The 123,694-nt window shown below is 46.6% G+C and overlaps 1 protein-coding gene across 1 annotated transcript; it reads left to right on the top strand.

Annotated features, from left to right (window-relative positions):
• The first annotated feature begins 13,678 nt into the window (after nucleotides 1-13,678).
• LOC115097586 lies at nucleotides 13,679-120,480 on the top strand. The gene is made up of 12 exons (XM_029613523.1): nucleotides 13,679-13,882; nucleotides 44,639-44,745; nucleotides 50,466-50,600; nucleotides 50,732-50,782; nucleotides 51,194-52,929; nucleotides 64,376-64,568; nucleotides 64,826-64,945; nucleotides 96,646-96,738; nucleotides 97,895-98,029; nucleotides 119,903-120,022; nucleotides 120,107-120,199; nucleotides 120,295-120,480. Exons 2-12 carry the CDS (start codon nucleotides 44,689-44,691, stop codon nucleotides 120,478-120,480), a joined length of 2,919 nt encoding a protein of 972 aa, XP_029469383.1. The 5' UTR covers nucleotides 13,679-13,882; nucleotides 44,639-44,688.
• The last annotated feature ends 3,214 nt before the right edge of the window (nucleotides 120,481-123,694 follow it).

Genomic DNA, 123,694 nt, shown 5'->3' with positions numbered 1-123,694 from the left:
ATTCCGAGAAACGGTGCGGTTTCTCACTAGCAGGAGCCCTGGGCTTATGGTGCAAAAAAAAAAAAAAAAAGCTGAGTTTGAGCAGACAGCAGTCCTTTCAAGCCCAACACAGGCTTCAGAGGAACAGTAGGCCTCAAGGGGGAGGCAGAAGTAAGATTGATCATTGAAGGGTAGGCTGGTCCGCTCCTCTCCAGAGGCTAGTGGAGGAAGGCTGTCCCTCTTTTACGAGGAGTGGACCAAGGTCACGTCGAGCCAGTGGGTCCTGGAGGTGGTGAGAGACAGCTATGGCTTGGAATTTTCTCATCCACTCAGGGACGCCTTTGTAATCTCCCACTGCATCTCCCGGGCCAAGCGAGAGGCGGTGCGGGGATGTTGCAATAGCTACAGTTCCTGAAATACCCAGATCAGTCCAGACCAGTGGGTTGTGTATCCCTACCAGCAGATGGAGTCAGAGAGCAAAACTTTGGGCACTGCTATATATACGAGAGTGCCACCTGCAGTCCCTCAGTATTTCTCTTACTCCAGTAGATGGTAGAGGTGCACTCCTGCAGTCTTAGTTAATTTTTCAGTGTAGTTAGAGAATTTTTTTTTCTTTTTGATCTCATTTGCTTCCTGAGGTGTTAGGCACCTTCGTGGGCTATCCCTCAGTGGAAGCCGGGCGTCCAGGAGGGTTGGACACCCTGCCTGAGTTTTGCCCACTCCGACTCGGGAGGTGAAAGCCAGGGGCTCCTGGTTTACTCACCCTCGAAGCTGCTCCCTCGACCCCGCATTTGGCTGGCTCCATAAAGTTAGTTTAAAAAAAAAAAAGTTCCCTGTACGTACCGGATCAGTCCAGACTCCTGGGTTTTGCCTCCGCACCAGCAGATGGAGACAGAGCAAAACTTGTCAGGCTCTGCATATATACCAGGGTGCCACCCACAGCCTGCCAGTATTACTCTGTATCCAGCAGATGGTACAGGTGCATGATCCACAGCCTGAATTGGTTTAAAAAAAAATAGTAATGTTGAGACATAGGTTGGTAGTTAGTTAGATTCTTGTGGGACTTCTTTCTCTCATTTAAGTTTTCTTTTACAAAAACAAAAAAAAGATGAAGCCAAGCAGGCGGGCCGCCTCGAAGCGGTCGTGGCTTATAGTGCAGACACCCTATATGACCTACTAAGGACGTCGGCTCGTTCCATGGTCTGGACTGTCTCGGCCAGGCGGCTGTCGTGGTTGCGCAACTGGGCTGCGGACGGTGCCTCCAAGTCGTGACTGGTTTCCTTGCCATTTAAGGGCAAGCTCCTGTTCGGGAAGGAATTGGATGACATGATCCAGTTGCTGGGGGAGAACAAAGGATACTGACTTCGGAGGATAGGTCGCGGTCCAGGGGGTCCTTCTAGACCAGGTCCAGGTTTCGAGGAAATAGGAAGTCTTGTCCCCCTCGCCCTAATACCGCTTCCTCCTCCTTTCGTTCGGGGGGGGAGTAGGCAGCAGTCTCAGTCCTTTCGCGGTAGGCTTTTTGGTAGACCCACTGCTGCTGCTTCGAACCCTGGGGGTAAGTCGGCACAATGATGTCCAGCTAGTCCATCCATCCGAACTAAAGGTAGGGGGCAGGTTGTCTCTCTTTTACGAGGAATGAACCACAATCACGACAGACCAATGGGTTCTCTCTGTGATAAATCACGGTTACGCATTAGATTATGTTCGCCTGCCCATTCCGAGATTTTTTCCATCCCCATGCGGACATGCAGACAGGCAGCGAGTGGTCCGTCAGACGTTGGTCTGGCTGTTGGAACTGGGGGCCATCATCCCAGTGCCCACCTCGGAGCAAAGAAGAGGACATCACTCCATATACTTCATCGTTCCAAAGAAAGACGGATCCTTTCGACCCATCCTAGATCTAAAAAGCGTCAATAGGTGTCTGCGGATTCCTCGTTTTCGCATGGAGATGCTGAGGTATGTGATTGCTTCCGTACGGCCAGGGGAGTTTCTGGCATCTCTGGATCTCAGGGAAGCATATTTGCACATCGGAATCCGGAAAGAGCATCAGAAACATCGTTTCTGCGTTGGGGCAGCATTACCTGTTTCAAGCGTTACCATTCGGTCTCGCAACAGCGCCCAGAACTTTCACCAAGATAATGGTGGTGGTAGCATCCATACCTGGACGATTGGTTGATCCGGGCAAAGTCCGAATCGCTTTGTCGGTCAGCGATACAATGGGGTCTACAGTTGTTACGCTCGCTCGGCTGGGTAGTCAATATTGCCAAGAGTCACCTCAACCCCTCTCAGTCACTGGAGTTTTTGGGAGGGTTATTCGACACGCAGCAGGGGAAAGTTTTTCTCTCCATCGAAAGCAGTCTTAAATTGCAAGGCCGGGTCAGGGCCTTACTACGGATGCAGCCACCGATGGTTTGGGACTATCTACAGTTGATAGGGTCCATGGCATCAAAGTTGGAACTGGTACCCTGGTCTTTTGCGCATATGCGACCCTTACAAGCGGCGTTGCTCTCCCGCTGGAGCCCGGTATCCGAGCAATTTCATTTCCCATTACCCCTGACGGCCCTGGCACGCTCCAGTCTGGAGTGGTGGTTATGTGTGGACAATGTCCTTCAGGGAGTCTCGCTCGTGGCCCCGGAATGGACGGTGGTGACCACGGATGCGAGTCTATCTGGTTGGGGGGCAGTATGCCTTCGAAAGTCCGTTCAGGGGAGCTGGTCTGTGACCAAGTCTCGCTGGTCGATCAATCGCTTGGAAACCAGGGCGGTGCGTCTGGCGCTACAGGCTTTCCTCCCCCTGGTTCAGGGAAAGTCGGTCAGGATACTCTCCGACAATGCGACCACAGTGGCCTATATCAATCGTCAGGGGGGGACCCGGAGTCGCTCAGTGGCGTTGGGGGCTCGTCTGCTCATTCAGTGGGCGGAACGGCATCTTCTCAGCATTGCCACATCGCACATAGTGGGAGTAGACAACATTCACGCGGACTTCTTGAGTCTGCATCATCTCAATCGCGGGGAATGGGAGCTTGCGGACAGGGCATTCCAGCTAATCTGCGATAGGTGGGGAATGCCGGCCATGGATCTGAATGCGACCTTTCAAAATGCCAAGGCCCCACGCTTCTTTGCCCGTCGAAGGGAGTGGGGAGCGGAGGGGGTGGATGCCTTGGCGCTTCCCTGGCCGATGTTTTTCCTCCCTGGCCTCTGATAGGCAAGGTGCTTCGTCGAATAGAGAGTCATCCCTCGGAGGTAATTCTGGTGGCCTCCACAAACCACGGGTGATGTGCCGAGTGGCCACATCACCCGTGGTTTGCAGACCTCGTCAATCTGACGCAAGAGGAACCTCTGCGTCTCCCGGCGCTACTGAATCTTCTTCATCAGGGACCCGTCTGTTTCGATCAGGTAGATCACTTTTGTCTAGCGGCATGGCATTTGAGAGGCGTCGTTTAAAAGGCAGGGGTTATTCGGACACAGTGGTTTCCACCCTTCTTAGATCGCGCAGGTTGTTGACTTCTTTGTCATATGTACGAGTTTGGAAGGTTTTCGAATCGTGGTGCATTTTAGCGCGCAATTCGGGCCACTAGGGCGTCTGTTTCTAATATTTTAGCCTTTCTGCAGGATGGCTTGGCCAAAGGTCTGTCCTGTAGTTCGTTACGAGTGCAGGTGGCCGCCCTCTGTTGCTTACGTGGTTCAGTGGAAGGGGGGATGCTGGCATCACATCCAGATGTTGCCCGGTTTCTGAAGGGGGCAAAGCATCTACGCCCCACTCGGCTTGCTCCGTGTCCATCCTGGAATTTAAACTTGGTGCTCAAGGCTTTGTGCGCGCCACCATATGAGCCAATGAAGAGAGCGACCTTGAAGGATCTTACGCTGAAGGTAGTGTTTTTGGTTGCAATCTTGTCAGCTAGACGGGTCTCTGAGCTTCAGTCTTTGTCCTGCCGGGAACCTTTTTTCCAGATTTCTGAGTCCGGAGTTAGCATTCGTATGGTTCCCTCTTTTCTACCAAAAGTAGTTTCTGCTTTTCATTTGACCCAGTCGTGGAGCTCCCATCGTTTTCTGCTTTCGACGGTTCGGATCCTTTTTCCAAGGAACCAAAGAAGTTGGATGTGCGAAGAGCTCTCTTACGCTATTTGGATGTTACTAATGGATTTCGACTGTTGGACCATCTCTTCGTCATCTGGAAGGGTCCCAAAAGGGTAATATGGTGTCTAAAGCCACTATTTCACGATAGTTGAAGGAAGCCATTAATTCCGCATACCTTCTAAGTGGTCGACCCTTGCCTTTGGGACTGAAGGCGCACTCAACTCGTTCCCAGGCGGCCTCTTGGGCAGAGTGTCATCAGATTTCCACTCAAGAGATCTGCCGGGCAGCGACTTGGAAATTGTTGCATACTTTTGCCCGTCATTATCGGCTGGATGTGCAGAATACCAAAGAGGGCAATTTCGGAGCAGGCGTCTTGAAAGCGGGTCTCTCCGGGTCCCACCCCAAGTAGTTTAAGCTCTGGTACATCCCAGGAGTCTGGACTGATCCAGTACGTACTGGGAAAAGAAAATTAGATCTTATCTCTGTTAATTTTCGTTCCTGTAGTACCAAGGATGAGTCCAGAGTCCCGCCACTTCTGCATTAAGTTCGGAGAGTCCACTGTTCCTAAGGCTGCTCTGAGATTTTTTGAGCTGGAAGATTCCTTTACATGAGTTTTTCTGTTCGGGTCAAGTTTTTTGTTGGGGATAGTGACCCGAGGGTTCCCCGGTTGATCTTCATGTATATAGTTTCCTGACAACAGGAAACCCTGGTTCACCACTGAACTGAAGCTGCTTAAACAAGAACTAAGAAATAAAGAACACACATGGAGAAAAAACCCATCCCCCACAACATTAGCTGTATACAAAACCACTCTCAATGCCTACAGGATCAACATTCTTAAAACAGAGAGATTTTTTCTCTAAAAAAATACATCATTTCATCTTTGATTCGAAAGCACTCTTCTCCTACGTTTCTGCCCTCACTAAACCATCCCCACCTACCATTCCAGATGATCAAGCTCTCAACAAAGCCTCCGAACTAGTTGATTACTTCAAGGAAAAAATTGATAAATTGACTGTCTCTTTCTCTTCATCTACTTCTTCTCCTCCATCTCCACCCAATACTCCACCCAAACTAAATACGACTCTAGAAACTTTCGAAACCACATCAGCTCTTGAGATTGAAAATATTCTCAAGAAAATGAAACCATCCTCTCATCCCTTAGACACAATTCCAAACAACCTCCTCATCGCTATAAGGAATACCATTTCAAAGCCAATTGCCAATATCATTAATTGCTCTCTTTCCCAAGGTCTAGTTCCTGACCAACTTAAACTAGCAATTCTTAAACCTCTTCTTAAAAAACCTAATCTTCCGGCCACAGATCCAGCTAACTTCCGCCCAATAGCCAATTTGCCAATGATCGCCAAAATTATGGAAAAGATAGTCAATAGACAACTATCAGAGTACCTTGAAGAAAACTACATTCTCGCACCTTCCCAGTACGGTTTTCGTAAATCGTTAAGCACTGAATCCCTACTTATCTCTCTCACCGACAATATTCTAACTAATATGGATAAAAAACAACCTCACCTCCTTATTCTTTTAGATCTCTCTGCGGCCTTTGACACTGTCAACCATTCATCCTTATTACAAGGTCTGATAGACATAGGCATTAAGGGAACAGTACTCAGCTGGTTCAAGTCCTTCCTGGTTAATAGACAATTCAAGGTAAAGATAAACAACAAAGAATCTCACCCGGTCCCAGCAAATCAAGGAGTCCCTCAAGGTTCCTCCCTCTCTCCAACCCTTTTCAACATTTACCTTCTCCCTCTCTGTCGACTTCTTAAAAATCTAAACCTAACACACTACATTTACGCGGATGACATCCAAATAATCATCCCAATCTCAGAATCCCTTCACAAAACCTTGATTCACTGGAATAATTGCTTGCAACTAATCAATCATCTTCTATCCAGTCTCAGCCTCATTCTCAACAACAACAAAACAGAGATCTTAATTATCAATCATGACGTTAATAACAATCTAATATACCCAGCTGTCCCACTCAATTCTACCACTCCTATAATTAATCATTCACCATATGTACGTGATTTAGGCGTCATGATAGATAATCAGCTTAACTTCAAAAAATTTATAAGCACCACCACTAAAGACTGTTTCTATAAACTTCTTGTCCTGAGAAAATTGAAACCACTTCTCCACTTCAATGATTTTCGGATGATTCTACAAGCCATTATACTAACAAAAATTGACTATTGCAACTCGCTCCTTTTTGGCCTACCAACCTCATCCATCAAACCCCTCCAGATGATTCAAAACTCTGCAGCTAGAATCCTTACCAATACGAATAAAAGAGACCACATAACCCCCATACTAAAACTCCTCCACTGGCTGCCTATTAAGCAAAGGATTCTCTATAAAGTATACACAGCAATTCATAAATCTATTTACAATATATCCCCACTCCACTTAAGCACCCAACTACGTTTTCACTCTTCAACTAGACCTATCAGAGGAGCTTATAAAGGCACACTCTATGTTCCTTCAACAATATCCTTACATCAGAAACGTACCATTTCTTTAGCAGGACCTGTCCAATGGAACATGCTCCCACCAGACATCCGCCTTGAGATCTGCTTTGCTTCCTTCAAAAAGAAAATTAAAACCTGGCTCTTTAGCCAAGCTTTTCCAGAACTTTGATTATTTTTACCTCCAGCTATCAAGATTTTCTCACCATCGCAATCCCTTTTGCAGATCACATTTATCTTAGACAATTACGCCTTATTTTATGATTTGATTTCTCAGAGACTTTGCAAGTTTATCAGTGTTATTATTCGAATCTGTTTTCCATGTTTTCCAAGTTCTATAACCTTGTTATATGTACCGCCTCTTGGCATAATTTTTATGTTTCAATGTTAACCGATGTGATCTGTATTTTAATACAGGAACACCGGTATATAAAAATCTAAAAATAAATAAAAATAAATATAGTTAGTTTGCAGTGGGAGTTATTCTGCTTTGACATTACGTAATACTGGCAGGCTGTGGGTGGCACCCTGGTATATATGCAGAGCCTGACAAGTTTTGCTCTGTCTCCATCTGCTGGTGCGGAGGCAAAACCTAGGAGTCTGGACTGATCTTGGTACTACAGGAACGAAAATTAACAGAGGTAAGACCTAATTTTCTTATCTAGTTAAAAAACAAAACAAAAAAACAGAACTGATCGGCAGTTTTCTTCTGAGGGAAGAAGTCGACACCAGGGGGGCCTGCTGATCGGTGGCCAGTTGGGGGAGCATGTCAGTCTTGGTTTTTCTTTCCCTCAGCTCCCGGGGATCCAGGGTGTTTGTGGAGGGAGGGGGTAAGTTTGCCGTGTTTGGCCCAGGATTTCAGCACCCGCCGCGATTGACAGAGCGGCAGTTGCGTCAGAGGCCTCTCAGAGTTTTTCCTACGCTGCCTCCTGTAGTTTTCAGACTGCATGGCTCCTCATTCTAAAGCCGGCAGCCTGCTGCGTGTGTGGAACTCGCGGGCAGGCATTAGATTCGGCGTCTCTTTGCTCTGCCTGCTCCTCCGGTATGGAATGTTCGTTGGGACCGCCCCCCCACCTCGCGGGGGGGGGGGTTGCCTTGCACCGTGGTACACCGGAGGAGGATTCCTCTCCCATTTTGGCCCCCATAGGGGAGGATCCTTCATTGGGGGCTGGGGAACCGGCACCACAGGACCTCCTGGAGGGGGAGGGGGAGACCTGGAGGATTTTTCTCCGTTTATTTTGCTCTTACATCAAGCCTTCCTAGCCAGGAAGCAAGCGTCGCTTAAAAGACCTTGGCAAACGATGGATCCCTCTGAACCTCCTTCGAAGTAGGGACGGTTCGCAGACTCGCAGCAGCGGGCGGTGGACTGATCTCGCCCGGTGAGTGACATTCCCCGGGGATCTCAAGAACCAGGTTCTGGTTCAGGATCAGCACTGGTTCCGGGTTTGGGGCTAGGAGCAGTGCGGACCCGGACCTGACATCTGATCTGGAGGACATGGATCAGGATGACCTGAATGGGGACGACCTCCCGTCTGCAGAAGGAGATGATCCCAGCATTGTCCACCTTTTCAAGCAATATGAGCTGCAGCCCCTTATTCCCCAGGTATTAGAGGTTCTGGGCCTTAAGGTCTCCCTGGAGGAATCCGATAATGAAGGGATTAATCCAGTACTCGATGGGATACGGGGTCCGACAACCTCGTTCCCTCTGCCCAAGAAGGTCCGCAAGCTCGTGACCCGCGAGTGGGACGCTCTAGATGCGGGGTTGAAGGTGGGTAGGGCTATGGCAAAGCTCTATCCACTGTCTTCAGATGTTTTGGACCTGCTGACGATTCCAAAGGTGGACGCGGCTATCTCTGCAGTCACGAAGAAGACCACAATACCCATAGCTGGATCTGCCGCTTTAAAAGACAAGCAAGACTGCAAACTGGAGATAGAGTTGAAGCAGGTCTTTGAGGTGTAGCTGCTTTGAGCCTTCGTGTGGCAGTCTGCGTTAGCCTTATGCAGAGGGCGTGTCTGTGCTGTGTTCAAGAGGCTGGTTCCAGTGCCGGGGATGGCGGTGATTGTGTGCTGCAGGCTGCCCGCTTGGAATTGGGTATTGCACATGAAGCAGATGCACTTTACGATCTCGTTTAGACCTTGGCATGAACCATGGTGTCTGTGGTGGCAGCATGTCGACTTCTCTGTTTGCGGAATTGGGCAGCGGACTTGTCCTTAAAATCCCAGCTTTGTAACCTTCCCTTCAAGGGCAAGCTCCTGTTCGGGGAAGATCTGGATCAGCTGGTTAAGCTGCTCGGGGGGTCCAAGGGCAATAGGTTGCCAGAAGATAGAAGATCTTCCAAGAAGGTTTTCCCCCCTCGAGCTAGTTTTCGGGATTCTCACCGTTTTCGAACCTGCAGATATTCCACGCCATCTGGTCCTAAGCAGTCTCCGGGGCACCAGCAGTCCTTTCGCGATGGTCGCCATTCCGGTAGGGACTCTGGTCACCTCTGTGCGGGAGGCAGTAAGCCCACTCAATGAAGCCAAGAGCACCCATCCCGTCATCGAAGCTGTCTGAGGCAGATTATCCAGCTTCTACACGGAATGGGCAAAGATTACCTCAGACCACTGGGTCTTGGAGATAATCAGAGACGGCTACGCTCTTGAGTTCTCGTGTCCAGTTCGGGAGGTGTTCATGGAGTCCCACGTGGTCTCCCGCAACAAGCATGAGGTGGTACGGGAAACCCTGCAAAGGCTGCTCGAGCTCAAAGCCATTGTCCCAGTTCCGGAAGCACAGCAGGGACGGGGACGGTACTCGATTTATTTTGTGGTTCCCAAAAAGGAGGGCACGTTTCATCCCATCCTCGATCTGCAGAAGGTCAACCATAGTCTTTGGGTCCCTCATTTTCGTATGGAAACCCTGAGGACGGTAATGGCTGAGGTGCGAAAAGGGGAGTTTCTAGCGTCCCTGGACTTCACAGAAGCGTATCTTCATATACCGATTCGGCTGAGTCACCAGAGGTTTCTGCGCTTCAAGGTCTTGGGGCAGCACTTCCAATTTCGAGCCCTCCCATTTGGTCTCGTAACAGCTCCTCGGACTTTCAGCAAGGTGATGGTGGTGGTAGCTGCCTTTCTTCACAAGGAGGGGATTTTAGTCCATCCTTACCTGGACGACTGGTTGATTTGCACGAAGTCACGGGAGAACTGCGAGAGATCAGTTCGCTTGGTGATGTTCACCTTGCATTCGCTAGGGTGAGTCATCAATGTGCAGAAAAGTCACTTGGAACCTGCCCAGGAGCTGGTTTACTTGGGAGTGCAATTCGATACCTTGAGTGGCAAGATGTTTCTGGCGGAGGATCGACTGACAGTTACAAGGCCAGATCCACACTCTGCTGCTGAGGAAGAATCCCACAGTATGGCATCATCTGTAAGTCCTGGGATCCATAGCTTCCACCTTGGATTTGGTTCCATGGGCGTTTGCTCACTTATGACCATTACAGCGTGCGCTGTTGTCACGATGGAGTCCGGTGTCGGAACAATTCCACCTTCCAATGCCGCTGCTTCCAGAGTCAGTCTGTCGTAGTGGCTATCGCGTGACAATCTGGCCAGGGAGGTGGACTTGGACCCTCTGAAATGGCTGATAATCTCCACCGATGCCAGCCTGTCCAGTTGGGGTGCAGTGTGTGCAGACAACTCCGCTCAAGGTCTCTGGTCGCCGAAGGAGGGATCCTGGTCCATCAATCGACTTGAGGCAAGAGCTGTTCGAATTGCCCTTCAAGCATTACTACCCTGGATCTAGGGCAGAATGGTACGGGTGTTCTCCGACAACGCGACAACAGTGGCTTACATCAACCGGCAAGGTGGGCAAGAAGTCCCGCAGTAGCACTCGAAGCGCAGCTCCTGTTTGCCTGGGCGGAGCATCATCTCAGGGGAATTGCCGCTTCCCATGTCGCAGGAGTGGAGAACTTGCAGGCAGACTTCCTCAGCAGACAGCAACTCGATCCAGGAGACTGGGAGCTGTCTCTCGAAGCATGGAATCTCATTTGTGCCAGGTGGGGCATCATAGCTTAAGTATTTCACTATTTCTTAATTGCGATTTTTGCTCAATGTCAAAAAAATGACTTCACATTGTCCCACCTGATTCTCTTTAATTCCAAAAGCGAATCCTTATATTTACGTGCTCCCAACGTAGCCGCGTTTCAGACGATGTCCTTCATCAGGGGTTGTTTGTAAAGATCATCAAGAAGCTTGATCATATGTGTACACTCCTTCATGGTCGAGCACCAACTGATGCTCCAGATTTTGACATCTTTACATTTAATAATGGTCACCTTGGTCAGATTGTCATCTTGTTGTGGCATTGTATGTTATATAGATTTTTCAAGCAATTTAAATATGCCATCTTTGGGAATGTTCATTTCTTATATTTTTGTATTTTGCTCTTTCTTTAGTATTCCATTGGTCAGAGACTTTAGTTTCTTAGGCGATGTTGATTTTATCTGCATGTTTCTGTTTCTAATTTGTAGTCTCTTATTTCTGTATTGGGTAAGGGTCTGTCTCTGTTTTGCTGCCGCTAGCAGCCCCATGTGGCTTGTACCCAGTGGTGTACCAAGGGTCTCCGGCACCCAGGCGCTAATGCATTTGTGTGCCTCTTCAGCACTCCCCCAATCCCTCTTGTACTATTGCTTAAGGCCACATAAAATCAGTGGCATCTCTAGACAGAATAATTTGGGGGGAGGGAAGGAGGGAGTCAAAATGACATTTCCTCAACACACCCACTTCCATAGCATGGCCCCCTGCTTTAAAATTGGCTATTAAAAAAAAAGGGTTTTCTGCATCATTTTAAAAAGCTGGCCAGTTTCACACCTCTAGTAAAACTACTATTACAATTATTTGATAGCCATATACAATTAGTTGAATAAAGCTATGAGAGTGAAGTCTGGCTTACTTCCTGTATAGTTTCCAGTCACAGAACATATAGAAAGACATGGTTTAATGAAACAAAGTCAGCATGGCTTTACCTAAGGCAAGTCTTGCCTCACAAATCTGCTTTACTTTTTTGAAGGAGTTAATAAACATGTGGATAAAGGTGAACCGCTAGATGTAGTGTACGTGCATTACAAAGTGGTTAAAAGACAGGAACCAGCGTGTAGGATTAAATAGACAATTTTCTCAGTGGAAGGGAGTGGGCGGTGGAGTGCCTCAGGGATCTGTATTGGGACCCTTACTTTTCAATATATTTATAAATGATCTGGAAAGAAATATGATGAGTGAGGTAATCAAATTTGCAGATGATACAAAATTGTTCAGAGTAGTTAATTCACAAGCAGATTGTGATAAATTGCAGGAAGACCTTGTGAGACTGGAAAATTGGGCATCTAACTGGCAGATGAAATTTAATGTGGATAAGTGCAAGGTGCTGCATATAGGGAAAAATAACCCATGCTATAGGTACACAATGTTAGGTTCCATATTAGGTGCTACCACCCAAGAAAGAGAACTAGGCGTCTTAGTGGATAACACATTGAAATAGTTGGTTCAGTGTGCTGTGGCAGTCAAAAAATAAACAGAATATTGGGAATTATTAAAAAGGGAATGGTGAATAAAACTGCAACTGTCATAATGCCTCTATCGCTCCAGCGTGGGACTGCACCTTGCATACTGTGTACAATTCTGGTTGGTGCATCTCAAAAAAGATATAATTGTGATGGAGAAGGTACAGAGAAGGGTGACCAAAATGATAAAGGGAATGGAATAGTTCCCCTATGAGGAAAGACTAAAGAGGTTAGGACTTTTCAGCGTGGAGAAGAGATGGCTCGGTTTAAAGTAACTACTAGCTTTTTTTTTTTTTATTTTCTAATGCAAATAAAATATGGAACACTTTATTCTTTAAAAATTGTTCAAGGTGCTTGTCCTGGACATATAGTCGTCCTGATGTGAATTGCTAAATACAGTAGCTTTATTATGGTTTATCAAAGACTTATCCTGCTTTCTTGTGTCCTTAAGGCAGACCTGGCCAATTGGGGTTTCAGGATTACAGCGATGAAAATGCATGAGATATGCCTGCATACATATGTCCCAAGGTGCAGTTATTTAAGGAATCTGCTACAGCGGCATACACCAATTCGAAATTTACGTTTAGCAGAGACTATTTTATTTGAGGTGCCGGTGGTGAGACCAATAAAAAGCGAGGGGTTTTAAAAGAATGTTTTCGGTAGGCGAGTCATTGATGTGGAATTCAGCTTAATTTTTAATCAGATTGGAGATTAATTATGCAGCTTTTAGAAAGAAGGTGAAGGCACATGCAAGCTAATCAGTGAAAGATTATGCTATATTATATTTGTATTTTAATGTGTTTTCAATGTTTTATTTAATTTTATATGTTGAAAACTGACCTGGTCAGCTTGTTGTTTTGTGCGGTATTTAAAAACTGTGAAATAAATATATTAGGCTTCCTGTTCATGCATATTAATTACAGGTATTCTGAAGATCAGACCCGTCATGTACACCTGCAATACAGGACGGGAAAGCGCAGCCTCTTTATTTATTTATTTATTTTATTTATTTAAAGTTGCTTATATACCGATGTTTGTTTGCACATCGCATCGGTTCACAGTAAACAGTAACTCATGGGCAGAGCCCTTACATAAAACTGAGAATAAATATGTAACTATAGGGAGAAGCCCTTACAAGAAACAACTGAGTTACAAAAACAAAAAAAAAAAAAAATAAAATTAAAAAAAAACAAAAAACCAAGGGGGGGGGGGGGTCGTGGTAGAAAGGCATAAAACAATGGATAAGGGGATAGGGTAGGGGAGGGGTCATGGGTAGAGAAAGGCATAAACAATGAATTTATAGGGCCTATAATTTATGTACAACAAACAAGAATAAAATCAATATAGTACAATGTACAAAGAAATCTACCAAGGCTGAAAGCGTTCCCACCCAATAGATTCTTCAGACGCGGCAGTGGCAATGCCTTTCAGGGCTGCTGCTGCCGCCTCTGGAGATGCAAGCTGTGTATTGGCATGTTATAAATAAATAAATAAGCGCTGCCGAAGACTAAAATTAAGTTCTGCAATGAAACTTAGGGACAGATTTGCCCATAAAAAGAACGTCAAAAAGCAGCAAAATAGCTAACGCACCACATGACGCGTTTAGGAAGCGGCGGCCTCGGTGCCGCCCCTGCGCGTCTGAAAGACGCAGACTAGGCGAGCGTTCCAAGCCTCGCTATGGATTTCTTCAGGCTTCACCAGTGACGTTAGGGAGCGCGAGCCAATTGAAAGACGGGCGGCCCGTTAACAGAAGATTTGAAGCTGGATGCCGAAGTCTGTGTTGTGAGGGGAACTTCAGTGCGAGGTAAGCACGGATTCCATCCCCTCTCTGCTGGTATGGTGAAACGGGGAGAGGGATATTAGGTCTTGGTTCTCGCTATAAAGCCGCTGACCTGGCCCGTGCTTCCAGCTCACTTTGCACCGTGCAGGACCCAGAAGTGGTCTCTCGGTTTCTCTCCCGTGGAAACTTTGTCTCTCCAGAACGGTGTGCGTGTAATGTGGCTCGGTGGGACGGGCCTAGGCGCTGAAAGCTATTCCAGGCTGGCAATAGAGTGGATCCACCGCTGAAGACTGATAACATGAGAAGTGCCCTGCGGGCTAGCATTCCGTCTCCAAGAGGGGCCAATCCTTAAAAGTAGATCCACTTCCTATGTCAAGTGCTGGGTCTCCCCGAGTCCTCTCGTTAATACAGGGTTGCCAACTGTCCCGTTTTGGAGCAGACACCCAGGTTTTCAGGCATTCTGTATAGTGCCCAGTCAGAAGTACCGACTGGGCACTAACTAGTTTTGCAGGTGGATCCTGCTTTTTCCCATAGCCTCTTAGGCTCCAACCTGCTTTTCTCTTCCTCTATCTCAGGAGAGCTGTGCTGTATCCCTGCCTCCTTTCCCATGCTGTGATTGGACAGCACAGGGAGAGGAAGTGGTGCACAGCACAGCCCTCGGCTCCCAGTGGTTCTGCAGATACATAGATACACTGTTTAGGCAGTTCCCTGACAGGATCTAAACCTTATGCAAATGAGGGGTCCCATTCAAACCCCTCCCCCGGTCCTCAAGTGACCAGTCCTGGTCTATGGAAAAATTGGCAACCCTATGTTAATATCTCTTTAGGGACTTTTCCTCCAGGAACTCCTCCAAACCCTTTTAAACCTAGCTATGCTAGTTGTCTTGACCATATCTTCTGGTGACGAATTCTTCGGATTATTTGAAAAAAAAACAAAAAACCCAACCTAGTCCAATTGGTTTTAAATCTGCTTCTTGTTAGCTTAAAAGGAATAATCCATAGTCCTTGTGCTATTGAAAGGTAAATAACTATTCCCTGCTTACTTGTTCTACTCCAATCACAATATTGTAGAACTCAATCATATCCCCCCTCCCCCCCCCCCACCAGGTGTGTCTCCTCCAATCTGAAGACTCCTAAGCTACTTAGTCTTTCTTCATAGGAGACCTGTTCCATCCCTTTCATCATTTTTGTTGCCTTTCTCTATACTTTTTTTAGTTCTGCTATAACTCTTTTGAGATGGGGGCTACCAGAATCACACACCATAGGATCTGTACAGTGGCAGATTTATTTCTTCCTGAATAATTCTAAGCATTCTATTTGCTTTTTTGACCATCACTGCATGCTGAACTGAGGATTTCAATGTATTATGTAAGTATCTCTCCAAGATCTTTTTCCTAGTTGGTTATTCCTAATGTGGAACCCAACATTCGGGCTGATACAGTAAAAATCGCGGGAGAGCGCCAGCTCTCCCGACGCGAGATACAGTAAATTAATTTATTTAAATTAGGGTCTGCGGCAAAAAGAGGCCCTAGGGACACTAGCGCGTTCCTAGCGCCTCTTTTTTTGGATAGGAGCAGCGACTGTCAGCGGGTTTTGTTGGCGTCTGTTCTCGAGCCGGCAAAATTGAGCGTCCGGTTTTCAAGCCGCGAGCCCATTTAAAAAAAATTATTATTTTTTTTTAATTTTTTACTTTTTTAACTTTTGGGACCTCTGACTTAATATCGCCATATCGCCATGATATTAAGTCGGAGGGTGCACAGAAAAGTGGTTTTTTACTGCTTTTATGTGCACTTCCCCGGCGCCAGCAGAAATTAACGCCTACCTTTGGGTAGGCGCTAATTTCTTAAAGTAAAATGTGCGGCTTGGCTTGACATTTTACTTACTGTATCGCGCGGGAATACCTAATAGGGCCATCAACATGCATTTGTATGTTGCAGGCGCTATTAGGTTCGGGGGGGGGGGAGGGGTGTTGGACGCGCGTTTTCGTCACGCTATTACCCGTTACTGAATAAGGGGTAAAGCTCGCGCATCGAAAACGCGTGTCCAATCACGGGTTAACAGTGCGCTCCGTCGGAGCTCACTGTACTGTATCAGCCTGATTGTGTTTTTAAAGTTGGGATTATTTTTCCTTTCTTAGTGTCCAGTCAGATGAATCCAGAACAAGTGGGTTGTGCACCTCTACCAGCAGATGGAGACTGAGTAAACTGATGTCATAGTGTGTGTGTGTATATATCCCTGCAGTGACCTCAACCTGCCAGTGTTCTCAGTCTCCAGCAAATGCTGGATGTGCATCTCCCCACTGGGGATTTTTATTTTAAAATAAAGGAGAATTGAGGATAAAATTTGCCCCATTCTCCTGCACTGATACCAAATGGTCCCTCCCCCAGTTGAAAATTCCTGAGGTGATTTCTGTGCTCCCTCAGATGTGTGACTTGGTTCAGTAGCTGGTTTTGCTAGCGTGGACTTAGCTGCTTGAGCAACTGAAAGGCAGTGGGTGCAGGAAGCTCAGTGCGGCAGTGACAGCTCATGTCCTCTCCTCCTGCAGCCGGAGACTGTCTCTGTGCTCAGCCAGGTACAGCTGAGTAAGGGCAAGTTTAAAAAAAACAAAGAGAGAGAGAGACCTAGCAGGAAGCTTTTTGTTGTCCAGATTTCCTCCTCCCCCGGTCTCCGTGCTCGCTGCGCTGGTCCGACTTTTGTTCCTCTCTGTGGGAGGTTGAGGGATCGTGGGCAGCCTGGTAGGTTGAACAATCTCCTTAGGCTAGGCCCCGCTCCAAGGCTTTTCTCTGCGTGCCGTGTGGTAGGCCGCAACAGCTTTTCGCGTGCTTTCTAAGGCTGCCCTCTATAGGATTGTCGGTCTGGCGTGTGCATCTTGTGCGTCAGGTTGGGCGCCCAGTCGGGCCTTGTAATGTGTGTGCACCCACTTTAAGCAATGCATAGTGGCTGCATGCTTACCTATGCGCACAAGTGGTACTGTGCGCTTAAGTTTTTTGTGTGCTTAATTTTTGGCTACCTAGGTTAGTGCCTAGGGGTGTGTGCGTAAGTGTTGGATGCATAATTTCTAGGTGCCTATTTGAGTGCCTATCTAAAAAAAAAAAAAAAAAAGCAAACCCCCCCCCCCCCCCCCCAAAAAAAAAACAGCTAGCTGCATGCCTTTGACTGCCACTCAGCGTGTTGTTGGCCATCATGGTGCCTGTGACTAAGAAGCCTAAGCATCTTTCTCGTTTATATATGGGCATCTCAACAAGGAGTGCCTGCTGATTTGTGCCAGCGCTGTTTGGAGGCTCAGGGTGAATTGTCTTCTTCTGATTTCACTAAGCCTGGTTCTTCCCAGCCCATATTTTATTTTATTTATTTTTAGATTTTTATATACCGGTGTTCCTATATGAAATAAAGATCACATCGGTTTACATTGAAACAGAACATGAAAATTGCCAAAAGGCATTACATAGAACAAGGTTATGAAACTTGGAACAGTGTACATAAGTTCAAAATTTAACAATAACGTTGTAACATTGATGACCAAAAGATAAAGGAGAAAAAAAAAAAAAAAAGACTTAAACAATTAAGTTGACAGGTCTTATTGAGCATAAAAATTATAACGTATAAGTGAGAAAGTCTCAATCTCACATCGTCCCATGCATCCATCTCTTCAAATAGTTCTTCTAAAGGAGTGGGAGATACAGTTCACAAACTGGAACATGTTCCACCTCCATTGTCTCCGCCAATACCAGCTGAACCATCATCACAACATACTGGTAAAACCATCATGCCTCCTAAAACGAAGGAGGCTTTTTGGCAATTATCACAATCTCTTGCAGGTTTCTTTGAGACTCTAGAAGCCTCTTTCAAAATGTCAAATCAACCATCAATGGACTCTGAAGAACCGAGAGTTCATCTTTCACCGGAACCATCAATAGACCCTCCAGTACCACCGGCTCCAGACCGGTCTCCATCTCCACTTACAAAACAGGACACACATGGGGGTTCCACATCTCCTCCTACATCCTCGACGGGGTTTTCTTCAGATCCACAAGAACAACCACAAGAACCATATTCTCCGCCAGAAGATCTCTCATATCCACGGTTTTTGGAGAAGCTGGGTACCATCCTACATTTAGATGTACAAAAGGCATCAGATCCAAGATCAGAGACCTTGTGTCTTCTAAAAATTTTTGATGTTCCAGGAGAACCCACTTCATTACCACCACAAGACTCGTTACACAGTGTTCTATAAAAATCCTGGGAAACCCCTCAATCTGACGGCGGTCTCACGCAAAACAGACATCAAATTTTGATTGAGGAAAGACCCGCCATATGCGCTACCACAATTCCCTCATGCATCCATAGTAGTAGAATCGGCGATGCAACGATTCAAAAAATCACTCCACATATCCACTGACTAAAGCAATAGGTATTTGGACGAGTTTGGCAGAAAAGTGTACCAAAAGGCGATGCTAAACACTAGAATTATGCATCACCAATTTTATATGGTACAATATTTATATGAATGTATCCAAGCCACGAAAGGTATGCTCTCCTCCATGGCAGATCAAACACCGCAAACGCTCCATGACATGGAAGAGTGCTCCTGGCACCTCCTCCATTCAGTATATGAAGGACTGGAAACATCATCGAGAGCGTCAGCAACAGCCATAGCAGCCCGAAGAATGGCATGGTTACGTTCCAGTTCCATAAGAAGATTTGCACGAAAAACTAGCAAATCTGCCGTGTACGGGAGATAACCTATTTGGTAACCAGTTTCAGGAGACGGTAGAGAAGCTAGAAGATGACGCTATAGCAGTACAATCTTTGCAATCACAACCTGCTTACTCTGCCTCACGACACTATTTCCCTTATAATCGTCGATCCTCCTACAATCGCAGACCTTATAGGTCTTGGAGAAGAGACGGCTGAGAGGGGATATGATAGAGGTGTTTAAAATCATGAGAGGTCTAGAACGGGTAGATGTGAATCAGTTATTTACTCTTTCAGATAATAGAAAGACTAGGGGGCACTCCATGAAGTTAGCATGTGGCACATTTAAAACTAATCGGAGAAAGTTCTCTTTTACTTAACGCACAATTAAACTCTGGAATTTGTTGCCAGAGGATGTGGTTAGTGCGGTTAGTATAGCTGTGTTTAAAAAAGGATTGGATAAGTTCTTGGAGGAGAAGTCCATTACCTGCTATTAATTAAGTTGACTTAGAAAATAGCCACTGCTATTACTAGCAATGGTAACATGGAATAGACTTAGTTTTTGGGTACTTGCCAGGTTCTTATGGCCTGGATTGGCCACTGTTGGAAACAGGATGCTGGGCTTGATGGACCCTTGGTCTGACCCAGTATGGCATGTTCTTATGTTCTTATAGGTCTTATCAATCTTTCTGTCAACAAACATACCCACCTTATCAACGACCACAACAGCAACAACAACATACCCCTCTTCTCAAAGTAGGGGCAAACCCTGAAATCAAAGACAACCAAATCAACAACCGGCAACTACGGTTAAAACAACTCAGTCTTTTTAAACATACAGCCACCACCACAAAAGTTAACATCTCCGGGAAGAATCCATTCTTGCCTAGCAGTGTGGAGCAGATTACTACAGATCAGTGGGTTCTGGAGATAATACATTACGGTTATCAACTTCAATTTACAACGAAACCAATTCAGAGATCTCAGTCACAACTAGCGGAAGAGATTGCAAGCCAATACAGTCAACAGGCCATCAAACAACTATCCCTGAAACAACAAAACTCAGGATTTTACTCCCTATACTTCCTGATACCCAAGAAATCAGGTGGCCTCCGACCCATCCTGGATCGTCGAGAACTCAACAAATTCCTGACCAAAGAGAAATTCAAAATGGTATCCTTAAAGTCAATTCTTCCTCTAATTCAACCCAACGACTGGATGTGCTCCAGCGACCTGAAGGATGCACACACTCACATGCCAATCCATCCATCCTCTTGGCATTACCTATGTTTTCGGTACAAGCATCAGCACTACCAGTACAAAGTACTCCCCTTTGGATTATCGACTGCACCCAGGGTGTTCACCAAATGCATGGTAGTGGTGGTGGCTCATCTCAGACAACAGGGTATGACAATCTTTCCTTATCTGGATGACTGGCTCATAATAGCATCGACTCTGGAGATATTGATTGATCATCTCCAACGAGTAATACAATGTTTACAAGCATTAGGACTAGTGATCAATTTTCAGAAATCACATTGTGTAGCAGGATGAATTAGCCATGCTAACCTACCCTCCTCCCTGGCAGTCACTGTCTTTTCGACTACACTACAGCTTAATCACAGACTGAGAGAATCTGTTACTTTTCCCGTCGATAGCAGGGCTGAATTAGCCATGCTGTCATGGGAACTGTCTATCAGGGCCCGGGAGGCAGAGCTTAAGTAGCAGAGTGTAGATCTTTGAGACTCTGCGGCTGCGCGTGAGTTCCCGCGCAGGATAACTGATTCTCCTCAGTCTGTTTTCTTCCGCGCGTGGGAACGCACGCGGAGCTTCATTCTCCTCACCATAGTTCTATTTTTTTTTTTTGAAAAATGATAAAAAAGCCGTCTGGATTCAAGCCGTGCCCCTGCGGTAAGATCATGTCCGTCACAGATGGGCATGATCGATGCTACCGTTGCTTGGGGCCAGAGCATATTCAGACGGATTGTGAGTATTGTCGAAGAATGTCACCTCGAGCCCGGCGTCACCGGCAATATAGAATGTTGGAACTAAAATTAACTAATAGGCCATCGACCATTCACTCTTCGCCAGGAACAGGGGCGCGAACGCCACCACAAAAACGAAGAGCTTCTTCCCTGGACCAACAACCCTCCGGGACCGGAGGTAAGCATAAGGTGCGGGATATCCAGGGCTCTGGATCCCAATGTGAAAGGCCTCTGGGAATCAAAGTTCATGCCGCTAAGGCTCACCATCACTCAACAGGCCCTGAAAGGCCGGAACGGTCAAAATCGCATTCGACCTGGGCGCCAATATTAACAGAAGGATGGGCGCATAGAAAAAGACATTCGGAATCCCGAATGAGGCCGACAGAGCCGAGTCACAAAAAACCAAAACCAGGGAACCCGGCGCCGGGGATGAAAACACTGGTGCCGAGTAATATGGAGCCGAGTCCGAGACGACCGGCGCCGAAAGCTCCGGAGCCGAGAAGAACAACTCCAGGAGATCCGAAGCCGGGGCCGATAAGATCGGCGCCAGAACGTCCGGAGCCGGACAAACCACCGGCGCGGGGAACTCCGGAGTCGGAACGGAGCCGACCAACGCAAAGAGACCCGGAGCCGGGACCCAGTGCTTTGGCGCCGTCAGCGTCGGATACGACTCTAAACAAGTTGCCACAACCTGTGTCAGAGCACAGAAAACTATCGAGACACACACGCAACTCTTCACGAGACACAAGTCATTCATCATCAAAACGCTCACGTTCCAAAAGAGGAATTTCGGCGAATAGCGACAAGTCACATAGAAGATCAGGTCATCATAGACCTTCTTCATCTCTTTCCAGACACGCCGGTACACGCAGACGACATTGGTCCTCGGACGGCGCAACAGATAAATCGCTGGATTCTGCTTCTTCTAGTATAGATGAAAGAACGAGACTTGCAGGTAAACGGACAATTCCCATATCATCGTCATCATCTTCTCGATCGCTCACTGGGTCCTCTAACACAGAACCCTCTCAGCTACAAAGGGAAAGACCGAACTCACCAGGTCATCAACCAGCACACCCAAGACCACACTTATCACCGGTCGGCTCACCTGAGTCTTGTCACAATATGCCACCACAGACCCAAAAGGCTTTTTGGGATCTATCACACTCACTGGCGGGGTTTTTCGAAACCCTCCAATCTTCATTTGTCTTACCTCCAGAGGACAAACTAAAATCCACACAACCGACTGGAGCACAAAAGCTACCAGAATGTCCTCCACAGGCACCAGAGATACCGCAGCCATTATCGCCAAACCATTCTCAAGGCTCACAGGATGACATCATAGACTCACAATCTTCCCATTCTTCCTCCATGGGCTACCCCTCAGACCCACCAGAACAACCGTCCAAGCCCTATTCTCCCCCGGAAGATCTTTCCTACCCCAAATTTGTAGAAAAGATGGGAGCTATTTTAAAGTTGGAAGTACAAACATTACCATAACCCAGGGCGGAAACCTTAGGGTTACTAAAGATATTCGACACACCGGGGGAACCAACCTCACTGCCCCCGCATAACGTATTACACAATGTCCTTCAGAAATCGTGGGAAACTCCCTTTGCTATCTCAGCGATTTCCAGAAAAACGGATTTAAAATTTAAATTACAAAAACCATCCACGTATTCTACTCCTCAACTACCACATGACTCCATTGTTGTCGAGTCAGCGTTGCAGAGAGCTAAGAAATCAAAAACGCATGCCTCAAATCCACCCGGCAAAGATAATAAATGCTTAGACGATTTCGCAAAGAGAGTCTATCAGAATGCTATGTTAACATCTCGCATATGTCACCATCAATTCTACATGGTCCAATACATGTATGAGTGTGTACAAGCAACAAAGGGAATGTTTACTTGTTTAGGAGACAGCACACCTTCACCCATCATTGACTTGGAGGAGTGTTCCCGACACTTGTTGAGAACAGTCTATGAAGGATTTGAAAACTCCTCTTGAGCATCAGCTACTGCCATAGCGGCACGCAGATTAGCTTGGCTGAAAGCTAGTTCAATTAGAGAGGACTTACATGACAAACTAGCTAATCTCCCATGCATGGGAGATAACTTGTTTGGCGATCGCTTCCACGATACAGTCAGCAAATTGAAGGAACAAGCGTTAGCGGTTCAATCCCTAACCACGCCAACACCCGCCAAGAGATACTATCAATCGGGACGTCGACAATCTTTCCCGAGACGACAATATAGAAATTACCAACCTTTTCGGATGCAATCATATCCCACGTACCAAAGGCAGGCTCATCAGGCACCTCAACAACATCAGAGGAGAGGAAAGCCTCGTGGTCAAAGGCAACAACCTCAGCAACCAACATCAGCTCCTGTAAAGACCTCACAAACTTTTTAATGGCCAGGCCACCACCACCCTCGACAGCAGCGCCTCCAGGCAGGATCACGGCACGCTTCTCGGTTTGGACATCGATAACAACCGATCAATGGGTATTAGATATAGTGAAGAACGGATACCAGCTTCAATTTGTCAACAGCCCCAGTATCCCGCATCTAACTTACAGCGACTCCAGAACACCACAACCTCAACTCTCACAGGAGATCGCTCATTTATATCACCAGAGAGCAATCCGATACATACCCCCATCGGACTGGAACAAAGGGTTCTATTCCCCTTACTTCCTTATACCCAAAAAATCAGGGGGCAACCGACCTATCCTGGACCTCAGAGAATTGAACAAATGGATAGTTCGGGAAAAATTCAAGATGGTTTCGCTGAAGTCTATCCTTCCACTATTACAACCCAAGGATTGGATGTGCTCCATAGATCTAAAGGAAGCGTACACACATATTCCAATCCACAGATCCTCTTGGCAATACCTGTGTTTCCAACATCACAATCAACATTATCAGTACAAGGTTCTTCCATTTGGTCTTTCGGCAGCGCCGAGAGTTTTCACCAAATGTATGGTAGTGGTGGTGGCCCGTCTCCGACAGCAGGGTCTGACAGTATTTCCATATCTAGACGATTGGTTAATAGTAGCACCAGACCGACACTTTTAAAACAGCATCTCACTATAGCGATCAACTGCCTACACAACTTGGGATTACTCATCAACTACCCAAAGTCCATGTTACAACCGACGCAGGTTCTACATTTCATAGGAGCTCGCCTGGACACCATTTGTGCCAGAGCATTCCTACCGGAGGACAGACTGGTAACGATACGATGTCTCCTTCGGTCACTACACAATACCCGGTACCCAACGGCGCGCAATATTTTGACCGTCTTGGGACACATGGCGGCGGCAAACTTCACTGTACCGAACACGAGACTACACATGAGAAGACTACAATGGGGTCTCAAACGGCAGTGGAAACAGCATGTTCAACCATTGCGCCACCGGGTAACACTAACCATTCAAATGAAAAAGGATATCGAGTGGTGGCTCCTGGAACATACGTTAACCAAGGGTGCACTATTCAATCAACCACCTCACAATGCAGTCCTCACGACGGATGCATCCCGGAGAGGATGGGGAGTGCACTTAGACCTCCTGGAGACCCAAGGTCTATGGTCCCCTACGGAACAACAATTTCAGATAAATCTCCTAGAACTAAGAGCAATACGCAATGCCCTGAGAACCTTTCAGCTACAGCTACAGGGTCGAAGGGTGATGATTTACACCGACAACCAGGTAGCGATGTATTATATAAACAAACAAGGCGGGTCCGGTTCATGGTCCCTCTGCAGGGAAACTCTTCAGATTTTCCATCATGCACACAGATATTCCATCCACCTACAAGCGACCTACCTGCCAGGTCTAGCGAATGACAGAGCAGACAAACTAAGTCGGATTTTTCACCCACACGAATGGTCACTCAATCCAGAAGTGACTCAACAACTTTTCCAGCGATGGGGTACCCCGACAATAGACCTCTTTGCCACAGAGCAGAACTCCCAACTTCCACAATTCTGCTCGATACGACCGAGCTCAACCCGCCTCGCACAGGATGCATTCATCATTCCGTGGACAGCGAATCTTCTATACGCTTTTCCACCAATTCTGCTGATCACCAGAACTCTTCAGAAATGCATGTTGGACCAAAGCCAATTGATCCTCATTGCCCCGAACTGGCCCAGACAACCGTGGTACAGTTATCTCTTGAGGCTGTCGATCGACGACCCAGTCAGACTGCCAAACAGACCAGATCTTCTCCTTCAGGAAGGAGGCCATCTCATTCATCCAATCCATTCGTCACTCCACCTGACTGCATGGAGATTGAACAGACACTATTGACTGCACAAGGTGTGTCGGAAATGGCACAATCAGTCATCATAGAATCGCGAAAACCGTCGACTAGACGCAACTATACATTCAAATGGAAAAGATATTCCAATTGGTGCATGGGAAAAGGTATTCCACCTATAGATTGTTCGCCAATCCTCCTATTGGATTATCTCCATTCCCTATATGACTCAGGGTTGGCTACGTCATCCATAAGAGTTCACCTCAGCGCGATTGCAGCATATCATCGACCAGTGAATAAACATTCCATTGCGGAACATCCATTGTTGTCCAGATTTGTCAAAGGTCTGTTACATCTTCGTCCACCGACCGCGAAACCACCGGTTCCTTGGAACCTGAATATCATTCTAGAACAATTAATGCTTCCACCATTTGAACCCTTAGAATCATCACACATTAAATATCTAACCTGGAAGGTAGTACTTTTAGTTGCAATAACCTCTGCACGACGAGTAAGTGAACTGCAGGCTCTCGTTCTCTATGAACCATATCTTCAATTTCATCATCAAAAGGTGATCCTTCGGCCTCACCCGGCCTTCCTGCCAAAAGTAGTTTCAGCCTTCCATCTCAATCAATCCATTGAGTTACCCATCTTTTTCCCGAAGCCTCATGCCAACGACAGAGAGCGTTTATTGCATACAGTAGACTGTAAAAGAGCTACAAGAGACGAATTCACTCCGTTGACAGAGTATCGCAACTATTCGTTTCTTTCAATCCAAACGCACCAGGACTACCTGTAGCGAAAAGGACAATTTCAAATTGGATTGCTCAATGTATCCACTATTGTCATAATAACGCAAAGGTCTCACTTCCATCCCGACCGAAAGCTCACCAAGTTCGCGCCATGGCCACTTCCATTGCACATCTCAGGAATGTGTCCCTGATTGACATTTGCAAGGCAGCCACTTGGTCCTCCCTACATATGTTCACTTCTCATTACTGCATAGACAAACAGTCGGCAACAGACGCAAAACTGGGACAGGCGATTCTTCACACATTGCCGACTTAATTATGCGACTATCACTTTTGTTTATCACGCATGAACATTGGAAAGCGTGATTGGAGCTTGGGACTCCCATGACAGCATGGCTAATTCAGCCCTGCTATCGACGGGAAAAAGCAAGTTTGCTTACCGTAAACGGTGTTTCCGTAGATAGCAGGATGAATTAGCCATGCTGACCCACCCACCTCCCTGATAGTCGCTTTTTTCATCAGCTACGCTCAAGCTTTACTACAGACTGAGGAGAATCAGTTATCCTGCGCGGGAACTCACGCGCAGCCGCAGAGTCTCAAAGATCTACACTCTGCTACTTAAGCTCCGCCTCCCGGGCCCTGATAGACAGTTCCCATGACAGCATGGCTAATTCATCCTGCTATCTACGGAAACACCATTTATGGTAAGCAAACTTGCTTTTCCTGTGCGGGAACACACGCGCAGCTGCAGAGACTAAAAAGCCAAACCTCTACTTAATGAAGCTCCGCCTCCTGGACCTGATTGACAGATCCCATGACAGCATGGCTAATTCATCCTGCTATCTACGGAATAAGCAAACTTACTTTTCATAAATGTAAATGGTAAAGACATTTTTTTATCTAGAGTCCACTGCTAATTAAAGACATACTCTAGTAAATCTGTGCTACAGACTCCGCGAGCTCTGCCAAGTCTGAGACAGAAATCATTCCTAAAGCACCAGCTGGTTTCCCAGACCTGACAACTGAAGAAAAAAAAATGTTCCTTTTAAACTCTTACATTTAAGAGACTGCAGTTTTTATCTGAGTAGTGCTGTACTATTTTTTTCAGGTCAAAAATGATTCAGAATAATTAAAAAAAAAAAAATTCTGAATGGGTCAGAGTATATTGATTTTCATACTTTTTTTTTTAATTTTATTTTTAAAGGTAAGGGAGAATCAGATACCATGTCAGTTCCAGGTATTTAGGAAAGTTAGTTTGAGAAATAGGAAGATAGAAGAACAAAATATCAAATTATACTGAAGAAGTAATGGTAAATAATAAAAATTGCTACATAGATATAAAAAGTTTACATGTTTCCAAAGGATCTGTCTGTACTATTACGTCCAGAGCTCTCTCCCCTCTCTCTCTGCTATTTTTCCTTATATGCTAAAAATGTTTGTGAAAGCAGTGATATTACCTCCCTCTGATTTTCTTACCAAGTCTCAGGCGCAGCTGTGTGGCCGTCATTGTCTACCAGGCTTTAATTGCTAGCTTTCTCATCATAGACATACTGGAATAACTAAAATAGACTCTTGCCTGTTCGTAAACATTTCACAATGCAAAACACTAAATGGAGTTCACTCAGAGGTTGGCCTGTGGCCTTCAAACTAGTCTGTGTCTGGGTGTAAACTCTATCCTGTCCTCTATATACAGCCTCAGCAAAAGTAACAAAAAATGACTCCAACATATTCCACCCCTGACACCTGCTAGATGAAAAATTTCCTAATCTATAGTTATATTAGTGTCAGATTTAATTTGAACAATGTGTATTACTTGTTGGATATATATATGCATTAAACACTGGTCCCCTTAGGACTAGCAAATTTAAAAGACCAGGGCTACTACCATATTTACAAGAAAAGCTAAATCCATTAACTCATTGGTCGCTCTGTGCAATTGGTCAGAATACCCTTATCAAGAATACCTAAACCCCATCTAAGCTACATGGCCCCGAAGTTTAACTGATATAGAGATCTGCCCAATTTAAAGCATTAGCAAGGCATGCCAGGAGTGTCCACAGTGATTAGTCTTGGCATCTTCTGTCATCAGTTGCAATCTCCATGCTGGTGGCTGTGTGTGGTTGGCCTCACTGACTTCTGGGGGATGCCCAGCTCATTAGGATATATAGGCCACTATCAGGCCTATGCGCTCAGTATAGCCTGTGTCCACATATGCAGTTATTTGGGTGCCTCTCCACCCCTCAAAGTATCGTCTCAGTCTTTGCTCAATGGCCTCTCCAACTGGCAGCGTACAGCCTGCTAATCTCCTTATCTTTTAGGTATCTGGAACAGTTAAACTCAGGTGTAGCACATATTCCCCCACCCCCTGGTGATACAAAAACAAAATCCCTGTTTCAAAAATCTCTTCTAGTTCTTTCTACACACACATACAGAGACACACACACACACACAAAATTACTATCTGGGTGTCAGATTGACGTACAAATACCATATTCTGCTGAACCATTAATGCAGTGAACAGCAACTATGGAGCAATAAAACTGCATCAATTCAGACTATATCATTAATGTGAAAATCAAAAATAGTATCTGCAAGTAACAATGTGACTAGGTATTAGTTAAGTGTATCATCATTTCATCATGATAATCAGTTATTACTTTTCAAAGATAAAGATAGCTTCATAAAACAAAAACAGTGTCTAAGGCCACTCCCATGGAATAAGGAAATTTTGAGCATTTCAGTCCATAAAATGTATTCAAGATGCCAGAAGTCTAAGAAGTAAGATGGGAGAGGTAGTGTATAGCACGCTGCAATTCTGGGACTCCTGCTTAGCCTCCATCAACGTCCTCTTAACCAAGCTCCAACTCGCACTCAACACAACCAAAACAGAAATTCTCCTCATATCCAACAACCCTGAACTCACATCTCAAACCTCACCCAACGTCCTTACCCCCTCCCACTCCCCCCTTCCACACTCCCTCCCCCTGGTTCCATCCGTAAGAGATCTAGGTGTAACATTAGACCAACACCTCAATTTCAAACCCCACATAAAATCACTTCTAAAAGGGGGTTTCTTTAAACTACAAATTCTCAAAAAAATAAAACCCCTCCTCCACGCCAAAGATTTCCGTCTAGTTTTGCAGTCCACCTTTCTGTCAAAACTAGACTACTGCAACTCCATCCTCGTAGGCCTCCCACACGCTACCATCAAACCCTTACAAATCCTGCAAAACTCCATGGCAAGAATAATCACTGACACCCGAAAAAGAGAACATATCACCCCAGTCCTAAAGGATCTACATTGGCTCCCCATCCCCTTCCGCATAAAATATAAAACCCTCACCGTCCTTCACAATGCTCTCTATAACAACAACCCCTCCTGGCTCAAGGAAATGCCACGCTTCCGTACATCCAATCGCCCATCCAGAACCATCTTAGCTGGCACCCTCCACACCCCACCCCTCAAAACTGCTCATCTCTCCTCCACCAGAGACAGAGCATTTACCATTGCGGGACCCACCCTATGGAACTCACTCCCCACCGCACTCCGCCTCGAACCCTTCCTACTCAACTTCAAAAAAGGCATCAAAACATGGCTCTTCCTGCAAGCCTACCCCGACTCTAAGTAAACCTAACCCCCTCCCCTGCCTCACCTCCCTACAAGAAAAGGTTAACTATGCAACCTAATAAAATGTAAGGATTTTGTTAATGCTGTTATCCCTCTTAGAATATTGTTAAGACAGTTATTTCAGTTCCTATCCACTTTTCTCCCTTCTCTCCTACTCTTGTTCTTCTCGCCCCTCAGGCTCTAAATGTCTCCCTACCCCCCCCCCCCCCTCTCTCCCGTTTCCTCCTCTGCTCCCCTTCCCCCTTCCCGGTTATTTGTAATTTCTATTTTTTTTTCTCCAAGAGTTTATTGTGAACCGGTATGATGTGTCCCACGAATATCGGTATATTAAAAGTTCATAAATAAATAAATGATGAGATTGACATGCTTGGCATCTCAGAGGCCTGGTGGAAGGAAGATAACTAATAGGACAGTGCTATATCAGAGTACAAATTAAATCGCAATGATAGAGAGGATCAACTTGGTGGGGGTGTGGCACTTTATGTCCGGGAGGGTATAGAGTCCAACAGAATAAAGATCATACAAGAGACATCCTTGTCTCCTTCCTCCCCCAGTTCTACAACCTTGTTTTATTGTAACTTTTGCTTCCTCCGCACTTGTTAAAAGAACAGTTTTTGCACCCCCTGTTATCTGTAAACCGGCATGATATGATCTTATCATGAATGCCGGTATAGAAAAACCTTAAATAAATAAAGACTAAATTCTCAGTAGAATCTATATGGGTAGAAATGCCATGTGTGTTGGGTAAGAATATAGTGATAGGAGTATACTACCGTCCACCTGGACAAAATGGTCAGACAGATGATTAAATACTAAGAAGAATCAGGGAAGCTAACCAATTTGGCAGTGCAGTAATGGGAGATTTCAATTACCAAAAATATATCAGAGCAAACTGCACTTTAAAATAATGTCACATCAAACGAAAAGTGCAGGAAAAGGATCAATCCTGACAAAAGACTCCAAATAGATTTCAAAGTTGATAAAGATTTTTATTCATTTATACGGCAACTCCACTGATTCAAATCCCAAGCAAGCTTTACGGCGTCCCCCGACACGGTCCCGTGTTTCGCCTAGGGCTACATCGGGAGGATAACACCAACAGGGTTTCTCAATAGAAAAGCTAAAACAAATTAAACGAGATGTCAGGATGCTATATAGGACTTACGCCGACTAAGATACAATCAATGATTATACACCATAACTCTTACCTGACAGCTTGGATTTCTGAAATCCAAGCTGTCAGGTAAGAGTTATGGTGTATAATCATTGATTGTATCTTAGTCGGCGTAAGTCCTATATAGCATCCTGACATCTCGTTTAATTTGTTTTAGCTTTTCTATTGAGAAACCCTGTTGGTGTTACCCTCCCGATGCAGCCCTAGGCGAAACACGGGACCGTGTCGGGGGACGCCGTAAAGCTTGCTTGGGATTTGAATCAGTGGAGTTGCCGTATAAATGAATAAAAATCTTTATCAACTTTGAAATCTATTTGGAGTCTTTTGTCAGGATTGATCCTTTTCCTGCACTTTTCGTTAGATTTCAATTACCCCAATATTGACTGGGTAAATGTATCATCAGGACATGCTAGAGACATAAAGTTCCTGGATGGAATAAACCACTGCTTCATGGAGCAATTGGTTCATGAACCAACGAGAGAGGGAGCTATTTTAGATTTAATTCTTAGTTGAATGAAGGATTTGGTGAGAGACATAATGGTGGTGGGGCCACTTGGCAATAGTGATCATAACATGATCAAATTTGAACTAATAACTGGAAGGGGGACAATAAGTAAATCTACAGCTCTAACACTAAATTTTCAAAAGGGCAACTTAGATGAAATGAGGGAAATATTTAAGAAAAAACTGAAAGGTGCAGCTGCAAAGGTTGTGTTCAAAAGGCATGGACATTGTTTAAAAATACAATCTTAGATGCACAGTCCAGATGTATTCCATGCATTAAGAAAGGTGGAAGGAAGGCAAAACAATTAGCAGCATGGGTAAAAGGTAGGTGAAAGAGGCTATTTTAGCCAAAAGAGATCCTTAAAAAACTGGAAGAAGGATCAATTGAAGAAAATTTATTTTATTTATTTATTTATTTATTTAGGAGCTTTTATATACCGATGTTCATGTACTGGTACATATCACGTCGGTTTACATAAAACCAAAGTAGGAAATTACATCAAACAATAAACATCGAACAATCTAACATTGTGTCAGACAAGAGGTAACAAGTCACAGGTCAAACAACATGAGAACTTATAGATTATGCTGGGGAACTTTTGGATGGAGCTGGGGACAACTTAAAGGTTAAACTTCAAATTAAAATTGTTATTACAAAATCAAATAAGAGTCAATAAACAGAGTCAATAACAGTCAAAATATCAAATAAATAACATTAACAATCAAAACAGTCGGAAATTACAACTGACTTATTAAACATGGGTGTAGATAGATGTAAAGTAGAGCTAAACAGGGGAGTTAAGGGCTACGGCGTCCGGGTTCTAACATGATGGGGTGTGACAAGGGTGAGTCAAAAACCTAGGGAGAGATCTTTAAGTGAAGGCTTTTGTAAAAAGCCAAGTTTTTAGCTTTTTTTCTGAACGTTCGATTACAGGTTTCGAGACTAAGTTCCGTGGGGAGTGCATTCCATAAGGTAGGACTAGCAGTCGAGAAGGCTCGTTTAAGTAGTGACTTAGCAGGAGGTGTGTATAGAGTGCCTAATAAGCAGGATCTGATGGGTCTCAGTGATGCGTGGGGACGAAGAGGGTCGCTTAGATCAAGCGAAGTTTGGGAGTGAATGGTCTTGTGGGTTATGGTTAGAACTTTGAAAATGATTCTCTGTTTAATAGGGAGCCAGTGAAGGTTTTTTAGAATAGGTGTGATGTGTTCACCTCTCCTAGAATTAGTCAGAATCCTGGCGACCGAGTTCTGCAACATTTTTAGTGGTTTGGTTGTAATAGCGGGTAGGCCAATTAGCAGAGTGTTGCAATAATCGATTTTTGAGAATAGAATTGTTTGGAGGACTGATCTAAAGTCCTGAAAATGGAGGAGAGGTTTCAGCCTTTTCAATACGTGTAGTTTGTGAAAGCATTCCTTTGTTGTGTTTTTGACAAATTGTTTGAGATTCAGATTATTGTCGATGGTGACACCAAGGTCTCTGACATGTGTGGGTAGGATCCAAGATGGTGTGATTAGATTGCTGGCGGCCTGAAGGTTGTCATCGAAATTGATCAGCATAAGTTACGTTTTTGAAGTATTGAGAACTAAGTTGAGGCTAGTGAGTAGGGAGTTTATGGACTGTAGACATTTGTTCCTGAAGTTGATGGTGTTGGATAAAGATTGAGTGATCGGCAGCAGAATGTGGACGTCATCGGCATATATGAAGTGAGTGATCTTTAGGCTTGAGAGCAGATAAAAAAGGGGGAGAAGGTAGATGTTGAACAGGGTTGGGGAAAGGGAGGATCCTTGGGGGACTCCGAGAGTGGACTTGACTGGGTGAGAATCCTTGTTGCTTATTCTAACCTTGTATGTCCTTTTGGTAAGGAATGATCTGAACTATTCTAGGGCTGATCCAGAGATTCCAATGTCAGAGAGCCGGGTGATGAGGATCGAGTGCTTTACGGTGTCGAATGCTGCAGAAATATCTAAAAGAGCCAGGAGGTAGGGGGTCTTTTTCTCCAGTCCAGAGAGGACTCTGTCAGTGAGATTAAGAGGGATTCCGTACTGAGGGATTTGCGGAATCCGAATTGGGTTGTTGTGAGAATCTTGTTGTCTTCTAGGAATTCTGACAGCTGTTTATTAACTATTCTCTCCATGAGTTTGGCGATAAATGGTAGGTTAGCGATGGGACGAAAATTGGCTGGGTCTGCAGGGTTCAGGTTGGGTTTTTTGAGGAGAGGTTTGAGGGTGGCTATTTTTAGTGTGTCTGGTACTTCTCCTTGAGTTAACGAACGGTTGATGATCTCTGCTAAGGGCTTCGCAATGATGTTTGGGATGGAGAGTAGAAATTTGGATGGTATAGCATCTATCGGATGGTTGGAGGGTTTCATCTTTTTGAGAATAGATTCAATTTCGAGTGAAGAAGTGAGTTCGAAGGATTCTAGGTTCGCTTTCTGGCTGGAGGGAGGAGAGAAGAGAGAGGGCGGTTCTATGTTAAGCATAGCCAGAGGTGCTATTAACTTCAGGATTTTGTTTTCAATGAATTGTGCAAGTTCAGTGCATCTAGATTGAGCTTGATTGTCAGGGATAACCGGGGAGGTGGGTTTAATGAGCTCTGAGACATATGAGAACAGTGCTTTGGCATCAAAAGAAAAATTGTGAATTTTGTGGGCATAAAAATCTCTCTTTGTGCGATGGATGTTATTTCTGTAGCTGTGCATCAGGGTTTTGTACTCATTTAGTGTAGCGTTGGATGGTCTCTTACGCCATGCGTGTTCTTTTTTTCTCAGTTCTAGTTTGATGTTTTTTAGTTCTTGAGTGAACCATGGTTTTTTGTTTCTATGGGTTGGGTCGAGCTCTTTAGTTTTTAAAGGGCAAAGTTTTTCTGCCACCTTGTTTGTAATGCTGTGCCATGTGGAGATGGCTGTTTCTGCGTCTGAAAGGTCTAGGTTGGTGAGTTCTGAAGAAAGATGAGGTAAGGTCTTCCATAGAGCAAGAGTTCCTATAGTGGATTGTGGTTTTAGTGGTTGTTGACAAAGGGTTGTCTTTGATACAGAGATCCGTTGTAATCATTAGATGGTCTGACCATGGGATAGGGGAGCAAAGAGGGGGGGATGAAGGTGTGAGGCCAGAGTTTATGAAGATAAGGTCCAGCGTGTGCCCCGCTTTGTGCGTGGGGCTTTTGACTATTTGAGAGAAGCCCATAGCCTTGAAGGAAGATGATAATATTTCGCTGTTGGAGGATAGTGGGATCGCGTCGATGTGCAGGTTAAAGTCTCCCAGGATGACTGCTGGGGTGTCATTTTTTATGTGTTTGGCAATGAGCTCGATGAGAGGAGATGGATCCGAATCTAGGAGGCCAGGCGGAGCATAGAGTAAACAAATCTGGAGATGTTTAGAGCTAAAGAAGGCAAATTCCAGTCGCGAGGTATGTATAGAGATCTGTAGGGATAGACTCAGCTCTTTTTTTGCAGCTAGGCAGAGTCGTTCCCCCCCCCCCCCCTCTTTTGGGGAGCTCCAGGCCTCGATGACGCAACAAGTGCTGCGCATTGAGGACCTGGAGAAGAGATCGCGCCGTTCAAATATTCACCTAATTGGGCTCCCAGAGACTATCTGCGACCCAGATCTTTCTGCACTCCTCGAAAAATGGCTGCAGGAGCAACTTGACCTCCTGCGCGCTAATGGGCCCTTGCGGGTGGAGAGATCCCATCGCTTGGGTCCTAAACAGGCAAACGCCGCTCGCCCTCAGCCGGTTATTTATTTTATTTTATTTATTTAGGTTTTTTATATACCGGCATTCATGATAAAATCACATCATGCCGGTTTACATTCAAACAGGGTGTGCAGAAAATACAATAACTGAATCTGGTGCAGAGGAGTAGCAGTTACAATGAACAGAGGTAATGGAACTGGGACAAGAGAGAAAAAGCAGTAGAAGGTTAACATCATAAATTAATAATTATTTACAAGTCCGGAGTGGCTACATTCTTTGTATATGTAGTTGTGATTCAGGTGTGGTCAGGTTATTGCCAAGCTCCTTAATTATGCCCATGAGGTAGACATCCTGTGCGCTCTCTTGGGCGCTCTCTCACGATGGTCAGAAGATCCTCCTCTTTCAAGATTTCTCCCCGAACGTTTCGGCGCAGCGTCAAGTTATGGCGCCCCACTGTTCGCAGCTGATCAATCTGGGCCTTCGTGCGACATTACTCTATCCGGCACTGTTGCGCGTGGTGACTGATGAGGGGGTGAAGTGGTTGGAGGGCCCCAAAGAGGCGAAACGCTTTGTGAGTGAGTGCGGGAGTCAGGAATCTGGATCTTTACATTGAGGGAGCTGATAGTGGCATATCATATAAAGGGGCATGGAGTCAACGGCGCCCTTCTGGAACGCTGACACTGCGCTACTCTTTGAGCTTGATAACTAACCTGTGCTTCAATTTAAAAACTTTCTGTAATTTACTGCGTTGGCCTGCAATATCGGCGGGATTATCAACCCCAATGCCTGTTAGCCCTCCATTACGATTTCCCGGGCGCAGGTTCTCGCCGCTTCTGCGCCGGCTCTCAGAGTTGTAGGTGAGAGGGGAGCGGCTCTCAGCGGCAGTCGTCCCCGGGCCTTTGGAGACTGCCAGTTGCTGTGGGCTCTGTTTCCGGAGACGTCATGCTGGGTGGCTACCCAACTGGGTCTTCAATATTTTAAGCTTAGAGGTCATGGTGATCTTTTGCGACTCTCTCTGAATTTGACTATCCCCTGATGCCAACTTACTCAAGCCTTGCTGGAGGCATTGGCTGTTGACATTTTCTTTTCATCACCCACTCACGATAAAAAAGTTGAATCCGGAGATCGCCATAGAGCCTGGAGAACACGCATACATGGAGGGGGGTGAATGTGCTCCTTCACAATCAGGACTGGATTCAAAGGAAAAGCTGGGTCTCTTTTGAGGAATATTGGTGATCTCTCACATCCAGCGGGGTGTTGCGCTGAATTCATGTGTTTGCAATTAGTTTCTTGTTCCTGTTTGAAATGTATTGTAGGGGGAACTTTAAACTTTTTCTCTACTGTATTTTGTCTTTTGTATCTGGTGGTGATGGAAATGGATGGCGGAAAGGGGTGGGAGAGGGATGGGTTTTCTTTTGTTTTGTTGTTTTTTTCCAACTCTCACTCCCGTGAATGGTGAGACAGTGATCTCTATACCTGTTTTCAGGTACTTTTGGGGATGGCGGGGGTAGGGATCTGGAGGGTGGGAGAGGGGTTGGGAATAAGAGGGGGTGGGGGAATGGGATAGTCTCTTACTTAAATGCTCAATGTTGTGGTTGTAACAACTATAGCCTAACATATCACTTCACTTAAAGACTTTAATAACCCCAATACCTCAGCTTAGATTGGCCACCCTCATTTTCTCATTCTTTACATTATCTTGTGGTAGATTCCTCTCGGACCATGGTCTATGGTTAAAATGTCTGGGGCAAATGCCCTTTTTGTTTATCTGTTTTTCTTCAGGTATATTCTTATGTGCTCACGTGTTTCATTCAACTGCATTCAACTGAGCGTGGAAATCCCTTTTTGCCTTTAGTGTGGCGTTCCTGTAGTGGTGGAGGGCATCAGTAATTAATTAATCAGTAATTAATTGCATCAGTAGCATGGGTTCTTCTTAGTGTTTGGGTAATTGCCAGGTTCTTGTGGCCTGGTTTTTGGCCTCTGTTGGAAACAGGATGCTGGGCTTGATGGACCCTTGGTCTGTCCCAGCATGGCAATTTCTTATGTTCTTATGATGTAATACTATCCCTATTATTTACTCCATGTTCTATGTATCCCATATGTTCGATGTAATTTCTAACATTAGTTCTCTGTAAATCGACGCGATATGTACTATTACATGAACATCAGTATATAAAAGCCTTTAAATAAATAAATATCGGTCCTTGGCCAGGATCTGGTTATTCAGAGGGTGGACCCCGGTGGGGAGGGTCTGCACCCAGTTGCTAGGGTCAGATCTGCTACATGTACTTATCACAAATAGATGCCTTCTAATATAAAGACTCGCGTAGTGTCATGGAATGTGTGTGGCATACACTCCCCAATTAAGTGGTCCAAAATCTTAACTCATCTCAGACAAACATCTACTGATGTAGGGTTTCTACAGGAGACTCGCCTTTCAGATTTGGAATATGCCAAATTGTGTAAACAATGGGTAGGTAGCGTTCATTAAGGGGTGGCAATACTGTTTAACAAAGCTCTGCCTATACAGGTCCATAAGGAAATTAAAGATCTAGAGGGACGGTATCTTATTCTGGTAACTGAGTTATATCACCAGACGGTAGTGTTCTGCAATTTTTACGCACCCAATACTTATAGTTCAGAGTTCTTCCAGGTTCTTTACCACTTCTTGCTCCCATACTTGACTGACACACTTATTCTTGGGGGAGATTTCAACACTATCAGAGACCCCCAATTAGATGCCTCTCATAATAGATGTAGGGAAGGAGGTCTGGGAAAAGGTCCTGCGTTTTTGGAGAGTACCTTGCATTTGATAGACCCGTGGTGCACTTTACATCCCGGAGAAAAAATTTCACACACCTTTCTCGGGCACATGCCACATACTCATGTATTGATTATTTCCTAGTCAGTGGTCATGCTTTTTCTAAGGTGTCCGATGCTGGGACAGAAGCTATAGTGATCTCGGACCACGCACCAGTGTGGCTCGACCTGACTTTGCAGCCTGCATCGAGGAGGAGTTCGACTGTGAATGTTCCCTTTCTACTTGGCCGAAGACAGGGGCTTCCAACAGTATTTGGCTGAGAGAATGTCCAATTATGACATGTTGAATCAGGAGCATAAGGGACACCCAACTCTCTTCTGGTATACTGCGAAAGCTGTTCTTTGGGTGGAAATCATCTCCTATTTGGCGCATCGTCAGAAAACCCTTAAGAGAATTTTACAGCTTAATACCCAGCTGCAGATTGTAAAGACCAAACTTCTTCAGACTAACACACGCTGTCTGAGAGTCAATTATCTTTCTATTCAATGTACGCTAAATATATTATTACACCAACGAGCAAAAAAGTTTGCTCTATTATCAACATCAGCTCTATAAATACAGTAATAAAACAGGCAAGCTGTCTCACTTAATTCGATCCACACGAGCACTCCGTTTCGTTGCAGGCCTGCGCTCACCTGCGGGTTCCATTGAAACGAGTACACAGGTTATCTTACAGCTTTTCTGAGATTATTATGGTAAACTCTATCAGTCGGAGGGTTGGTCAGAGGCAGCCTGCTCTTGGTTCTGCGCCTCCTTGCCGATACCACAGCTTACGGAGAACCAGCGGCAAACGTTGAATTCCCCTATTACTGTTTAGGAGATTGTTAGCAATCTATTGGTCCAAGAGATTGAAAGCCCTGGGTCCTGATGGATATTCAGCAGAATTTTAAAAGTGTCTCTTCGATCGAATTGCCTCTCCTTTGGCATCACTTTTCTCGGATCTCATTAGTCGGGGTAGCTTTCCGGCTCAGCAAAACCATGCCCACGTTACACTTATCTCTAAGCCAAAAATATTGGCTGACCGGTTACCCATCCTTCTCCCATCATTAGTCGGTACTCATCAAGTGGGTTTCATACGGAAGCGTTTTGCACTTTCCAATGTGCGTCGGGTGCTCACTGCAATGGAAATGTGTCACTCTTCACAGACCCCCTTTTTAACTATTAGTTTCTACGCAGAAAAAGCTTTTGACAGAGTGCGGTGGAGTTATTTATTTTACATACTGCGTCACATGGGGTTCACGAGTTGTTTTTTTTATGATGCCATACAAATGTTGTATACAAATCCCCAGGCAACTTTACTTGTAAATGGAGGTGAATCTGCTTCTTTTCCTATCCTACATGGTACGAGACAGGGGTGCCCGCTCTCTCCATTACTTTTTATACTGCAATTGGAGCCCTTATTAATGGCAATACAAAAGACTGTCGCAATTCGGGGGATTCGTTTTCAGGCAGAAATATTTAAGTGTGTAGCTTTTGCGGATGACCTGCTAGCTTTCCTAACGGATCCTGCCACTTCCTTACCATCACTCCTGGATTTGTTTGAGACCTTTGGCCTTTTTTCGGGAATTTGGCTCAATAAAGTTAAATTATCTGCCTTGGCATTTCCAGATGAGCTTCGAGAACGTTGGCGGGGCTCCTTTCCTTTACAGTGGGTGGAGACTGCTCTCCATTACTTGGGAATCCACTTGTCAGCAGACCCCGCCCAAGCCTATTTTCTCAACATCCCCCGCCTTCTCAGCTACACGCAGGAATTACTCCAGCGGTGGCGATCTTTGCCTTTGTCTTTGATTGGCCGAGTACATTTATATAAAATGGTGATCTTGCCTAAATGGCTATATATACTTCAAAATCTGCCGTTACAGCTTACACGTTGATATCTTCAGTCCATAGATCGCTTGCTGCAGCGATTTCTGTGGTGGGGGGTGGAGGGGGAGGCTCGATTGCCGCTTATCTGGCTACAGGAGCGATGGGAATTGGGAGGTCTAGGAGTGCCCCAGATGGAATTATATAATTTGGCATGCCACTTGAGAGCGATCAGGGACTGGATCTTAGGGGAGTCTTCTTTCACACACCTTCGCGGCAGACAGTGCTCTAGCCAACCCAATTGATTTGACCTATACCCTCCAAGTAGAACCTGGCAAACTACCTTCTTTTTTGACTACCTCTAGTGTGATTAGACCGCTTAGGTATGCTTGGGTGCAACTTATTAAGAGATTGCAGTTACCGCGAGTCTGTGCATATTTGTTACCTATAGTGGGAAATACTGAATTCTCTCCGGGATCTCACACTGCGGCTTTCCGACACTGGCAAGCTCGTGGGATTACTAGGTTAGGCCATTTGCTCACACGAGAGGGCCAACCAGTCCCCCTTATTGAATTTCAGAAGTATTATGGTATGGGGAACTCAGCAGTGTTCCCATACTTGCAAGTTGCTCATTACCTACATAGTCTGCCCCTGGCATTCCGGGTGCAAGCCACATTCCACAAACTGAATACGCTGTTACAACTGGAAGGTAGGCAGTTTCCCTCCCTATCTTGTTACTATAAACAACTCCGAGCTGTAAGGCGGGTGGACATTTGTGTTGCCCTTGCAGACCGCTGGAACGGGGATGGGGAGTTTGTGCTCACTCCGTCGCTATTACATGCATGTTTTGCTAGGGTGGCCCGGATCTCCTTCAACGCCTACTACCGTGAATTGCAATATACATTTTTGGGACGGGCTTATAGCTCCCCGCAGATGGCGCATAGACAGCACATTGCGGCGTCCTGTGGCCGTTGCCCTGAGGTGGTGGGCACACTGGCTCATGTTTTTTGGACCTGCCCATCCATTAAGAAATTTTGGACCCAGGTGGCTACAATTTTGGGGGTCTCTATTCCGGTAGCTCCGTTATGGATCCTATTTGGGTGTATCCCCCCATTGAGGATCCGAGATCTTGGCACTCTATTATTAATCCAGAAAGCTTGTCTAGTGGGGAAACGAGTCATTTTGATGGGATGGAGGAATACGGATCTGCCTTCCTTTTGGACCTGGCGAAATCTCTTTTACTCGCTTTTGCATATGGAATATCTCTTGGCCCGGAACACGCCACCTGCACGACGCCGCTTTTTTGCAATTTGGGACATTTATATTCAGACCCTTCCACACCGAGCTCGAAGCAGACTGCTGAATTACTGAGGCTTCACTTGTCTGGTCTAGGATTACCACTGTGGATTGTTCTTGACTTCTAACCAAGTAATATGCTCTTTCTCAACTGAATGTGGACATGTTTCAGAGACTACAGAGGGAAGGGAGGGTGGGAAGGGGGAGGGGTTTTTCTGGGTGGAGAGGGGTTTATTTTGGGAGTATTTGTACAGCCAGCACATTGTTTTTGAAAGGGCTAGGGAGTGTTGAAGTACCCCACAATCCCTAGGTGTTTTGAACTTTTCTCATTGGAAATACTTATAAAAAAAAATCCGTTTACAAGATCAAAATCACAGAACATATGTAAAGACATGGTTTAATGGAACATAGTCAACATGGATTTACCCAAGGGAGGTGTCTTGCTCACAAATCTGCTTCATGTTTTTGAAGGGGTTAAACTTGGATAAAGGTGAACTAGTAGATGTAGTATATTTGGATTTTCAGAAGGCATTTGACAAAGTCCCTCATGAGAGGCTTCTAAGAAAAGTCAGGGAATAGGAGGTGATGTCCTTTCATGGTTTCAAACTGGTTAAAAGACAGAAAACAGAGTAGGATTAAATGGTCAATTTTCTCAGTGGAAAAGGGTAAACAGTGGAGTGCCTCAGGGATCTGTTCTTGGTCTGGTGCTTTTAAATATATTTATAAATGATCTGGAAAGGAATACGACTATTGGGATTATCAAATTTGCAGATGATGCAAAATTATTCAGAGTAGTTAAATCACAAACGGATTGTGATAAATTGTAGGAGGACCTTGCGAGACTGGGCATCGAAATGGCAGATTAAATTTAATATGGACTGGTGCAAGGTGTTGCATATAAGGAAAAATAACCCAATGCAGTAATTACATGATGTTAGGTTCCATATTAGGAGCTACCTACCAGGAAAAAGATCTAGGCATCATAGTGGATAATACATTGAAATCATCTGCTCAGTGTGCTGCATCAGTCAAAAATGCAAACAATGTTAGAAATTATTAGGAAGGGAATGGTGAATAAAATGGAACATGTCCTAATGCCTTTGTATTGCTGCATGGTGAGACTGCACGTTGAGTACTGTGTACAGTTCTGGTCATCGCATCACAAAAAAGATATAGTTGCAGTGGAGAAGGTACAGAGAAGGGCGACCAAAATGATAAAGGGGATGGAACAGCTGCCTTTTGAGGAAAGGCTAAAGAGGTTAGGGCTTTTCAGCTTGGAGAAGAGAAGGCTGATGGATATGATAGAGGTCTTTAAAATCATGAGAGGTCTAGAACAGGTAGATGTAAATCGGTTATTTACACTTTCGGATAATAGAAGGACCAAGTTAATTAATGAACACAATGCTCTCCATGATGTGGAACTATCTCCAGGTCCTTGGCCTCATGGCATCAACCCTGGAAGTAGTATCATGCGTGAGGGCACACATGTGGCCTCTCCAGCACTCCCTGCTGTCACACTGGAACTCACTGTCTCAAAACTACTCAATTCACCTCCACCTACCGATGGAAGTATGCTCTCTGCTCCAGTGGTGGATACAGGAAGTTCCTCTAAGCAAGAGGTTAAGCCTGTCCCCCATTAAACTGGATCGTCCTCACAATTGTTGCGAACCTCCGGGGTGGGGAGCTCACTGTCAGGAACTGACAACTCAAGGGTGATGGACCGAGGAAGAGGCGAACTGGAACATAAACCACCTGAAAGTGCGAGCGGTGAGATTAGCATGCCTGCACGTTTTGCTCCAGAGGCAAGCAATCCGCATGATGTCTGACAATGCAACAATGGTTGTCTACATCAATCGCCAGGGAGGAACCAAAAGCCACCAATTGTCTGTGGAGATAGACCTCCTTATGGAATGGGTGTAGTTAAATCTACAAGGGATTTTGGCCTCCCACAGAGCAGAATTTCTCAGCAGGGAAAGGCTGGATCCAGGGAAATGGACGTTGTCGACCAGAGTCTTCCGCTCCTAGTAGATTGCTAGGGCCTCCCATCCATCGACCTACTAGCTACTTCTCACAATGTGAAGGTTCCCCGATTCTTCAGTTGCAGACTAGATCAGCACTCCCAAGGGATTAACACCCTCGTCCAGGCCTGGCAAGAGGAGGAATTACTGTACGCCTTCCCTCCATGGCTTCTACTGGGCAAGATCATCTGCAAGATCGAACACCACAGAGAATTAGTCTTGCTGGTGGCCCTGGATTGGCTCAAGATGCCCATGGTATGCAGACATGCGGAGGTTTCTTGTGGAGAGTGCCCTTTGCCTCCCCCCGGTCAGGGAACTTCTCCAACAAGGTCCAATTCTTCACGAGGATCCAACTCTATTCTCTCTCTCTCCCATGAGAGGGCTCGCCTGACGAAGTATGGTTATTCGGCAACCGTGATCGCCACCTTGCTCCACGCACGGAAGGTCTCAACGTCCCTGGCGTACATACGGTTCTGGAGAATATTTGAGGCCTGGTGCGAGGAATGCGAGGTGCCCCCGTATACAGCCAAGATCCCTAAGATTCTGGAATTTTTACAGGACAGCCTGAACAAAGGATTGTCCCTCAACTCCTTGAAGGTCCAAGTGGCAGTCCTCTCCTGCGTCAGGGCCGAGGTGACGGAACCCGCTTGTTGGCGCATCCAGACTTGGCCCATTTCCTAAGAGGGTTCAACACCTCCGACCACCCTTAAAGTGCCCAGTCCCCCTCTGGAACCTCAATCTAGTATTGGACTTTCTAGCAGGGCCTTCCTTCAGACCACTGCGCAGTCTGTTGCTAAGCCTATTAACACTAAAGACTGTATTCTTGGTGGCGATATGCTCGGTTCGTTGCATCTCTGAACTACAGGCGCTGTCATGTTGGGAACTGTTCTTTCGGTTTACTCCAGGAACAGTACAGCTTCGCACCGTCCCCTCCTTCTTACCAAAGGTAGGCTTGGAGTTTCACTTGAAACAATCCATTTCCTTATTGTCCCTGGATAGATGCAAGTTCATGGAAGTCTACCGCTGCCTTCGCCATCTAAACGTCGGTAGATTTTTAGTGCAGTATCTGGAACGTTCAGAACCGGTGCAAAGACAGATCACGTGTTTGTTCTTCACGGGGGAAAGAAACAAGGCGAAGCGGCTTCGCGAGCTACCGTAGCTTGCTAGATCAAGGAAGTAATCATAGGAGCTTATGTAGAGTCAGGGAAGCTTTTACCCCTCCAGGTTAAAGCTCATTCTACCAGTGCCCAGGCAGTATCCTGGGCGGAAGCTAAGCTACTATCTCCTGCCGACATCTGTCTAGCAGCGACGAGGTCCTCCTTGCACACCTTTTACCATCTGGACGTCCAGGCCCGAAAGGACGCAGCCTTTGCGAGGGCGGTGCTAACCGGCTCGTGGGCAGCATCCTGCCTCATTTGGGAGTAGCTTTTGTACATCCCATTGGTCCTGAGTCCATCTGACTACACACTAGGCAATGGAGAAATTACTTACCTGATAATTTTGTTTTCTTTAGTGTAGACAGACAGACTCAGCATCCTACCCACAGCTGCCCATGTACTGTAGCAAGACGTCACCCATGAGGTGAATCTCGATTCCATGACAGTGCAGGTAAGCCGTTGCCCTATCCCCTGATCAGGGCATCTATAGTGTGGCTGGGAACCAGTTCTTTCTTGGTCGAGTACAGTTACGGTCTCCAGTTTCTTAATCAAGTATTAAGTTGTATCCAAGTTCAAATTAAATTTTTCTACTGCATGTCCACAGTTCCTTTGGAAGAGATTACTGAATGGCTGAGGTCACTGCAGGAGTATATCTAGGGTGACGTCAGCTTTGAAACCTGACTCCGTCTCCATCTGCTAGCAGGGGAGCAAATAACCCGTTGGTCTTGAGTCCATGTGTCTACACTAAGGGAAACCAAAATTATCAGGTAAGTAATTTCTCTGTTTAATACTCTTAACAATAGACCATTCCTCTTTCTTTATCCGTTGAGGTTTGACCTATGTAGACAATAGAGGAACATTGCTGGCAGGTGATAGCATACATGAATTGATAGTTGTACTCCTTTTTTGTATTCATTTCCCTTTCATGAATTGAAGACCATTGATTGCACATTTGCCAGTATTTTGATATGGTATAACTTTGTTTTTAGCCCTAGCTTCAAGAAAAGTAAAGCTAAATTCTCTGATTGAAGGTGGGAGAATGTGGCCTGTAAAGAAAGCTGAGTCAGATGAGAATGAGCTGGGAGTTCTGCAAACAGTAAGTGACTCTAATGCCTCTGATTTTGGGATTTTGCCACAGTGCCTGTTTGCACCAGGAAGCAGATTGGGTAGACTAGATGGACCCTATGGTCCTTTTTTATGCTTGTGCTTATTTGTGGAGTTCAAAGGACTTATTAACAGTATCTTTGTGAACTTAAAACTAAGCCAAAAAATTGCATATGAGCTATTTTTTTTTTTTTGAATAGGCAAACTTTATTCATGGCCTTAAAGTTTATTTCCAGATATTTCAAGACCTATGGAAGAATGTAGAAGGAAATTTCTAGCAATGCGCCACCATCGTGGCTCAATGTTTGAAATTAATTTCCTTGTAAATCTATTCTAATGTGAGACAGTATTAAATATAAATTTTTGGAGCTATCACAGTTTTGATTTTTCTTAGAATCCAGAAGTTGGATGTGTCCTCGTGATGTTGGTTGTGTGAAGCATAGCAGCCGTTTATGAAGATGTGCTTCTCTCTCCATTATAATTTTTCTTTTCTCTTTAAGTGTGCTCCACATTTGAGAGCTGTTCTGGATCTCATTTATTGTGGTCTCTTTTTAAAACACAGTGAATTTTTTTTTTTTTCCTTTTTGCAGAATTGATGTTTATTGGATGCTGTCTTGTTTTTCTAATGCAAGATGATTATTGTAAAAACTTTAAATTCAAATAAAAAAAAAATTGCACTTGGACCCTTTTCCAACAAGTCACAATCTAAATTGTAGATCATGTCATCTTTGGAAGCAAGAAATAGGAAAAGGAATTCCAGGTGGTAATTGTGGTACACAAAGTTTATCTATGGCTTTGGACTGCTGGGGTTTGAGAGACTTGTGGCCTGGGGCTCTTTGTATCACTAGATTCTTTACCATCTTCTAACCTTTCTTCTCTTCTTGTTCCAGTTGAAGTAAAATGCACTTCCCTGTACGTACCAGGATCAGTCTAGACTGCTGGGTTGTGTCTCCCTTCCCTGCTGATCATTGACTAGATCAACTTTTTGTGAATAAAAAAAACAAAAACAATTTTTTTAATTATATGAGAGATTTATGGTCCCTGTGCCCGCAAGCCTTGTTACCCAGAGGAACTATGTTAATTCCCGGGTAGGGGGGATTTACCGGTGGGCCGGTCCCTCCCCCTCTCATTCCAGAGACGATTAATTCCTCTGAAGGGAGCTGTACATTCCCCTGAGGCAGTGGCTCCATTTTGTTTGTAAAATAAATAATAAAGATACAAAAACAAGGCCTGTTCCTTTCTCATTACCGGCACAGGGGATTTTTTCAGATTTTTTTTCAGATTTTTCAAACCTTTCTGATTTTTTTTTCCTCTCTCTCTCTGTCATGCCGCAGGGGTCCAGGTGTTCGGCGTGTGGGGAGCCAGCAGCGCGGATTTCCCAAGACAGCCTCTGTTTTTGTTGCCTCCCCGGGGGTGAAGGGCCTTCTGATCTGCCTGTTTCAGGCAGAAAACAGTCTCTGCCTTGTGTGCGCAGCTCCGGCAGGGCTCACGCAGCTCCTCTACATCGGCCTGCCCCATCCCCGCTTAGCGTGGGAACGGTGGCCATTTTGAATTCATCTGGCACCGATGATGCTCAGCCTCTGGGGGAGGGGATCTTCCTCCGCCGCTTTTTCCTCCTAATTTGAGCCCCGAATGCCCGATTTTGGCAGAATCGGAAGCCCTGCCTCCTGCCTTACCCTTTGGGGGGGGGGGGGGGGGTCCTTAAAGCGCCAGCATACCTTTTCCTCGCAGTTTATTTTATTACTGCATAAAGCATATTTAGAGGTAGATTTTGAGGGCAGCAACCCCCACCAGCTAAGGTACCTAGATCTGCAGATGGACCTGTACCCCGTTGAGCTCCTGTTCCGGTTCCCCCACCAGCTATCTCCCAGGATCCTGCCCCCCAAGACCCTCCCACGAGGACACGGCGGCCGATGAGGTCAAGGATGCGGCTCTCGTAGAAGGGGATGACCCTCAAGTGTTCAGATTATTTCGCAGAGAAGAGTTGGACCCACTCATACCTTATGTTCTGGAAGAACTTGCTATTCCGGCACCGCAGCCAGTGGCGGATCCTTCCCCAGGGGATCCGGTTCTTGCGGGGCTCAGGGCTTCACCTAAAGCCTTTCCCTTTCATCCGAAACTTCAGCAACTACTTACTTGGGAATGGGACGTGCCAGAGGCCAACCTGAGGGTTAGTAGGGCCATGGTAAAGCTCTACCTGCTTCTGCAGGACTCCTTGGAGTTGCTGAAGGTCCCTCAGGTAGACTCTGCCGTCTCCGTGATTGCCAAGCACACGACCATTCCGGTGACAGGAGGCACTGCTATGAAGGACCTCCAGGATAGGAAGCTCGAGGTTCTTCTCAAACAAATTTTTGAGGTTTCAGCACTAAGTGTTAGGGCAGCAGTGTGCAGCAGTCTCATGCAGCGGGCTACCCTTCGGTGGGTGCAGCAGTTGCTCACCTATCAGGATCTTCCCTCGGCAGAGCTGGAACAGGCAAATCATTTGGGATTGGCGGTGGCCTATACGGCTGATGCTTTATATGATCTCCTACGTACCTCCTCTCGCACGATGGCCTCCGCAGTTTCGGCTAGAAGGCTTCTTTGGCTCCGCCACTGGGCAGCTGACGCCACGTCAAAGTCACAGTTGGGCTCCTTTCCATTTAAAGGAACCTTGTTATTCGGAGAGGAGCTGGAACATCTCATTAAAGACTTGGGGGATAATAAGGTTTACAAACTTCCAGAGGACAAGCCTCGTTCTTCTCGCTCTTTTGGATCGTTTAGGGGACGTTTTCAGGGTCAACGACTGTTCCAGACGGGTAGGACTCCGTCTTTTGCTCCGCGGCAGCAGCCTTCACGGTTCATCCCTATTTGGACGACTGGCTCATCCGGGCGAAGTCAGAAACTCTTTGCAAGATGGCAATTCAGACGGTCTTACATCGTCTTCAGGCCCTCGGTTGGGTAGTCAACTTCGACAAGACTCAATTGGTACCATCCCAGGTTTTGCAGTTCCTGGGTGCACGTTTCGAACGGCTGTGGGCAAAGTTTTTCTCCCACAGGACAGAATGCTCAAACTGATGTCTCAAGTGTGCCGCCTTATGGCCCTCCCATTACCCACAGTGTAGGACTATTTGCAAGTTCTTGGTTCTATGGCATCTACTCTAGAAGTAGTCCCCTGGGCCTTTGCGCATCTGCATCCTTTACAGAGAGTGTTGCTTTCCCGTTGGGACCCCAAGTCAGAGGAGTTCCATCTGCCTCTGCCCCTCATGGAACCAGCCCGATCCAGTCTCGAATGGTGGTTAGTCCCCGATCACTTACAGAAGGGAATGGATCTCGAAAATCCACAGTGGATAATTGTGACGATGGATGCCAGTCTTTTCGGCTGGGGAGCGGTCTGCCAGTTACAATCGGCTCAGGGACAGTGTACACCACAGCAGTCCAAGTGGTCCATCAGTCGCTTGGAGACAAGAGCGGTTCATCTGGCGTTACGCAGTTTTCTCCCATTGGTTCAGCATTGGTCGGTAAGAGTTCTTTCCGACAATGCGACAACTGTGGCGTACATCAACAGGCAGGGCGGTACGAAGAGTCATCCAGTCGCCACAGAGGCAGATAAGCTGATGGTCTAGGCAGAACGTCATCTGGTTCATTTAGCGGCATCTCACATAGCCGGAGTGGACAACGTTCAAGCAGACTTTCTCAGTCGCCAGCGGCTCGACCCCAGAGAGTGGTAGCTGTCCGGGGAGGCAATGAGGCTTCTCACTCGTTGGTGGGGGGACGCCCCGGCTAGATCTGATGGCTATACGCATGAATGCGAAGGCGGTTTGTTTTTTCAGTCGACGGAGGGAGCACGGGGCAGAAGGGGTAGATGCCCTGGTCCTCCTGTGGCCCCAAGACGTGCTCCTCTGTGTTTCCTCCGTGGCCGCTAGTAGGAAAAGTCTTGAGATGGGTAGAGTCCCACAGGGGTCCCGTGATTCTCGTGGCTCCGGAGTGGCCACGGAGACCGTGGTTTGCAGATCTCATCAACCTAGTGGTTGACGGCCCCTTGCATCTCGGCCATCTTCCCAACCTGCATTGACAGGGTCCGGTATTTTTCGATCAGGCAGCTCACTTTTGTCTAGTGGCTTGGCTTATGAAAGGCGACAGCTGAGAAAGAAGGGTTACCCGGAGGTGGTTATTACCACTCTGCTCAGCTCAAGAAAAACCTCTACCTCTCTTACTTATGTTTGAGTATGGAAAGTCTCCGATACTTGATGTAGCGGATTGAAAGTGTCTCCGCGCCGAGCCACTGTAGTTAACATTTTGGCGTTCTTGCAGGACGGTTTAAAGAAGGGACTCGCTTACAGTTCGCTCCGCGTGCAGGTAGCAGCGCTGGGCTGTTTGCGTGGTATGGTTGATGGTATGTCTCTTGCAACACATCCAGATGTGGCTCGTTTTTTGAAGGGGGCCAAACATTTGAATCCAATTTGAGCACGCTGTCCGTCGTGGAGTTTGAATTTGATTCTTCATGGGCTCTGTGACCCTCCTTTTGAACCTCTTAAGCGTGCTACCTTGAAAGATTTAACTCTCAAGACAGTATTCCTCGTGGCGATCTGTTCCGCTAGGTGTATATCGGAAATTCAGGCCTTGTCCTGCCAGGAACCATTCTTGTGCATCTCGGATTCAGGGATTTCGCTGCGGATAGTTCCCTCCTTTCTGCCAAAGGTGGTTTCCGCATTTCATGTCAACCAGTCGGTAGAGCTGCCGGCGTTTCCAGATTTAGATCGGTCTTCTCCTCAGGCTAGGGACTTACGGAGGCTTGATGTACGCTGGGTGCTCCTGCAATACTTGGAGGTGACTGATGCCTTTCGTCTCTCAGACCACCTTTGTGTCTTATGGAGCGATCCTAAGAAGGGATGTCAGGCTTCTAAGGCTACCATTGCGCGATGGCTGAAGGAAACCATCGCTTCGGCATACGTTTGTCATGGCCGACCAGTTCTTGATGGTCTGAAGGCTCATTCGCTTCGGTCTCAGGCGGCTTCCTGGGCTGAGAGCCAATGTATTTCGCCGCAGGAGATTTGCAGAGTGGCGACTTGGAAATCTTTACACACTTTTGCTAAGCATTATCGTTTAGATGTTAGGGCTCCGGGTTCCAGATGTCGAATCCTTCGGCAGCAGTGTGGGGCGGGACTCTCCGGATCCCACTCCATTTAGGGCTGCTTGGGTACATCCCAGCAGTCTGGACTGATCCTGGTATGTACAGGGAAAGGAAAATTGGTTCTTACCTGCTAATTTTCGTTCCTGTAGTACCAAGGATCAGTCCAGACGCCCGCCCAGATACTCTTTCTGGAGAGTCCGCTCATTTTCTTGTTGTATTTCTTTCTTTACAAGGTTTAGGAGACTCTGAAGAATACCAATTTTTGATTCTCTCCATGTTTATTTTCCTATATATAGTTTTTTGTGGCTTGGTCTAGTCATTGATTGTCCTACTTTCATAATTTCTCCTTTGTTATTCAATATACTGGAGGATCGCAGGTGGCACACTGGGTTATCATAGGGTGCCTTGAACTTTTTTTTCTGACTCCACCAGCAGTCTGGACTGATCCTTGGTACTACAGGAATGAAAATTAGCAGGTAAGAACCAATTTTCCTTTGTCTACTGATCTATGAGGAATAAATTTGATTCTGTTAACAAGCCATTAAAGTGGTGCCACTGATTGCGGAAAAAGCTTTACCGATTCTTCTGTGTTTTCTCCCAAGCCTCAGCGGAAGTCATCAGGAAGAAGTCCACTTGAGGATATCACAACCCAGTCTGGTGTCATCCTTGAGCCAAACATTTTGGCTGATGCCCATTCTCTGTCCAAACCATCTTCTTTGACTCCATTATTGAACATAGTAAGTTCAGAATCAGTCTTCACTGGTGCTCTGTCCTGGTGCTTCTCTAACATAACTACAAAACAGCATAAGATCCTCAGAGGGGTGCATAACTCTAAACCTTTTTTTTTTTTTTTTTTTTGCTGAGGCAGAAAGTTGTGCATTCCTTTGAGGTTCTATTACTGAACAAGCTGGACATCAAGGTAAAGTGCCTCGGTTACACTAACGCTTCAAGGTATGCACTAGGCACTTACAGTAGCAAATGTAACAGGCATGAATGGGAAGCAGGAGAACATCATTTCTAAAACCGTTGCTGTTTTTACAGTTAAAATGTAATTAACCAAGGTTAAAAACTGATAGGTCCTTGGTCTCCTCTCACCTACTCCTTATTGCTAAATATTATCCGGTTGATGTTTGGGGAGGGAGAAGACTGAAGGCCTATTAGCCATTTTCTTGGTTCCTAAGTTATTTTGATTTTAATCACTTTGGGCATAATGTCCTTTGGATATCTATTTGAGTAAGTGCTTTTGTTAATATTTTTTCTGTGAAATAGCAAGGGCTTTGAGCATATTTCTATCCTGTGGTAACTTTATTATTTTTTTTTTTTTAAACAGTGTTCAGAGATCAAGACTTCAGTGAAAATTGGGACTGATCTCCAGCCTAAGGTGGCATTGAGCAAATTAAAAAATACTTGTGCTGCTGACGGTCCACTTTGTAACTCCGATCCGTGCACAGACTGTCTCCAGCCCAGTGCTTCCTCCCTGGTGATGATCAGTGCTGATGATGGCCCAGCAGAGATGCTAGAGCCAGTTGTAGATGAGTTAGCCCTAGAGAAGTGCGATTTTGAATGTTCTCAGCTTTCTGAATCTCTCTCGTCATGTTTTCAGTTGAGTCAATCTGCAAACCTTTCACTACTTAAAGAGCAAGAAGAAATAGGCATTTCAACTCTGAATCTGTACACTGCTTTTGTCTCTGAGTCACATGATCCTGTGACTCTAACGTCACAAGAAGACTATGGGGATAGTGGAGTAGCCTCCATCCATGGAAGAAATGAAACTGGGTTAGCTCAAAGCACTGAGAATGAGAAAAGGGAAACCTTGCAGTCTTCTAAGGCAAGTGCTTCAACTTCCCTAAACTGCGCTATCATGAACTTGGAAGTATTGGAAAGTGTCCAGCCTCCCTCGGAATTTGATTTATCTGCAGATTCCTGTGCACACATTTCAGCCCAGATCCCTCTTCCTGAAGTAAATAGCACAAGTACTAACTCTCTTAAAATTGTGGCAGAGTCCAGTCATGTAGTAGGTGAGACTAGTAAGGTGGATTCATCTGTTCTCCACTCAGGTGAGCTGAAAGAGGAAGAGCTCTATTTTTGTGATGTGACAGAAGAATTAAAAGCTTCCTTTGACTTATTTCAGCTGGCAAGCTCACCAGATACCACAAAAGTACCAGAGGCTGACCACTTTTTCAGAATGACTACAAAAGTAGGGGGTGTTCCAACATGGAGCATCGTGAAAAGTGCATCTCCTCTGGGCACAACAGACTTTGAATGTGATCCATCAAATACTGATGTTTTTGAAGATCCATCTCTTATATCAGAGACTCAGGATGCACAGAATTTTTTGACTGCTAGAGGACACTTGCTAAAACCTTCTTTTGTTTCTCTTAACTTGCTGCAGCTGGGTGAAGATGCAAACTTGGAACAGTCTATGACTGGTTGTGCTACTGCTAAGGATGAAAGTGATCAACACCATCTCCTGCAGTTAGAGGAGCATGACCTTCAAACCATGACTCTTCACACACAGGGCCAATCTGCTTCAAACCTCACAGATCTGCTGGAGAATGAAGGAGAAACTGGTTTAGTTGTGGAGGAGGAGGAAGACATCCACAGTGACATTCTTCCTTCAGGAGATGAGTGTCAGAGTCTGGTTTTATCAGAGCCAGAACAGCAAGATAAATGCTTTGCTTCTACAGATAACTTTCCTAACAATATTCAAAGCAGACTGGCTCATGCAGAAGCCTGGACAATGTCCTTGCCCCATTCAGAAGTCAGCATTATGACCCCTGTACTCAGCTCCAGTGCTGAGACTTGGATGACTCCCATTATGTTACTGGAGGAGAGCATGAAAGCCTCAGCAATGTTTGAGAGTGTGAAGTGCAGCCTGTCACCAGTCTCGCAGCAAGATGTTGGTACGAACATGACCCCTGTCACCAATTCCTGTGCAGTGACATGGGTGACCCCCATTGCCTTACTGGAGAGGAGCATGAACACATCTGGAGACTTTAGCATGAATGGAAAGAGAGAGGCCTGTGCAAAGGACAAGGCTGCTGAAACAGACTCCCTGCTCTGGAAGTAAGTGCTTTGCAAAGGAAATTTTAGCAAGAAATACTTTGCACTTTTCTTTCTAGCATTGGGGCTAATCTCTGTGTACAGTCCTTAAGAGCCAGTCTGTTGCTGCTCTTTTTTTTTTTTTTTTTATTGTCAAATGTGCCATTTCTGGCCATATTGTAACTTTTTTAATACAGCAAAGAGGGAGTGAGACCTGAGGGGGCCTGGGCAGCCTGAGTGCATTTTGAGACATAGGTAAGCATAAACATCAAAGCAGTGCCATTGTAATCCCAAGGCAGCAATGCAGTTGTCTTGGACATGCCACTGACTGGGATTAGTACAGCCATAGAAAGTTGAGGGGGCCTCTTGGCTTAATACAGCAAATTGGGAGTTGTAAATTGAAAAAATCGGAGGGTATAAAAAAAAATCAATACAAGATGAAAAATGTATTTCTAAGCACTTGATATTCCTCCTGTTTAGTTTAGTCTAGCTTCTAAAGGTGGGCCCAAGGCGGATTAAATCAAATGGAGCTAGTAATTAATATAGAGAAGACAAAATTCCTTCATTTAGAAAGAAAAAAAAACATGGAGATCACACTCAACCCAATCACACTCAATAACAACAAACAAATAATACTTGCAGAGAAAGTACGGAATCTAGGAGTAATAATCGACACAGAACTAAGCTTAAAACAACATATATCAATAAAAGTAAAGGAAGGATACGCCAAACTCATGGTCCTCAGAAAACTTAAACCACTTCTAACAACCGCCAACTTTCGATCAGTACTACAAGCGCTAATATTTGCAAGCACTGATTATTGCAATACCCTTCTACTAGGTTTACCATACACCTCCATAAGACCACTGCAAATCTTGCAGAACACAGCTGCAAGAATATTAACTGGAAAAAGAAAAAGAGACCACATTACTGAAACACTGGCTGAGTTACACTGGCTTCCCATTGAACAAAGAATACAGTACAAAACACTATGCACCATACACAAATTAATACACAACGAAAACGAAGACTGGCTCAACACAGCCCTTCGCGTACACATCCCCAACAGAAACCTAAGATCAGCCAACAAAGCACTTCTAACTATTCCATCAGTCAAAACAGCAAGACTAACCCAGGTAAGAGAAAGGGCGTTATTCTTAGTGGGACCCATACTATGGAGTTCCATGCCCTTGGAATTAAGGCTACAAAGAGAAAACAAAACATTTAGAAAAAATCTAAAAACTTGGCTCTTTAAACAAGCTTTTCAAAAAGAGAAGAGAGAATAGAAAACAGGGAAGTGCAAGGTACAAACAATGAACACCCACACAAACAGTAAGGGTGTAGTTTTTAATAGAACTCATCACTAAGGGATAAGTTACAATTATAGAATGAGTCTTAGACTCAAAACTGCTATAGAATTGACCTGGACATGATGTTGAACACATTCATTCAACAGCTAACATTAATTAAAAACTATGTTACCGAACCTTATGGCACCTGTGTAAACTGATAGATTTTAATAGCATTACTTTTATGTGCCTTACTGTAAACCGTTGTGATGGTACCCACCTTAATGATGGTATAGAAAAAGATTTAAATAAATAAATTAGGTAACATAAAGAAGTACTGATTTATATACACTAAGTAATAAATGCATGCAGAGAGGAAGTGGATTGCAAGTGAATAGATCAGAACTGAGGAAATTAGGTAGGAAGCACTGGGTATAAATTGCAGTTCTAGAGTTAAGAAGTGAGAGAAATAGCAGCAATATGGGAGAGATTAAAAGTCAGTTGGAAGTGGGTGAACTGTGTGGGATTTGCTGGCAGTGGGCAGGTACTAGAGGAGGAGTCTCTGCTGTGGCATTTAGGGGAAGGCCTGGCTAAGTTGCCACACTTGGACCTTTTTTTTTTTTTTTTTTTTTTTCCAAAAGGTGAGATAACAGGGAAGGTAGTCTTTCTAAATTTTTGGAGAAGGTGATAATTTACCTGGTGATTTGAAACAAAAAAGTTCATTACTTGAGGTTGATAACTAGGTTAATTGCAGACCAATATCAAATTTACCCTCAAAATACTTGAAAAATGTGTTAAGATAACGAGGATTTTCTGGATGAAAATGTGCTGGACATGCATCAGTGGTTTAGGGTTTGCAACAGCACTGAAACCCTAAACTTTTGTGTCAGACTTTATTCTTTGTAATCTTGATCAGAGTAGATCAGTAATATTAGCATAGTTAGATGTAACTGCAGCGTTTGACACAGTTGCAGAATGATTTTGGTTAGAATCAATATGTATTGGAGGAATTGTGCTTAAATGGTTGCAGTCCTTTCTAACTGATTGGATCCGACAAATGAGAGGTAGTGAAAATATTCCCTATCAAATGCCATTATGTCTGGAGTCCCTCAAGGGACAACACTTTCTGCTGCATTGTTTATCTATTCTTCTTCTTTCATTCAGAACAGTCCAGGCAAATGGGTTGTGTCCACAGAGATGAATAGGTTTGCTGACATTGCCCCTTTATAGGCATCCATATTGGCCTCAGCCTGCCAGTATTCTCTGTCTCCAGCAGAAGGTGGGCGAGCATCATAAGAATTGCCTTATTGGGTCAGACCAAAGATCTATCAAGCCCACTATCCTGTTTCCAACAGTGGCCAATCCAGGTCACAAATACCTGACAAGATCCCAAATAGTAGATTGATCCCTTGCTGCTAATGCCCAGGAATTTAGTGGCTTGTTCTAAGTCTTATCTGGTTAATAACAATTTATGAACTTCTCTTGCAAGAACTTGCCCAAACTTTGTTTTTAACCCGGCTTTGCTAGCTGGCTTTACTACATCTTCCGGCAATGGATTTCAGAGCTTAATTGGGCCGTGAGTGAAAAATTTGTGCTAAGGCCTCATTAGGCTGGATGAAAGGGAAAATTTATAGTGGGCAGCTCATGAGGTGAAAGACTAGTTTTCCCTCCCTCAGTTGTGCGTAGCACTGGAATAGTGGAATTATTTAATTCCTGTTCATACCCCAGATCAGTCCAGAGAAGTGGGTTTTACATCCCTACCAGCAGATGGAGGCAGAGAATCAAAAGTTTTGAGGCACTGCTACATAACTGAGAGTGCCATCTGCAATCCCTCAGTAGTTCTCTGTCTCCAGCAGATAGAGGGACAAGCCTGCAGTTAAGAAAAAGGGACAGAAGAAGTTAGAAGATGCTCCCTGAGGTGTTAGGTTCCTTCCTTTATTTATTTATTTATTTAAAGCTTTTTTTTATACCGGCATTCATGATAGAATCACATCATGCCGGTTTACAAGTAACAAGGGAAGTGAAGAAAAACCTAACATTTAACAGGTGGAGAGAAGTAAGAAAGATACAATAAAACAGGGGAAGCTGGAACTGGGATAAGAAGGAGAAGCCTGAGTAGTTTTAGGAGTAAAAACAGGAACAACTATTTACATAGTGCTGGGATGTAACACGATGGTTGTAGCAGACAGATCATAAGGCCCATTAGAGGAGTCAGTGCGATTCAGGAAAGGCTTGTCTAAATAGCCAAGTCTTAAGTCTTTTTCTAAATGTTAATAAGCATGGTTCCTGTCTGAGGTCCGGGGGCATAGCGTTCCAGATGGAAGGTCCCGCCGTGGAGAAGGCTCGTTCCCTGAAGGCGAGGTAGTGTGTCACTTTGGATTGGGGAACATGTAACGATCCTCTGTAGGCTTCTCTGATGGGTCTGAAAGAGGAGTGTAGTTTGAGTGGGATTTGAAGGCTAAGAGGGGCTTGGGAATGGATGGTTTTATGGATGATGGTCATGGACTTATGGAGGATTCTGAAATGTATTGGTAACCAGTGCAGATTTTTGAGAATGGGAGAGATGGGCCATCCCTCAGGTTGAGCCGGACGAGCAGGGGGTTGGTAATCCCTGATGAGCTTCAGCCTGAAGCAGATCCAGAGGTCTGACAGCCAGGGGTCCTGGTTGCCTCTTATCCCCTGAAAGCTCCTTCCCGGAGGTATTGCCAGCAGCAGGAAAGTATTCCTTTTTTGCTTGAATTTTTATTTGCTGTGGCTGTTTCTGGTTTGATCATCGGGGCAGGCTTGGGCTGGGGAAGAGAGAAGGGGTAGCTCCTCTGTTCGCGGCTTTGGGCTGCTCGGGGAGTCGGAAGCTGCAGTGTGCAGTGTTCCTCTTTTCTCCCGTGTGCTGTGATCACTTGGCTTCTATCCTTTACAGTAGGCCCGGCTGAATGGAGGCAAAATGGTGCCAACGGTGATTGCCCAGTGTGGGAAAGCTTGTCAGGCCAACGGCCTGGCTCGGGGACAACTGAATGCAGCAGCGTTATGCCGAAACTCGTTTCTGGGGGGGGGGGGGGGGGGTGTCTTCCAGAGGAAACGAGGCTGGTAGGAGAGCCACAGGTTCCCAAGGCTTGTCACAGTAAATACTTGGAGCCTAAACAGCCTGTCAGGCAGGAGAAAGGGCTACAGCTCTGAAGGTGACAGATTCCCAGGATAGGGAATCCCCCCCCCACCCCCCCCTCCCCCCCCACCCCCCCTCCCCCCCATTGTCTCCAGCGATCCCGTCTGTGGGGTGGGGTGATGCAAGCTCTGAGCCAGAAAGGGGAGATGATAACATGGGGTTTTCCTCTGAATTTGTCTTGTTTATGCATAAGGCCCTTTTAACCACGAAAAGCACTGGCTATAAAAGGGCAATTCCCTGTGCGTACCAGGATCAGTCCAGACGGTGGGTTATGTCCCCCATCCAGCAGATGGAGTCAGACAAAGCATCGGAGGGTGCTACCTTATAAGCCACTGCACCCTCTGCTGCTCTTCAGTATCTTTCTAACTCCAGCAGATAGGAGCAGGGGAATCTTTGATTTCCCAGTACATTGTCCGTGTACTTGTTTCATTTCTAATTTTCTCTGTGAAGCTTCTTGATGGATCAAGTTCTCTAATTTAAAAAAACAAACCCGAGAGACTTTTTGATTTCAGGCTTGCAGACAGTGGTCTTTTCTATCTCTCTGTCTGTCCTTCCTGCCTCCCTCCCACTTCTGCCGGTACGGGGTAAGTGTATTTGTGGGCATTTTCTCCGCAGGTTAGTTCTGAATTACAGACCATCAAGGGGTGCATGTTGGAGGTTTTCAACCTCTTCCGCCCCCCCCCCCCCCCATTGCTGTGCTCCGACCCGCAGCCCCGAGACATTCATTCCCCAGGGCTGCCAGCCGCAGAGAGGTCACATTCCTCTGTGTCGCTTTTCAGAAGGGAGCAGGAACCCCTTGGGTCGGTGGATTTAGGCAGCGGAGGTCGTTCTTTCCCACTCCCCAGAGCGATATTTGCCTCTTTCCTCAGGGCCGCCCCCTCCCTCCTCCTCATGCTGAGGGCCTTCCGATGCTCAGCGTGTGGAGAGCCCGGGTCCCGGCTTTCCCGTGAGGGGATCTGCATGAGGTGCCTCCCTGGGGGGAGGGCACCTTGCAGCCGGCGGGAAACTCTGCTCCGCGAGGCCAGGCGCGATCTCATCGACAGAGACAGGCTCTGATCCCGCTTAGTGCGGGAACGGCGGCCATTTTGGAGGAGGAGCCAGTGGGCCCGGCACAGATACCTCACATGACAGATGACATCGGGGCATTGTTTCCTCCTGTTCTAACACCGGTTTCTCTCCTGGAGCCCGGCATGTCTGCGGGGGATCCTGTGTTTCTGCCTCCTTCGGGCCCGCCCCCGTTTTCGACAGATTTTGTGCTCCTAATGCACAATGCCTATCTGGCCAGGATGTCACAGCCTTCGGATCCTCTCCCTGGACCCCCACCACCCAAGGTCCCTCGGATGGCTGATTCTCCGCCTGGGGGAGCCTCTCAGGATGTAGGTGCCCCAGGGGTGGGGGTCCCTCCGGGGCCCTCTCGGTTGCGCTTGCTCCTTCCCCCCGGCGGGGGGGTAGATCAGGTGCAGACCCGTCCTTAGACGACCCCCAGGATCCCCTGCTAGATTCACAAATGGAAGGGGACGATCCCAGAGTGTTACGAATTTTTCAAAGGGACGAATTGGACACTCTTATCCCCCACATCCTACAGGAACTGGATATTGAACCTCCGCTGGATCCACCTGGTCCCACTCCGTCGGGGAAGAAGGGGGGACCCTGTCTTGGCGGGGCTCCGTCCTCCGACCAGGGCTTTTCCGACTCATCCTACCTTTCTCCAGCTCTTAGCCAGGGAATGGGATTCACCTGAAGCCTCCTTCAAGGTCAGCAGGGCGATGGACAAACTGTACCTCTTCCGGAGGATTTCCTAGAACTGCTTAAAGTTCCGAAAGTGGACTCCACGGTGTCGGTAGTCACGAAGCGAACCACAATTCCGGTTACGGGAGGCACAGCGCTCCGGGACCTACAAGACAGGAAGCTAGAGGTCTACCTCAAGCGAATATTCAAGTTCTCCGCGCTGGGGGTCCGGGCGACCATCTGTAGCTCGCTGGCACAAAGAGCGGGATTCCGCTGGGTACAGCAGATAAATCACCTCACAAGAACTCCCTCCTGAGGAGGCTCATCAGGCGGACCGTTTGGAGGCAGTTATTGCCTATGCGGGGCAGATGCACTTTATGATCTCAGAGTGCTGGCCCGGTCCATGGTAGTGGCGGTCTTGGCTCGGCGTCTCCTCTGGCTCCGCAACTGGTCAGCGGACTCTTCTTCCAAGACGCAGTTGGGATCCCTACTCTTCAAAGGGAAATTCCTATGTGGGGACAACTGGACCAGATCATCAAATCCCTCGGAGAAAACATGGTACATAGGCTCCCAGAAGATCGGCCGCGGACTACCAGATTGTTCAATACCTCCAGAAACAGGTTCCACAGTCAACGTCGCTTCTGCACCTCCAGACAGACGACGCCTAGGACGCCCTCTTCTCGCTCTCAGTCTTGGGCTCGTCCCTTTCGAGGCCGCAGGCCAGCGAGGGACGTGATGGCACAAGCTGCCTCTTCCAAGCCCCCACAATGATGCCAGACTGACCCACTCCCAGACGCCCAGGATTGGGGGCCGGATTTCTCTCTTCTACGAGGAGTGGGCATGAATCACGTCGGATCAGTGGGTCCCCGATATTCTAAGGTACGGCTACGCATTGGATTTTGCTCGACCCCCCCCCCCCCCCCCCCCCCCCCCCAAGAGACAGATTTCTCTTCTCTCCCTGCGGGTCAGTCCAAAAGCAGGCCATTGTACAGCAGACCTTTGACAGACTCCTGGCTTTGGGGGCAATCATCCAGTGCCTCCCACAGAGCTGGGCTCAGGGCATTATTCAGTCTACTTTGTGGTCCCCGAGAAGGAGGGTTCTTTCCGACCAATTCTGGACCTCAAGCTGGTCAACAAGTCGCTCAGGGTCCCACACTTCAGAATGGAGACCCTGCGCTCGGTGATTGCGGCGGTTCATCAGGGGGAATTCCTCGCCTCTCTGGACCTGACAGAAGCCTATCTTCACATCCCCATCTGCAAGGCGTATCAGCGTTTCCTGCAGCATTTTCAGTTCCAGGCACTACCCTTCAGTCTGGCGACCGCCCCCTGCACATTAACGAAAGTCATGATAGTAGTGGCGGCAGCTCTCTACAAGGAGGGAATTCTGGTTCACCCAAATCTGGATGACTGGCTCATTTGAGCAAAGTCCTTGCTCCAGGGCCAGCAGGCAGTCACCAGAGTGGTTCAGCTCTTACAATCCCTTGGCTGGGTTATCAACTACACCAAGAGCAGACTTACTCCGTCGCAGTCACTGGACTTCCTGGGGGCATGTTTCAACACAGCGTCAGGCAAGGTTTTCCTCAGGCCGGATCGTGCCCAGGCGCTCTCGGCACAGTCCAACACTTCTCTTGCCTCTCATTGCCCACAGCTTGAGATTGCCTCCAGATCCTGGGATCCATGGCTTCCACGATCGACCTCGTACCCTGGGCCTTTGTGCATATGCGGCTGCTACAAAGAGCGTTACTCTCCCGTTGGAAACCAGTATCCAGGAGTTTCAAGCCATCCTTCCACTCCCACAACCCGCCAGAGACAGCCTGCGGTGGTGGCTCGACCCACTTCACCTGGCGCAGGGAATGTCCTTGGATATCCCGGACTGGGTGGTGGTAACCACGGATGCCAGTCTCTCTGGCTGGGGAGCAGTCTGCCAATTGAGCTCGGTCCAGGGACAGTGGACAAGGGCTCAATTCACGTGGCCAATCAATCGCTTGGAAACCAGAGCGGTTCGCCTGGCACTGAGAAGTTTCCTCCCTCTCGTCCATCTTTGGGCAGTCAGAATCCTCTCGGACAACGCCACTATGGTAGCATACATCAATCAGGAAGGAACGAGAAGTTGCCATGTCTCTCTGGAAATGGACAAGCTGCTGGCCTGGGCGGAGACTCACCTCTTCAGGCTGGCGGCCTCTCACATCGCAGGAGTAGACAACGGTACAGGTGGACTTCCTGAGCCGACAACGTCTCGATCCAGGGGAGTGGGAGCTCTCTGAGGAGGTGATGCAGCTCCTCATTCAGCGTTGGGGGACCCCTCACCTGGATCTCATGGCCACCTCCCACAACGCAAAAGTGGCGCGGTTCTTCAGTCGCAGAAGAGAGCGCGGTGCGGAAGGTGTGGACACGTTAGTGCTCTCATGGCCAAGTCACCTTCTCCTCTACGTGTTTTCACTGTGGCCTTGGTGGGCAGGGTTCTTTGGAGAATCGAAGGCCACCGGGGTCTGGTGGTGCCGGAATGGCCCCACCATCCATGGTTCGCGGATCTGATCAACCTGGCGGTGGACGGCCCTCTCCGCCTCGGCCATCTCCAGCGGCTATTTCATCAAGGTCCAGTATTTTTCGACCAGGCAGATCGCTTCTGTCTTGTGGCCTGGCTTTTGAGAGGTGCCGTCCAAGACGCCTGGGATACCCAGAGGCTGTAGTTTCAACCCTTCTCAAGGCCTGGAAGCTGTCTACGTCCCTCGCTTATGTCCGAGTGTGGAAAGTTTTCGAATCCTGGTGCTCTTCTCATTCAGCCTTGCTGCGGACAGCCTCTGTCCCGCAAATTCTTTCGCTCCTCCAGGCGGGCCTGGAAAAGGGCCTAGCCTACAACTCCCTAAAAGTTCAGGTCTCTGCGCTCGGGTCCTTGGTTCATCGACAGGACGGAATTACCCTTTCAGCTCATCCAGATATCGTGTGGTTCCTCAAGGGGGTGAAGCACCTAAAGCTTCCGCTTCAGGCTCCTTCAGGACACTTCCTGGAGCCTCAACTTGGTCTTAAGGATTTTGGGAGGTCCTCCCTTTTGAGCCTCTACGTGGCACCACCCTCAAGGATCTCACACTCAAGACTGTTTTCCTTGTGGCCATTTGTTCTGCCCGCCGGGTTTCTGAATTCCAGGCGCTCTCCTGCAGGGAGCCCTACCTTCGGTTCACGGATTCGGGTGTCTCCTTACGCACGATGCCCTCTTTCTTCCTAAGGTGGTCTCGGCATTTCACCTGAATCAAACTATGGAGCTCCCCTCATTTTCCGCTGATGAGTCCCGTGAGCTCCGTAAGTTCGATGTCAAGCGCATCCTGATCCGTTACCTGGAGGTCACTAATGAATTTCGTCTGTCGGATCATCTATTTGTCCTTTGGCATGGTCCCAAAAAGGGATGCAAAGCCACGAAGTCAACGATCGCTCGCTGGCTCAAAGACGCTATTGGGACTGCATATATAGGAGCCAGACGACAACCTCCGTTAGGCGTCCGAGCCCATTCTCTGCGGTCTCAAGCGACGTCCTGGGCAGAGAGCCAGTCCGTCTCTACACAGGAGATTTGCCATGCGGCCACCTGGAAATCGTTGCACACCTTTACTAGACACTATCGCTTGCACCTTCCGTCAAAGCATCCACCTTTCAGCAGGTGGATGCTGCACTCGTTCTGCAGGTCCAGACCAGGAGGCCCCAGTGGGGATGAAGGAAATGGCCATTTTGTCTCCATGTGGCAGGAGGCCTGCCATGGACAGGGAGTGCAAGCATTCCCCTCCCCTGCTTTCTCCAGGATAGCTGGAGATGGTAGAGAGGTGGCGAGGACAGTGAGCGTGATGGATTTTCCGCGGATTTTGTATTGTTGCTGCATGAAGCCTACCTCGCCAAGAAGGAAGTGGTGGGTAAGTGGTCGGCTACCCAAAAGCCCCAGAGCATGGCTAAGAAGCCTCGAGCTGAGGCACCTCCCAGTCGGGCATTCTTTGCCTGCTGGGTCTGGGATGATCGGGAGTGGAGGAGAACTCCTCTGGAGGATCCACATATTGACCAGGGTGCAGATCCTGCGACTGCCTCAGTGGGTGGTGACCCGGATGTGGTGGACATTCCTCTCACAGAAAGGGATGACCCTAAGGTATGTGGGAGGATTCTTACAGACTGCATGGGCCGCCAATGCCTTTCCCTTTGCTGAAGAAGCTGATTGTCAATGGGATTTCCCTGAGGCAAGACTGAAAGTGGCCAGGGCTATACCCAGGTTGTATCCCTTGCTGGAGAACATTTTTGGAGCTTTGGACGCTCATGAGGGACTTTGAAACCTCTTCTGAAAACCCAAATACACCACATCTACTGGTTCACCTTTTATCCACATGTTTATTAACCCTTCAAAAAAAATGAAGCAGATTGGTGAGGCAAGAATTCCCTTGGGTAAACGCATGCTGGCTGTATTCCATTAAACCATGTCTTTTTTTTATATTCTCTGATTTTGATCTTTAGAATACTTTCCACTATTTTTCCTGGCACTGAAGTCCGGCTCATTGGTCTATAGTTTCCCAGATCACCCCTGGAGCCCTTTTTAAATATTAGGGTTATGTTGGCCACCCTGCAGTCTTCAGGTACAATAGATGATTTTAATGATAGGATACAAAAGAGAGAGACATGCAGACTGTCCTGAATGATGATAAATCTTGCAAGCAATCACATTCTGGGACATGCAGCTGGGATGTATCCTTGGCAGTATGAAGAAGTTAACTGAGCGGGCTGGATGGTGTCTTTATTTGTTACTATTGGGTTTCATACTGACTTTGAAGCATTATACAAATGAAACATTCTTTTTAGTTAGTAACCATATGCCCTTCAGTTACCCTGTATTCTTAAATGTAATGGGGATATTCAAAGGGGTTCCATGGTTGAAAAGGTGTGTACCTCAGAAAAAACTTTTGGAAAATTGCCTGCTTCCCCCCCCATTTTGGGAAAAGGGACGGAGGTGGGATCAGGCCTGGTAAGCTATGTTGAAATCCCCATGCCTGCTGCAGCATTTTCAAAGGCAAATGCCATAGGAAGTAAGCTTGCAGGGTCTGAAGTACTGCACATTGTTTAAATCTGCTCTCCCTATTCATCAAGTCTTATCCAAAAACTGAAAAATGTTGATCACAAACAGCATCATGCCTACATCATGAAGGCTTTAAACAACCATTTCCAAATGAATTTTAAATGAACTGAAAGCTTTCTCTAGCAGGGACTCTATCCAACTGCTTTTCCAGTTTTCTTTTAGCTAAATGTAAAATATTTTGTACTCTTTTGCTAGTTTTTCTCGGGAAAATTTGAATTCCATATCCAGGACTGAGCTGGAAAGTCGTTTGGAGCATGCACTTATCATAATAGAAGCACTTTCACGTCAACTACAGGACTGGCAGCAAAAGCAAGGACTGGCTGCTAATTTGAGGCCTTCAGAGCAGAGAGAGACCTTCACTCAAACAGATGTGACTCATGCAACTGAGGTAAAGGAAGGATGCTGAAGCTCTCTGAGTAATTTTGGGGGCAGGAGAGCATTTGATTGATCTACATAGTGATGACAACATTAAGAGAGTCTGTATAGTCTCCCACATACTCCTTGGGAAGGGTAGAGGGAGGGAGACTGCAAGTACATTTAGTGTAGCTTATATTGCCACAAACTCTGTAGCATGTTCTTATTTAACAATATCTAGCATGAAAATCTGTATTCCATCTCTGAATCTGGCTAATTGTGTGTGTGCAGGAGGAGAAGTACCACTACAACCTATATGTGAGAGCCATGGAAAAAATTAATTCACTACAGAATTCCCAGCAAGATGATGAAAGGCTGAGAGAAGAACTGCAGAAGGCATCTGAGAGCTTGGTAAGTACAGCTTCAGAGATGAAGGAAGCAATATCATTGGCTCTTGTCTGTGTGTAGAAAATGACCATTTGCAGATTAAAAAAAAAACAAAAAAAAACAAACTTGACAATTGTTCGTTCATCAGCCAGTTGGACTCTTGAAAGCGATAGGCCATCATACAATGAATTACATGTCTGAAGCAGCTGCATAACTTGTAGAATTCAATTGCTAGTTTACTAATTAGCTCCAAAGTTAATGATCATATTGCTCCTATCTTTAGAGAGCTCTGCTGGTTACTAGTGGAGTCTAGATTACAGTTAAAGATCTTGTTTTGTACTTTTAAATGCTTACATTCAGCTACTCTAATATATTTGGAAATCTACGGTCACATTGTGTTCCTGGGTGCAGTCAGGACATCACAGCAGGCTGGCATTGCTACTCCTCTATTTCCAGACTGGCAGTTTTTCAAAACAATGGGTTTTCCCAGTGTGTAGCCAGATGGACTTAGGACCAATGGATTATGCTCTCCTGCCGGCATCGCGATGGAGTCAGGTTTCAAAGCTGATATCACCCTGCATACACCCCTGCAGTGACCTCAGCCCTTCAGTATTTCTCCATCTCCAGCAGATGGTGGACATACGTCTCCCTAAGGGGATTGCTGTACTTCTTGGAAGGCGAAATTCTACATTGAAATTGGAGAAAAAATTGAGCCCTACTCTCCTATGGTGATTGCTAACTCCCTAACAGGACCTTTAGTTATCTGTTAGGGAGTTAGCAAACAGATAGGGATATTTGTGGGTGGATCCTTGGGCCGGTGGCAGATGACCACGCCCCTGGGGGGAAGATCCTGAGAGGGACCACTGGTCAGGCTCAGAGTTTGGAGACAAACACACACTAGATCTTTTATTAAACCATATAAGGAACCACCAGAGGTGGCAGTAGTGAGCTGGAGTACCCTGCAGGGCTGTAGTCCCTCAGGTACTGGAACAGCAATCCCTGGATGGCTGAGCTGTTGAGAAACTGAATATAGTGAGTAGGCAGGGTATGCAGAGTTCAGGTAAGGAACCTTGATAGAACACTCACACAATGGTCTCATAGAAGCCCAGGAGCTGGAATGGTTAGGGCCTCGAGGAGCGAGAACCTGGTTTCAGGAAAAGCTCTGAGAGCGCGATGGTAACTCACTGATGTAGTTGGCAGTGATGACTTCCAGGCAGAAGAGAATACAGAGCAAGTCTGGGAACAAGGGCCCTTGAGGAGTGAGTACCGGTTCCAGACTATCACCTGAAAAACAATGGAGAGAGCGAGGCCTTCGAGGAGCAGGTACCCCTGGTAAGTCCGAGGAGGCAGAGTAGCTTGGAATCCAAAGTGAGTCCATTCCATTCCTTGCTAACTCGATGTGTTAGCAAATTCTAAGACCTTATATATCCGTCGCGGTGACGTCATCTCAGGGGGACGCCCCTGAGGTTCGCGGCATCGCCGGTACTTCAGTCGGGGCCGCGCACGCGCCCCTAGGCCTACAGGAAGCATGGCGGGTTGCAGCGCCTAGCTGGTCCGGGGACGCCGGAGGACTTTGGCAGAGGGACGCCACGGCAGCCAATCTTCCTGTGGTCAAAGAGGGAGTCGCCAAAGAGGTAAGGAGGGCGTCGGGAACCGATGGTCACAACAGGTCCCTCCCCCAATTGAGAATTCTTGTGATTTTTGAGATCCCTCAGAGTTGTGCCTTGGTCCGGTAGCCGGTTCCCAGCGTGGACTTTGCTGCCGAAGCAGCTGAAAGGCAGCGGGTGCAGGAGGCCAAGCACAGCGGTGACTGCCAAAGCCCTCTTCCCCCCGCAGCCGGAGACCATCTCTGTATTCAGCCAGTAAGCACTGAGCCCAGGTAAGTGTTTAAAAAAAAACCAAAAAACAATTTACCTCCTGATTTGGAGGAGTTTCTGTAAGACTTCCTCCAGTCTCCTTGCTTGGCATACTGTAACAATGCTGTTCCCAATCCTGTTGCGGTAAGGGGAAATGGGCTTCCAAGCTGGTTGAGTGGCCCCCTGATGGGCTAGGCCCCGCTTTAGGCTCAGTGGGCATACTATGTGGTAGGCCGCGGAGGCGCCATCTTGTGTGCGTCTTGTATTCCCTGTACGTACCTGGATCAGTCCAGACCGTGGGTTATGTCCCCAATCCAGCAGATGGAGTCAGTCAAAGCTTCGAGGGGGCGTCACCATGAGTGCTACTACCCCCTCTGCAGGAGTTCAGTATCTTCTGACTCCAGCAGATGCGAGTAGGGGAATCAGGGTTTCTCCCAGTTTGTTTCTGTAGGATAGCCTTTTTCCTTGCTTTCTTTGTGCTTGGGCTTTCTGCCTTGCTCCCTTTATCTTGGGCTTCTGCCTATTTGTTTCTGGATCAAGTTTTTATTCTTAAAAAAAAAAAAAAAAAAAAAAGGTTTTTCGGTTTGTGGAGGCGTGGCTTCCTCCTGTGCTGTTTTCCTCTCTTTGTGCTGTGACTTGGCGCCGGGTAAGTTTGTTCTTTTGCTCCTGTATTTTCTTTTACAGCTTCACAGCCGGTGCCTCGCGGATGCCGGTGGTGCCGGCCTCTCCGCGTTAGCGGCCATCTTGCAGCTCCACGTGGGCTGCTAGGGTTCAGGCAGGACTCCTTTGGCGGGTTGTGCGGCCGGGAGGGCCCCCCCGCGGCACTTTCTTCGGCGGGCAGTGTAGGCCGACAGGGCCCCCCCGCAGCGGCGGCCCCCCCGCGGCATTTTCTTCGGCGGGCAGTGTAGGCCGACAGGGCCCCCCCGCGGCATTTTCTTCGGCGGGCAGTGCAGGCCGACAGGGCCCCCCGCAGCGGCGGCCCCCCGCGGCACTTTCTTCGGCGGGCAGTGCAGGCCGACAGGGCCCCCCTGCAGCGGCGGTTTTTCCCGCGGCCCCCTCCCGAGGCTTGATTCTTCTTAGTTTCGTTGCCAGCGTTGCTCTCCCTCGTGGAGCCGATGCCACGGCCGTTGCGTTGCGCGGCCTGCGGCGAGCCGGGGTCTAAGATTTCCCGCGAGGGCATCTGCGCACGGTGCCTTCCCGGGGGGGAAGGCACCTCGCAGTCCCTCGCAGAGTTTTCCTTCTTTCCGTGTTTGCCCGGGAGGCGCGGGCCGGCCCCTCCTCCATTCCTGGCGGGAACGGCGGCCATTTTAAATTCCCTGCGCCCTGAGAGGACTCAGGCAGCGCTGGAAGACAGGGATTCTGCGGAGGTTCCCCCCCCCCCCGACTTTGCTGCCGGAGCAAGGCCCTCAGGGGCAGGGACCAACGGCTTCTCCCGTCCTTGGAGCCCCCTCGGGCAGACCGGGATTCTCCCCGGAGTTTTTCTACTTATGCACACTGTATACCCAGGGGTTGGACGCTCCTGCGGGACCTCCCCCTGCCAAGATTCCTCGGACGTCGGCCCCCTCACAGGCCCCCCCCGCCCCGGCGGGAGCAGGGGCTCCTCCCTCACAGCCGAAAGCTCGACCCCGGCCCTCCTCCGGGTCTCTGGGAGCGGGACCAGGCCCAGCAGATCCTGGACCTGATCTTCCGGACTCGAGCCAAGGGGACTCCACGGCGGAGGGAGACGACCTTCGCACCCTGCGCCGCTTCCAGAGGGAAGAGCTGGATGACCTGATCCCACTGATAATTCAGGAACTGGACTTGGACCCGCCGCCGGACCCGCCCGCCCCAGTAGCGCCCGCGGTCGTCACTTCCTCGAAGAAGGGGGATCCGGTCCTTGCAGCCCTTCGACCGAGGGCCCGAGCTTTTCCCATCCACGAATCCTTCCTACGGCTTCTCACTAGGGAATGGGATACCCCGGAGACCTCCCTGAAGGTCGGCCGGGCCATGGAAAAGCTTTATCCACTACCGGAGGATTTCCTGGATCTCATAAAAGTGCCAAAGGTGGACTCCGCGGTGTCGGCAGTCACGAAGAGGACGACGATACCAGTGACGGGAGGAGCGGCCCTAAGGGACACGCAAGATCGCAAGTTGGAAGTTTTTCCTTAAGAGGGTCTTCAAGGTCTCCGCACTGGGGATGCGCTCAGGGATGTGCAGTTCACTTGCCCAGGGGGCGAGTCTTCTCTGGGTGCAACAACTCCTCACATCGCAGGCTCTGCCAGCCGATGAGGCCGCCCAGGCGGATAGGCTGGAAGCTGCGGTGGCGTACGGGGCTGATGCCTCGTACGCCCTGTTTCGGGTCCTGGCAAGATCCATGGTCTCGGTAGTGGCGGCACGAAGACTGCTGTGGCTTCGCAACTGGGTGACGGATACGTCCTTGAAGTCGAGTCTAGGTTCCCTGCCTTTCAGGGGTAAGTTCCTCTTCGGGGAAGATCTGGACCAGATCCTCAAGTCTCTGGGGGAAAACGCCGTTCATCGTCTGCCGGAGGACAGATATCGTCCCTCCAGGGGGTATGCCTCCTCCCGGACCAGAGCCAGGGCACAACGGCGCTACAGGAGCTACAGGCCGTCGGGTTCCCGGCCCTCCTCCTCCAGGACCCAGCCCTGGTCGCGTTCCTGTCGAGGTCGTAGGCCCGCACGCGATGCCTCCGGAGCGGGTAACCCCTCTCCTAAGGTTTCCCAATGATGTCAGGCTCGCCCACTCCGCCACTCCCAGGATTGGGGGTCGGTTGGCGCTTTTTCTACAAGGAGTGGGCGCAGATCACCTCGGACCAGTGGGTCTTAGACACCAGTGAACAAGGCTACGCATTGGAATTTGTCCGCCCTCCGAAGGGAAGGTTCATCTTCTCCCCCTGCGGATCCGCCCCCAAGCGGCGAGCGGTGCAGTCGACTCTGGCCAGATTTCAGGAGATAGGCGCTATTGCGCCCGTGCCCTTCGGAGAGGTGGGCTTGGGTCACTGTTCCATCTACTTCGTAGTGCCAAAGAAGGATGGATCCTTCCGGACCTTTCTGGACCTCGAGGTCAACAGGTCCCTCCGAACTGTTCGGTTTCGCATGGAAACGCTGCGGTCTGTGATTGCGGCGGTACACCGGGGGGAGTTCCTTGCCTCCCTGGATCTGACGGAGGCCTACCTGCATATCCCCATCAGACCGGACCATCACCGTCTCCTCCAGTTCAAGATTCTGGACCAGCTCTTCCAGTTCATCGCTCTTCCGTTAGGCTTGGCGATGGCGCCGCGCGCCTTTACCAAGATCATGGTGGTCGTAGCGGCCGCCCTTCGGAAGGAGGGTATTCTGGTCCATCCTTGTCTGGACGATTGGCTCATCCGAGCGAAGTTTTTCTCCCACAGCCGAGCAACGGTGGCCAGGGTAGTACAGTTCCTGCGTTCCTTGGGATGGGTGGTGAATTTCTCCAAGAGCTCCCTCGAGCCCTCGCAGCGCTTGGACTTTTTGGGGGCGACCTTCGACACACAATTAGGCAAAGTTTTTCTACGTCGGGACAAGGCGCACTCCTTGCGGGATAGCATACGGCGGTTCTCTGCGTTGCCAGATCCCACCTCCTGGGACTACCTGCAGCTCCTGGGAGTGCTGGGTTCCACCATCGATATGGTACCTTGGGCGTTGGCGCATCTCCGGCCCTTGCAGAGGGCGCTCCTCTCCCGTTGGAAACCAATTTCACAGGACTACCAGATGGTCCTCCCGCTCCCTCAGATGGCCAGGGGCAGTCTGAACTGGTGGTTGGATCCGTAGAACCTGGCCCGCGGCGTGTCCCTCGATTTGCCGAATTGGGTGGTGGTAACCACCGATGCCAGTTTAGTAGGCTGGGGGGGGCAGTCTGCGATCGAAGCACCATGCAGGGGACGTGGTCCGAGGCGGAGGCGAAGTGGTCCATCAACCGTCTGGAGACCAGAGCGGTCAGACTAGCACTGCGACATTTCCTGACGCTTCTTCGGAACCAGGAGGTCAGAGTCCTATCGGACAACGCTACCACAGTGGCCTACATCCACCGCCAAGGGGGCACACGCAGCCCGCAGGTGGCGCTCGAGGCGGCGCTGCTGCTGCAATGGGCGGAGCGTCATCTCGTCCGGCTAGCGGCCTCGCACATCGCCGGGGTGGACAAAGTCCAGGCGGACTTCCTCAGTCGTCGGCTGCTGGACCCCGGAGAGTGGTCTCTCTCTCCGACGAAGCGATGCAACTTCTCGTCCATCGGTGGGGGGCCCCCCACCTGGATCTGATGGCGTCCGCTCTCAACGGCTGGATCTGATGGTGTCCGCTCTCAACGGCTCCGCAGAATAGACACTCACCCCGAAGCGGTAGTTTCCACCCTGCTGCGAGCGCGAAAGACGTCGACGTCGGTGACCTACGCTCGGGTCTGGAAGGTTTTCGAGCTGTGGGGTTCCACACAGGCCACGAGACCCGCAAAGGCTTCTGTTCCCCAGATCCTTCAGTTTCTACAAGCGGGGGCGGACAAGGGACTCGTCTATAATTCACTGCGGGTCCAAGTGGCCGCCCTTGACTCGCTGTTGCGCGATGGGGGCTTTCTCCTGCAGCACCCGGACATCGCTCGGTTCCTCAAGGGCGTCAAGCATTTGCGGCCTCCGTTAAGGGACCCTTGTCCCTCCTGGAGTCTCAACCTGGTACTTCGCTCCCTGGCGGGACCTCCTTTCGAGCCACTGCGCAGTGCAACGATCAAGGACCTCACCCTCAAGGCTGTCTTCCTGGGGGCCATCTGTTCCGCTTGACGCATTTCGGAGCTGCAGGCACTGTCGTGCAGGGAGCCCTATCTTCGTTTCTCCGATTCCAGAGTCTCGCTCCACACCGTTCCCTCCTTTCTTCCGAAGGTAGGGTCTGCATTCCACGTGAACCAGACGGTGGAGCTGCCGTCCTTCGCTGCCTCGGAGCCGAGGTCTCTCCGGCTCTTGGATGTCAAGCGCGCCCTGCGCCTCTATCTGGAGGCTACAAATGAGTTCCGGATTTCTGTCCATCTCAGGCCTCGAAGACGACCATTGCCAGATGACTGAAGGCCGGCATTGCCGCTTCCTACATTGGGTCGGGCTGGACTCCGCAGTGTAGCGCATTCTACACGTTCTCAGGCGGCTTCCTGGGCGGAGGCTCGCTCGGTCTCCTCTCACGAGTCTGTAGAGCGACCACTTGGAAGTTTTTACACACATTCTCGGAGCACTATCGTCTGCACCTCGCCTCGTCGGTCTCTGGACACTTTGGCGAGCAGGTTCTCTGAGCAGGCCTCGCAGGACCCCACCCGATTTAGGGAAGCTTGGGTACATCCCACGGTCTGGACTGATCCAGGTACGTACAGGGAAAAGAAAATTATTACTTACCTGCTAATTTTCGTTCCTGTAGTACCATGGATCAGTCCAGACGCCCACCGCGTTTGGGTTTTCTGATCCTGCTCAGTTTTTCTCTAAAGTACGGTAGTGCTGTATGTCTCTCACGACGTTTCAGTTTTCACTGTTTTCTCACTGTTTTCACAGCTCCCTACAAGTTGGCTGGCTGTTTCGCAGCTTCCTACCCATTGATAGGACGCTTGCAGTTAGTTACTCATGTTACTCGGCTTATGGTTGCCGGTTCTTATAAACTTGATCCATTACGGGGGTTTTGTTTTCTACTCGGGCTTTGATATACTCGATACTGAACTCCTGCAGAGGGGGTAGTAGCACTCATGGTGACGCCCCCTCGAAGCTTTGACTGACTCCATCTGCTGGATTGGGGACATAACCCACGGTCTGGACTGATCCATGGTACTACAGGAACGAAAATTAGCAGGTAAGTAATAATTTTCTTTTACCCTCCATAGAACATCAGTATGTGCAGCGCGTGCCAGCTCTGTGTATGTGACGTGCACGTACATATGCGCACAATGTTGCGCGCATCCATATGTGGACATCTCTCTAGGCACAGAATTTAAGTAAAGCCGGGCGCACAGGTTGTGTAGGCGCCTTGCTGTGGCCTGCTAGGCACCCGAAATCTGTGGACATAATTTTAGGCGCCAGCCGACTGAACACGCAGTTCCCTGTACGTACCTGGATCAGTCCAGACCCTGGGTTATGTCACCAATCCAGCAGACGGAGGCAGAGAAAAGATTCTAATGACTCTGACGTATACCCTGGAGCACCACCTGCAGTCAATCAGTATTTCTCTGTCTCCCAGCAGAGGTGGATGGTCCCTAACCCCTGCAGTCTGTGGTAGTTTGTTATTTTTTAGTCAGGTAGTTTAGGAGTTAATTGTTTGCAGGCTTTCTTTTTCTTTTGAAGAGAGCCTGTTCTTTTCATTTAAGTTATTTAAAAAAAAAAAAAAAGTTTCATTTTTTCTTCACAGCCATTTCACTGCCTCCCGGGAGGTTGCCAAGTCCTGGGAGGACTATCCCTCCTGGTTTTTGAGGCTGCCGGAGTTGGGGAGGATTTGTACCCAGCAACCACTCCTGGCAGGGGTGATATCGGGGGGTCCGGCTCACTCATCCTACTTGGAGCAGCTCCTGGGGGCCGCGGCGTTTCGGTCAGGTAAAAAAATAAAAATAATTCTTGACAGCTGAATTGTTGTTTACTTACCTTTTGGTGTTCGGTGGGCCCGTGCCTTTGTTTTTCGCCAGGGTTTCTTTTAGTTTTTTAGTTTATTTCATACTTTTTATTTCGCGCCATTTTTTCTTTATAATGCCACGAGGCGCGGCCTGCCGCACTTGTGGAGATGCACGCGCGTGTCTCTCCAGGGAGAGTCTCTGTTCATCCTGTCTCCCCGGGGGGGGGGGGGAAGGCTCATCAAGTTTGCCGATTTAAAAAAAAAAAAAAAAAAAAAAAAAAAAGAGACTCGGCCACTTCGCATAGCCCCAAAACCTCGGCCCAGCTGCTCTCCTGCCCCGGACTCTTTTAACTGTAGTGCGGGAACTGAGGCACTCCTGTCTACTCTGAGGGTAGCGACACAACAAGCTATTCAGGGTGCTTCTGACCCGTCGCCGCAGCCGGCAGTCCCTGGGGAGGGGACAAGCCGCGCAAAACAGGGCCATATTTATCGGCTGAAAGCCTGGAGGAGATTTCAGATTCTTCTTCCTCCTCTTCTGCCTTTTCAGTGGATTTTCTTCATTTTCTTCGCAAAGCTTACAAATCTATGATATTTCATAAGAGACATTAGAGTCTCTCATCTGAACAGAGGTTTAGCCCTTTTTGAGGAACGTAGCCTTGTCCCACGGATTTGGGAGTGGGGTCAGCTCCGAAGCGTCCCCTTCATCAGGGTCTGGATCAGATAATTTTTTCTTTGTCAGATGATTCTGAGCATGGCTCTTTACCTATCCCAGACAAGTCCCTGCCAGAGGGGGATTTAAATGAAGACCCTGCTTTGAGTATTAGTTCAGACTCTCATGTTGCGGATGGGGATGACCCCAAAGTAGTCCGCCTGTTTAGAAGAGAGGAACTTAGTCCCTTAATTCCAGCTATTTTACTGGAATTGGGTCTCGAGGTTCCAGTAAAGGATTCTCGGATGGGTGACGTTGACCCAGTGTTGCTTGGCCTTAGAGGTCCCACGACATCATTTCCATTTCATCTTTCTCTCACTGACCTTATGTACCGGGAGTGGGATACTCCTGAGTTGGGGCTTAAGGTAGCACGAGCCATGGAAAAATTGTATCCATTACCTGAGGAAGCTTTGGAAATTTTAAAATTTCCTAAGGTAGATGCCGCTGTTTCAGCCGAAATTGGGGCTACGGCTACGGCTCTTAAAGATCTCCAAGATCGTAAGCTGGAGGTTCAGCTTAAGCGAATTTTTGAGGTTTCTGCTCTTGGTGTGCGGGCGGCCATGTGTAGTAGCTTGGCTTTGCGAGCTGGACTAAGATGGGTCCAGGCTTTACAAAACAATTCTTCCCTCTCTGAAGAAGAAGTTGCTCAGGCAGGTAGACTGGAAGCTACAGTTGCTTATAGTGCAGATGCTTTATATGATCTCATTAGGACCTCGGCTCGCTCTATCGTTGCTTCTGTATCGGCTCGCAAACTTCCCTGGTTGAGGAATTGGTCTGCAGGCGCATCCTCCAAAGCTCAATTAGGGGCTTTACCCTTTAAGGGAAAATTATTATTTGGTAAGGAATTGGAAGATTTAATTTTGTCCCTAGGGGAAAATAAGATTCACAAATTGCCAGAGGACCGTCCTAGGCCTAGAAGCTCTTTTTCATCTCACTCTCGTTTTCGGTCTAACAGAAGATTTCGTTCTTCTCGTCCGTCGGCTCCTCCAGCTAAACAGTCTTCAGGTAGACAACAGAATTGGTCTCAGACCTTTCGTGGCCGCCGCTTTAGTAGACCTCGAACTTCCCAAGTCTCAGGAGGCACAAAGTCTGTCCAATGAGATAAGGCCGGTCCTTTCTCCAGTTCCGTCATAAAGGGCAGGCTGTCTCTGTTTTACGGAGAATGGGCCAGATGTACGTCGGATCAATGGGTTCTATCAGTGATAAATCAAGGTTACGCTTTAGATTTTGTTCGGCGACTTCACCACCTGTTCCTAATTTCACCGTTTCTTCCCTACAAAAGTGTCTCATAATCCAAGACTCGCTACAGCGTTTAAGCAACCTAGGAGCTATAGTTTCAGTTCCAACATCAGAACATCGGAAAGGTCGTTATTCAATTTTCTTTGTTGTTCCCAAAAAGGAAGGAACCTTTCGTCCCATTCTCGATCTCAAGAGGGTCAACCGTTGTCTAAGGATTCCAAAGTTCCGGATGGAGACTCTTCAGTCTGTCATAGCTTCGGTTCACAGAGGAGAATTTCTAGCATCTCTCGACCTCACCGAAGCTTATCTTCATATTGGCATTCGATCCGATCATCAGACGTTTCTCAGGTTTTGCATTCTAGGGCAACATTATCAATTCAGAGCTCTCCCATTCGGATTAGCCACATCTCCCAGAACATTTACCAAAATAATGGTTGTGGTGGCCACCCAACTCAGGAAGGAGGGCCTGTTGGTACATCCGTACCTGGACGACTGGTTGATTCGAGCGAAGTCCGAATCTCTTTGTTATACAATCAACTGGGTAATCGGCCTTTTGCAGTCTCTAGGCTGGGTGATCAACGAAGACAAGAGTCACCTATTACCTTCCCAATCTCTGGAGTTTTTGGGTGCACAGTTCGACACTTATCAAGGGATAGTGTTCCTTCCGGAGCATCGCCTTCTCAAGATTCAATCACAAATTCGAGACTTAGTCTATTCCTATTCCTTGTGTGCGGGATTACTTGATAGTTTAGGTTCAATGACCTCTACTCTGGAGTTGGTTCCCTGGGCCTTTGCGCACATGAGATCACTTCAGTCTGCATTGCTTTCACGCTGGAATCCGGTTTTGGAACTATACCGCCTCCCCTTCCTCTTACAGAGACAGCTCGTTCCAGCCTAGATTGGTGGTTACAGACAGTGAATCTGCAACGAGGTGTACCACTAGAGATTCCGGAATGGACTGTGGTCACTACCGATGCCAGTCTTTCAGGCTGGGGAGTGGTATGTCAGAATACATCGGTTCAGGGTCAGTGGTCTGAAGAGGAAGCGCAGTGGTCGATTAATCTTTGAGACCAGAGCGGTTCGTTTAGCCTTAATTGCTCTTCAACCTCTCCTTTGCAGGAAGTCGGTTCGGGTTCTTTCCGACAATGCGACCATGGTAGCGTACATCAACCGTCAGGGAGGAACCCGAAGCTTTCTCGTAGCTCAGGAAGCACAACAGCTGATCACCTGGGCGGAGCAATATCTGCTCAGCATCGCAGCCTCACACATTGCCAGGGTGGACAACATTCAAGCCGACTTTCTCAGTCTGCATCATCTTGACCCAAGCGAGTGGGAACTGTGCGAGGAAGCCTATCAAATGATATGCAACAGATGGTCCACTCTGGCAATGGATCTCATGGCCACATTTCAGAATGCCAAAGCCCCTCTGTTCTTCAGCTGCAGGAGGGAAAGAGGAGTGGAAGGAGTAGAAGCTCTGGTACTTCCTTGGCCAAGAGATGTTCTTCTCTACGTATTCCCTCCATGGCCTCTAATCGGCAAGGTTCTGGTTGGATAGCAGTTCAACAAGTCGACGTTGTCTTAGTGGCTCCGGAGTGGCCACGCCGTCCGTGGTTCGCGGACCTGGTCAGACTAGCATTGGACGGTCCCCTTCGATTTCGAGATCTTCCCTGCCTTCTGTCTCAGGGTCCGGTTTGTTTGGAAGAGGTTGAACGCTTCTCTCTAGCTGCTATATCTGGGTACAAATTATATCGCAATGATAGGGAGGATCAACTTGGTGGGGGTGTGGCACTTTATGTCCGGGAGGGTATAGAGTCCAACAGGTTAAAGATCATACAAGAGAGCAAATGCTCAGTAGAATCTATATGGGTAGAAATCCCATGTGTGTTGGGTAAGAGTATAGTGATAGGAGTATACTACCGTCCACCTGGACAAAATGGTCAGACAGATGATGAAATGCCAAGAGAAATCAGGGAAGCAAACCAATTTGGCAGTGCAATAATAATGGGAGATTTCAATTACCCCAATATTGACTGGGTAAATGTAACATTAGGACTTGCTAGAGACATAAAGTTCCTGGATGTAATAAATGATTGCTTCATGGAGCAATTGGTTCAGGAAACAACAAGAGAGGGAGCTATTTTAGATTTAATTCTTAGTGGAACGCAAGATTTGGTGAAAGAAGTAACGGTGGTGGGGCCACTTGGCAACAGTGATCATAACATGATCAAATTTAAACTAATAACTGGAAGGGGGACAATAAGTAAATCTGCAGCTCTAACACTAAATTTTAAAAAGGGAAACTTTGATAAAATGAGGAAAATAGTTAGAAAAAAACTAAAAGGTGCAGCTGCAAAGGTTAAGTGTTCAACAGGCTTGGACATTGTTTAAAAATACAATCCTAGAGGCGCAGTCTATATGTATTCCGCTCATTAAAAAAGGTGGAAGGAAGGCAAAACGATTACCGTCATGGTTAAAAGGTGAGGTGAAAGAGGCTATTTTAGCCAAAAAAAATCCTTCAAAAATTGGAAGAAGGATCCATCTGAAGAAAATAGGATAAAACATAAGCATTGTCAAGGTAAAGTATAAAACATTGATAAGACAGGCGAAGAGAGAATTTGAAATGAAGTTGGCCATAGAGGCAAAAACTCATAATAAAAACTTTTTTAAATATATCCAAAGCAAGAAACCTGTGAGGGAGTCGGTTGGACCATTAGGTGACAGAGGGGTTAAAGGGGTTCTTAGGGAAGATAAGGCCATTGCAGAAAGATTAAATGAATTCTTTGCCTCCTTGTTTACTAATGAGGATGTTGGGGAGATACCAGTTCCAGAGATGGTTTTCAGGGGTGATGACTCAGACGAACTGAACGAAATCACTATGAACCTGGAAGATGTAGTAGGCCAGATTGACAAACTAAAGAGTAGCAAATCACCTGGACCGGATGGTATGCATCCTAGGGTTCTGAAGTAACTAAAAAATGAAATTTCTGATCTATTAGTTAAAATTTGTAACCTATCATTAAAATCATCCATTGTACCTGAAGACTGGAGGGTGGACAATGTAACCCCAATATTTAAAAAAGGCTCCAGGGGCGATCCGGGTAACTATAGACCAGTGAGCCTGACTTCGGTGCCGGGAAAAATAGTGGAAAGTATTCTCAAGATCAAAATCGTAGAGCATATAGAAAGACACGATTTAATGGGACACAGTCAACATGGATTTATCCAAGGGAAGTCTTGCCTAACAAATCTGCTTCATTTTTTTGAAGAGGTTAATAAACATGTGGATAAAGGTAAACCGGTAGATGTAGTGTATTTGGATTTTCAGAAGGCGTTTGACAAAGTCCCTCATGAGAGGCTTCTACAAAAACTAAAAAGTCATGGGATAGGAGGCGATGTCCTTTCGTGAATTACAAACTGGTTAAAAGACAGGAAACAGAGAGTAGGATTAAATGGTCAATTTTCTCAGTGGAAAAGGGTAAACAGTGGAGTTCCTCAGGAATCTGTACTTGGACCGGTGCTTTTCAATATATATATAAATGATCTGGAAAGGAATACGACTAGTGAGGTTATCAAATTTGCGGGTGATACAAAATTATTCAGAGTAGTTAAATCACAAGCAGACTGTGATACATTACAGGAGGACCTTGCAAGACTGGAAGATTGAGCATCCAAATGGCAGATGAAATTTAATGTGGACAAGTGCAAGGTGTTGCATATAGGGAAAAATAACTCTTGCTGTAGTTACACGATGTTAGGTTCCATATTAGGAGCTACCACCCAGGAAAAAGATCTAGGCATCATAGTGGATAATACTTTAAAATCGTCAGCTCAGTGTGCTGCAGCAGTCAAAAAAGCAAATAGAATGTTAGGAATTATTAGGAAGGGAATGGTTACTAGAACGGAGAATGTCATAATGCCTCTGTATCGCTCCATGGTGAGACCGCACCTTGAATACTGTGTACAATTCTGGTCACCGCATCTCAAAAAAGATATAGTTGCGATGGAGAAGGTACAGAGAAGGGCAACCAGAATGATAAAGGGGATGGAACAGCTCCCCTATGAGGAAAGGCTGAAGAGGTTAGGGCTGTTCAGCTTGGAGAAGAGACGGCTGAGGGGGGGGATATGATAGAGGTCTTTAAGATCATGAGAGGTCTTGAACGAGTAGATGTGACTCGGTTATTTACACTTTCGAATAATAGAAGGACTAGGGGCATTCCATGAAGTTAGCAAGTAACACATTTAAGACTAATTGGAGAAAATTATTTTTCACTCAACGCACAATAAAGCTCTGGAATTTGTTGCCAGACGAGGTGGTTAGTGCAGTTAGTGTAGCTGGGTTCAAAAAAGGTTTGGATAAGTTCTTGGAGGAGAAGTCCATTAATGGCTATTAATCAATTATACTTAGGGAATAGCCACTGCTATTAATTGCATCAGTAGAATGGGTTCTTCTTAGTGTTTGGGTAATTGCCAGGTTCTTGTGGCCTGGTTTTGGCCTCTGTTGGAAACAGGATGCTAGGCTTGATGGACCCTTGGTCTGACCCAGCATGGCAAGTTCTTATGTTCTTATGGCTTTTGAGAGGTGTCGGTTAAAGAATAAAGGTTATTCAGATGCTGTAGTGACTACTTTATTGCGTTCTAGAAAACCACCTATATCTTTGGCTTATGCAAGGGTGTGGAAGGTTTTTGAATCTTGGTGTAATGAGCATCAAGTAGATCCAGTTCACTCTTCGATATCCGATATTTTATCTTTTTTATAAGACTGTTTAGCCAAGGGTTTGTCCTGTAGTTCCTTACGGGTACAAGTAGCAGCGCTTGGATGTTTTCGTGGTAAGGGTTAGGGATTATCCTTGGCTGCGTATCCGGATGTAGCACGTTTTCTCAAAGGTGCGCAACATCTACGTCTTCCATTTTGGAATCCTTGTCCTGCTTGGAGTTTGAATTTGGTTCTTAGGGCTCTGTTTTCGGCTTCCTTTGAACCCCTCAATCATGCGACTTTGAAGGATCTCACATTGAAGGTGGTGTTTCTTGTGGCTATTTCTTCAGCTTGTAGAATTTCAGAGTTGCAGGCCTTGCCTTGCAGAGACCCTTTTCTTAGAAGTTCTGATATAGGAATTTCCTTACGCACTGTACCATCTTTTTTTACCTAAGGTAGTATCTTCTTTCCATTTAAATCAGTCCATAGAGCTTCCTGCTTTTCCGTCTTTAGATTGTTTGGATCCTTCCTCAAGGGATCTTAAAAAATTGGATGTACAACGAGCTCTGTTGCATTATCTTGAAGTTACAAACAATTTTCGATTGTCTGATCATTTGTTTGTTTTGTGGAGTGGCCCTCGTAAAGGTCATAAGGTTTCGAAGGCTATGATGTCTCGTTGGTTAAAAAGAGGCAATTCGTTCAGCTTATCTTCTAGCTCGTCGTGACCTTCCTGAAGGGTTGAGAGCTTATTCTACTAGGTCACAGGCTACCTCTTGGCAAGAATGTCAGTTAGTTTCTCCTCAGGAGATTTGTAAAGCAGCGACTTGGAAGTCGTTGCATACTTTTGCTCGTCATTACCGCTTGGATGTTCACGCTCCAAGTTCGGCAGCCTTCGGAGAGTGTTCTGCGAGCGAGACTCTCTGGTCCCACCCTAATTGAATCAGCTCTGGTACATCCCAGGGTCTGGACTGATCCAGATACGTACAGGGAAAGGAAAATTGGTTCTTACCTGCTAATTTTCATTCCTGTAGTACCATGGATCAGTCCAGACGCCCACCCTTTATGTCTGTGTATTATATTTGTCTTTTCGGAGAGTCTGTTCGTTCACTGTTTGGGTGATTAAACTGCCTTTCATGCTGTCTATTTTTCTTAATATTTTCTTGTTTATTCCCAAGATTTGTTTTGGGGATTCTGTTTTCATTTAGGACTTGTGAGTTGGAAATTCGTTCTCCTATTTAGATAGCTAGTTAATATGTTAGTAGTTAAATTTCTGCTTTGATACTGCTCAATACTGATTGACTGCAGGTAGTGCTCCAGGGTATATGTCAGAGTCATTAGAATGTTTTCTCTGCCTCCCTCTGCTGGATTGGTGACATAACCCAGGGTCTGGACTGATCCATGGTACTACAGGAACGAAAATTAGCAGGTAAGAACCAATTTTCCTTTACCGTCCCTAATGGCTCCAGCAGCAAAGAAACATAGGCGCCATTCTCTCTGCACTGCCTGTCATATTAGGACTAGCCAGACTGACCTTGATTCTTACTTATGCCAGCACTGTGAATAGACCCAGGGAAAGATGGCCTTCCCAGATTTTACTAAGCCTGGATCCTCCCACTCTGAGGATGGGTCAGCCACAACCTTAACTGGAAGTATCCTGGGGCTGGGTCTTCCATGGGAGAGGGAAATCCAGCAGCACCTACCCCAGTACCTCCTGGGCTAGGCATGTACCCGGCAGCCTTCTCTTGGGTGCAATTTTATCAAGGCTTTCAAGCCTTCGTACAGGCGCAGTCTGCTTCACTTGCCCCTGTCTGGAGGGAACCCCAGCTGGTAGGTCCTCCCTCTCCCAGCCCTCGTCTCACCAAGGGGTATCCCTGGGAGGGACCCAGAGAGCTTGGAAGAAGGGGATCCAGATTCCTTGGAAGTTGGGGAAATCCCACCGGGTTAGGAGCCATATCGGACAATGTTACATTTTTTGCCAGCCCTGGTTTCTCAGACCCTGAAGACACTGGGAATTCCTGGGGTGGATTCTATGACAGAACCAAAGAAGAATACCATTCTGGTGTTTCTACAGAAAGCCTCTTGATATTTTCTGGTGCTGGAAGCCATCTAGGAGTTAATTGACATGGAATGGGACGCCCTTGAAGTGAGTTTTAAAGGGGAACGAGCATTAGAAGCTCTATACCCACTGGATCTGGCGGCGAGAGAATGTCTGTTTCCCTAAAGTGGATGTGCTGGTCTGCGCCGTTTTGAAGCGAACTACTATCTCAGTGAAGGGTGGAGTGGCCTTAAAGGATGTGCATGATAGGCGGATGGTTTCCATCCTCAAGCAAGCCTTTGACTCAACAGCAATGACTTTAAAGATTGCTTTCTGTTGTGCCCTAGTAGTTCGCTCATGCCTGCTCCTCTCTAGAGAGTTGGATGACTCTGACGTATTCCAGAGAAGCTATGGATCCCGCTGCGGCCTTTTTAGCTGATGCAGGCTCGGACCTAGTCCGTACCTTGGCCAAAGGAGTGGCCTCAGTGGTAGCGGCCAGAAGATATCTATGGCTGTGAAATTGGTCAGCAGATGCTACCTCTAAGGCAAACCTCACAAAGATGCCCTTTAGGAGATAGCTTCTTTTTGGAAGCTAATTGGAAAAGCCGGCCAGTAAATGGGGCGAATCTCCAGTCCCCTGGCTACCAGAAGATAAGAGAGAGCAGTCACAGCACCCCTCGCCTATGAGGATTCAGTCCAGGGGCTCCCAACGATTTCTCTCCTACAGAAACTCTACATTCCTGTTCATACCCTGAATTAGTCCAGACAAGTGGATTTATGGATCCCTACCAGTAGATGGAGGTAGAGAACAAAGCTTAGAGGCACTGCTACATAGCCGAGAGTGCCACCTGCAGTCCCTCAGTATTTCTCTGTCTCCAACAGATGGTAGATGTGCAAAGCTGCAGTTCTGACTGAAAGTGTGGAGATAGTGAAAAGAAGTTGGTGGAGCTCCCCGAGGTATTAAGTTCTTTTTGTGAGCCAGCCCTCAGTTTGAGCGGGTGTCTGAGGGATTGGAAACTCCTGTCTGTTGTAGCTCATTGCTTCTAGAAGTTTTGATAGCCAGGTTACTGGTTCCTTCTTACCTCAGTCTCCTCCTGCCAGCCACTGCTTTTTTTTTAGGAAGGGAATACTAGAGCAGGGTTGGTTGTTCCGGCGAGGCTGGGAGATTCATTCTGAGGCTGGTGTCTGTCATCGGGAGCTGTTTGGGCCTGCAGGAGGGAGAGATGAAGGAGTCTGCTGCTGTTTCTCACCCCCCCCCCCCCCCCCAGCGGGGAAAGCTTGTGGAGCAGTCAGTCCAGGGCAAGTGTCACTTTGGCTGCTGAGTCCTGCCATGCGTGGCTTGAGCCAAAGCGTTTCGTGCATTTTCACCAGAGCAGTGTGGCAGTCACATGGTGCAGCCTACTTCAGTGTTCAGCGAACTCTGGCCCTGTTGCACTTTCTGCCGTAATGCAGATGGCGCCAAAGCCGTGCATGGCGGCTTACAGAGCCTGCAGGCTCTGGCCGGCTCGTCTTAATTCCTGCTCCCTCTTGCTCAGGCTGTGCATCAGGAACAGAGGGTACTCTGCAGGCAGTTCCAAGGAGAGGAGGGCCTCCTGATTATTGGAGGCTTCGCCTGTGGCCCCGGGGGGACCGTGGGTTTCTTTGTGACCGTGGGGGATAGAGTCCTGGGGTCTTCACCCCGCCAGGAGCCTGGAGATTCCCCTCCCTCTTTCCCCTGTGGGAGGCTTTTTCTGGAGTCCTCGTTGGTTTGAGTCGTCGGAGGTTTGAGCCCTTCCTTTTGGGTTGGCTATGGCTCCCCACACCTTCACGAAGGTGAATGGTGGTAGTAGTGGCAGCCTTGAGGCGAGAGGGAATCCTGGCCCATCCAGCTGATTCGGGCAAAGACGGAGGAAGAGTGCGGTCGGGCCGTATAAAGTGATGGATACCCTGAGATCTCTGGGTTGGGTGATCAATGTAGCTAAGAGTCTCCTGATTCAGTCTCCGATATTTGAGTACCTAGGAGCCCAGAAGGGCAGAGTTTCTTACAATGGACAGGGTGTCAAAGGTGCAGGCGCAGATGATGCATCTTTGAGCCTGTCAGGGCCGAAGGTCTGGAATTACTTGTAAGTGCTGAGTTCCATGGCCTAGTCTTGAGCAAAGCTTGGGCCTTTGCTCACATGCATCCTTAGCAAAAAGGCACTTTTGTCCAGGTGGGATCTGTTATTGGAGAAGTATCATCAGCCGTTACCTCTTCTATGAGAATCCAGGGCCAGTCTTCTGTTTATTTTATTTATTTATTTAATAATTTTTATATACCAGCTTTTCATGCTAGCATATCAAATCGGTTTACAGTAGTTAGCAATTAATCATTTAAAATTATTTGCATTTCCAAAGAAGAACATAAGAACATAAGAACATAAGAACATAAGAAATTGCCATGCTGGGTCAGACCAAGGGTCCATCAAGCCCAGCATCCTGTTTCCAACAGAGGCCAAACCAGGCCACAAGAACCTGGCAATTACCCAAACACCTAGAAGATCCCATGCTACTGATGCAATTAATAGCAGTGACTATTCCCTAAGTAAACTTGATTAATAGCAGTTAATGGACTTCTCTTCCAAGAACTTATCCAAACCTTTTTTGAACCCAGCTACACTAACTGCACTAACCACATCCTCTGGCAACAAATTCCAGAGATTTATTGTGCGTTGAGTGAAAAAGAATTTTCTCCGATTAGTCTTAAATGTGCTACTTGCTAACTTCATGGAATGCCCCCTAGTCCTTCTATTATTCGAAAGTGTAAATAACCGAGTCACATCTACTCGTTCAAGACCTCTCATGATCTTAAAGACCTCTATGATATCCCCCCTCAGCCGTCTCTTCTCCAAGCTGAACAGCCCTAACCTCTTATTTCATAATATAATTATTATTTCATTATTATTTCATAATATAATTTCATATTATAATTATATTTCATAATATAATTAACATAGCAAACTAAATAGTATGCTAAATAATCAAAATTTAAACACTTGAGAGGTAGTACAGTTAGGGTGGAGATTGTATAATAAAAATATACATTACCTTGGTATTAAATCAGAAGTGAAAGATAATTATGCTAGCAGCTCTTGGTAGGCTTGTTTAAAAAGCCAAGTTTTAATCTCCTTTTTAAATAATTTGATGTCAGCTTCTAGTCATAATTCCTGCAGGATGGAGTTCCATAGAAAGGGTCCAGCAATAGAGAGAGATCTTTCTCTTACATTATTTAGGTGGGCAATTTTGGGGGAAGGAATTGGTAGCATCCTTGTTCCGGTTGATCTGGTGGTTCTTGAGGGGGTGTGGAAGTGACGTGAAGAGATTAGCCATTCAATTTTTTCATTGTAGAGGGTTTTGTGTTTTAATGATAAGATTTTGTGCTGGGCCCTGTATTTGAAATTCTTTTAATATTGGGGTGATATGTTCAGATCTTCTAGTACCTATCAAGAGTCTAGCTGCAGAGCTCTGCAGAAGTTGCAATGGTCTTGTTATATTTGCGGGAAGGCCTAAGAATAGTGAGTTACAGTAGTCTAATCTTGATAAGACAAGTGCCTGTAAGACAGTTCTAAAGTCTTTAGGGAGTAGGAGGGGTTTTAATCTTTTATTTATTTATTTATTTATTTATTTAGCACTTTTCTATACCGACCTTCATGGTTGAGGACCATATCGGATCGGTTTACATCGAAAGGGGGAACTGTAACAAGAACCATAAATAAAAAATAGGAAGAACAAAGTTACATTTAACAGGGGTAGTAAACTTGGAAGCAAAGACTGCTAGAAGCAAAAAAGTTTAAGGAACGTAGTGATTAGGAAATTAACAACAGTTAATGTGTCAGGTAGTCTCTTATTCAGAACTTGAAGTTAGAATGGAGATCCTTAGTTCAAAGGGATATTTATTCGTCTAATGTGTGTATGAGTTTTGAGTATGTTTTGAGTGTGTTTAATTTGAAGTAACCATCGCTTATTATTTTTTTAATGCAGGATTTCATGGAGAATTCGCAATCTATAAGAATCCCGAGATCTCGTACTTCTAGGGAGATGGGGTAGTTTTTGGCTGCTTCTTGAATTTCAAGCTCTTTTTGTCTTGCTTAATTTAGGGGAGATGTATAGGATTTCAGTTTTTTTAGTATTTAGGGAAAGATTCATTTGGGTTAATACCTTTTCAATGGTGGATTGGTATATGTCCCAGAGCTTTAGAGTTTGGTCAATGTACTTTTGGATCGGTATTAAAATTTGAACATCATCAGCATAGATAAAATGTTAGACCGAGGCCTGATAGAATTTTGCATAAAGGGAGCATATAGATATTAAATAGTGTAGAGGATAGCAAGGATCCTTGGGACACTCCGAAGCTGAGATCGATAGGATGTGACTCTTTATCAAGAAATTTGACTTTGAAGGTTCTATTTGTTAGGTAAGAGCTAAACCATTTGATCACTAAGTCTTTAATGCCTATTTCGTTTAGTCTATCAAGGAGGATATTATGGTTAACTGTATCAAAGGCTGCCGAGATGTCCAGTAAGATCAGGAAGGTAAGACTGGCTGTTATCGGTTCCTCTTAGGATGATATCTTGTAGTGAAGTTAAAAGGGTCTCTGTACTAAAATAATTTCTAAATCCATGTTATGCTGGGTACAGGCTACTATGTTTTTCCAGATAATCTTAGTTGATAATTACTTTCTCGAATTTTTGATGTACAAGGTAAATTAGAAATGGGTCTTAGGTTTGAGAGATCATATGAGTTTGCTTGTGGTTTTTTTGTGATTGGTTTTACTATTGCTGATTTTTAAAGTGAGTGAGACATTAGCTTCGGTTATGACAAGTTAATTATATCGGCAATAGGTTTAGATACTATATTGGTGATTGTTTTTAATAGTTTAGTTGGGATATGGTCAATTGGGTGGGCAGCTGGGTTCATTTTTTTAAATTATAGCTTCGACCTCAAGAGATGAAACTGTGTCAAAGGAGGTTAAATGGTCCTTAGGATTGCTTGGTAGTACAATTTGGTTAGAGTTCATGGGAGCTATGTTTTTCATTATGTTTAAAGATTTTTCTTTAAAATATTGAGCAATTGTATTGCAATTAGAAGAGTTGTTTGATGTGGGAGTTTCAATAGGACTTGTCAGGTGGTGGCTGTCGAGGGCCAACCAATAAAAAGGAGTGAACTTGGAGGCCCCGAACTTGGGTGGTGGTGACCACAGTTGCTGGCCTCAAGGGCTGGGGGGCGGTGTGCCTGGGACAGCTGGCCCAGGGTCTTTGGTCAGCGGCAGAGGCATCCTGGTCGATCAATCGCCTGGAGACCAGGGCGGTGCGCAGAGCCCTGGAGTTGTTCCTGCCTTTGGACAAGGAACGCATGGTTCGAGTGTGTTCAGACAATGTGTTGCTGCCTATCCTAGGAGCAGTACTGCTCCTAGGACAGGCAGCAACAGTCTCTCAAGCTCCTAAACTCCTGTTACACTTCCCCGTTCCTGTCACTATTTTAATTGCCTCTCCTGGGGCCATTTTTCTCCTCTCCCCCGCCTCCTTTAAAAATCCATTATTTAGGCAAGTACACACACCTGCTTTGCATCAGACAGCTCCTGACCAACTGGGATTTTTCTGTATGTGTTTCCTCCGTGGTCTCTCGTCGGTCACATTCTGCAGCACCATAAGGTTGCATCCAGGGACGGTGGTGCTGATGGCACCAGAGTGGCCATGGTTCACAGATCTGGCTCACCTGCCGTGCTTGCTTCGGCAGGGCCCCCATATTTTCGGATTGGGAGGATCACTTTGGTCTCGCAGCTTGACTTTTGAGAAGAGGTGGTTTGTGGCTGAAAGGCTATTCAGAACCAGTTATTTCCACGTTCCTCCGGGCTCGGAGCCCCTCTACGTCTCTGGTTTATGCCAGGGTCTGGAGGGTCTTTGAATCATGGTGGCTACTTTAGAAAATGGATCCTTTATCTGTGGATATTCCTCTGAGCTTAGCCTTTTTGCAGGAGGGTTTTTGTCTTAGGGTTTGGCCCATAACTCTCTCCATGTTCAGGTATCTGCTTTGGGTTCCCTTAGGGGCAAGTTGTGGGGGAGGTCTTTGGCCTCTCATCCTGTTGTGGCTCGTCTCCAGAATGGAGTCAAGCATTTGCGGCCTCCGGTTCAGAAGTTGCATCCGGATTGGAATCTCAATTTAGTTTTGTGGGAAGTCTGGTGTGTGCTTTGAGCTTTTGAGAAGGGCGACATTGAAGGACCTGACGTGTAGTGTTTCTGGTAGTCATTTGTTCCTCCAGGTGGGTTTTGGAATTGAAGGTACTGTCATGCAGAGGTTCTTTTATGCATATTTCTAATGTCAGGGTCACACTGCGTACAGTCTCCTCTTTCTTTCGGAAGGTGGTATCTTCTTTTCATGGGAATCAGATGGCAGAGTTGCCAGCCTTTCCGGAGTGGTCTAAGGATTTCCCGCAGGAGAGAAACTTGCGTCTTTTGGACATGTGACGCACTAGTTGCAGTATTTGGAAGTCACTAATTCCTGGTGAATACTGGTGGCTCTGAAAGCGCATTCTACTAGTGTGAGCGGCTTCTTGGGTGGAGTGTCAACTGCTTTCTCCGCAGGAGTTTTGTTGGGTGGTGATGGTCGTCTCGTCAAACTTTTACCAAACATTACCTCTAAAAAATAACTTTGGCTCTTTTGAAAATTCTTTAAACCACAGGGGATTTTCTCATGTTTACAACACTCAATAAGTGTACTGCCATGTAATTCTGTCCTGATAAGCCATCTATACAAACTGGAAACATCATTCCATTTTGTAGGTGCTTCTACATTGGATCTTTCACCAAATGGTGAAGGTTTTTGAAGCATAGATGAAACTTTTTCTTGGGTGTAGCTAAAAGCACTTTTCCATTTAATCTGTGATATGGTCATTGGCGATATGGAGATTCTAAATATAATACAGACCACAGGAGTATAAAACTAGTATCAATTTTTTAGATGTCTTTGTATGTAAGTACAAAGAGGGGGGTCTATACACTAGATTGTATATAAAGAACACCCATCGCAATAGTTTCTTACAATACAGCAGTGATCATCCACAAAAATTTTAATTCAGTTTACCTGTATCACAGTTTCATAGGATTAGATGCAATTGCAATGAAATCAGTGATTATAGGCGTGAAACTAAATTACTTAAAGAAATGGTGTGACAGGGGATATCCATATAAGTGTAACTGTGACCTCTTGCTCAGTAATGATTTGAAAAAGGTAACTGATTCTGATATAGTCACATGTAATGTGCCATTTGTCTATGTCCAATTTGTTGTTAAGAATAATGAGAAAAAACTGGAGCATGATGTTCACCGTTCATGTATGAGAGAGGGTCAGATTTGCCTATTCTAGAAATCCCAGTTTGAGGGAGAAAATTTGCCCTACATTCTTAGCAATGACATCTATAAATCAGTCCAATCTTACAGGGAGTAAAATTGTAGGAAATTTCAAATGTGGACATTGCCTCTGTTGTGAAGAATGTGTAAACCTGATGTATTGATTAATCCAGTAGACAACCAAAAATTTACATAATTTTTTTTTTAATTGTGATAGTAATTTTGTAGTCTACTCTAATACATGTCCCTGTCACAAAGTGTATGTGGGGAAAACTATTAGACATGTTAGAGCCAGATTATCTGAACACCGAAGTTGTTTAAGGTTATCTGCACCAATGGTTACACATTGCTTGCAATACAATCATGTTTTTGAAGAAATTAAATGTATCATTTTGGATGGGGAGGAAATTCTAATTTGGCTCTTTGCCGGATGGAGCAGAGGTGCATCAGCTTAATAGTATAGATCCTTATGAGCTAAACTGCAGCATAGAATGGAACCTGTTTTTTTATAAATTTTGAGGAATATGTTTAAGTATCATTGAGAAGACATGCATTAAGGATTCAACAGAATTTATATTTGTACTTAATCAAATAGTTGAGTTATTCAAAATTTTCCATGATTTATTTAGACTATTGAATACTTGTTTAATTTCATAACTTATAAACAAGTTTGCGATTACAAAAATTGTCTGACTGTATTATATTTAAATGATTAAGAGTTATTTCCTTAGAACTATCAGATTGGGCCATTGCTTTCAAAATCTGTACACTGGGTTGAGTGAGAGATACATAATCACGTTGAAGGTGAGACTTAAGAGGGAAGCAAATGTTGCATGAACGAGCACCGTGTTTGGAGATGCCATTCAGAAAGTCAGTAGTCAGATCGCTGAGGAATAAAATTGTTGAGTGAGATATTTTTAATTATATAAAGAAAATTATTAGTAATTATAGAGAGCTTCATTTTAAACCGTTCTTTATTCAAGCAAATTGACAGCATGGCCCAGATGAAAAACATTGGCAGTTGGCGATAGCTAAGAATACATTTATTTTATTTATTTATTTAAAAACTTTTCTATACCGTCGCTAACGGGTCGATCCTGTAAGGCCGCGGTAATAACAGTGCGGCAGTGTCAGGCGCACCCTTCCTCCCCGCACGCACAGTTCTCTTCACTAACTCCCCGATACTCTCCTCTAATCGCATGCAAATGCATGCCGCGGCTTTAAAGCGGTAGGGAAGGGTTATGCCCGCGTAACCCATTTTACTGTATAGGCGCTTAATACAGCGCCTATACAGTAACCAGGGTGCGCTGGTACCTGTCATTTCAAATGTCATTTCAAATGTCATTTCAAATGACATTTGAAATGACAGGCACCATGAAGTGAAAAAAAAAAATACCAAAATATGTAAAAACCTGAGTGTTCAAAAAAAAATAATTTTAAATACCTGTCGGAGGGCCGCGTGGGTCCAGGCGGCGGCGGCGGGAGCCGGGTGGTCGCGTGTTAAATCTAGGCCGCGGGCGGGTGGGCGCCTGTTCCAGGCGGCGGCGGGGGGACACGCGTTAGTTCGAGACGGTCGGTGGGCAGCGGGTGGTCGCGTGTTAAATCTAGGCCGGGTCGCACAGGCGCGCATTCATTCATCCAGGCGGAGGAGCCGGCGGCGAAAGCAGCCGGCTCCGCCTGAATGAATGCGCGCCTGTGCGACCCCTGCGATTCGGCGCTCAAGGCAGTCACAGCATTCATTCACTGCCGGTGGGGGCTGCCGGGGCAGCCCCCACCGGCAGTGAATGAATGCGACCCCTGCGATTCGGCGCTCAAGGCAGTCACATGCCGTGACGTCACGGCATGTGACTGCCTTGAGCGCCGAATCGCACAGGCGCGCATTCATTCACTGCCGGTGGGGGCTGCCGGAGAGGCAGCCCCCACCGGCAGTGAATGAATGCGCGCCTGTGCGGACCCGGCCTAGATTTAACACGCGACCACCCGCCGCCCACCAACCGTCTCGAACTAATGCGTGTCCCCCCGCCACCGCTGCCGCCTGGAACAGGCGCCCACCCGCCCGCGGCCTAGATTTAACACGCGACCACCCGGCTCCCGCCGCCGCCGCCTGGACCCACGCGGCCCTCCGACAGGTATTTAAAAATTTTTATTTTTTTTCTGACAGGTTTTATGTGTCCCACATCATTACATTTTCTCGATCATCTCTGTATCGCTTTTTTTTTTTATTGTGTTTTATTGTTTTTGAGTGTCTTAAGCGGTGTCGATGGATTTGTTACTAGACTCACAGTCCTAACTCCTACTAGGGGGAGGCGGTAAACTAACACGTTACGGCCGCGGCAAAACAGTGCGTTACTAATGAGATAACCTGAGCGCGCGTTACGGTATCGGAGGGGAATAGCTAATTCCTTCATTATACAGCTAATTCGTTCATTTACATGCCGGGTGGGGAAGGGTTACGCGTCTGTTTTAAGAAGCGCTACGGACGCGCGAAACTGGAGACTGTATTGCTGGTTTGCCTTACGCGTCCGAATTGTGCGCAGCGAGCTCGTTACAGACGAGAAATCTTCAAATGAATGTTACTGTATCGAGCTGTAAGTTAGGTACCATCGCAACGGTTTACAAACAGGCACAAATAATGTATGTATATGTATGTTATACATTCTAACAGGTGCCAAATAAATACGGTTACAAACTCATTAATAAAATCAATGTTTGAATAGTGATGGTCAATTCTGGGTGTGTTATTGAAATACTCTTCATATTTATGTTAATATGCATTTTTAAGGACTGTTAAAACTTCATTTTCAATTGCACTTCTCTGTCTTTTCTCTCCTCTTCCTCCTTAACCTCCTTAACATCAATGGCTTGGTACAGATGAATAATCCTGATGCAGCTATGCAAGAAATAGCGACCATTTACAAGATCTTTTTCCAGATTTATACACATTGAGATTGTTGTACATGATCCGGTGGATATATCTAAGGTTTTGTTCTGTTTAGTAAAGGTACTCAGCTGTTGAGACTTTAGTGCAAGCCATACTGTATATTTTATTGATGATTCATCCAGTATGATGTGATGTCTAATGCAATTATAGATATTTTTGTATAAAAGTGTTTTAATTCATCTCATGAATTTTTTCTGATATCTCTCAGTATATTGCAATTTATTAAGGGATTTTTTTCCTTTTATACTATATCACTAAATTATATACTCCTGTGGCCTATATTGTATTTGGAATGTCCTTGCAAGGGCTCTCCTGACTAGTCCTGGGGGAATTCTGCGCTACTGCAGAGCGCATAATTTGCGTAGAATTCCTCTCCTGTGCAGAATTGCCAAATTCTGCACAGAAAATGGAGACTCTGGCATGCCACGAACGGAGCACGCACCGTTCGCGGCAAAGAGGAAGGTCCCAGAGTGCATTTCGCGGTGAAGAGGAAGGCCCTGCCGCACCGAGAACGGACTGCGAATCATTTGTGGCGAAGATGAAGGCCCTGGTGAGAGTGAATGTGTGTAAAGAGGTGCATGTGAGGGGAGGGGGATGGGGTGAGAGAGAGAGCAGGGGGATAAGCAGGAGCATGAGGGGGAGGAGGATGAAAGAGACCGGGGGGGGGGGGGGTACTTGAGTTTGGGTGCTAGAGAGAGGGAGCCTATATGAGGAGATTGTGAAGGAATGTGTATGTGTGTGAGAGAGATTGGGAGCTGGTGTGTATGCGAGGGTGCTAGCCTGTGTGAAGGGATTGTGCATGTGTGAAAGGATGCATGAGAGAGACACATAGGTAGCCTGTGTGAGGATGTATGTGTGAGAGAGGGAGCTTGTGTGGGTGTGTATGCAAGAGAGGAGTTCCCAGTATGAGGGGGGATGTCTGTGTGCGAGAGAGTGAGGGAGCCTGTGTGAGGGTATGTATGAGCAATAGAGAGAGGGAGTATGCATGTGAAAGAGGGAGGGACAGAGGGAGCCTGTGTGAGGGGCAGTACTGAGAACGGGGTCAAACTCTGGGAGTGGAGATAGAGTGGAAGGAGTTGAACCTAGAGGTAGAGGGGAGAGATACTGGCAGGTGGAGGAGTTGGGGCCTGAGAGGACAAAGTGGCCAGGGGAGTAGGGAGAGCAAGTGGAAGGGACACTCTTACAGTGAATTTCTAGGGAAATTATTCTCAAAATATTTAAAATTCTGCATCTTTAATTTTTTCTATATTTAAAATGTAATTACTTAAAAACTGTCATGTAAATTGTGTTATTCTGCAAACTTTGTTGCTTAATATTTTGCAGAATTTTACGTTTTTTCGTGCAGAATTCCCCAAGGAGTACCTGATGAAGTGAGAATATTCTGCGGTAGTAATTGCCACCTTACTCCATGCTCAGAAGTTCTCTACGTCCCTAGTGTATGTGCGGATCTGGAGAGTATTTGAGGCTTGGTGTGAGGAATACATTGTCCCCCCTCGGGCGACACTGCATTGAATAAGGTTTGACCCTTATTTCCTTGAAGGTGCAGGTAGCGGCTCTCTCATGTTTCGGGACAGGGTGAATGGAACCTTCCGGTCAGCTCATCTGGACTTGGCCTGTTTTCTGAAAGGGGTAAAGCACCTTTGGCCCCCCCCTATGGTGGCCGGTTCCCTTGTGGAATCTTAATCTAGTATTGGAATTTTTGGCAGGACCCTTCTTTCGGCCGCTGTGCAGTCTTTCCTTGCATTTATTAACCTTAAAAATGGTGATCTTGGTGGCAATATGTGTGGCACGTCGCATTTCTGAACTGCAAGCATTGTCTGGAACTGTTCTTCCGGGTGACCCCAGGAGCGTTCCAGCTTCGTACCGTTCCATCCTTTTTGCCCAAGGTAGTCTCGGAGTTTCATTTGAATCAATCCATTTCATTGCCATCCCTGGATAAGCACAAGTACATGGAAGAATACCACCACCGCTGTCATTTGAATGTCAGACTTTTGGCGCGGTATCTGGAAGTTTCAGAACCAGTTCGAAAGGTGGACCACCTGTTTTTGACCTTCACAGTGGAAGGAAGTAGGGCGAACCAGCTTCATGGACTACTGTAGCTCGCTGGATTAAGAGGGTGATCATGGGAGCCTATGTGGGGCTCAGGCGGTCTCATGGACTGCTGTCTTCCATTGACATCTGCTGAGCAGTGACATGGTCCTCCTTGCACACCTTCTCCAGGTTCTATCGCCTGGGCGTTCAGGCCCAAGAGGATGCAGACTTTGCAAGGGCAGCATTAACCGGACTGAGGGCAGCCTCCCGCCACGATTGGGAGTAGCTTTAGTACATCCCATTGGTCCTGAGTCCATCTGGCTACACGCTAGGAAATGGAGAAATTACTTACCTGATAATTTCGTTTTCCTTAGTGTAGACTGATGCACTCAGCATCCTGACCACGGCTGCCTGAGATCGGTGCCAAGTGTTCGCCTGTGGAGTGGATATCTATTCCAAGAGATTATGGGTAAGCCATCATCCAGTCCTTAGATCAGGGAATCTATACATTTTTACTGGTGTACAGTGTTTGGTTGAGTACAGTTATGGTTATCCATTTTAATTATATTTTTAATCAAGTTTTTTCAATAGTATGTTCACAGTGGCTTTTGAAGAGAATACTGAAGGGCTGAGGTCACTGCAGGGTTGTGTGTAGGGTGACGTCAGCTTTGAAACCTGACTCTGTCTCCATCTGCTGACAGGGGAGCATAACCCATTGGTCCTCAGTTCATCTGTCTACACTAAGGAAAATGTAATTATCAGGTAACTAATTTCTCCATTTTGAATACTTTGCTTTGTCTTTGGAACAATATTTCCTATGAAATTAGGCTAGAAACAAATCTGCTTTTCTGCCAAAAAAACCCCCCAAAAAACTGAACTTGGATATATAATCAAGTAGTAGCAAATGTCAGAGTGGATTATAGCTGGCCTTGGTTCTAGAGACTGAGTTTTGCCATAGGCGACTTATACCCAGTAGTCTGGGGTGTTTTAAAGTCTGGGCTGTTCTGAGATTTATGGTTTTATACTGTGTTTTTTGTTTTTTGTTGTTTTTTTTTTTAACTAACTTGTTTTGATGCCTTGTTGAAATCGACCTTCAGCTTTATTTAGTAATGCAGTGGATGATGGTAAACAAAGATCCAGTGGCCCATCCAGTCTGTCCAGTTGTCTTCCTGTCTGGATCTCTATCACTTAGAGTAAATGAGTATTTATAATGCTTGTTGGTATGACAAGCGAGGTCGTCTGAAGGCTAGGGTAACCTCATGGGGAGCATTATGGTTATAATCCTGTCAACAGATGTTTCAGACAACAGCACCACTAGTTTTGGTGGCTGTTTGGATTAATAAATTCCATACTTAAACTAACTCCAGCTCTCCCTGCCATGTCCTTGGCCTTTCCTCTCAACTCTCTTCCCACCTCTGCCCTCTATGTCAGTCCCAAGTATGTTTTAATTCTGCCAAAATACTGGCTTCTACCATCTCCTCTGTATACTATTAGAGGCTTTGTCGTCGTCAGTGGCTCTTACAAGCCCCATACCCACTTAGAATGAGTTTTGAGGGCTATAAATAAACAAACAAGCCCTAATGCCAGGCCACCTTGTTTGTCTTACTACTAAGCTTTGTAATGATTCAGACAGCCATTAACATTAGTGAGGCTGTTGTCTGGAACATCTGGCTACCCCATGCTTGTTATGACTGCTCCATGCAGGTTTCCCTGCTAGGGGGGGGGGGGGGGGGCAAAACCCAGGAGTCTGGACTGATCTATGGTACTACAGGAACGAAAATTATCAGGTAAGAAACTAATTTTCCTTAATAAACAAGCTACTCCCACGCTTGTTTACCCAGCCTGAGTGCTGGATATGTATTCCAAGTGAAGTATCAGGCTTGATTCGGGGTAGTAACCGCCGTAACAAGCAAGCTACACCCATGCTTATTTGTTTACCCAGACTATGTAATTCAGTCCTTGTTGGTTGTTGTCTGAATATAAATCCTATTTTCTTCATTCCCACTGCCATTGAAGCAGAGAGCTATGCTGGATATGCATTGAAAGTGAAGTATCAGGCTTATTTGGTTTGGGGTAGTAACCGCCGTAATAAGCAAGTTACTCCCCTGCTTTTTTGTGGATGCAAATCCTTTTTTCCCCCATATTTCCTCTTGCCATTGAAGCATAGAGCAATGTTGGAGTCACATTAACCGTGTGTCTATTGAATAAGGATATCAATCTCCAGGTAGATGATAGAGTTGTAACCAGGACTGCTATGTGCACTTGTGTGTTTTTTTTTCCTTGTAGGAATCCCTATATACAACATTTCTCAACACCTTTGCGTTTGCAGAAAAGATGTATCAGCTGACCCAGAAGGAAAAAAAAGTCATGAGGCAAGATGTAAGTTACCAGTAACTGTGCAGGATGTTGTGATGGCTTGGGGCTTAGATACTGAGAACAGAGACGCTTTCACACATTGTATACAAATGAGTTGTGACATTAAAAAAAAAAGAAAAAGCAAAATTTGCATAACTGGCCACAGGGTTTGCCTAGAATAATCATTTGATGTAAGCGCTTTGAAGCACTCCAGGGTCTGCTTTGTGCAGGTGGATAATCATACTTGTGGATGCTCAGAGGCAGAAGGCACACACATTTATTTCATCTTCAGTGCATACCCCATCTATTCCGAAGTGCTGAACTAAGTTGCAGCAAGTGAAAATGCTGGAAATATATCTCTTCAGCACCTATTCAGTCACCTGTGTGAGTAATGCCTTGTACAGCACTTGTATGCGACCTGCACATTTTTTTTATTTTTATTTTATGTTCTGTCTTTCCTGACACTTGAAATGTATTACATTCAGGTGCTAATGAAGCAACTACCTCTCCAAATTAATCACAAAGCAAAGGAGAGAGGAGACTATTACATTCAGGTGCTGCAGGATTAATTTAACAGGCCTGACAACTTTGACCAGCTAGATAAAGAGAACTTTGTATGGCTAAAAATTCACCTAAGATCGCTCACTAAATTTTAGCTGGCTATTGTAGGGGCTTCCAGTCCAATTGAAAATGCAGCCCCCATCTTACCTGGGTGTAGTTTTATTAATGTGAGAAAAAACTTAGAAAAGTGAAATGAGTAGACAGGACTAAGAATCAGACAGCTGCACACACCACTGGAAAATGGCTTTTATTTCCTGAGGCCTGCTGTAAGGCAACAGCTGCACACTGACTCTTCCACTTGTCTGTCATGGAGCTGCACCTGCTCCTTTAACAATCCGCAGAGGCGAAGAAATAGATTTAAAGTCCTTAAAAGTCATACTGAAGACTTTCTTCTGCATTCTGCTCCTTGGTGTATCTACTAAAGCTGTTCACAATGCAGGATCATCCGTTCAGCACTCCTGGTGGCCCATATCGTGGTGCTAATGGAAGGATATTTCTTACTGTAGAGCTGTGCATTGCCATAGACCTCTTGTTGATGTACCACATTGCTGTCTCAGGGAAACTACCATCATGGGGACTGGGTGTCTGTCTTCTCACTGCTGGAGTCTTTCTGCCCTAGGTCTGCCAGATGAGGGACCTTCTATCAAATCAGTCAGTGCTGCAGCACAAGATGAACAAGAAGCTGCAGGACTCTCTGCATCAGGAAGAAGAGATGAAATCTAAACTAGAAGAGGCCCTCCGAGCTAAGGAAGCGGTAATATAACTGGGGGGCTGTATAGGGAAGTGCTCTTGTATTGAAGTCCTGGTGCACCCTAAGAGGACAGGAGTTCTGGCTACAGGAGAGAATCTATGGCACTGAATGAAACGAAGATGGATGTAGTCATTGCTTCCAGCCTGCATTTTAAAGCTCCAGTTAGAATTTAAATTGTGAATGTATTTATCGGAGAGAAGGAAAGCTCTTTTGAAATGAATTATGTTAAAGCCTTGGGAAGGAAAGTAAAGTGAGAACACAGTGCAGAAGCAAAGATATCGCTTTCAAAATGATCTAGAACTCCTTTTAATAATACTCCGTGCTGCTTCTGCTAGTGGGTTTCTTTGTAACCTGCTGTCTGGCAGGCAGTCTTGGAGCCTCAGAACATTTATGCACTGTTCCTTATCCCCCAGATCAGTCCAGGCACATGGTTTTTCTCCCTTACCAGCAAATGGAGAAAAGAAGTAAAACTTTACTGCTGGTACACAAGGTAGCGTGCCACCTGCAGGTGCTCAGTATTCTGTCTTCTGCAGATGGTGGAGGTGCAAAACCCACAGCTTTAAAAAAAAAAATAAATAAAAATTTCCACCAGGTCTTCCCAGAGTAAGGGGGGGGGGGATATTTTGAGGGGCGTTCTCAGTTTCACCACCCTCCCTGGACAGGGAGATTGTTTCTGGATAAGCTTCTTGGAGATGGTGTTTGGGGGGGGGGGGGGTAGAGATTTTTTTTGTAGGGGGGTTAATAAGATCCTGTGGCAGCTAGAGGTAAGGGTTGGTGGTGCCAAATGCTAAGCTGCTCAAATTGCACAGTTGAGCAACTGAGGTTTGGTTCAGGTCTCAACTTGATGACCTTCCTTCCTTTTTTCCTAAAGGAATGCTACTTAACTGAATTTGGAGAATTGGTGAGGCTACTGGGGGAGTCTCGAGCTTTTAAATGGATGATGAGTCTAACTGTTCCAGTAACTCTTTCCTTGGTAGCAAGAGCTTCATATAGCCAGGTCTGTTTGTCTCAAGAAGGGTTCTGTGTTGCAGTGTCTCATATCCTCCGAAATCTTGTTCCTTTCCTGTAGGTATGAGGCTAAGCATTATCATCCTGAAAGAAGGTCCTTTCCCCCGAGCCTGTATCCCACTGGTGTTCAGTCCTTTCAGGAGACCCAAAGTAATCCCTGGGACAGTAGCGCTTCCAGCTCCAGAGGCCTTAAGAGTTCCTTAGGAAGATTGGTGGGCCTTGTGGGTTGTCTTGGGTTTTTGAGGAAAGGATCAGGATAATTCAGTTTTTCTTTAAAATGTTGCACTTTAAAAAAAAACCAAAAACATTTCAAGGCAACTTAAAAAAAAAAATAACATTCATAATAAATACAAGACATAGTTACAAATATAACCTGCAATAATAGACATAATCTGAAGCAAGTCTGAAAGTGAGTCAGAGTACTTACACTAGACCATTTGCTGGTTTGATTAGGTAGGCCTTTAAGGCCTTTTTAAACTCATTGGTGCTGCATATCGTCAACTGGTATGTCCTAACCTGTGGTAAGAGGCTGTTCAACCTGAGATTCTGCTCACCTAGGGACTGAGACCTTCAGGATGCACATGCTGAATGGCCCCTCCTTTGGCTGTGAATACTGTGCAGCGTGATCACTGCAGTCAAACAAAGGGGGACTTCCTGTGTTTTTTAGGTCTGGTGTAAACCCATTTTCACACCCTCATTTGAGTTTGTCAAAGAGTGCTGTGGGTTTGCAGTGCTCTAGAGTTGTTTGTAATTTTAGGTGCTTCCTTTGGAGCTGGCATCAGCGCTTCACATGTTTACCATGATACTGGTGGTAGTGGCTGAGGCCTCATGCATGGATGTTTTAGTATGCTTTTCTTTGGACATCGGGCACTGTAATGGGAGTTTGTCTGAATGTTGTCCCCCCCTTAGCCAACCTCAGTAAAAGAACCATGAAGTAAAAAAGGTTGCAGAGAAGGAAGATGTCTGACACATGCTGCAAATACTGTTATGATTCTGGAGTCCTCTCTAGACATCTCTGGAAACTATGGTTATTGCTACTAAGGGCTGTGTAGATGTTTATACTCAAACATGCTTATGTGCTGATCCCCATGCGTGGTTAGAAGCTCAGTCAAGAAATTGGGAGTAGTAGGGCACGGGAGCAAACACCAAACAGTACCAGGGTTTGAGAAGCAGATGTGCTGAACTGTGATAAAAAAATGGGAGTGAGGGGAGTCCCCTTAAAGTAAGTGGGGTTGTAAAGATCCTTGGGACTTATCAGATCCTTGGGACTTATCAGACTTCTGGAGCTGAGACTGCAGATGGATTTCTTGGGCCTGTTTCAATTTCTGTTGTGAATGTAAGGTTTTCTATCTTTGTGTCTTTTAATACTTTTCTAGTAGTTATTATTCTTAATTTTATTCTTATTTGTTTGCAGTCACCTCTCCAGTTCTTGCTGTTCATAGTTAGTGTTATCTTTTTGCTTAGCAAGTGCTCAAACTTGCCATCAAATACCTGGATCCTGGCATACTGACTGTGTGTGTGTTTATATGTCTGAGAAACCCAGAGGTATAGAAGCCTCTCAGTATCTCTCTCTTTCCTGGGAATAAGCCCCAAGGTAGGCCTGTGGAAGAACAGGCAGAGCCCTTTGATATATTCTGCATATTTGTGCAGCCTGAAGCCAGAATAGGCACACTTGCAAAATGGAACAGTCCGTTCCCTTATGTACCCAGGTCAGTCCAGACTCTTGGGTTTTGCCTCCCTGCCAGCAGATGGAGACAGAGAAAGCTTCAATAACCCAATGTGCCACATGCAGTCACTCAGTATTTCTCTGTCTCCAGCAGATGGTGCAAAACCTGTAGTTATGCAGTCAGAAGACTGTTTTGGATTTATGAACCTTCCTCCCAGGGGGTTTTTGGGTCCTAGTGCATCCTTCCCTGCCTGGTCGAGGTGAATGAGTTTGGGGGTTGGTGACCCTTTTGTAAGCTTGCATCTTTCTTCCATGGGGTATAAATCTGGTGGTCCAGATCCCTCCCCTTTATGAGGTGGCTGAGGAAGCTACAGGCTCAGGGCGGTTGTTTTCTTTTAGTCTGTCCCTTTTTTTTTTTTTTTTAATTTTGGCTGATTTTTGTTTTCCTGCTAACAGATCTGTGTTCCATTATAGGAAGTAGGTATTGTAAGTCTGGCTATTTTCGGATCTGCCATGCAGCCTGCACTCCTGGAACCTGAACCTCTGCACCAAAGGGGAAAGTATTGGTTTCTATGTATCTTTATTTGTTCTCAGAGTAAAAAAAAAAAAAAAAAGAATCCATGCAGCAGTGAGGTTCCATGGGGGATGGAAGCTACCTTAGCAACTCGGGGAGCTTAACAATGGGTTTTTTCAGCAGCTTCTTTGCCTGCGGAGGAGACCGGATGTTGGCTCTATAGCGCTGAGGGACTTTTCCTCCCGCTTGTCGTTGGGGTGCTAGTGGTGCAACAGGTGCAGGGAGGGACAGTGGGTACATGAGGCTTTCCCTGTCAGCAAGGAAAGGACGGCCATTTTTATTCCCTAGCAGCGTTGGCGGAGAGGCAAGGGAATCCCCTCCTCAACTATCGCCGGCAGTTCCCTGTCCCGCAGAGAGGCACTTGCACTGAGAAGGAGTCTCTGGCTCTGGTAGAGGTCATTTGCTAGTTTTACTTATGCGCAAAGCATGTTTAGTGAGATGCTGGCTCTTGGCTCCAGTCTTCATGGATTCTCGGCCAGTCAAGAGGCCTGAACTGTTGAGAAGCTATTCAGGCTGATTTTCAGTGCCTGATATTAAATGGATACAGGCCTAAACTCACTGAAGGTGCAGGTAGGCTTCACTTTAGTCATGTGGGAGGCTACTGCAGCGGTTCTTTTCTCGCATGTGAAGGTATATGCATGCATTCTCACTGTGAGGTGGTTGCATTTGCTGGGACCTGGGCGTGTAAGGGTGCAGCATAGATTTGAGCATGTTAGTCTGCGACCTAGACTTGTGCACATATTTATGTGGCTACTTGTGCGTGCACGGCCATGACCTAGGCTGGAGCGCATATTTGCATGCGTCCTGAGGGGTGTGCATATACGCCCAGTTGGCATTGGTGTGCACCCAGCAGCCACCTAGAGCTGAATTTCAGAAGAGATAGGTGCCAGGGACGAACAGATCCAAGTGCCTTGCTATCTGTGAGGCATGCTGTCTGCTAGCAGTTCAGTCCTCACTCTCTGTATAAGTGCTGTTAAGAGGCTCAAAGCGATTTGAGTACTACAGCTTTTGCCCATGTTGGGACATCCCCTCGGCCTATGATGTCTCTAAAGGGGGGAGGGGGGGGAAGCGAGGCAATGGTCAGTTCTCTTCCCTAGTTCCCAAGGGCAGAAGCTTCCCTGAAAGAGGTTGGAGAGAGCAAGGTTGGGCTTAAGGACTCTGGTATAGATCCTCTTTCCCCTAGGTGGAATGATTCCAGGACCTACAGACCATCTGCAGGGGCGCCTGGCAAAGGCGAAGAAACCTACTATGTGGGGTTCGCGTTCTCAGGCCTCCCATTTGTCAGTCACGGCAGGCAAATGCCACAGGGAGGCTGTCCCTGGTAATGTTCAAGGAGGTGTGGATCATGAGACATCGGAGGATTCTGATGGGGAATTGGTTTTCTCACAGGACAAGCAGGATGGTAGTCCTCACATATGGGTGTCATCACAGGTTGAAGCCCAATCACGGAAAACTTCTGTCAAAGTTTCCAGAACTTTGACTGGCTCCTACTGGGCATGCCCAGCATGGCACTAACCCTGCAGCCAGCAGGGGTCCCCCTTCAATCTTCTTTTTTCCACGCAACAGTAACCTTGCGGTAAAGGAGCTCTGAAGAGATTCCTGACAGGAATTTTCCTCATGGAATTACTAAAAGTTAAGTTGCCCCTCAGGGATCCCTCTTCTACCTTTTATAATTCCGCAGTACTCCGGTAAGTTTTGACCAGTTTCCTGTCTATTACCGTCGAGTTTGGCCTTCGCGGCCTACTGGCCGACGACCGTACTGCGGGCAACATTTTTTTCCATGGTGTTGGGGTTTCATCGGTGCTCGGACTGTACCCGCACCATGTCTATCACAGACCCCATAAAGTCTGTGTAATGCGTTTAAGACGCGAGCACGATGTCTTGACCTGCACCAAATGTGCCCTAATGAAACTGAAGGGTCGCAAGGCCAGAATGGAGAAGATGGAACTTCTCTTCCGTGCTCAAACCCCAACTCCGTCCATCGCATCGACGTCGGAACCGGCACCGTCTACTTCGTGCCAGCATCGACCACCGACCAGTGACCAACCGGCATTGACGACTACTTGGCCATCAACACCCTCTACTCCCCCTCAGGATCGAGGGGATTGCAAGGAGAAACATCGCCATTGACACCGTAAGACTTGGACCATCGAGGAAGTGAAATCATCGTCCGAGCTGCTGCTGTCGAAAAAACCCCGTCCAGGAAAGGCACCAACCATTCCTGCGACCGGGTCTCCAAGGCAACCTTCAACCGATCGGGGATCGGGAGCTGTGACTCCGCCTGTAATGGGGGTCCCTCCGGCTATGCCTCTGCCTCCTTCTTCTGTTCCGGAGCCGGGGCTGCTTGCTCCAGGTCTCCGAGAAGAACTGGACCAGATGGTCCAGGAGGCCATCGACAAGGCGATGCAATGTCTTCAGGTTCCTCCAGCACTGACACCGGCACGACTGTTGAACTGATCATCGACCCAATTCCGGCAGCACTGGCACCGCTGCTATCCAGGATGAAAGTCCTCATGGCCGCTTTTCCATCGATGGATCCCGGGTCTCCGATGGCTCTGATGCCCTCCCCATTGACAGCATCATCGGGAGGAGAAACACCGTTCCGCATTCCTCCATCCAGAGTTATGCCTCAGCCATCGATGCCTATATGTCCCTCGCCACCGATCCAACAATCTGTGCCGATACATCCATCGGCACCACTGAGCCATCCATTGATGTCCTCGATGCCATCATCCGTGCCTCTGATAATTCCTCCGATTTCTTCGGAGCCCAAACCTGGACCTTCAGGTATCCAACCACCCTGTCCCCCTCTACTTCCTAGAGGAAAGGGTGTTGACCCTTATGATACCTGGGGTGATGATACCTCATCAGACACTGATGACTTACCTTCACCACCTTCACCCACTGATAGTAGAAAGCATTCTCCTCCAGAGGACCTCTCATTTATAAATTTTGTGAAGGAAATGGCTGAATTGGTTCCTTTTCAATTGCAGACAGAACAGGATGATAGTCACCAGATGATGGAGTTGCTCCAATTCCTGAATGCCCCCAAGGTAATAACCTCTATTCCCATTCATCAGGTTCTTCTTCATCTTCTCAAGAAGAACTGGGAAAATCCAGGAACAATTGCTCCAGTACACAGAAAAACTGACACTACTTATTTAGTACAGTCAGCCCCAGGTTTTCAAAAGTCACAGCTTGATCACCACTCTGTTGTGGTAGAGTCTGCATAAAAGAGGGCAAAGAGGTCAAAACCTCACTCATCTACCCCTCCTGATAAGGAACAAAAATTCCTGGACAACATTGGACGCCGAGTATTCCAAGGGGCCATGCTCATCTCCCGAATTGCTACCTATCAGCTTTATATGACCCCAATATAACAGGGCCATACAGGACTTCTCAGACTACCTGCCTCAGCAATTCCAAGAACAACTACAAACCCTTGTAAGTAAAGGTTTTGAGGCAGGCAAGCATGAGATTAGAACATCTTATGACATTTTCGACACATCTACCAGAGTGTCTGCAGCTGCTATTTCAGCGAGACGGTGGGCCGGGCTCAAGTGTTCTGACCTTCACCCAGAAGTGCAAGACCGGTTGTCCAACCTGCCCTGTGTAGGAGATAATCTGTTCGGTGAACAGATCCAACGGACGGTGGCTGAACTAAAAGATCATCATGAGACCCTAAAACAGCTCTCTTCGATGCCTTCCGACTTCTCTTCAAAGCAACCCTTTAAAAAGGACTCCAAGAAGTTGTTCTACCAGGTGGTGGCAGGTGGTGGGTAGGACCACGAAGGTCCTACCCACCACCTGCCAGATCCCATGCTACGAGACCTTATCAGAAACCTCAGTCTTGCCAAACCCAAAAACAAAGACAACAAACAGCTCCCCAGCTGGGGCCTGCTTCCGGTTTTTGACTTCCACTTGGAGAGCAGCAGCCAGATTCCTCTATCGTACATACCAGTGGGAGGTCGACTGTGCCACTTTCACAGCATGTGGCATTCAGTCACAACCGACCAATGGGTATTGGCAATCATTGCTCAGGGTTACCATCTGAACTTTCTCGCCCTGCCACCGGACTCCCCACCTCTGCAGACGTGGAGAACATCCGACCACTCTGTTCTTCTGGATCAAGAGGTTCCCTCCTTCTCCAGTCAAGAGCAATAGAACCCATTCCATACTCTCAGCAAGGCCTAGGGTTCTATTCCGGTACTTCCTAATCCCCCAAAAATTGGGAGGCATCCATCCTATTCTAGATCTACAGGCCCTCAACAAGTACCTCCAGCGAGAAAAGTTCAAGATGGTCACCTTGGGCTCGCTTCTACCTCTTCTACAAAGAGGAGACTGGCTCTGCTCTCTGGATCTCCAGGACACATACACCCACATTGCGACAAGTCCAGCTCATCGCAAATACCTGAGATTCCTAGTAGGCCTCAAGCACTATCAATACAGAGTGCTTCCATTCGGCCTAGCGTCTGCTCCACGAGTTTTTACAAAATGCCTCGTAGTCGTCGCAGCCTTCCTCAGGACACAAGGTGTTCACGTCTACCCCTGTCTGGACAACTGGTTAATCAGGGCTCCCACTCAGCAAGCTGCTCTGTCGTCCCTCAAATTAACCTTACACACTCTAATTTCGTTAGGGTTTCTCGTCAATTACGACAAATCCTACTTAGTCCCATCTCAAAACTTATCTTTCATTGGGGCAGACTTGGATACCTTACAGGCAGAGGCTTTCCTGCCTCGACAACTAGCACTGGCCATCATGTCTCTTGCTCATCAACTGCAGTCTCAGCACGCTGCAACTGCACGCCAATTTCTCGTCCTCCTGGGACATATGGCGTCCTCAGTCCATGTCAAACCAATGGCCCGCTTGGCCATGAGGCTCATGCACTGGACTCTGAGGTCTCAATGGACTCAAGCTATTCAGCCTCTGTCGACCGTTGTCCACATCACCGACTCACTCCGTCTGACTCTCGCCTGGTGGAAAAATCAGAACAATCTCATCCAGGGATTGCCTTTCCAGGTTCCGCATCCTCGAATCATTCTCACCACCGACGCTTCCAACCTCGGGTGGGGAGCCCACGTAGCCGATCTGCAAACACAAGGCTCTTGGTTTCCAGAGGAAGCCAAACATCAGATAAATTTCCTGGAACTTCGAGCAATAAGATATGCTCTCAGAACTTTTCAGGATCGCCTATCCAATCAGGTCATCCTAATTCAGACAGACAACCAGGTGGCCATGTGGTACATCAAAAAACAGGGAGGCACAGGCTCCTTCCTTCTATGTCAGGAAGCTGCGCAGATTTGGGCGGAAGCTCTCTCCCATTCGATGTACTTCAGGGCCACCTACTTGCCGGAGTGGACAATGTGCTGGCAGACCAGCTGAGTCACATCTTTCAACCGCACGAGTGGTCTCTCAACCCCTCGGTAGCGAACTCCATCTTCCAACAATGGGGGTATCCTCAGATAGACCTCTTTGCGTCCCCTCTGAACCACAAAGTGGACAACTACTGCTCCTTCATTCGCAACAAACACTCTCAGCCCAGAGACGCATTTTCCCTCTCATGGGCAACCGGTCTGCTTTATGCATTCCCTCCACTTCCTCTTCTCTCCAAGACTCTCGTGAAGTTCCGTCAGGACAAGGTAACCGTGATCCTGGTAGCACCTCACTGGCCTCTTCAGGTGTGGTTTCCAATATTTATTTATTTATTTATTTATTTATTTATTTAGGATTTTTATATACCGACATTCTCGATACAAATATCAAATCAGGTCGGTTTCCATAGAACAAAACTGTCGCGGATATGGCGTTACATTAAACAGTGTTTCTGAACATAAGAAAGTCAAAAATAAGTATAAAAATAAAGTGAAAATATAACAATATAAGTATACAGTAGACAACAATAACTCTTCAATTAACGTGAAATAAAGATATAAAAATAGCTAAAAATAAATGGTGAGTTAAGTTGGGATAAACAGGTAACAGTGAATACATGGGGGGCATAAACAAGAGAGGTGCATGAGCTAATGGACTAATGTATCAACAAAGGGTCTTTCAAGGCAAGTGGACTGTCCATATAGGCGTATTCGGGCCCTGAGGAGATATGTGCGGTCATGGAACTTGTATTGGACTATTTTGTTCTTTGACCGGTGTCAGAGTGTTCCTGCGATTCCGGAAAGGCTTGCCGAAAGAGCCACGTTTTTAGGTTTTTCTTGAAAGTTGGATGACATGTTTCTTGTCGAAGATATTTCAGGATCTTTCCATCCGCAGGTACATTCCCTTGGGAAAGGACCCTCTCCTATTCACTCAAAACATCAGGAGCCTCCGCCATCACAATCTTCAAGCCTTGTCCATGACGGCATGGATGTTGAAAGGTTAATACTTCAACCACTTAATCTTTCCGATCCAGTTTCCCGTGTCTTGATTGCTTCACGAAAGCCTTCCACAAGAAAATCTTACTCTTACAAATGGTAAAGGTTCACCAGGTAACCCCTTGTAACACGCTTTTTAAAAGGCTTGCTCCATATCAAGCCTCCTTTACGTCCTCCAGCCCCTTCATGGGACCTTAACCTGGTTCTCGGTCGGCTCAAGAAACCACCATTCGAGCCTCTTCACTTTTGTGGACTCCGATATCTCAAATGGAAAGTGATTTTTTTTTTTTTTTTGGCTCCTTAACCCGCGTGGCTACTGCTGCGCGGAAAAAAGAAGACTGAAGGGGGACCCCTGCTGGATGCAGGTTTGGTGCTATGCTGGGCATGCCCAGTAGGTGCCAGTCAAAGTTCTAGAAACTTTGACAAAAGTGTTCAGTGATTGGGCTCCATATCCTGATTATGAAACCCATATGTGAGGACTACCATCCTGCTTGTCCTGTGAGAAAACTATTTGATGTTCCTTAAACTGCATTGTCCCTTTAGGTTTAAAGACTTAGTAACACTAGGTTTTTAGGGATTTTGTATTGTGCTGTATTTTTTTTTGTAATAAAAATATTTTTTGTATGCTTAGTTGAATAAGTTTAATTGAATCTGCTCAAGTTTAGTTTATACATGAGTGTTCAGAGATTCCTGACAGGAATTTTCCTCATGGAACTTTATCAAAAAATTTCAAATAATTATACCCCACAGGGGTCCCCTTATCGATACCTTTGCTCCGCGGTCGAACGGTAAGTTTTTTACCTGCTTGCGGTTGATTCCCATCGAGTTTCTCCCTCGCGGCCTACTGGCCATCGACTGCACCGCGACTAAATTTTGTCGAGGCCTTGGCATCTGGTTTCCGTCTGTGCCCTGTCTGCACTCGAACAGTGTCCATCACTGACCCTCACACGGTCTGTATGATGTGTTTGGGGTCCGGCCATGATGTCCTTACTTGCACCAAATGTGCCCAAACCGACACCAAAGGGTTGCAAGGCTAGGCTGGAGAAGATGGAACTTCTCTTTTGGTCAAAAACCCCGACTCCATCAATAGCTTCGACATAGTCTGAACCAGTACTGTCGACTTCGCGTCAGCACCGGGAAACCGCTGCTGCCCGACCGGCTTCGACAATTCCGCAGGTGTTGACCCCCTCTGTTCCTCCTCAGGAAAAAGACAGAGGAGAACATAGAGAAAAACATCGACACCGCCATCGGAAAGCTCAAGCCACCGATACAAGCAAGCCCTCGACATCGATGTCGTCTGAGCCACCAACAAAGAAGTCCCGTATAGAAAAGGCCCCATCCTCTTCTGTTTCTGGTCACCAAGGCATTCCCTACCTGGACAGGTGCCGGGAGCCATGACTCCACTTTCACAAGTGGACCCTTCGGCTACGCCAGTGCTGCCTCCTACTCCGGAACTGGGTGCCCATGCCCCAGGTTTCCATGAGGAATTGGATCGGATGATCCAAGAGGCCATCGGTAAAGCACTCCAGAGGTTCAAACCTCCATCTGTGCCGGTTCCCGAGCCAGCCACCGATCTGATTCCCATGGTGCTTGCACCGCTATTGCCAAGAATGGATGCATTAATCGATGCCCTTCCACTGGTGGATCCGAGGGAACCGATGGCCCCGATTCCTTCATCACTGATACCCTTGTCATCGGAAGAAGAAATACCGATCTCCATTCCGCCTTCCGGAGTGCTGCTATCGACTCAACCATCGATGTCACTCTATACATCCAGGACGCCTACACACACATTTCAATTACTCCGTCACTTTGCAGATTCCTGTGTTCCTAGAAGGCCCCAAAACACTTCCAATATCGAGTGTTACCATTCGGCCTAGCATCTGCCCCACGAGTCTTCACCAAGTGCCTCGTAGTGGTAGCTGCCTTTCTCAGGAGTCAGTCCATGTCTACCCCTAACTCGACGATTGGTTGATTAGGGCTCCCACTCAGCAATCTGCACTGACGCCCCATCTTGCATACCCTCATTTCCCTAGGGTTCTTCATAAGCTATCCAAAATCCAGGCTAGTTCCTTCTCAAACCCTGTCGTTCATAGGGGCCGACTTGGACACTCCAAAAGCGAAAGCCTTCCTACCTCGGGATCGAGCTTTCACTCTCGCTTCTCTGGCCCATCGACTGCAGTCTCGACAACTTTCAACTGCACGTCATTTTCTGGTCTTACTGGGTCATATGGCCTTCTCGGTGCATGTCACTCCCATGGCTCACCTTGCCATGAGAGTAATGCAGTGGATTCTAAAATCGCAGTGGATTCAGTCTTCTCAGCCAATGTCCACCATTGTCCACATCACCAAACAGCTCCGCTTATCGCTGGCCTGGTGGGCAGACCAATTCAATCTGCTACAAAGCCTTCCATTTCAGCTTCCAGAACCTCAAATAACCATGACAACAGATGCTTCCAACCTTGGCTGGAGTGCACATGTTGGAAACCTGCAAACTCAGGGCATTTGGTCTCCAGAGGAAGCCAAACACCAAATAAATTTCCTGGAGCTTCGTGCAATCAGATATGCTCTCAGGGCTTTTTAGGATCACCTTTCCAACCAGGTCTCCTGATTCAGGACAGACAACCAGATGGCCATGTAGTACATCAACAAGCAAGGGGAACAGGCTCCTACCTCCTGTGTCAGGAAGCTGCACAGATATGGGCGGAAGCCCTTTCCCACTCGATGTACCTCAGGGCCACCTACTTATCGGGAGTGGACAATGTGTTGGCAGACAAGCTGAGTCGAACTTTTCAACCGCACGAGTGGTCCCTCAACCCCACTGTAGCGGACTCAATATTCCAACGTTGGGGTTGCCCTCACATAGACCTCTTTGCATCAATTCACAACCGCAAAGTAAGGAACTTCTGCTCTCTCACTCGCAGCCAACACCTTCAGCCAAGAGATGCTTTCTCTCCCTCTCATGGGCCAGTGGCCTCCTTTTATGCGTACCCTCCACTTCCACTTATTTCAAATACTCTCGTGAAGTTGCGTGGGACAAGGGGATAATGATTCTGATAGCCCCTCATTGGCCATGCCAGGTCTGGTTTCCAATTCTCCACAACCTGTTAGTACACCGGCACATTCCTCTGGGGAAGGACCCGCTTCTGATCACTCAGAACAGTGGCTGCCTTCATCACCCCAAGCTCCAGGCCCTCTCCCTGACTGCCTGGATGTTGAAAGCTTAATACTTCAACCTCTTAACCTTTCAGAGCCGGTTTCCCGTGTCCTAGTAGCTTCAATGAAAGCCGTCACACGCAGTCTTATCGTTATAAAATGGAACAGGTTTACGGTATGGTGTACTTCCATGTCCATCGATCCATTCACTTGTCCACACCGAAGTTTCTGAACTATCTCTGACACCTGTCAGAGTCGGGCCACAAAACGTCTATCAGGGTACATGTCAGTGCGGAAGCCGCCTTCCATAAAGGTGTCAGGGATGTACTTTTTTCAGTACAACCCCTTGTAACACGCTTTTTGAAGGGCTTACTCCACCTTAAACCTCCACTGCGCCCTCCTCAACATGGTTTTGGGGCGGCTCATGAAACCGCTGTTTGAGCCTCTCCAATCCTGTGATCTCCACTATCTCACCTAGAAAGTGATTTTTCTTTTGGCGATCACATCCGCTTGCAGAGTTAGTGAGTTACAGGCCTTAGTCACCTACCCGCCTTACACTAAACTTCTGCATGATAGGGTAGTACTCCGCACTCACCCTAAGTTTCTGCTAAGGTAGTATCAGAGTTTCATATTAATCAATCCATTATACTACCCACTTTCTTTCCCAGGCCCCATTCAAATCCAGGAGAACGGGCTCTGCATACCCTTGACTGTAAACATGCTCTAGCATTCTATCTATACCGTACAGCCTGTCCACAGGAAATCCACTCAATTGTTTCCTTCGATTCCATCAAATTGGGTAAACCTGTGGGTAAGCAGACTCTCTCCTCCTGGTTAGCAGACTGTATTTCCTTTGCTACCAGCAGGCAGGCATTCCGCTTCAAGACCGTGTTAAAGCACACTCTATCTGGGCCATGGCAACATCAGTAGTGCACCTGCACTCTGTGCCGCTTGCTGACATCTGTAAGGCTGCTACCTGGAGCGCTCTCCACACCTTTGCAGCCCATTATTGTTTAGACAAGGGTGGCAGACAAGATTCCATCTTCGGCCAGTTTGTGCTACGCAACTTATTTGCGAACTGAGGCCACCAACATCCTTCCGCCAACCTGTTAGGGTTCAGGATGCCCTCTAACCAAATTCCACCCCAGTTCTTGTGCCTGTTTGCACGTCTTTGGGTACATTTGGTGCATTGCTCGGGCATCCTCAGCTCGGTACTACTCACCCATATGTGAAGATTACCATTCTACTTGTCCTGTGAGAAAGCAGAGTTGCTTACCTGTAACAGGTGTTCTTACAGGACAGCAGGATGTTTGTCCTCATGAAACCCCCGCCCGCCACCCCGCAGAGTTTGGTTTCATTTAACGTTTTCTTATTTTATTTTCGCATGTACTTTTTACTATAAGACTAGACTGAAGGGGGACCCCTGCTGGATGCAGGTTGGGTGCTAGCTGGCATGCCCAGTAGGTGCCAGTCAAAGTTCTAGAAACTTTAACAAAGTTTCTGGATTGGGCTCCATCCTGATGATGTCACCCTTATGTGAGGACTACATCCTGCTGTCCTGTGAGAACACCCGTTACGGTAAGCACTCTGCTTTTTCAATCCTACATTGGACCATTGGATTGTTTTATGACTAAGGCTTTGTGAGTTGCTGGAGATATATTGAATTATTTGTTTAGAAAATGTTTTAATTTATAATAAAGGATACGCTACAGGGGCTATTAAGACAAGGTCCTGTTTATTCAGATCGTGTGGAACAGTTTCTGGTCTCACAGCTTGGCTTTTGAGAGGAGAAGTTTGTTATGAAAAGGTTACTCAGAACCTTCATGCTAGGAATCCAACCACATCTCTGGCATATGTCTGGGTGTGGAGAGTTTGCAACAACTGGTGCATGGAGGAAGGGTGTTTTGATCCGTTGTGGGAGGGATATTCCACAGGTATTGGCTTTTTCCTCAGCTTGGCTTTTCTAGGGGTTTGGCTTACAATTTGCTGCGGATTGAGGTGGCAGCCTTGGATTGTCTGAGGCAAGTTTCGAGGAAGGTCATTGGCCTCGCATCCGGATGTGGTGAGGTTCCTCAAGGGGTTTAAGCATCTGCATTCGCTGGTGTGTAGGCTGTTTGTGTTATGGAGTCTGAACTTAGTATTGCAGGCACTTTGTGGTGCTCCATTTGAGCTGTTGAGAGAGACCTTGTTGAAGAACCTCTCTCTCAGGCCGATTCAGTAAAGTCTGCGGGAGAGCGGGTGAACGCCCAGGCCACTCGCCTGTGCGCGATACAGTATTTAAATGAGGCCCGGCGGTAGCAACGGGCAAAAGGAGGCACTAGAGACACTAGCGCGTCCCTAGCACCTCCTTTTTGACAGGAGCGGCGTCTGTCAGTGGGTTTGACAGCCGACGCTCAATTTTGCCGGCGTCTGTTCTCGAGCCCGCTGACAGCCACGGGCTCGGAAACCGGACGCCAGCAAAATTGAGTGTCCGATTTTCGACCCGACAGCTGCCAGCCGACTTCAAATTTTTTTTTTTTTAAACTTTTTTTACTCTTCGGGACCTCCGACTTAATATCACCATGATATTAAGTCGGAGGGTGCACAGAAAAGCAGTTTTTACTGCTTTTCTGTGCACTTTCCCGGTGCCAGAAGAAATTAGCGCCTACGTTTGGTGTAGGCGCTAATTTCTGAAAGTAAAATGTGCGGCTTGGCTGCACATTTTACTTTCTGAATCGTGCGTGAATACCTAATAGGGCCATCAACATGCATTTCCATATTATAGGTCCTGCTAAGGATAGAACCCTTTCCCTTACTTGGGTTAGTCTTGCTTTTTTGACTGAAGGAATAGTTAGTAGTGCTTTGTTTGCCTATCTCAGGTTCTTGTGAGGGGCATGTATGCGAAGGGCTGTGTTCAGCCATTCTGCTTTTTCGTTATGTATGGTACATAGTGTTTTGTATTGTATTCTTTGCTCAATGGGTAACCAGTGTAGTTCAATTAGGGTATCGGTGATATGGTCTCTCTTACTTTTACCAGTCAGAATTCTTGCAGCCATGTTTTGCAGTATCTGTAGTGGTCTTATCGTGGTGGATGGTAAACCTAGTCGAAGGGTATTACAATAGTCAGTGCTTGCAAAAATTAAAGCTTGTAACACTGATCGGAAGTTAGGCGTTAGCAGTGGTTTTAGTCTTCTAAGAGTCATAAGTTTGGCGTATCCTTCCCTTACTTTTAAAGATATATGCTGTTTCATACTTAGTTCCGTATCAATTATCACTCCAAGCAAATAGAAGGGGACATCCCTGTCATGTTCCCCTGCCTAGATCAAAGACCGGAGAGTATGATCCGTTCACCTTAATACACGCTTTAGGGGAAGAATACATTGCAGACAACCAGGTTCTAACCAGGCCCACTTTTTGTAGAACTTGAAACAGGAATCCCCAGTGAACCCTATCAAAGGCCTTTTTCCGCATCTACGGCCATTAGTACCACTGGTATCCGACGGCAACGGGCTATCCACATTAAGTTGGTGACTTTGCATAAATTATCCCCTGCCTGCCTGCCAGGGATAAATCCAGATTGATCATTGTGTACTAACAGGGATAATACCTGATTGAGTCCGGCCAGAATTTTCGCTAAAATTTTTAGGTCTAGGATTAAAAGGGATATTGGCCTATAAGATCCACATAAAGGTTTATCTTTACCTGGCTTTGGTAATATAGTGATACCTGCTAAGTTCATGGATGGTGGCAGACTCGGAGCTTCTAATAGATTGTTATATACTTTTTGTAAATGTGGTATAAGTAAGTCCCCAAATTTTTTGTAGAAAAGACCAGAGAACCCATCTAGTCCCGGGGCTTTATACGGTTTGAGTGTGGAGATGGCATGATAGATCTCCCCCTGTGAGATCAATCCATCCAAGGCAGCCGTTTGCTCCTCTGTTAAAGTGGGCAGCTGAACTGCCTCCAAATACTGTTCTATATCCTTGTCAGGGATTGGCTGTTCGTTCCTATATAATTCATGATAAAATTGCACAACAGTTGCCTAATGCTTTTGTTGTCTAGGAGGAAGTGCCCTGTTTGGTCTTTGATCCTTAGAATTTGACTTTGCGATATCTGTTTTAATTGTTTAGCTAATAATTTGCCCGGTCTATTACCTTCAGCAAATAGGTGCCGCCCCGTGACTTATCTAGCTTAGCACTGATCTCCCCATCTAAAATTACTCGAAGTTCATGCCTTTTCTTGTCCAGTGCCCTTAATATCTTCTCACCTCCTCTAGATTTGTGTTGTTTTTCTATACAGCTGATATCTTTAAGCAAAGCTCTTTGGATTTGTTGGGATTGTCGCTTCCAAGCGTCGCCTTGGCTATCAGCTTTCCCCGGATAACCGCCTTAAAGCAATCCCACACTATACTGGGGGCTACCTCTCCCATATCATTAGAGTGAAGTATTCTTTAATCTCGTCTCGTATGGATTCACAAATTGTTTATCTGAGAGCAACACATTATTTAATCTCCAATATTTAGTCCCAATATCTTCAGCTTGCAGGGAGAAATTCCCTGTAATGGGCGAATGGTCCGACCACGTTATAGATCCGATTTGCATGTCTGTGCATCCCACACACAAAGTTTGCTACCCAGCCACATATCTATGCGGGAGTATGATCTGTGAGCTCGGGTGTTGGAGTTGCCAAATATCATACAGTCCCATGTGTCCATAATTGCTTTTAGTCGTTGTCTATGATTCTTTGACTTTCCCCCTTGGGGGTTGCTATGATCCATGTTAGGATTAGGATATTATTAAAATCTCCACCCAGCAAGAGTGGACCTTGTATAAAGTCACTTAGGGATTGTTCGAGATGGCTAAAAAATTCCCCCTGATTAACATTAGGCGCATAGATGTTAAGTAAGGTCATGAGAATATTATCTAACTTAATCACCGTAGCGATGTACCATCCCCCTTTATCTCTTCTGCAGTTAAGTATTTCCACTCTAGGATCTTTTGCAAACATAATACCCACCCCACTAGTTTTTTTTGCCTCACAATTGGAGGCCAATAATATCTGTGGTTATGCTTTATCACGCAGTATCGCTCATCTTATCTAAGAAGATGCATTTCCTGCACAAAATATATGGACGCTCTTTGTCTTTTGGCTTCCGCAAACAAACAATTGTCATTTCTAGGGTGATTAAGTTCCCTTAATATTCAGGGATACTATTGTTCAAGTCAGCCATGGAAGGTAGTAGGTAAGTAATATAATGAAACCCTTAACCTCTGTTCATTAATTCAAAGCTCACTATAATTAACATGCAACAATATACCAGGATTCCATTGTGGACACCCATAAATTTCCCACCCCCCTCCCCTCACCCCCTCCATAACAACCATCAGTGAGGAACCTTTCCCCACCTTCCAGTAAGAAGGAATGACGTCATCTCCTGTAGCCTGTATTTATCTACTAAAATAAATGGTGTCAGTACATAACTGATTGTTCTGTATTTCTTTTCCCATCCCCTGGTACTTGTACCACCCTACCCATATCATCCAGTTTACCATTGCAACTCTGAGTCCATCTTCCGCATATATAATCTATGTTGTATCAGTCCTAGGCTCTCGTTAGCGAGCGATGTTCAGAGAGTATTACAGCGATAGGTGTTGTGGGCCAGCTGGTGTCCAGGTATCACAAAAGAGCTCCACACTTGATCTCCTTATCAAATTATCTCATCCTCTGCTGAAGTAGTGGCGTCCTGATTCCTTCTAAGTCGTTTACCACCCTTTCCAGTGCCGGCTGTCTGCTAGCGCGGTGCTGCTGTACGCTCCTGAGGTGGTGAGCCTGTTGCATGTGATTTCAGCTCAATGCCCTTTTGCCGGAGGAATTTTTCAGCCGTCTCTGAGGATCTTGCCATACATGACTGACCACTGATATTGAAAAGAAGCCCGAAGGGGTAGAGCCATTTATACCTGGCATTTTCTGCTCTCAGCGTGTCCTTGACGTGTTTCATGGCTTTGCGCCTTTGGAGTGTAATGGCTGAGATATCATTATAAATTTGGATTGTGAATCCGTTCCATAATATATTGCCCAATGTTCTGGCTTTAGTCATCACCCTTTCCTTAGTAGGAAAACTATGTAGGCATGCGATGATGTCTCGCGGCTGGTTGATGGCTCTGCCAGCGAGCAATGAGCCCTTTCTATAGCTATGTCCTTGTCATAAGGCTGATCAGCATCCGTGCTCAAGATGGATTTACATATGGCTTGGACCAATAATATAGTCAGTTGTCCCTTCAACTTCGGGTACTCCCTAATCCGGATGTTATTGCATCTATTTCTATTTTCTAAGTCCTCTAGTTTGTTAGTCAGGTCTTCTGTGGTCTGTTTGATAAGTGCCAACTCCTTCTCCTAGTGTGTCAGCGTGGTAGTGTGTTCCTCTGTGGCTTGCTCTACCTCATGGATCCGTTCTCCTAGCTCCCCCACTTCTTTGCGGATATCACCCAATGCATCTTATATTCCGTCCTTAAATGCTTTAATAATTTTGATTTTCATGTCCTGAAGCCAGGTTTTAAATTCCTGGCGAGAGGGGCAACTTTCCGCGCCCGTATCGGCAGGACTCGCGCCCGCCGACATTTCTTCCTCCTCCCCCTCATGCAGTTTTTTTGGGGCCGCGGTATTACTCTGTAAGAAAAATCCACGAGGTCTATGGTCCTCTGCCGGGTCACCATCAACAATACCAGGCGAATTCAAAAAAATTAAGTGGCTGGGAGCCGTTTGCGAAGCGCTGACACCGCTAATAATTTTCAGCTACCCGGAGCTGAAGATTCAGGCGGCCATTCAGTGAGACTGACGTCACTTCCTCCCTCCGATTAGTTTTAAATGTGCCCCATGCTAACTTCATGGAGTGCCCTCTAGTCTTTCTATTATCTGAAAGAGTAAATAACTGATTCACATCTACCCATTCTAGACCTCTCATGATTTTAAACACCTCTATCATATCCCCCCTCAGCCGTCTCTTCTCCAAGCTGAAAAGTCCTAACCTCTTTAGTCTTTCCTCATAGGGGAGCTGTTCCATTCCCCTTATCATTTTGGTTGCCTTTCTCTATATCTTCTTCATCGCAATTATATCTTTTTTGAGATGTGGCGAGTTCCTCTTATGTACTGATATCCTCCAGTTTGCACATTGCCTTTCCCCTGCTTGGTTGGGAGTGGGGGTAGTTGGTGGTGGTCATATTTCTGTGCTTGAATACAGTGCATACTGAGTGTCTGAAGGTGTGGCACACTATCTTAAGTACCACAGGTAAGAACATGAGAAATTGCCATGCTGGGTCAGACCAAGGGTCCATCAAGCCCAGCATCCTGTTTCCAACAGAGGCCTAACCAAGCCACAAGAACCTGGCAAGTACAGTTTAGGTTCTCTTCGGTCTCCATATGCTGGTAGGGAAGAAAAACCCATGCGGGTTAACTGATCTGTGAGACTCCAAGAATGAAAATTAGCAGGTAAGAACCAATTTTCCTTTTCTTCTAGTAAAAGCCTCCTGATGCACTTCAGTTGTTTTTCAGCTCTAGAGCAGTGGTTCTCAATAGGTGTGTCGGGACACACTGGAGTGTCACAAGGTCCTGGGAGGTGTGTTGCAGGGCCAGCTATCTCCTTATCAGCCTGGGTGGGAGTTGGTTGACTTCTCTTACATTTGGGCCTGACGGAAGGCTACTCTCAGTCCTTCTTTTCTTTCTGGCCCAGTGGTAGGCTGTTTCCTCATTCATCCAGATCAGAGTGAGACATTACCAGCTCCTGCTGTCCTGGGCCCTGATGTGACAAACTTTCTCCCCCTGCTGAGTCTGAGAGTGATGCTGCTGCTGATCTCTTCACTCTGTAGAGAGTGGGGGGAAAAGGAGGTTGGAAATTCTGGGCAGATAGAAGTGGACGGGAGAGGGAGTGTGGGGACCGCTAAGCAGGAAAGGTTGAGAAACAGGGGGTCAGGTAGCTGGGTAGGGAGAGTCAAGTAGGGGAGAAAGGGAGCACAGGGAAGAGGATGTGGGGAGCAGGAATGCTGGGCAGGGATGCGAGTGTGAGTGGATGATTGAAAAGGAGAAGTGAAGGATGATGTAGACATGGAGGGAGAGTGACAAGGGGTGCAAGAGCTTTAATATGTCAGTTTTGGGCATGTGTATTTCTTCTATCTTTGTGCTTTGTTTAGTGTAGGAAGAAATGTATTTTTCTTTTCTAGTTCTCCAGTTATGCACTGCATGCAGAAGTTTCCATTCCAGTTTTTGTCTCCACATTTTGTAATTTGTGGTCTTTTATTCTGTATTTGAGCTCTTCCTGCAAGTTAGATTGCTGGACCCTAGGCAAGGTTCTGAGCTTTCCCTGTCTTTTTTTTTTTTTTTACTATCCTCTGTTAACCTTGATCCATCTTAAGATAGGAAGGAAGCTAAAAAATAGAGAAAAGAGCACTAAATTTAGCTTTTCAGAAGTCTCAGTGGGGAACTAGAGTTCAGCCACTCTCATCTGCTGGAGTCAGAAGAATACTGAAGGATGACAGAGGGTGCACCAGCTTATATGGGAGCACCCTTCAAAGTTTTCTCTGACTCCATCTGCTAGAAGGGGGACATAACCCACTGTCTGGATTGATCCAGGTACATACGTACCAGTATGTAGGGATTTGTATCAGTCTTATTTGTTGTGTTTTTCATTCTCAATAGGACATACACTGGTGGTGCACTATTGCCTTTCCATAGGTAGGGATATTGCTGTCTGAGTTCTTGGAGTTAGTATTGCTATGGTATGGCAGGGTTTCTACACATGCTGAGTGTTTTTTTTCAGGTTTTGTATTTTACAGTGTACCTGGTAGTAAGGGAGTTTGTATTTCTGTTACTGAGATAGCACCAGAATCAGAATATATTTTTTATATGGTGAGTTGTATGGGAAAATCTCCTCGGCATTCATTGTTTGGGTGGGTCCTGTGAATGCAGAATATATATTTACATTTAGCTCCATGATAGTCAAGTGTTCAGTGTGTTATGCATGTAAGCATTATCTGTCAGGGGTGTTCCAATAGAAAAAGGTTGAGAACCACTGCTCTAGAGAATGTTCACTGTAACACGTTGACAATTTTATAGTAAGATTTTGCCCTTTCAGGCCAATGGTTGCTTAGAGGATCTCAGCATTCACTCCTCTTCTGTGATCAGCCAGCTGAGGCTTCATTTGGATTCTGAAAGAGACCTCTGTGCTGCTTTGAGGGAGGCATATGAGCAGCAGGTAAGAGGTGAAAAGCTGTGGAAAGCATTGTCATCTAGCATTTCTCTCTCATATGAGTGACATGATAACCTCTTTATCTTGCAGCTTATTTATCACAAGGAGTGCATGGAATTTTCCCAGAACTGTAAATCACTTTGTTCTAATGTGGAAGACAACCAGGTTAAGATGCAGCTGCAGGTCAGTGCCCCTAGAAACTGCAAGAAAGTGATTCCTCAGACTGTCAATAGCATCTGACCTTGGGCTTTACAGCTCCATTTTGTGTCATTTTGTAGTGCAATGAGATGAAGAATCTGGTGACTCTGCACCGTCTCATGATGGACAAGATGAGCAGTCGGATGCAGGCAGCTGTGGAAGAACGCACCATAGTGCAATTGGAAATGGAGCATGCAGTTCTTGAGAGAGAAAAGGCATGTAGTTGGTTGCACCATCTGTACCTAGTTATGGGCAAAACACCGTAACCAGAATATTGCTCTGTGTGGGCAGCCTATAGGACAGGCTGGAAATATGCTCCATGTTATCAGGCCCTCTATATAACATACATTGGTTTGCTATCCAATGTAGTTAGTTGGGACTCCAGATTTTAGCATTTACTAACTATGATCACCCTCCCTCTAAGACTGATGCAAAATAATAAGAATATGACTTGCCATACTGGGTCAGACCAAAGGACCATCAAGCTGAGTATCCTGTTTCCAGTAGTGGCTAATCCAGGTCACAAGTACTTGACAGGATCCCAAAGGGTAAATAGATTCCAAGCTTCTTATCCCAGGGATAAACAGTGGATTTCTGCCCCTCCACCTTAAAGATTAATGGATTTTTCCTCCAGGAACTTGCCCAAACCTTTTTTAAATACAGCTACACTAATAGCTTTTACCACATCCTCTGGCAAATTCCAGAGCTTAATTATGGGTTGAGTAAGTATTCTCTTATTAGTTTTAAATTATCACCTATTAAATTCATTGTGTGTCCCTTACTCTTTGTACTCTTTGAAAGAGTAAACAGATTAGTTTACTTGTTCTAATCCCCTCATTTTATAGACCTCTATCATATCTCGTCCCCTCAGCCCTCTCTTCTAGCTGAAGTCCTAACCTCGTTTGCCTTTCTTCATAGTGTACTTGTTCCATCCCCTTTATTGTTTTGATTTCTCCAATGACAAGCAGGATGGTAGTCCTCGCACATGGGTGACATCAACAGATAGAGCCCAATGTGGAAAACATAGTCAAAGTTTCTAAAAGCTTTGACAAAGCACACCGAGCATGCTCATCATGCCCTATACCACACGTCCACGTGGGGGTCTGTCTCAGTCTCTTCTTTTCTGCAGAGCTTTCCACTTGTCCCAAAAGCCAAAAATTTTGGCTTTTTGGACTAGTGGAAAACTTTCTTTGTGTTTTTTTGAGATTTTTTTTTCTCTTTCTGTTGCTGGGTCCCTTTCGGTGCCTTCCCGTAGTGTTCTCAGTCAGGGTTTTCAAAGTCTGTGGGTAAGTTTACTTTCATGGTTGATTCTCTCGATGTGGTGGCGCCTCAGTACCTGCTGGTCATTGATGCCTGCCACTGCCGTTCCGTTCTTCAGCCCTTTTGTTTTGCTCTGTCATGGCCATGACAGGTTTTCGCTGATGCCCCCCTGCCTGCAGACCATGTCTATCACCGATCCGCGGAAGTCTGCATCCTCTGCCTGGTGGCATCGCATGATATCTGGTGTTGCCACTTGTGCAATCAGATTACCCCAAAGGGACGTCTGCTTCGACTTGAGAAGATGAAGTACCTCTTCGGGTCGAAGAAGTCCGATCCATTGGCATCTAAGAACATAAGAAATGCCATACTTGGTCAGACCAAGGGTCCATTAAGCCCAGTATCCTGTTTCCAACAGTGACCAATCCAAGTCGCAAGTAGCCAAACATTAGATCACAAGCTACTATTGCTTATTAATTAATGTTTTGATCAATATTTTATTGTTGGACAGTATATAAATAATTTTAAATAAACCGCAATAGTTTATGGATTTATTCTCTATAAACTTATCCAAACCTTTTTTAAACCCAGTTACGCTCACTGCTGTAACCCAATCTTCTATCAATGCATTCCAGAGCTTAACTACGCACTGAGTGAAAAAAATTTCTTTGATTTGTTTTAAATGAGCTACTTGCTAATTTCATGGAGTGCTCCTTGGTCCTTCTAAATTATCTGAGAGTAAATAACCAATCTACATTAACTTGTTCAAGTCCTTTCATGATTTTGTAGACCTCTAACATATCCCCCCTCAGTGTGTCTTCTCCAAATTTAACAGCCCTAACTACTTTAGCCTTTCCTCATAGGCAAGCCGTTCCATCCCCTTATTTTGGCTGCCCTTCTCTGCACTTTCTCCAGTGTAGCTCTATCCTTTTTGAGATGCAGTGACCAGAACTGCACACAGAATTCAAGGTGCTGCCTCACCATGGAGCGATACAGAAGCATTATGACATCCTCCGTTTTATTTTCTATTCCCTTCCTAAGAATTCCTAACATTCCCTGTACGTACCAGGATCAGTCCAGACAGTGGGTTATATCCCCCGTCCAGCAGATGGAGTCAGAACAGAGTTTGAGGGCGTAAGCATATAGAGTAGAGCACAGTCTGCTGGAGCTCAGTATTCTTCTGACTCCAGCAGATGTGAGCAGGGGGATCCACTAGCTCCCCCACTTTGACAGGGCTTCTTCATTTTTTTATATTTCTTCTTTCTTCGTCTCTACAGTATGTCCCTGTCGATTTTCTCATCTCATTTTGGATCCTTAAAGTTTAAAAAAAAAAAAAAAAGTTTTCAATTTTTGAGGAGGCGTGTGTCTGTGGCTCTGCCTTCTCTATACTGTGCTCCTTTCCTCCTCAGTTGGGGTAAGTGGAAATTTTTTTGTGAGTTTGTTTCTCCACAGGTTAGCTCTTTGGTATAGTGCCCCGTGGATGCCGGTGGTGCCAGCCGCTCCACGCGTCTTTGGAGGGTCCCACGATTCGCAGGCTCCGTCTGCGGGCCTGTGCACGACTGAACGGGGAATTTTCCCCGGAGTTCCTGGACCCCCTCACCGGGTTGTTTGGGCCATTCCAGGCCCCCCGCGGCACTAATTCGTTCTTGGGCCCACCCCCCGAGGCTTTCCTTGCCGAGGCTGACATGCCGCGGACCTTGAGGTGTGAGGCCTGCGGCGAGCCGGCGAGTCAATTTTTGAAGGAGGGGCTTTGTGAGCGGTGCTTTCCCGACGGGGAAAGCACCCTGCAGTCTCCCGGCCCAATTTCGGACCTGCTTCTTCCTCAGCCTGGGCGGCGTGGGCCGGCCACGATGCCGCCATTGGCGGGAACGGCGGCCATTTTAGGTGAGCAGCGCGAGGCGGACACTTTTCCAGAGGGTGAAAGGAATTTTTGCCCAGGCTCGCAACAGTCTTTGCCCCCGGCGGGAGGTTTACTCGACCGGGGTCCCCAGGAAGGTCCCTCCCCAGGGATTCCAGGCGGCTATCAGTTTTTTTCACCGGATTTATTCTGGCAATGCACAGGGCTTATTTGTAGGGGATGGGAGAGACGGGGGTGGATCCCCTGGGGCCCCCTCCTCCCAAGTTTCCTAAGCTTGCTGGTGGTCCCGCCACCTCGTCCGCTGCACTTGGATCCCTGCCGGGTCCCTCCCCTGTGCCACCCCGGCGTACCACAGGGCGGCTTTG

Source organism: Rhinatrema bivittatum, chromosome 8 (assembly GCF_901001135.1).
Source record: "Rhinatrema bivittatum chromosome 8, aRhiBiv1.1, whole genome shotgun sequence".
Classification (NCBI taxonomy): domain Eukaryota; kingdom Metazoa; phylum Chordata; class Amphibia; order Gymnophiona; family Rhinatrematidae; genus Rhinatrema; species Rhinatrema bivittatum.
The sequence above is the reverse complement of the archived record's forward strand: the minus strand, read 5'-3'. Positions and strand labels throughout refer to the sequence as shown.

Bases quoted from the DNA above. Each gene is read 5' to 3' on its own strand.
- LOC115097586 (XM_029613523.1), top strand. From the start codon at position 44,689: ATGTGGCCTGTAAAGAAAGCTGAGTCAGATGAGAATGAGCTGGGAGTT. The intron at 52,930-64,375 runs GTAAGTGCTTTG...CTCTTTTGCTAG, and splicing joins ACAGACTCCCTGCTCTGGAA to TTTTTCTCGGGAAAATTTGA. The intron at 96,739-97,894 runs GTAAGTTACCAG...TTTCTGCCCTAG, and splicing joins AAAAAGTCATGAGGCAAGAT to GTCTGCCAGATGAGGGACCT.